Here is a 144,179-nt window from a genome sequence, read left to right as displayed (position 1 = left end):
CCTGCTGTAGTATTCAGTGAGGGGCAGGGACAGCTATCCCACGGCCAGTGAATTGTGGGCCTGGCCCAGCACTGCATGATTCTAATGATCCCTTCTTTTAATGTGGGCCATGGGCATCATCACAGATCCCAGCTGCTGCAGGACCGTGGACCCAGATATTGCCCTAGGTAGCAGACTGTGACAGACGTCTCCATGGCTTCAGGAGGCAGTACCATACACCCAGATCAGTAAGGCCCTTCCAGCAGCAAGGTCCTCAGGTCCAAATGTTCTCTGAGGTGTCTGACCTGTCCCCAGTTATCTGCTTGGGCATCAGTGGAATCAGGAGCCACAAACATTAACCCAGACCCTGGCAGATGCAGGGAAAAGGACCCCAGCATGACCCTAGCCAGCATCTCTGGCCTGAATGATACCATGACCATGAGTGCCAGCATGGGACGTTAATATCAGAATGACCCTGGTGAAAGTATATTCCTCAGACACCCTCATGGCCATAGGTTGTGGCCCAGACCCTCCACATCTATGATGTCTTTGGTGGCAACATGAGCCACAGATTAATACAGATATTAACTGTGGCAGGACCACAGACTCTGACCTGTTCATAGGCAGCAACCCATGCCCAGATATCACCATGTTTCCAGGTAGCAGGTCCCTTATGGTCCATATATAGGAAAAAATGTAGGATTTAATTAGACATGATTGGGAGAGGTGCTTCATTAGACTGTGGTTCTCCCTTTATCTTTAGGATACATTTTTGTATTTTCAGATTATATTGGAACTAGTATTTCTTTTTTCTGTATTATATATTTCATTTTATTTTATGTTTTTATTAAAAATTTCCGCCTCCTCCCCGTCTCCCACTTACCTACCCCTCACCCCTCCAAACCCCCTCCCTCTCCTGTCCAAAGAGCAGTAAGGGTTCCCCGCCCTGTGGTAAGTCCAAGTTCCTCCCACCTCCATCCAGGTCTAAGAAGGTGAGCATCCAATCAGGCTACCCCCCCCCTCAAATCCAGAATGTGTAGTAGAAGCCAAATCCAGTGCCATTGTCCTTGGCTTCTCAGCAGCCCTCATTGTCCATCATGTTCGGGGAGTCTGGTTTTATCCCGTGCTTTTTCAATCCCAGTCCAGCTGGCCTTGGTGAGCTCCAATTAGATCAGCCCCACTATCTCGGTGGGTGGGAGCACCCCTCCCAGTCCTGACTTCCTTGCTCATGTTCTCCCTCCTTCTGCTCCTCATTTGGACCTTGGGTGCTCCATCAGATGCACCAATGTGTGGCTCTGTCTCTATTCCCATCCATTGCCAGATGAAGGTTCTATGGTGATATGCAAGATATTCAACAGTATGACTATAGGATCTGGCCTTTTCCGGCTCCCTCTCCTCAGCTGCCCAAGGAACTAGCTGGGGGCATCTCCCTGGATACCTGGGAACCCCTCTAGAGTCAAGTCTCTTGCCAACCCTAAAATGGCTCCGTTAATTAAGATACATACGTCCCTGCTCCCATATCCACTCTTCTTATATCCCAACCATCCCATTCCCTCAAGCTCTCCCCATCCTTCCCTTCACACTTTTCTCTCCCCATCTCCCCTTCCCCCCATCCCACCCCACCCCCAAGTTCCCAATTTTTGCCCGGCAATCTTGTCTACTTCCAATATCCAGGACGGTAACTATATGTTTTTCTTTAGGTTCACGTCTTTTTTTTTCTCATTTTTTAATTAAAAATTTCCATCTCTTCCCCTCCTAGGTTCACGTCTTATTTAGCTTCTCTAGGCTCACGAATTATAGGCTCGATGTCCTTTATTTATGGCTAGAAACCAATTATGAGTGAGTACATCCCATGTTCATCTTTTTGGGTCTGGGTTACCTCACTCAGAATAGTGTTTTCTATTTCCATCCATTTGCATGCAAAATTCAAGATGTCATTGTTTTTTACCGCTGAGTAGTACCCTAATGTGTATATATTCCACAGTTTCTTCATCCATTCTTCCACAGAAGGGCATCTAGGTTGTTTCCAGGTTCTGGCTATTACAAATAATGCTGCTATGAACATAGTTGAATAATGCTTTTGTAATACAGTAGGGCATCTCTTGGGTATATTCCCGAGAGTGGAATTGCTGGGTCCTGGAGAAGGTCAATCCCGAATTTCCTAAGAAACGGCCACACTGCTTTCCAAACTGATTGCACAAGTTTTCAATCCCACCAGCAATGGATGAGTGTAACCCTTACCCCACAACCTCTCCAGCAAAGGCTATCATTGGTGTTTTTTGATTTTAGCCAATCTGACAGGTATAAGATGGTATCTCAAAATTGTTTTAATTTGCATTTCCCTGATGGCTAAGGAGATTGAGCATGACCTTCAGTGTATTTTGGCCATTTGAACTTCTTCTGTTGAGAATTCTCTGTTCAGTTAAGTGCCCCATTTTTTTTTTAATTTGGTTAGTCAGCATTTTAAAGTCTAGTCTCTTGAGTTCCTTATATATTTTGAAGATCAGACCTTTGTCTGTTGCAGGGTTGGTGAAGATCTTTTCCCAGTCAGTAGGCTGCCTTTTTGTCTTAGTGACAGTGTCCTTTGCTTTACAGAAGCTGCTCAGCTTCAGGAGGTCCCATTTATTCAATGTTGCCCTTAATGTCTGTGCTGCTGGGGTTATACATAGGAAGCGGTCTCCTGTGCCCATATGTTGTAGAATACTTCCCACTTTCTCCTCTATCAGATTCATTGTGGTCAGACTAATATTTAGGTATTTAATCCATTTGGACTTAAGTTTTGTGCATGGTGATAGATATGGATCTATTTCATTCTTCTACAGGTTGAAATCCAGTTATGCCAGCACCATTTGTTGAAGATGCTTTCTTTCTTCCATTGTGTACTTTTAGCTCTTTTATCGAAAATCAGGTGTTCATAGGTTTGTGGGTTAAAATCTGTGTCTTCTATTCGATTCCATTGGTCGACTTCTCTGTTTTTCTGCCAATACCAAGATGTTTTCAATACAGTAGCTCTGTAATAGAGTTTGAAGTCAGGGATGGTAATGCCTCCAGAAGTTCCTTTATTGTATATGATTGTTTTGGCTATCCTGGGTTTCTTGTTTTTCTATATAAAGTTGATTATTGTCCTCTCAAGATCTGTGAAGAATTTTGATGGGACCTTGATGAGGATTGAATTGTATCTATAGATTGCTTTTGGTAGAATTGCCATTTTTGTTATGTTGATCCTCTGAATCCAAGAGCAAGGGAGATCCTTCCATTTTCTGGTATCCTCTTCAATTTCTTTCTTTAAAGACTTAACGTTCTTGTCAAATAGATCTTTCACTTCCTTGGTTAGAGTTACCCCAAGACATTTTATAGTATTTTTGGATATCATGAAAGGTGATACTTCTCTGATTTCCCTCTCTGCTTCCTCATCCTTTGTGTATAGGAGGGCAACTGATTTTTTGGAGTTGTTCTTATATCTTGCCACGTTACTAAAGGAGTTCTTTGATGGAGTTTCTGGGGTCGCTTATGTATACTATCATATCATCTGCAAATAACAGAAGTTTAACTTCTTTCTTTCCAATTTGAATCCCTTTGATCCCCTTATGTTGTCTTATTGCTATTGCTAGAACTTGAAGAACTATATTGAAGAGATAGGGAGAGAGTGGACAGCCTTGTCGTGTTCCTGAATTTAGTGGGATGGCCTTGAGTTTCACTCTGTTTAATTTGATGTTAGCTGTTGGCTTGCTGTAAATAGCTTTTATTATATTTAGGTATGACCTTTGTATCCCAAATTTCTCTAAGACCTTTATCATAAAGAGGTGTTGAATTTTGTCAAATGTTTTTTCAGCATCTAATAAAATAATATGTTTTTTCTTTCAGTTTATTTATAAGATGGATTACATTGATGGATTTTTCATATGTTGAACTAGCCCTGCATCTCTGGGATGAAGCCTACTTGATCATAATGGATTATTTTTCTAATGTGTTCTTGGATTCGGTTTGCCAGTATTTTCTTGATAATTTTTGCATTCATGTTCATGGGTGAGATTGGCCTGTAATTCTCTTTCTTGGTTGAGTCTTTGAGTGGTTTAGATATCAGGGTAACTGTAGCTTCATAAAAGGAATTTGGCAATGTCTCTTCTGTTTCTATATTGTGAAATACCTTAAGGAGTATAGGTATTAGGTCTTCTTGGAAGTTCTGGAGGTTCTGGTAGAATTCTGCATTGAAACCATCTGGTCTTGGGCTTTTTTTGGTAAGGAGATTTTTGATAACAGTTTCTAATTCTTGGCGACTAATAGGACTATTTAGATTATTCACCTGGTCCTGGTTTATCTTTGGTATATGGTACTTATCTAAAAAAATGTCCATTTCTTTTACATTTTCCAATTTTTTGGCGTACAGGCTTTTGTAGTAACATCTAATGATTCTCTGAATTTCCTCTGTGTCTATGGTCATGTCCCCCTTTTCATTTCTTATCTTATTAATTTCCGTGTTCTCTCTCTGCCAATTGACTAGTTTGGATAGGGGTTTGTCAATCTTGTTTATTTTCTCCAAGAACCAGCTTTTTGTTTCATTAATTCTTTGGATTGTTTTCTGTGTTTCTATTTTGTTGATTTCAGCCATCAGTTTATTTACAGTCTTCTACTCTTCCTAGGTCAGTCTGATTCTTTTTTTTTCTAGAGCTTTCAGGTGTGCTGTTAAGTCTCCAATGTGTGCTTTCTCCATTTTCTTTAAGTGGGCACTTAGTGCTATGAACTTTCCTCTTAGCACTGCTTTCATTGTGTCCCAGAAGTTTGAGTATGTTGTGTGTTTATTTTCATTAAAATCAAGGAAGACTTTAATTTCTTTCTTTATTTCTTCCTTGACCCAGGTGTGGTTCAGTAGTTGACTGTTCAGTTTCCATGAGTTTGTAGGCTTTCTGGGGGTAGCATTGTTGTTGAATTCTAATTTTAATCCATGGTGATCCGATAAGACACAGGTGGTTACTAATATTTTTTGTAACTGTGGAAGTTTGCTTTGTTACCAAGTATGTGGTCAATTTTTGAAAAGGTTCCAGGAGCAGCAGAGAAGAAGGTATATTCTTTCCTATTTGGGTGGAATGTTCTATAGATGTCTGTTAAGTCCATTTGGTTCATTACCTCCATTAAGTCTTTTAATTCTCAGTTTTGTTTCTGTCTGATTGACCTGTCCATTGTTGAGAGAGGACTGTTGAAGTTTCCTACTCTTAATGTGTGTGGTTTGATGGCTGCCTTGAGTTCTAGTAATGTTTCTTTTACTTCAGTGGGAGCTTTTATATTAGGGGCATAGATATTCAAGACTGAGACTTCATTCTGATCGATTTTTCCTGTTATGAGTATAAAGTGTCTTTTTTATCTCTTCTGAATGATTTTAGTTTGAAGTCAACTTTGTTAGAAATTAGTATGGTCACACCCACTTGTTTCTTACGTCCATTTTCTTGATAAACCTCTTTCCAACCTTTTACTCTGAGTAGATGTCTGTCTTTGTGATTGAGGTGTGTTTCTTGTAAACAGCAGAATGTTGGATCCTGATTTCATATCCAATCTCTTAGCCTGTGCCTTTTTATAGATGAGTTAAGTCCATTGATATTAAGTGATATTAATGACCAGTGGTTGTTAACTCTGGTAATTTTTTTAGTAGTAGAGTTTGTGTGTTTCCCTTCTTCTCGCTGTTCTATTGAATGGTCATTAGATGTCTGAGTTATTGTGGATATTGTTGGAGTCCTTGGTTTGAGATTTTCCTTCTATTAATTTCTGCAAAGCTGGATTTGTGTCTATGTATTGTTTAAATCTGTTTTTGTCTTGGAATATCTTGTTTTCTCCATTGATGGTGAATTCAAGCTTTGCTGGGTATGGTAGTCTAGGCTTGCATCCATGTTCCCTTAGTGTTGGTAACACATCTATCCAAGACCTTCTGGCTTTCATGGTTTCCATTGAGAATTCAGGTGTAATTCTGATAGGTTTCCCTTTAAATGTTACCTGACCTTTTTCCTTTGCAGCTCTTAATATCTGTTCTTTATTCTGTATGTTTTGTGTTTTGATTATTACATGGTGTGGTTATGCTTTCTTTTGATCCAGTCTATTTGGTGTTCTGTAGGCTTCTTGTACCTTCATAGGAATATCCTTCTTTAGTTTGGGGAAGTTTTCTTATATAATTTTGTTGAATATATTTTCTGGGCCTTTGATTTGTAATTCTCCCCTTCTTCTACCCCAATTATTCTTAGGTTTGGTCTTTTCATGGTGTCCCAGATTTCCTGGATGTTTCCTGTTAAGAATTTGTTGGATTTGTTTTGTTCTTTAATCTGTGGGTTTATTTTCTCTATAGTATCTTCAGAGTCTGATATTCTTTCTTCCATCGCTTGTATTCTGTTGGTAATACTTGTCTCTGTAGTTTCTGTTCATTTACTCAGAATTTCCATTTCTAGTCTTCCCTCGGATTGTGTTTTCTTCATTACCTCCATTTTATTTTTCAGGTCTTGAACTGTTTCCCTTACCTGTTTTATTGCTTTTTCTTGTTTTTCTTATTTTTCTTGGGTATCTTTGAGAGATTTATTTATTTCGTCTACCGTTTTGTTTGTTATCTCCCTTTCTTTATGTCAGTTTTTTACCTCCAGTTTAAGGTCCTCTATTATTTTCATAAAGTACTGTTTAAGGTCGATTTCTTCTATTTCTTCTGGAGTAGGATGTTCAATTCTTGTTGTTTCATGATCCCTGGATTCTGGTGATGTCCTTTTGCCTCTCAGGTTGTTTGGGGGAATTCTTGCTTTGGCACCTGCCCATCTCTTCCTTTAAATGGAGCCAGGAGAGACTTTATGTCTTTGTTCAATCTTTGCTGTGATTGACTCTGGATGGATCTCCTCAGTGCAGGTGCAGGATCTATTCCTGACTGGATGGAACTCCTCAGCACTGAATCAGGGATGCTGGTAGCCCCAGGACACCGCAGACAAAAGGGTGAACTTGGTGGCAGGGCGGGGTGGAGTATCACACAGCGAACCTTGCAGCACAATCTGAAGGTGCTGGCATTCCCTTGCCGGCATCCTCAGACCTGCGTGGAGGGCAGCCTCTCACCCCTTTGGGTAGATGGCCTTGGTGCAGGAGCAGGACACTGGTCCTGAGCCAAGGACCTTATATACACTAGGGAAGGCTTGGGATAGGCAGGGACATGTGTAACAAAGACACCCCTGCACCAGAAGCTCGGGGAAGAGGGCTGTGCTCTCTTCCAGGACAGGTCGCCCCAGAATGGCACACACTCACCCATCCAAATGGAACTCCACAGCACTGAATCAGGGATTCCTGGTAGCCCAGGGATGCCGTAGGGACAAAAGGGCAAAGGTGGGCGCAGGGCAGGGTGGAGTATCACACAGGGAACCTTGCAGCACAATCTGAAGGAGCCCGCACTCCCTTGCTGGAATCCTCAGTCCTGCCTGGAGGGCAGCCTCTCATCCCTTTGGGTGGATGGCCTTGGTGCAGGAACAGGACACTGGTCCTGAGCCAAGGACCTTGAATACACTAGGGAAAGCTTGGGAGAGGCAGGGACATGAGTACCAAAGACACCCCTGCACCAGAAGCTGGGGAAGGGGGGCTGCGATCTCTTCCAGGGCAGGTCGCCCCAGGATAGCACACACTCCCCCATTCAGATGGAACTCCACAGCACTGAATCAGGGATTCCTCTGGAACTAGTATTTCTGAATAAAGGCTCAGATCAGTTTGAAGATCCTAACCATTTTATTTCATGCATATCTCTTGCAATTTTGGTATGTCTGCACATGCCACAAAGGTGACCAAATATGACAAGTCACGTATAGTGATATTTTGTTGATAATCTAACAAATAAAGCTTACCCGAAGAACAGAGTTCAGAGCTAGCCACACTAGTCAACCATAGAGGCCAGGCAGTGGTTTCACACACCTTTAATCCAAGAAGCCACACTAGTTAGCCATATAGGCCAGGCAGTAGCAATGCATGCATCTAATACCAATGCTAGAGAGGAATATGAGACAGGGACTCGCTCTTTTCAGTCTGAACATTTCACTGGGTTAAGAGCTCTCTAGTGGTTGACTTTTCTCTAATCTTCAGATAAGATTTATTTGATAGATCATAGACAAAATATCAATATAGTCAGGGGATATAATGTCATTCCCTTTTTCTTTAATCACGGTTAATTTGATGACTTAGTATATTCTATTTCTAAGTTAGTAATGATGCTATTAATTTTGTATAGATTTACTCTTTCTTTTATGATGTTTTATATACTATTGAGATCAAATATTAGGAGTCCAGTAGCTAGGTGACCAAAATAGTCTTCTGTTAAATTAGTGCTTATTTCTATTCATATTTGTCACATATACTTATTTACATGTGAATAAATATGTAGAGAATTTGGTTATTTGTTTATTCATATACAAATTGATTTTAATAGACGCACAAACCAATTTCCTTTGCCTACAAATAGAAGTGGCTGTTTTACTATTTATTCTACAAGTAGATATCCATATTGCCAACAATTGTTGCAAAGACTCTGTGGATATTTGTCAAGTTTTCTAAATGTTTCTCACCCTTATGCAGGTTCATTAACATGGACAACAAGAAACCAAACACACTTCTGGATCTTGCTATACATCAACTCCTGAGTAATGAAACAGCAGCCATTCATGCTCTCAAGGAGATCCCAAGGGAACTTTTTGTTCCACTATTCTGTGCCTCCTTCAAGGGTTTGCATAAGAATATAGTGAAGGCAATGGTGAAGGTTTGGCCCTTTACTTGTCTCCATATCGGCACATTTACTGTGCTAGAACACCATCGTGAACTCCTGACAGCCATGCTGGAATGTCTTCAATTCCTGCCTGTTCAGAACTCAGGATCTAGGTAAGACTTTGTTTAATAGAGACATGCGAAGACACAGGAGGTTACACCAAAGCCTGCTACTCTTACTCTTACATGCAAATAGTGATAAAGAATGTGGGACTGTTAGTCTAATACCTGAGGTCACATTGGAAACATGTTTCTTAAAATATTGAATATGGGATATATGTCACTGAGGGCACGGTTGTCAGATTTGCATTATGGTGTTTTTATTACATAGAAGAAAGACACGAGTGTTAAGATTGCTGAAGATGGTGGAAAATTAAAGGAAAAATAATAATTTGTGCTATTTAGTGAGAAATGTTGTCCTGTTCAACGCTTTCTCCTCATTGAATGAGCATACTAAGACACTGACAGCAATGGTTAAGGCTCAACCCTGTTTTGTCTCCACATTAGAAACTTAAGCATATAAGAAACATTGAACTTAAGGGTTATGACTGATGGTCTTCAGTTGTTACTACAAAGAACTCATCTTTTCAATAGGTATGAGTATAATATGTATGTGATAAGATAGCAAAACCTTATCCTGGAGCCTGTTGCAATAGTGGACCAGATAATCTCCCAGAGTTAGTTAATAATGAATGGTGAAAATCAGTGTAAGGGGTTTGTACATCTGTTGAGGTTCTCTTAAAAATGTTGATGTCTTACAGAGGGTCTTAATATTGCAATAGAGGTGAGAGAGGCTACTGTTGATAGATATCCATAATGCAGATGTCTCATGAAGACAGGCATAGCAATACGTTAAGAAAATTCATTGATTACAGGAAACAGTACAGGATATAATATTTGCATAATAAAATCTTGTTGGTAGCTGGTGTATGAAATGACAAGAACAAAAAGATGATATTGTCACTAGATGTTATCATTGATCTTGCTGGGTTATATTAATGTTTATACCTCATAGTATTCTGTGTTCTTTTTTTCTTACAGGAGCTCTAAACTGAGGATCCTAGATTTAAGGGAGTATTCTGGCTGCAAGATCGTCTGCCCAGAGATCAGTACTAAGTCACCAGCATGCTTGTTCTCCTGTGCTCACTCAGAACACTCAATCTTGAAGATACAGTCACAGCAGAGTATTGCAAGTTCAGAACCTGAGGTTCAACCTTCTAGTCTGCCCATGGAATTAATTGTGAACATTTCCATTGTTAGTGGTATCACCCTAAGAGAACATGAATATTTGACTCTGCTTCTGAACAAAGTAGAAGACAGTTCAGGGTCTTTGCATCTATGCTGCCGAGATTTGGAAATCGATAAATTGGGTGATAGGCGAAACATTCTTAACTGTCTAGATCTCAAATGTCTAGTCAGCCTGTCAGTATTTCAGGGTTCTCTTATTGAAGTCAACAACCTTCTGGCTCGGGTGGGACACCTGAGAAGATTTTGCCTGTCTAGAATCACTTGTAGATCTTTGAATGGGAAAGTCTTCCGGAATTTTGTCTCACACCTTAGGTGTATGGACCATCTCAATGAACTCAATTTTCATTCTTTCATCCTCACGGATCATCTGGAAACTGCCCTGCGGTAAGGGCATGGGGTACATACTGTGTTTACAGTAGCAGCCAGTTTTTAAGATGAGAGAAATAATTCTTAGATATACTTAAAATTTCCATAACCCTTTCTCCTTCTTCCTCAGCATGGGCAATTCTAGGAGTTTAAAAACAGACACGGAATGGTTTCTTTTGGTAATTGAAGAGAATAATGGGTTTACAAAAAGTGTAGTCAGGTGAGCATATGTAGGCTCTGTGCTCATTCCAGACACATGAAGGTCAAATGAAAAATATAACTCCCCTCTGGCCATCAAGATATAAAGAGGGAGAATTGAAAGACATTAAATTCTGGCACAGATGCACAGATTCATATACCCATAGATGGTACTGTCACATCATGAGGAAAATCTCCAAGGTTCAGGCCATGAATGGAGAGGCTGTCATTTATAGACTGGCCAACAGGAGCTTCCAGTTAGTTGCTCCTTCTGTCCTTTCTCTTCTGAGCATGTGAATTAGCTCCCCCTTTGGTTATGTTGTATTTCCTAAGTTGATAGAATTTTCACTAAGTTTTTTCCCAACTTTATAAGAATATGTTGTATAATTGTCAAGGTTAAAATAGTATTTTCCGGAATGGTAATGTATCTCTCACAGACCCACAAGTACATTAAGTGTGTGAAAGCTCACATCATTTGCTGTTGATGTGCAAAACAGTTTTTTTCTAGATTCACAGATATAGTTTCCTTCTTCTAGTCCTCATTTTACAGAAACACTTTTCTGTTTTCTCCCTGCAGAGTCCTCCCAACCAGTTTGGATTTCTTACATCTAACGTTCTGTGAACTTTCGTACAATGATTTCAAGTTTCTAGCTGAGTGCCCTCAAGCCAACAATTTAAAGCTGCTGAATATCGGCAGTAATCCGATGTACTGGGAAGATTGTGAGCCCTTTTATAACCTCTTGCATAGACTCTCTGGCACCTTGCAGCAACTGGCAGTTACTCAGTGCATTTTAACAGATTCTATTGTTGCTGGTATCATCCCAGCACTAAGTCACTGTTCCCAACTCCAAGAGCTCAACTTCTCCTCAAATCCTGTTAGTATGCCCATGCTCATGAGACTTCTTGAGCACTTAACACCCTTGATGGAGCTTAAATATGTGATTTATCCTATCCCCGTGCATTGCTATGGGAGATGGCCTATCCAGGACAGTTTAGATCAGCAAAAAATGGTTAATGTGCAGGCACAAATGAACCGAATGCTACGAGAAGCAGGGAGGAGCGACATGATGTGGTTTACTTACCCTAGATAAATTTATGATCCAATACAGCTTCACCTGGATACATATCCTTTAATTACAAAATGTTTTTAAAATAAATTACAATTCTAACAGTTACACCTTGATACATTTTCCTTATGTATGAAATGTTTTATTTTCTTGATCTGGTAGAGTAAATATATAAGGTTCTTATGTTGTAGCAAAGAAGAAGCAAGATTATAGGAATGTAACTGATAACTATAGCAAATATCTTGCAAGAGGGTGGAAGGCTTGTAGAGAATCTGTGTCTCTTGACTATTGTTTTTGATAATGCTTCATCTTACCTACTTATAACATGTGGGCCTGCATGTCGGAGTTTCGTCACTGCTTGGTTCCTGCAGCTGTTCAGCCCCAAAGAAATCACACAGAGAGTCTGCATTACTTACAAACTGATTGGCCCATTAGCTCAGGCTTCTTATTAGTTCTTGTTGCTTATATTATTAAGCTATTATCCTTATCTATGTTATCCACATGGCTCAGTACCTTTTTCAGTAGGGCAGGTCCCATCCTGCTTCTTCAGTGGTCTGGCCAGGACTGGGGGGAATGGGCTTTCTACTTCCTAGAAGTCTCCTGTTTTCATCGCCCTGCCTCTACTTCCTGTCTGGTTGATCCACCTATACTTCCTGCCTGGTCAATCAGTGTTTATTTAAAATATGATTGACAGAACACAGAGAATTCTCCCACACTATTTCCCCCTCTTTTTTTAAGCAAAGGAAAATATCCATAGTCCATTTTTAGGGAATGTGGGCATAGTGTTCCAGGCTACTTCCAGCTGGTTAGGGAACCTGATAATCTTATGGGGACCTAAAGAAAATTTAGAGTTATGATCAAGTCCTGACTGGAGTATCATGTGAGGCTTGATCATCTTAGGCAGCAGTCTTGAATCTTTTTTTGGATGTAGAACTTAGACATCTGGGCCATCAATTCCTACTGGAGATTTCTCAGGTGGTCTTCCTTGATCAAACCTGATGTTTAACTCAGAAAAAATCCACAGTCTCTCATTTCCTGTGGAAACAAAATCAAAATCTCTTCTCCAAAGTAACATACCTTTTGACTTCAATTTTGAAGTCAAGGTATTTTCAAAATACCTATCTTGGATTAATTTAGCAGCATTTATAAGCAAATATCTTTTAGCAGCTGTTGCTCCTTCCTCGGCATTAAAACAATTCAAAGAGAACATAATAACCTACAGTATCAAGATTCTCGCTGTATTTTTCATTCTAATGTGGATTTATTTTAACCTCTATTGCTTTTATTTTTACTTTTAACTTTTGGCTTTTTGAGACAGTTTCTCTGTGTATCTTTGTCATAGAACTCCCTCTGTAATCCAGGCTATCTTTGAACTCACAGATATTCATATGTCTCTGCCTCCCAAGTGTTGGGGTTAAAGGTGCTACCACACATTGAACTCACAGAGACCTGTCTGCCTCTGCCCTGAGGCTTTAAATATTTGTTTACATATAAAAGGGGGATATGATATAGATATGAATAATTTGCGCAGGTATGGATTTTGCTTTATTGACATAAATTTTAGGTCAATCTTGTTACATGTATATGTATTTCTGATCTTTTTTCTTAATTTTTAATTTTTTTTTCCTTTTTATTAAAAATTTCCACCTCCTCCCCTCCTCCCATTTTATTTCCCCTCCCCCCATTCCCTTTCCTCCTCCTTCTCCAGTCCGAAGAGCAGTCAGGCTTCCCTGCCCAGTGGGAATTCCAAGGTCCTCCCCCCTCCATCCAGGTCTAGGCCAAACAGACTAGGCTCCCAAAAAGCCAGTACATGGAGGAGAATAAAAACCCCGTGCCATTGTTCTTGGCTTCTCAGTCAGCCCTCATTGTAGTCACATTCAGAGAGTCCGGTTTGACCAAATGCTCCATCAGTCCCAGTCCAGCTGGCCTTGGTGAGCTCCCATTAGATCAGCCCCACCATCTCAGTGGGTGGGATTGCCCCTCGCAATCGTGAATTACTTGCTCATGTTCTCCCTCCTACTGCTCCTCATTTGGACCTTGGGAGCTCAGTCCAGTGCTCCAATGTGGATCTCTGTCTCTATCTCCATCCATCGCCAGATGAAGATTCTATGATGATGTGCAAGATATTCATCAGTGTGCCTATAGGATAGGGTCAGTTCATGCAGCCTCTCAGCTGCCCTAGGAACAAGCTGAGGACATCTCCTTGGACACCTGGGAACCCCTATAGAGTCAAGTTTCTTGCCAACCCTAAAATGGCTCCCTTAATTAAGATATTTACTTTCATGCTCCCATAACTACCCTTCCTCCATCACAACCATCCCATTCCCCTCAATCTCTCCCCATCCGCCCTTCTCCCTTCTCTCTCCCCCTCACCCCACACCCAAGTTCCAAATTTTTGCCAGGCAGTCATGTCTATTTCCAATATCCATGAGGATGACTATGTTTTTCTTTGGGTGCATCTTCTTATTTAGCTTCTCTAGGATCATGAATTATAGGCTCAATATCCTTCATTTATGGATAGAATGCACTAATGAGTGGGTACATACCACATTCCTCTTTTTAAGTCTGGGCTTTCTCACTCAGTAAAGTGTTTTCTATTTCCATCCATTGGCATGCAAAATTCAAGATGTCATTGGTTTTTTTACCACTGAGTAATACTCTAATGCATATATATTCCACACTTTCTTCATTCATTCTTCCATTGAGGTGCATCTAGGTTGTTTCCAGGATCTGGCTATTACACATAATGCTGCTATGAATGTAGTTGGACAAATGTTTTTGTAGTATGATAGGGCATCTCTTGGGTATATTCCCAGATGTGGAATTGCTGGATCCTGGAATAGGTTGATCCCAAATTTCCTGAGAAACTGCCACACTGATTTCTAAAGTGGTTGTACAAATTTGCATTCCCACCAGCAATGGAAGAGTGTTCCCTTTACTCCACATCATCTCCAGCATAGGCTATCTTTCGTGTTTTTGATTTTAGCCATTCTGACAGGTGTAAGATGGTATCTCAAAGTTGTTTTGATTTGCATTTCCCTGATAGCTAAGGAGGTTGAGCATGACCTTAAGTGTCTTTTGGCCATTTGAACTTCTTCAGTTGACAATTCACTATTCAGATCAGTACCCTGAGGGAGGACTCTCATTGATTAATAAAGAAACTGCGTTGGCTTTTTGATAGGGCAGGATTTAGATAGGTGGAGTAGACAGAACAGAATGCTGGGAAGTTAGTCAATCACCATGCCTCTCCTCTCTGGGACAGACACTATGGAAACAGTCGCCAGGTCAGAAGACACAAGGACATGATTTAACATCTCCAGTAGCTGTCAGAGATGACTTACTCAGGTTTTTAGCTTTCTACCTTGTAATCGACTCTAACAAAGCATCAACTTCTAAAGATCCAAAAGGATCCAAAGAAGGTAGATGGATACCTATAGGAATGAATGATCTAAAAGAAATTAAGCAAGCTGTTATAACTTATGGCTTGCAGTCTATATTTGTTAGGAAAATGATAAAGACATAGGCTTATAACATTAAGATGACACCACATGACTGGATTTAGTTAGTTTCAGCAGTCCTAGATGTTGGGCCCCGATTGATGTTTAAATGTTATTTAATCAAAGAGGTCAAATTTTAGAACAACAAGGAAAAGCAAAGGACTTGAGACTTTCCAAGATCATATTCTTGGTGAAGGGACTTGTGCTGACCCACAGGTTCAAGCTCTTTACAATGAACAAATCTTGTCCCTATGACACAAAGCAGCCTTATATGCTTGGGACAGGATTCAAAAATAGGAAAACAAATTGAATCATGTTGTTAGGTTAAACAGGGCCAGAGAGAACCCTTTAGTGACTTTTTACAAAGATTAACTAAGGCTGTACAAGTAGAAGTGACAGGCCCAGATGCTAGACAAGTACTTATTGAATCTCTGAATTTGAAAATTCCAACATAGAATGCAAAAAGATACTTGGGTCTTTAAAGGTTACATTATAATGATGAATCTTGGGTAGAACAAGTGATTTCCAAAGCAATGAGGAGATATCAAAATGCCAAATGTTCTAATTGTGGAAGAATAGGACATCTGAGAAGGGACTATAGAAAAGAAATTCCTTGGAATAATATCTCCTCTGGGAATGGTAAGAGTAGGAGGACCCAGTCTTCAGGTATATGTAGAAGCTGTGGCAAAGGCTGACATTGCACCAATGAATGCAGATCAACAACAGACAGACAAGGCAACCTGATATCATTGGGAAACTCCTTGAGGGACCTCTTGCAGGCCCCCAAACCAAAAGTGGCCCAGTCATTCCCAGTAACTCTGGAGGACATGTCTCACTAGGAAAATTAAAAAGTCAAGAGCCTTCTGTAAAAGACCATACAGTTCTGGATAATGGAATAAACATGTAGGATAAATGGAAAACTCAGATAGGAATTAAGAACCAAATATTCTGGTAGACTTCTAGAAATGATCAAAAACCAAAGCTAAGAGTACTTATAAATGATAATATAATTGTTGGTCTGATAGGTACAGGTGCAGACATGAATATCATTACTCCAGAGTTTTGGCATCCAAATTGGCCTCTTTAAGAGGGAGATGTTCAATTACTAATAATTGCCACCATATCTCAAGTTAATCAAAGCACTAGATGGGTTGACTCCATAGGGCCAAAGTTCTGAGAGGGAAACTGAGGTCATATGTGGCTAATATTACAGTAAATTTATGGGGTCATGACCTACTTTAGGAATGGAATGCCCAGGTTAACATTCCTGCAGTCCCAGGAACTCATAGTTCTGGAAAGGCTATTATAAGTTACTATACATAGGTTACCAGGCATTAGGTTGTGAAAGAACACAAAGCAACTAGCATAACTTTAGAGGTACCCACTGACCTACCTTTAAAATATCTAACTGAGAAACAAACATGGGTTAAACAATGGCCTCTAACTGAAGAAACGCTATAGGCTTTAGATCAGCTGGTACAAAAACAATTAGATGCTCCCCATATTGAAAAATCAACCAGATCTTGGAATTCTCCTTTATTTGTTGTTTAAAAGGAATCTGGTAAATGGACAGTGGTGACAAGTAAGAGCTGTCAACAAGTTAATTCAACCTATGTGCCTTCTACAATCTGGAATTCCTCTGTCCTCTTTATTACCAAAAGAATGGTCTCCTATAGTTATTGATTTGAAAGATTGTTTTTACAATATACCTTTACAAGAAACGGATAGAGAAAAATTTGCCTTCACAGTACCTACTTATAAACATTCTCAGTCTACTAGGAGATATCAATGGACCATTCCCCCACAGGGAATGCTCAATAACTTCACTTTTTGTCAATACATTAAAAGTCAGCCATTGGAAATAATATGTAAGCAATTTCCTAAGTCTATAATCTACCATCACAAGGATGACATATTGTTATATGATTCAAATACAGATATTTTAGAAAGAATAATTGAAGAAATAAAGAAAATTTTGCCTAAATGGGGATTACAAACTGCCCCTGAAAAAATATAGAGAGGATATTCTGTCAATTACCTAGGTTATAAAATAGACTTACAGAAAATTAGAACAAAAAAGGCACAAATAAGAGAGACCAGTTTTGGATTCTGAATGACTTTCCAAGATTGTTAGGAGACATTTCCAGTCTATGACCAACTATTGGGATAACACCTGATCTAATAATTCATTTAAACAAAACCTTAGATGGTGATAAAGACTGTAATATTCCCAGAGAATTAAGCACTGAAGCAGAAAAGTAATTGATAATTGTTGAGGAGAAATTACAGGAGGCAATAGGGTAAATCTTAATTGTATTCTAGTCATATTGCCCTCCAGAATTTCTCCTACAGGAATTTTAATGAAGAAGGATGGTATTATCTTAGAATGGATCTTTTTACCACATAAACCAAGTAAAATTAAAAACTTATGTGGAAAAATTTTCTGAATTAATTATAAAAGTTAAATTGAGATTTTGTGAATTAGCAGGTATAGGCCCAGCAAAGATTATAATGCCTTTCACTGCTGATGAAATAAAAAAGTTTTGGGAAGACAATAAACCATGGCAAAGAGCTTGTACTAATATTTTGGGAGAAATTAATAGCAATTATTTCAAAAGAGATAAACTTAATCTTATAATAAGAACTTCTTGTATTCGTCCCTGAATTGTACATGATACTCCAACAACTGGGTCACATACATTTTATACTGATGCAAATAAATCAGGGAAGGCAGGTTACAAATCAGAAGAATTAAGTAAAGTGAAACAAAGCAAAATTATATGCTATTCTCATGGTGCTAAGCGATTTTCAAAACCTCTTAATATAGATACTGACTCACAATATGCAGAAAGAGTTGTTTTGAATATTGAAAACCACTGAATTTATACCAGGTGATACAGAATTGACTTCGTTATTCATATAGGTTCAAGATATAATTAGGAATAGTTTTTGTCCATATACATAACACACATACAATCCTATATGGGTCTGCCAGGTCCTCTAGCACAAGGTAATGGAGAAACTGGTCAATTATTGGTTGGATGCATGTTGCAGGCCTCAGAATTTCATAAGAAATCCTGTCAATAGTAAAGGTTTTAAAAAAGAGTTTTCTATTACATGGCAACAAGCTAAGGATATTATCAAAAAATGTCCTACTTGTTCTTTCTATATCCAAACACTGTTGCCTCTATGGACTAATCCAAAGGGTATTCAAAGGAATGTGATCTCGCAGATGAATGTGTTCCATTTTATGGAATTTGGTAAATTAAAATATGTGTACCACACCACAGACATGTATTCATGTTTTCAATGGGCAACTGCTTTAAGCTCAGAAAAGGCTGATTCAGTAATCACACATTTATTAGAAGTTATAGCCATTATGGATATACCTGCACAAATAAAGACAGATAATGGTCCAGCATATGTCTCTAAGAAAATGAAACATTTCTTGCTTATTATAATATTAAGCATATTATAGGTATACAACACAATCCTACAGATCAGGCAATTATAGAAAGATCAAATAGAACTATAAAGGATATGTTAAACAAACAGAAAAGGGTGGAAAATATCCCCAGCAATAAATTACATAATGTTTTATTAACCCTGAATTTTCTTAATGCTAATGAGAAAGGGACAACAGGAACAGAGAAACATTGGATAATAGAAGTCTTCTGAATTAAATCAGCCAGTATATTTCAAGGATGTGCTGACCTCACAATGAAAGCCAGGAAATGTTCTACATTGGGAAGGGGTTTTACTCTTGTTTCCACAAGAGATAAAAATCTGTGGATACCATCAAAATTAATAATGATTCACTTTCAAAGAAGAAACCTCTTGAAAAATAGAAATGACAGCTCATCCACAATGGTGACAACCATACAGGTGATAAGGAAACATCTTAAGCATTGGGGCAGGGTTCTGGTCTTGTCATTGCAGGAAAACACTCACCTTCAAAAGGTGAAGAGACCATGGACATCTAGATGCCTAAAGAGGAAAAGATTATTATCCAGATAGGTTCAGCAAGCAAAGACAATTATGACTTATGAGGACAGGTCATCTGATGGTAAGAATCTCAAAACTTAAACTAAAATAATATTCAGGATTCACTTAAAAATCAAAGCTGGCTTTAGAGTTGGACATTGGCTCTGTCCTCTAATTCAAAACATGTTGTTAAAATAAAAATTCAGAGTTTCTGTCTGTAAGGTTCCATGATATGGGACAGAAAAAATAATTTAGAAAAACTTTTAGTTTTCTTCATATATATGTTTGTATCTATCATACATTTCATTGAATATATATGTCTGTATATGACTGTATAAATAATATTTGAGTTTTACACAATGAACAATGAATTTTCTTGCAGTAATTTTTGAAGTTTCCAGGAAGAAGATGGGGGTTCCACAACAACAACTCCACCTGGTTGGTATGATGTTATGATGCTGATAGCACTACTATAAGACCTGTTTTTCATACCAGCTGCTTAAGATGGTTTCAAATTGGTTATCTGAAATGTACTTTTCTACAATGTTCTGGCCAGAACTCCAAATAGTAACCTCAGAAAAATCCTACCAAATACTCAGAGATTATTTTCAATTATACCAGATGGAATTTAACCATCATTTTACTTTCACAGGATCACATAGAAAGAATATCATCCCCATGGCAGCTGGAAGTAATTCGAGAAGACAACATCCCTTCTCCCAACAAAGTTTGTTCTCAGGGTTAGAGACATCATTTAGTGGTTTTTATAACTGGTATAGGGTTGGGGTTGGAGGAGAAATTATGTAGTCTCAGGGATTTCTTTGAAAAAAAGAAAGTGGGAAAATTGGATGGGATAATAGAGTAGTGAGCTTATCACACGAACAATAATAGTGAGTAATAGAATGATGCTTGTGAGCTCTTATTTATATTCAATTTACATTGGTATAGATTCTTGCATATTGATACAAACTTAAATTATATTGAATATGTGCCTATTTTTTCTATAATATTTGTATATCTAGGCAAAGTTATTTTGTCATATTGTATGCATGTATGTTTCTAACTTTTCTTAAAATATTTTTGTATATTGATACAATTTTAAGATATATTTATCATATTGCAATGGACATTTCTACCTCTGATCAAGATACTTATACATTGTTTATATTTTGAGGTCATTGTCCTCATTGGTTGCATAGTTGTTTATTATATAACAATCTTATATGGTGTCATAGTCTTTAAGTTATATAGGTATTAAGAATTATGGATCAATCATGTGTCCCTGTTCCTGCTCTGAGGAGATCAAATCAGACTGCTGAGTGTGTGCCATCCCTGGGAGGATGGTCAGGGAATGGAGCACAGGGCCCCTCCAGCTCCTGCTGCAGGGGGTTCTTTGCTCCACACGACCCTGCCTCCCCCAAGCCTGGCCTATTGTCTGTGAGATCCTTGGCCCAGGAACAGTGCCTGCTCCTACACTGAGGCTTTCCACCAGAGTGTGAGTTTCTGCCTGCTGGGCCAAGGGGCCCAGAAGGGAGTGCACAGCATATCTTGCTCCTGCTACAGGGCCTTCTTTGTTACACATGACTCTTCCCTCCCTTTTGTCTGTGAGGTCCTCAGACTACCAGGAGTCCCTGTTCCTATGCTGAGGAGAACACTCCAGACTGGTAAGTGTGTGCCATCCTGGGGCAGACAGTCAGGGAAGGGAGCACAGGGTCCATCCAACTCCTGCTGCAGGGTCTTCTTTGATCCACAAGACTCTGCCTCCCACAAGCTAGCCCTATTTTCTGCGAGGTCCTTGGCCCAGGAACAGTTTCTGCTCCTGCACTGAGGAGATCCACCCAGAGTGTCAGTCATAGCATAGATTGGACCAAGATGCAAGACTCTCCTGGATGCATTTGAAGGAAGAGATGGGCAGGCACCAATGCAAGAATTCCTCCAACAACCTGAAAGGCAACATGACAACATCAGAATCCAGGGATCATGCAACAAGAAGATTTGAACACCCTATTCCAGAAAAAGTAGAAGAAATCAACTTTAAATGTAACATTATGAAAATAATGGAGGACCTTAAACAGGATGTGAAAAACTGCTTTAAAGAAATGAAGAAGACAAATAAAAAGGTAGAAGAAATGAATAAATCTCTCAAAGATTTCCAAGAACACCAAGAAAAAGCAATCAAACAGGTAATGGAAACAGTTCAGGACTTGAACAATGAAGAAAGCACAAACTGAGGGAAGGCTGGATATGGAAAATCTGGGTAAATGAACAGGAACTACAGAGTCAGTATAACCAACAGATTACAAGATATAGAAGAAAGAATCTCAGACACTGAAGATACAATAGAGGAAATAACTTCATTGATTAAAGAACACAAGAAATCCAACAAATACTTAACACAAAACATCCAGGAAATCTGGGACACCATGAAAAGACCAAACCTAAGAATAATTGGGGTAGAAGAAGAAGAAGAATTAAAGCTCAAAGACCCAGAAAATATATTCAACAAAATTATAGAAGAAAACTTTTCTAACCTAACTATGAAGGAAAAGAAGCATACAGAACATCAAATAGACTGGATCATAAAAAAGCATCCCCTTGCCATATAATAATCAAAACACAAAACATACAGAATAAAGAACGAATACTAAGAACTGCAAGGGAAAAAGGTCAAGTAACATATAAAGGGAAACCTATCAGAAATACACCTGACTTCTTAATGGAAACCGTGAAAGCCAGAAGGTCTTGGATAGATGTGCTGCAGACACTAAGAGACCATGGATGCAAGCCCAGACTACTATATCCAGCAAAGCTTGCATTCACCATCAATGAAGAAAACAAGATATTCCAGGACAAAAGCAGATTTTAAAAGTATGTAGCCACAAACCCAGCCTTCCAGAAAATACTAGAAGGAAAATCACGAACCAAGGAAGCCAACAACACCCATAATAATACAAGCATCTGACAACGTTCCACCAGCACAAAACACAAAAGGGAAGCACACAAACACTACCATCAGAAAAATTAACTGGTGCTAACAAGCACTGGTCATTAATATCACTTAATATCAATTCACCTACAAAAAGGCACAGGTTAAGAGAATGGATATGAAAACAGGATCCAACATTCCTCTGTTTACAAGAAACACACCTCAAACTCAAAAACAGACACTACCTCAGAGCAAAGGTTTTCCAATCAAATGGACCAAAGAAACAAGTGGGTGTGTCTATTGTAATATCTAACAAAATTGATTTCAGACTAAAATCAATCAGAAGAGATAGAGAAGGACACTTTATACCCATAACAGGAACAATTGATCAGGAGGAAGTCTCAATTCTGAATATCTATGCCCCTAATACAAAAGCACCCATATGTAAGATAAACATATGTAAGATAAACATCACTAGAACTCAAAGCATACATCAAACACCACACTCAAATAGTAGATTTCAACACTCCTTTCTCACCAATGGACAGGTCAGCCAGACAGAAACTTAACAGAGAAATAAGAGAACTAACAGATGTAATGAACCAAATGGACTTAACAGACATCTATAGAACATTCTACCCAAACAGAAAAGAATATACCATCTTCTCAGTATCTCATGGAACCTTCTCAAAAATTGATGACATAATTGGTAACAAAGCAAACATCCATGAATACAAAGAAATTGTAGTAACCACCAGTGTATCAGATCACTATAAAAACAGAATTCAACAACAATTCTACCCCTAGAAATCCTACAAACTCATGGAAACTGAACATTCAACTACTGAACCATCCCTGGGTCAACGAAGAAATAAAGAAAAAATTAAAGTCTTCCTTGAATTCAATGAAAATAAAGAAACAACATACCCAAACCTATGGGACACGATGAAAGCAGTGCTAAGAGGAAAGTTCATCGCACTAAGTGCCCACATAAAGAAAACGGAGAAAGCACACATTAGAGACTTAACAGCACACATGAAAGATCTAGAAAAAAAAGAAGCAGACTCACCCAGGGGGAGTAGAAGACTGGAAATAATCAAACTGAGGGCTGAAATCAACAAAATAGAAACACAGAAAACTATCCAAAGAATTAAGGAAACAAAAAGGTCGTTCTTAGAGAAAATCAACAAGACTGACAAACCCCTATCCAAACTAATCAAACGGGAGAGAGAGAACATACAAATTAATAAGATCAGAAATAAAAGGGGGAACATAACCACAGACACAGAGGAAATTCAGAGAATCATTAGATCTTATTATAAAAGCCTGTATGCCACAAAATTGGAAAATGTAAAAGAAATGGACTTGGTTTTAGATAAGTACCATATACCAAAATTAAAACAAGACCAGGTGAACAATTTTTTCTCATTTTTTTATTAAAAATTTTCATCTCTTCCCTTCCTCCTCCCCCTTCCCTCCCCTCCCTTCCACCCATACCCCTACTCCCTCCCTCTCCAAGCCAAAGAGCCATCAGGGTTTCCTTCACTATGTTAAGTCCAAGGTCCTCCCAACTCCCCCTAAGTCCAGGAAGATGAGCAACCAAACTGACAAGGCTCACAGTGAGCCCTTCCATGCTGTAGAGTTCAAGCACATCACCATTGTCCTCGGGTTCTCAATCCTCCTCCACCGTCAGCCACATTCAGAGAGTCCAGTTTGGTCCCCTGTTCCATCAGTCCCATTCCAACTGGACTTGGTGGTCTCCCGTTAGATCTGTCCCACCGTCTTAATGGGTGAACGCACCCCTCACAGTCCTGACTTCCTTGCTCATGATCTCCCTCATTTTGCTCCTCATCAGGACCTTGGGAGCTCAGTCCAGTGTTCCTATGTGGGGCTCTGTCATTTTCTCCATCCAACGCCAGGTGAAGGTTCTATGGTGATATGCAAGATATTCATGAGTATGGCAATAGGATCTGGACATGTGTGGCACCCTCTCCTCAGCTGCCCAAGGACCTAGCTGGGGGCATCTTCCTGGACACCTGGGAACCCCTCTAGAGTCAAGTCTCTGCCAACCCTAGAATGGCTCCCTTAATTAAGATATATAATTCCTTGTTCCCATATCCACCCTTCCTATATCCCAACCACCCGATTCCCCGAAGCTCTTCCCATCCTCCACTTCACACTTTTCTCTCCCCATCCCCCCATCCCCCGATCCCACCCCACCCCCAAGTTCCCATTTTTTGTCCGGCAATCTTGTCTACTTCCAATATCCAGGAGGATAACTATATGTTTTTCTTTGGATTCACCTTCTTATTTAGCTTCTCTAGGATTATTTACGAATTATAGGCTCAATGTCCTTTATTTATGGCTAGAAACCAATTATGAGTGAGTACATCCCATGTTCAACTTTTTGAGCCTGGGTTACCTCACTCAGGATGGTGTTTTCTATTTCCATCCATTTGCATGCAAAATTCAAGATGTCATTGTTTTTTAACGCCGAGTAGTACTCTGTAGCGGCAGTCGGAGGAATTTGGAAATTGGAAATAACCGAAAATAGTCCTTTTAGAATAAATCACTTTTAATAAAAGGAGAATAAGGGAACTTACAGAGCCAAGGGTCCAGCGAAGCAGAGGGTGACGCGGGAAAAAACAGGGCCGTCCCTCCGGGACCCGGTTCTTTTTAAAGGTACCTTTCTCCCCTGGGGCAGCCACGCCCCTGAAAGCAGGGATTGGGCCAGCTGCCCCAACAGTACTCTAATATGTATATCTTCCACACTTTCTTCATCCATTCTTCCACTGAAGGGCATCTAGGTTGTTTCCAGGTTCTGGCTATTACAAATAATGCTGCTATAAACATAGTTGAACAAATGCATTTGTAATATGATTAGGAATCTCTTCAGTAAATTCCCAACCATGGGATTGCTGGGTCCTGGGGTAGGTTGATCCCAAATTTCCTGAGAAAGCTCCACACAGCTTTCCAAAGCGGTTGTACAAGTTTGCATTCCCACCAGCAATGGATGAGTGTACCCCTTACTCCACATCCTCTCCAGCAAAGGCTATCATTGGTGTTTTTGATTTTAGCCAATCTGACAGGTGTAAAATGGTATCTCAACATTGTTTTGATTTGCATTTCCCTGATTGCTAAGGAAGTTGAGCATGCCCTTAAGTGTCTTTTGGCCATTCAAACTTCTTCTGTTGAGAATCCTCTGTTCAGTTCAGTGCCCTATTTTTTAATTGGGTTAATTAGCATTTTAAAGTCTAGTCTCTTGAGTTCTTTATATATTTTGGAGATCAGATCTTTGTCTGTTGTGGGGTTGGTGAAGATCTTTTCCCAGTCAGTAGGCTGCCTTTTTGTCTTAGTGACAGTGTCCTTTGCTTTACAGAAGCTGCCAATGGAATCGAATAGAAGACCCGGATCTTAACTCACAAACCTATGAACACCCGATTTTCGATAAAGGAGCTAAAAGCACACAATGGAAGAAAGAAAGCATCTTCAACAAATGGTGCTGGCATAACTGGATGTCAACCTGTATAAGAATGAAAGTAGATCCATATCTATCACCATGCACAAAACTCAAGTCCAAATGGATTAAAGACCTCAATATCAATCTGAACACACTGAACCTGTTAGAGGAGAAAGTGGGAAGTACTCTACAACATTTGGGCACAGGAGACCAATTCCTACGTATAGCCCCAGCAGCACAGACATTAAGGGCAACATTTTTGCTGTTTATGGGTGTTTTGCTGCAGAGAGAATTTCCTCACTCAGTAGTCTCAGAAATAAACTGAAGCTTTTAAAATGCCAGTTTTCTGGGCTATGCTCCTAGCACGACCTCTGTCTCTTACGGGAGACAGAGAATTTTGATGGGGTCTGTGAGTAAAGTGCTACGGCTTGCTTGATGGCAATGTGGACTCGCTGTGTGCCTGGAACTGTGCACTGCTCAGGGGCACCAAATGGCTCAGAGGCACAAGCAGATCTACCATGTTAGCTGTGCTGTGCGCATGGCGGAGCTATGCTGAACTGTGCTGATCTTAGGCAGAAAACATCGTAATTATCATAATAACAGCACAGTTAAGGTTTAGACTGGGCAGGAAACAGGCGGTACTGTAGTACGTCTGCATGGTGCAACTTAAGATTTTAAGAAGTGCTTAGCATTTTAAGAAGTGCTCCTGGATAGTAAAGAATTACAGATTCACAACAGGACAGATTCAGGCATAAAGGACCTCTAAATGGATCATAGTGTTAGATAGACATATGTAGGCTTGGGAGAGAGAATAAAAAGCATTAAAAAGTCATAAAGTAAAGTTAATACTTTAAAAAAAGTCTTTAAAGAGAGAGAATAAAGTAAAATGATAGAGTAAAAATGAGCCACATAAAAATGGAAAATTCACAGAGAGTCTGGATTCTTTGTATTATTGTGTTTTCTTTGAATTTTTTTTGCCTGTAATGGAGCTAAGTACAGAGAAACATTTCATTATATGAGCTGCCAAGCTAAACCAGAATGGATATCATAAGGGTATTATGACTTCAGAATTTGGATCTAAGGATATGATCCTTTGGAAAAATTCTTTTGTTTTCACAGAGGATGAGACCCTGTGGATTGCTTTTATCCCAATATGGTATGATAGACCCTCCTGAACGGTTGTTGTGAACACCCTCAAAAAATTACTTCACTCAACTGCTGACTGAGAGTAACCTAGCACACAGGTTATACCATGAAAGACCTGAATAACCGTGCCCCCATATAGCACGAAGAAGCTTGGAGAGAAATAACTGTGACCATATTCCCAAATATTGTTTATAAATGTTCTTTTACATTGAAAGGGGGAGATGATATAGATATAAATAATTTGCATTGGTATAAATCTTGGTTCATTGATATAAATTTAAGGTCAATCTTGTTATATGTATATGTATTTCTGATCTTGATTAAGGTATTGTGATTGTGAAGTTCATTTAAATAATGTAATGTATAATTAGAAAATATAGGTTATTAATGGATAATCAGCAATAGTAGCCAAGCTTGTAGTCATGTTAGATTTTCTAGATATATAAAAATATATTTCAGTTAAATAGGCATTCTTCATATCTTTCAAAGACTACAGAATATGGCATTTTGAATGTTTTAATAACTTAGGGCTTTTCATGACAATGAGACACGTCTGCTCCTGGCAGCACCAGATACTACAAGAGGAAGATAAACATCAAAGAGGCTCCTTATGGAGTTGGTTAGCCATTTGGGCAAGAAACTGCTCATGCCTGGACTGTTGCATAAACTGGACAGGAAGAACCTGCAGAGAGAGGACTGCTGAACTTCCTAAAGATGAGATGATCTTGTAGGGTTCCTGATTCATGAAGGAGTCTGCGAGACATTCTGCAGAATACAAAGGAAGTGACTGAACTGTCTTTGAAATGTCTTACTTCATGGAAAAGTCTGCTGGATACTATGGGCCTGAAGGCTGAAGATGGATGTCCCAACAGTACAAAAGAACTTTGAGTGACTGTCCAGGCAGCAAGATGTCATTTCTGTCATTTCTAGAGTTTTTGAAGTTTCTTACTTCTCATTTACCTAGGTATAGTAGTCTGGGCTTGCATCCATGGTCTCTTAGTTTCTGCAGTACCTCTTTCCAGGACCTTCTGGCTTTCATGGTTTCCATAGAGAAGTCCGGTGTAAGTCTGATAGGTTTACCTTTATAAGTTACTTGACCTTTTTTCCTTTGCAGCTCTTAATATTCTTTCTTTAATCTGTATGTTTTGTATTTTGATTATTATATGGCCAGGGGATGTTTTTTTTTTTTTAATCTAGTCTATTCGGTGTTCTGTATGTTTCTTGAACCTTCATAGGAATATCTTTCTTTAGGTTGGGAAAGTTTTCTTCTATAATTTTGTTGAATATATTTTCTGGGCTTTCAATCTGTAATTCTTCTCCTTCTTCTACCCCTATTATTCTTAGGTTTGGTCTTTTTATTGTGTCCCAGATTTCCTGAATGTTTTGTGATGAGAATTTGTTGGAATGCTGTTTTCTTTGATCAGTGTGTTCATGTTCTCTATGGTGTCTTCAGAATCTGAGATTCTTTCTCCTATCTCTTGTATTCTATTGGTTATGCTTGTTTCTGTAGTCTCTGTTCATTTACCTAGACTTTTCATATTCAGCCGGCCCTCGGTTTGTGTTTTCTTCATTGCCTCCATTTCAGTTTTCAATTCTTGAACTGTTTCCATTACCTGTTTGATTGTTTTTTCTTAGTTTTCCAGGGTATCATTTATGGATTTACTCATTTCTTCGAACTTTTTTGTTATACTTATCATCCATTTCTTTAAGGGAGTTTTTCATATCCAGTTTACGGGTCTCTATCGCTTTCATAATGTCAATTTTTTCCACTTCTTCTAGATTAGGGTGTTCCAGTCACTAGGTTCTGGTATTTTCATGTTGTTTTTCAGATTGTTGGAGGAATTCTTGCCTTGGCGCCTGCCCATCTCTTCCTTCAAATGCTCTTTGATAGTTTTTCTGGTACAGGATTATGGCCCCTTGTTGGCCAGGGACCCCTCCGATGGATCTTCTGTTACAGGATAAGGGCTCCTTGTTGGGCAGGTACCCCTCTGATGGGTCTTCTGTTACTGGATAGGGCTCCTTGCTGGGCATGTACCTCACAGACAAAAGGCCCAGCTTGCCACCGGCAAGCTGAGTAAAACAAAGGATCTCCCGCCACTCACCGCCTGGTTCCAGCCCTGATAGGGGCCGAGCTTTTTTTTCCCCTGTCTCGAAAAAAACCAAAAAAAAAAAAAAAACAACAAAAAAAAACTAAAATAGCTCTTAATCAGTCATCAAAACATTTTTTTCATTTTGATTCCCCATAACTTATATTGATTATATAGCATTGTTATAGTTAAATTTTATACATTCATTTTAAGGCAGTGTTTCTGACCTAAGGAATCCATAGTTCAGTGACAGCCTACTTGAGAATCATGCCTTACATTGGCTCTTTTTCTGGGAATATTTGGCCAGTGGATTATTCTTCTTTGTCTTTTTTTTTTCTTTTTCTTTTTCTTTTGTACAGAGGCTCATGTAACTTATTCTGACCTCCAGCTTGCTTTAATGCTTGCTGAGGATGACCTTGTATTCCAGACCACTCTACCTCTACCTTCTGGTGCAAGTTCCATGCACGCTAGGCAAGTACTATATCAATGGAGCTGTTATACACTCCTAGTCCTCCATTTGTGTTTGGTTCTTTTTATTTTCAAGTTCAGACTGATATTTTCTGACCCCATTTAAACATTGTAAAGATGTATTTTATTTTGAGGCTATGGTTCTGTTGACTGAGTAGAGTTTACATGGAGACATCTATGCTTTCCAAAATATATGTAAAATTCATTTGAAACCACTAAAGGATTAAGAATTTCATGTTCTCAATTTGAGCTAAACACATTCTGAATTTCTGCCAGGTCTCAACCACACGAAGGTATATTCAAAAGCAGTTCCTCCGGGATTAGTCTCATCTCACTGATTTCACTTACTAATTAACAAATGTGTAAGGGCCAGTTGCTTTCAGGCAACCAATCAGGTCTTTCCATGCATTTAACCCATTTCTCGGATTGTTAATAGAAAATCTGCCAAAGAAGGATTATAAACAGAAACCAAGATAGATTTCTTTGGTTTCAACACACAAAATTAAGTATTGTCCTACCTCAGTCTGGCCATTTTCTTAATGCTGAAAGGATAACCAAAAAAAGTTAGCAAATTCATGTAAAAAATACAGCAATACTGTTACTCAAAGATATTAGAAAATCTTTCTCCCCTTTATTTATATTTTTGTGATTATAATATGAGATATATTAACATGTTTAATAGCATTTTGCAAATGTTTCTATGTACTTCATTTTATGCTATAATTACTTTGTAGTACCTGAATTATTATGTAGCTGTGTATTAACTTATTTTGGCTATCTTATACATATATAAAAGTTCTCTGACAATTTTAACTAAAATGTAAATTGGTTTAAACTTGTTTTGCAGTTCAGAAACCTAGCATTGACTAAATACTATGGCTGGTCCCCCATTATATTTTAATGTACCAACCTTTTAATGATGAATCTCCTAACCACTAGAGGCACTCTACAGCTAAATCGGGTGGAGAAAAAATAATCCCTCTTTTCATATATTTCAGGTATCTGCAGACTTTCAGAACTGGTTCCATCACTAAATACATGGCATTTAGCTTTAATTTATCAGAGATTTTTTCTGACTGCATTTCAGCTACTGGTTTTTGTTTTGTTCTCTTCTGTACTTGACTATCTCTGTGAAAGACCTTATAGGGCAGACACATGACAATTTCTTAGATGTTAGTTAGCTTTGGCAGTAAATCCTGTATTGGACTGATTGACCTGGCACTTAAGGAGAGCTTGTGTAGACTATCTCTCCCTCAGCAAGATCCATTAAATCTAGAGAAAAAAGATTTATTTGTGTCTACACCCTTCCATTTGGTAAGTATAATATTGCTTGTGTTTTCCTTGCATTTTGTAGTTGTAGTTATACATACGTAAAAGCAGGTTTTTTTGGGGGGAATCTTCGTTTGTAGGGATTTATTGTATTCTTGTTGATAGACTGTTGAGGGCTGTTTTTCTATGGGAGATTTAATGTACTGGGGAGATATGATTATGTGTTTACTATAACATATATTTTTATCATTTAAATATTTTAATTAAAGGGTACTGTGATTCCAGTTTTAAGAAAAGGGCAAAATTAGGGCTAGTACTTTATAATTGTACAATAATTTCATATTTTCCTGTGTTTCTCAAACATCTATGTAAATTTGTCTCCATGTGTTGCAATTTTGCATATTTAATAGAGATATAGTTGCTCTATGGCATTGACTAATCAAGATACTGTAAAAATTGAATAAAATGCATCTTTTCCTAATTCTAGTCATATATATTGTTACCTTTGATCAAATTAAAAATTTTGTCACAAGAAAGCTTAACAAATTTGATCCCCTTTTACACAATATTCCCTATGTCTTTTTATAGTTTATCATTAAATATCTATAACCAGCTACATGTTGTATGATATCCTTTTCTTACTATATTAATTACCTTTCCTCAAGCCACTTATTCATAATGCCACCAACATTGGCGAGACTATTATTTGTTTTCATCTCTAGAACTAATGCCGAACAGGTACATTAGGAAAATAGGTACACAGCTGGTAAACAGACTGATTCTCTGCCTCGGGGCTTGTGAAGCAGTTAACCAAATCCATCTATCTCTCACTCATTTCCTGCCACCTGAATTAGAAAATTGCCTGCCTTTGCCTTCAAGTGCTTGAATGTCTCTAGTGTTGAAAGATGAAACAAACTTACCCGTCATCTGTTTTCTCATTAGTTAACCGGTCTTCTTTTACTGCATTATTGAGCATAAATTCTTTTTAAGTAGTTGAATTAGAAAATTTTTAACTGACAAAAGTTTCAAGTGTGTGGAGTATATTTTTCATAGATGTACATATGGATTATAATACATTTTCATATATGCTTATATTTTGGAATGCCTGCAACAGGTTAATCAAAATATCTATTACCTCATTCATACATTTTTTGTGAGATCACTTTAAAACTGCAAAAATTTGCTTTGCCTTTTATGTTTAATTTTTAAAGACATAATTTTCAAAGACTATTGTATTTGCTAGTATACTGAACTGCATTTTCAACATTCAATTTCAGTATAATTTTGAAATTTTATCAATGGCTTTTCAGGGTATTCCTCCCCTGCATCCCCTCCCACATTTGGGAGTTGATTATTATTTTTCCATAATAAATCTCTATTTATTCCTCAAAATTGCATTTCTATTATTATTATTATTATTATTATTATTATTATTATTATTTGTTTTTCATAGAACATAGTTAAAGAAACACAAGTAGTGTTCAAACTGTTTTCAAGTTTTCAAGCACGGAGTCAAGGAATGATTTCTTTATGTAAAAGAGAAAGCCAGCCAGAGCCAGCAGTGTCCATTCAGGACTGTAAACTAGAAAACTATTCATATTTGGAGATAAGGTGACATTCGTGAACCAAAAGCTATAAAGTACCATGATGATCAGGATAGCTGCTGTTTGGAGGCCTTTGCTGTTTTCCAGGCATTATATATATATGGGGAGTGAGCAGGATTCCAATGCACTGCTGGAAGTTGGAGCAAATGACTGTTCTACACACCAGGGAAATTACAAAAAAAATTATTTTTCTTAATATACGATCCTTCACTACATAAAAAGATTCTGTTAGTATAATAAGTTTGAAAAATAGTTTAGATTCTGGCCTCTCATTGTTGCATGCAATCTGTTACTAAACCCTAAGCCCGACTGATGCTAGCTTTTCAATATTTTCCATATGACTAACTTCTCCCAATCCTTCTCCCAATCTTTAATCCTTTCATGCATAGATTTTAGAATTTGAAAATTTGATAATTGTATTTTCTTTCTTATAAAACTTCAATGACAGCCAGACACGGTGGTGCATGCATGCCATACCAGCATGTTGAAGGTTGAGGCAGAAGAATCAGAGTTTAATATTGGCCTTTGTACATAATAATTTGGAGGTTAACCTGGGGTAAATGAAACTCTGTCTGCAAAAAAATCCAACAAAACACCTCCAAAACATACATTTAGTGGGACAAAATGTGGAGACATACACATGTAATGCCAGTACATGGAAGGCTAAGGCAGGAAGATATTGAGTTCCAGGGCAGCCTGGCCTAAATAATTTCCTCTCTCTCTCTCCTCTCTCTCTCTCTCTCTCTCTCTCTCTCTCTCTCTCTCTCTCACACACACACACACACACACACACACACAAATAAACAAACCCAAACCACTCATTGATGTCTAGACATTTCCCTTGATATCAAGTCCATAGTCTTTATTTTGGTCTCTGTGGCTAAGAGTTTTTTTTTTTTTTACACTTTTCATCATTTTGGCATCATTTTGTGTCTCAAAGCACTTTTGTTCTGGCCATTTATTTATTTATTTATTTTATCATTTATTTATTTTTTAAAGACAGGATTTCTCTGTGAAACAATTCTGGCTGTTCTGGAGCTCACTCTGTAGACCATGTTGGCCAGGAACTCACCTAGATCCACCTGTCTCAGCCTCCCAAGTGCTGAGATTTAAGGCATGTGCCACCACTGCCTGGCTTTCTTCCAGCTATTATTTTGAGCTTCCCTCATTTATATGAATAAGTGTGCTTGTCTGAAGTCTTTGCTCAAGCACCTCTTTCTTTTTGTCTTGCTGGCACTCGCTAATTCTTTAGTTCTCTGTGTAGATAATTCCTTTCTTAAGAGCTCTAACTCCGGTTAGCCCCTCTCTGTACATATTTTCTCAACAATTCCTGGCATTCTACAGTTGTACTGAGTCCAATTCCCCCGCTACAATGTGAATCCTCTGATGACAGGAACACTGTTTCTGTCTGCTAATCACCATTTCTTGCTCACTCATCAGAGTTCAGCACACTGTAGTTGCTTACAAATATTTGCTTATTAAAAGAAAGATTGAAGAAACAAGGATCAAAGTTTTGCAAGTTATGGAAGGGTTTATCAATATACAATCTGGGAGATAAATTAGTCAGATATGTATGCTAGGAGGACTTCAGGAAGCCAGTTGGATCAACCTCCCAGATTATGTTAGAATACCTATCGTAACCCTCCCCGTGAAGCCCTCTGTGTTCTCTTTATGGAAACTTCCAGGGTGCACTTTTAAGGACCTTTTGGATGCTTCAATATAAATACTTTTTTATTTTGGTACTATAGTTAATTTTTGGCTCTTGTGTTTATTGAATATATGTTAACTACTGAATTTTATCTCAATCTGATTATATATATATATATATGTATATGTATATATAGCGAGCGAGAGAGAGAGAATGTGTGTGTGTGTGTGTGTGTGTAGATTTCTCCCTTAAATTTGAACCAGTTACTGTTATAACTTTTATTCACTCCTTAACTTCTCTTTCATCCAAGCTTGGCCATTTTGAGCAAAAACTAATGTTTTTCTTTTCTGTAAAAGCATACTTCCAAATGGAAAGGGTATTGTCAAGTACTCCCTAAACAATGAGTTCTGAAGTTTTAATATGCAACAGAAGTTTTAAAGAAATATGTTCATGCAGAGTTCTGTTCTCATCCCCCAAGACTCTGATTCCATAGTTGCAGGGTTGATTAAATGGATCGCAAATATTAGCAGGAACTCCAGAGAATTTTGATGCAGCAATTCATAGACTGTTTGTTAGAAGAAATGCCAGGCAAAAATAGTTTAAAATCACTCAAATAAGAGTAGTTATAAAATCTGACTCTCAGAGTTTGCAGATGTCTGTGTTTAGTGTAGTCTTTGAAATGGAGTGCAATATCCAGGGTTTTGTTGTTCCTGTAGCTTATTTTCCTGAATAGTCTCAAGCAGCCAATGCTGGCTTTGGATTCAGCTGAGCCTAGACTTCAACTTCTGATCCTTTCATTTCAATCTCCCACGAGCTGGAATTACAGATGTAGGCCAGCCTGTGTATCATCATCAGTAACATTTTCAATAATATAAAGTGGAATTATGCTATATTATTTAGCCATATTTATGTTCCACTGAAATTTTACACAATTGTTTCTCCAGGTTTTAGGAGACATCAAACATTATTAACTCTCTCTCTCTCTCTCTCTCTCTCTCTCTCTCTCTCTCTCTCTCTCTCTCTCTCTCTCTCTCTCTCTCTCTGTGTGTGTGTGTGTGTGTGTGTGTGTGTATGTGTGTGTGCTGTGTGTGTTTGTGTATGTGTTTGACATTCAGGATTTAACCCAAGATTTCAGACAGCTGTAATCCCAAACCTTGTGATTTTATTGTTAAGTAAAACCTGATAGAACAAGATTAAATGATGGTAAAGTCATGGCCTCAAGCTTACAGATAAGCAAACAAGAACAAATGGGATGAAATAACACTCTATGAAGGCATATCCTCAAAGTAGTAACAATGTGTTCCAGACCTACCATGCAACCTTTTCAATATCTAATTTTCCTTGTCTCACAACCAAAGAGTTTCCCCACTATTATTCATTTGTGAGAACTGCTGCTCACTGTCACCTATTGATCTCCCTGAAGTAGAAAAATGATCTGCTTCATCCCTTATTAGGACGTTGCGAGAACTGTTGTTTGTCCCCTTAACTCATGATAACCATTAGCATTCTGTAACCAGCCTTTTCTACTTCAGCTGCTGGAGCCCTGGCATCCTACTTTGAAAATGTTTTTGTTCTTCAACAGATGATTTAGGGTAATCTCAACTCTGAAAATAGTTACTAGTACATTTCTTCCACATGCATACAATTTGACTAAGTCTGGCAAGATGCATTTAAGATCATAAAAGTGTCACTGAGTGTTATGAATTGGCTTTACATGCCTCAGTACAGCCAATGTACAGATTAGCAGTTTCTATTATGACACCCGGACTCCGCCCTTGACTACAAATAGCAGGAAAAATTTATGAACCAGAAAAAGTTTCTTAGATTTTGCCTTAAGGAAGAAAAGAATGAAATTAATTTGCTCATAGAATGGGAGTATGAATCTTTGAGGAGTCAGGGTGGAGGATAGAGCAGTTACACTGAGTGAAAGCTCAGTTGATGAAATTAGTTCTTAGTATCTTTAGATGGAATTGCCAGTCTTGAGAAGAGAGTCAAGGTTGTAAATAAAACTTTGAAGAATAACAGGTTCATATTCAATTAAATGATGGGGAGATGGTCTCAGCTACGATGTGGACATGGGATAGTTTAGAATGTGGTACTGAGAAATAAGAGATCATACTTGACTGCCCTGCAGTATTAAATAAGTTTAGTTCTCATATGCACATGTGTGTGACTTAAACATGGTCTCTATAAACAAAATCTAGAAGGAGGCATCACTCTTAGACCTAAATAATAGCCACCACTACATTTCTTTATAACAAATTATATTTTTCAGTATCCTATATGTACCAGAACATAAAACTAAATTTGGTGTTGTCTCTGCCTTCCATATTTCCCACTGAAGTGAGAGCAAACAAGACAAAAAGTAGGTGTGTGGTGGTACTCACTGTAAACCTAGCATTTTGGAGGAAAAAATCAATAGAATCACAAACTTATGGGCATTGATGCTACACAGGGTGACCATGTCTCAACAAAACTAAAAGGGATAGTGTTAGAGATGAGCACAGAGCATTTTTAAGAACTCCCGGAATTTGAAGGGAGCCAACTGAAGAGAATTTCATGAAAGGCTTTTTTTTTGGGGGGGGGGGTAATGACATATAACTTAAACCCTGAAGGCCCCTAATGGGAAGAATCTGGAGAGGTCAGTTGGATTGTGATAATAGTAGACCTTGTAATTAGTGTGCTATGGAGTTGCCTGGAAGGAGGTACAAAGTGGTTATGCAGTTGATGAGAATTGAGAAATAATTCCTCAGCAGTACAGTGGAAGGCCCACATGTCTTGCTAAAGTGTCCAGACTTTTTAAGCAGTATGAAGGAGAATAAGCCACCACTTGTGGTATGTCACTTGGCAGTGGCAGGGAAAATGGAAGCAGGTACTACCAAAATAAGGGGACTAGTTAAACGCTATTTAATAACTCGGAAGAGATATGGAAATGTTCTCAACAAAGGTAGTAGAAGGAAGATGGAAGCACAGGATATAGTTGAGAATGCAGAGGAACACTATTTTTTGTAATTATTTTTGCATTGCTTTAACTCAATGTTGATTTTCCCAGGAACTCTAAATGGTTGATAAGATAGCATCTGAAATAGGGAAAAGAAAATCACTTGAAATGGTTGTATGTGCCCCTAATCCTACCTCTTTGGAGGCTAAAGAAAGAAACTTACTATAAGAGTAAAGTCAACTTAGGCTTCATAGTAAATTTTAGGCAAGACTGGGTGCACTGTGAGTTTATTTTTTTAAAAGCATACACAGTGGAATTTTATTCAGTCATAAAGAACAAGGAAATTTGAAGAAAAATGAATGGGTCTAGAAATGACAATATTATATGAGGTAAACTAGACTCACAAGGACAGTACTGCAGGCTCTCACTCATACATCCTAGTATGTGTGTGAGAGAGACCGAAAAGAGGGAAGGAAAGAACATGCATTTGTATGTGTGCTAGATATCATTACAGATGTTGTGTTTATATTAACTAATTTAGATCTTCCCACTACTCTTCTAAGAAGTAGCATTATTTACGTGTTTATTTGTTTGTTTGTTTATGTGAGTGGATGTGTGCATGCATGTCTGTGTGTGCATTGCATTAGTGGTGTGTGTGTGTGTGTGTGTGTGTGTGTGTGTGTGTGTGCAAAGGCCAGGAAGGGTCATGAGTTGCCTTCCTCTGTCACAAACAGATTATTCCTTGGAGGCCAAGCCTCTCCTTGAACTGGTGGTTCTTGTTTATTTTTTTCCTGGTTTCCTCACCAAAGAAAAGAAATGATTCTTACCAAAGTTATGGTAAGAAGTGTCTGAGCCACGTGACATATTATATACTATATATTGTTTTTATATCAGTAAAGTAGATGTAACAATTAAGATACGTGGCTATAGCATGCTATTATGAAGCAAGTATGAATATTTTAAATAAAATTAATGAATAAGACAAAACTTCCTATCACTGGGAAAGCATGAAGGAAAATATATAAAATATTACAGGCAAGTACTTGCCTTTGATTGTAGTTGAGAAAAGATTGTAGAGAAGTCATCTAAAGAAAAGAACCTTTATTTCTCAAAAGTTAACTGTTGCTAGCTGTGAAGAGTCCATGGGTACTCAATCTAAGCATCTACAGGTAGCTGATGGTTCCTGAAGAAGAGAGACATTTTCTTCAGAGGTGTATTCAGTGTTAAGTTTACCCATTACATATATATATGTACATACACATATATATGCATATATGCATACATGCATATATATGCATGCATACATGTATATATGTATGTATGCACATATGCATATATGTATGCATGCATGCATATATATGTTTATATGTTTATATGTATATATGTATATATGTATATATGCATACATGCACATATGTATATATGCATATATGTATATATGTACATATGCATATATGCATATATGTATATATGTATATATGTATATGTGCATATGTGCATATGTGCATATATGCATATATGCATATGTGCATACGTGTATATGCATGCATGTATATGTATATATGCATACATGTATATATGCATGTATGTATAAATGCATGTATGCATACATATATGCGTGTATGCATGTATGCATGTATATATGCATATATGCATAATATATGTTTGTGTGTGTGTGTGTGTGTAAATCACATATCATTTTGCAAGTGGCCATCACATTATTTGGGCATAGCTTGGAAAAAGTTAGATGAAGAACTAAGGAAATTTGAATGGAGAAAAGACAATGATGTAGAAAGGTTATGCTAGGAGTTCTAGTGTTTAGAGATTGGGTTTCAGAGTCAGCCAAACTTCTAGTCAAACTTTCCCATTGCCATTTCCCAGTTGAGACCTTAAACTTCTTTCCTAACTTAGCTGAATGCTAGTTTTTTGACTGTTAAAACAGTCTTAACAATCATGGCTTCCTTATAGGTCTTTTATAAAATTATAAAAGATAATTTACCTTTTTATGTCAGCTATTTTTAGCAAGTAAAGTATGATAATGATAGCAATGCTAAATGTCCTCCCAGATATTCTTAAACTAATTTGAATATTTCCGATAGTATCACCCATATTTTACAGATAAGGAAATAAAAGCACAGACAAGATAGATAACTTGGTCAAGGCCACATAGTTATTGTATGGTAGAAGAATAAAGGCAAAGGGGCCTAAGTTAGCAGGATACTGAGGAATTCCTAAGAAAATAGTAACTTGAACAAATGCTATGGTAGTAGAGAAGTTAGTATAGATCATTTATTTACATCACTAGTTTCACAAACCAATGACAAGACTATCCCTTTTGATCAGTAGTCAGAATCAGCTAGTGACAGAAAATAACTTCTTTGTCACTTTGTGTACAAGTCACTGGATCATCTTTTTGCATCAAGTAATAGATTTAAGTTGACAGTTTCATTAAGGAACACATAAGAGAAACAGAAGATAAGGTGGATGTGTGAGTGGAGACTTTCTTTGGCCTGAAAATGTGGCTCAACAGCAAAGTCCGTGTAAAATGCTAGGTTTAACCTAAGCATGCATGCAAGGTAGGTAGGGGGTGTCTAATGGTGCACTTAGTACTTAATTCTGAAATACTAATAATTCTTAACCATCTATTCATTATTTAACAAATAGATTAATCTATTAACGAATAGATTCATCAGCTCTTCATAGAGTCTAAACAAAATAACCACAGCAGAGAGGGAAGTCTGAAAGTCTTTTGTTTTCTACATTAATTATACCGGTGAGAGTCTGGTAGTGTAAAACATGAGGTCAACACAACCCATTCATATTCCCTTGCTTTGTGAATTCATGCCATGATTGTAGACAAAGTACTAAAGCTTAAATAAATGTCCTCATGATGTTTATCTTTGTCCAACCTTATGGTGTATTTGAGGGTTGAGATTTCCAACTAACTAAACTCAGCTAAACAAACACTTCTAGAGTGATGGAGGAGTGTCTATGTGTTACTTTCATTATTAATAAAGATACTGCCTTGGCCCTTTAAGAGACAGAAAATTAGGTAGGCGGAGTAGACAGAACAGAATTGTGGGAAAAAGGAAGCAGAGTTGGAGAGACGCTTCAGGCAGTCGACATATGCAGTAGCCATGCTTCTCCTCTCGGAGATGGATGCAGGTTAAGATCTCTCCTGGAAAGCCACACCTTGTGGTGCTACACGGATTACTAAATATAGGTTAAAGAAAGATGTGAAAATTAACCAATAAGAGGCTACAGATAATGGGCCAGGCAGTGTTTAAAAGAATACAGTTTCCATGTAATTATTTTGGGTAAAGCTAGCCGTATGGCGGGACACAGCCCGCTGCTCCTTCTACACTGGAGTATTACAAAACACTGGCTTTCAAACACTCCTGCTTAACAGACAGACCTTTGACACTTCCTTCTGATATCCTATTAATAGGCTTACTTGTGTCATTGTAAATTCCATGATTAGAAAACAGAAGACTTGGAGCTATAAGAGAAACAGTATTTTAAGGTCCTGTGGCCATTTAGGTTTAAAACATTTAAGTTTACTTACTCCATCTTTAAAAGAATTTTAAACTCACGCTGCTCAGGAGGCTGAGACAGAAGAATTATAGTTTCACAGTGAGCCTGGGTGACTTATTCTAGGTCTAAAAACAAAAAGTTAAAAGAGTTAGGAATATAACTCACTTTAGAGTGTGAACCTAGTATACATAAGGCCTTGGGTTCAGTCTTTGCCAGCATTACACACACACACACACACACACACACACACACACACACGCACACACACATATATACACATACTCAAAGATTATTATAATTCATCAGAAGGAACAGCAACAAAATAAAGGCACTTCTAATTAGGGTACACTGCTACCATGGATGCCTTGGTCATCTTTCAATTGAGATTCACGTCTTTATTTCTTTGATGAAGTTAAAGTACAAACTATAAGCTTTTAAACCAACTACTTTTTTGGTATTTAAAATATTTTTAAAATATAGATTCTTTTTTAATTATTTTCCTGAGCTATACATTTTTCTCTGATACCCCCTTTCACTCCCCTCCCCTAAGCCTTCTCCATGGTCCCCAGGCTCCCAGTATACTCAGATCTTGTCTTTTTTTTTTTTACTTTGCCTGTAGATTAGATCCATGTATCCCTCTCTTAGGGTCATCATTGTTGTCTAGGTTCTCTGGATTGTGAACTGTAGGCTGGTTTTTCTTTCTTTATGTCTAAAAGCCACTTATGAGTGAGTACATATGATATTTGTCTTTCTGGGTCTGGGTTACCTCACTCAGTATGATGTTTTCTAGATCCATCCATTTGCCTTCAAATTTCAAGATATCACTATTTTTTTCTGCTGTGTAGTATTCCATTGTATAAATGTACCAAATTTTCCTAATCCATTCTTTGGTCAAGGGTCATTTAGATTTTTTCAGGTTCTGGCTATGACAAAAAATGTTGCTGTGAACATAGTTGAACACATGTCCTTGTGGTACAATTGAGATCCTTTGGGTTTATACCCAAAAGTGGTATTGTAAACCAGCTACATTTTATGTGAATCAAGTGCTATGTGAAACTGTGATGGTCTCAAGCAAGTTCAAAGTAAAAATTATTTAAGTAGGTTTTAGTGATATGTTAATTGAATTTTTCATTGTTTAATATTAGCATTCATTTCATATACTACTTTTATCTCAAATGTTTATACATCTTCCTTTAGTTAATAAAATATAGACTTTAAACCCTTCTGGAGCATGTATTTCTTTTAAGGTTTTAATATATCATGATATTATAATTCTTTTAATATGCTTTACTGAAATTCTAGTAACCTATTTTTCTGTCTCACAGATATAACTTGCTTAGAGGTAACATAATTTTCTCTTACTTCTGTACTACTAGGAATTAAGACTTTCCTTAAAAAGACTCTATTTCATCATTAAGTCTCTTATTAAAAAAGAAAAAAAATAAGAGATAAACTTGTCCTAAAAGGCATTGTATAAAGATGAAACATTCCAAGGGAATGCTAAAGAACACCCAAAATCTTCCTTATTCATATACTTCCTAATCCAACAAGCAGGTTTTAAATGTTTTTTCACAATATCTTACCTCATTTTCTTTGTTTTGTTTTATTGCTTTGCTCTTTTGCAAAAGCTAAATTGACAAAAATCAATGTGAGCTTGTGCGTATAACTCAATTTAGGAGTACTTGACCAGCATATTCAAAGCCCTGTCTTAGAGTCCCACTACAACCTTATACATAATACAATAAAATAATCTTTCAGCAGTTGTAATTTCTTTCTCTCTGTTTTGTTCTTTTGATATGGTCTCATATATCCCAAGTTTACCTCAAAGTCACCATGACTACAAGATAATCTTAATTTGCTGATCCTCCTGCCCCTACCTCCAGTATGCTGGGACAACAGGCAAGTAAGTATTACTGTGTCCAATTTAATAACTTGTGTGTTTTACTTACTACTTTGCTAAGAAACTTTTCCAGAATTTGTAACAGACCAATGTTACTTATAGAAACAGACATTTCATATATATGTGTGTGTTTCATATATTATTCTCTATAAAGTTGTAGAGACACACTGTGTGTGAGGGATAGATTAGGAATCAAATCTAGAGTATAGAAGAAGTGCTCTATCACTAAACTGCATCTATAGCCCAAAGCGCATATATATATATATATATATATATATATGATTGCTGTATCTGCATGAATAATTTTATGACAGAAGAGGGCATCAGATCCAATGACAGATGGTTGTAGGATACTATGAAACTGCTGGGAATTGAACTCATTACCTCTAGAAGAGCACCCAGTGCTCTTATCTGCTGAGCCATATCTTCAGTCTTGTTCTTTCTTAAAAAAAAAAAAACTAAAAAATTATAACTATTTTAAAAAACAAGAAATTATACATAACTATTTGAAACATGTCACCTAGAATCTGATTATCATTTAGAATACTTCTATCCTCCTTTTTTAAAGGTGAATTTGGAACAGATTTTAAATGGTTTCTTTTTAAATTTAATCAATTAATTAATTTTACATTATCTCCTCCCATTCCCTCTCCCCACCTCCCATCTGTCTCCCCCTCAATCCATTCCTCCTCTGTTTCTGTTCAGAAAGGAGAAGGTCTCCCATCAACAAAGCATGGTGTATCAAGTTGCAGTAAGACTAAGCACCTCCGCTTGTATTTAAATGTTTTTCTATCATATTAGCATATTAGAAAGTCAGAGATCAATATTTGGGATTTCACCGGAGGGAGAAAGTAGGAATTTGAGTCATGTTACCTATTGGTCTAGAAAGCATATTGAGTAAAAAAATGTATGAGAAAGAACAGCAGATATTCCACTTTAACAGTGAGATGCAGAGAGATATTCTCTATGAGTACTGGAACCGAATAGTTCCTTCTCTTAGTTCAGGGTTCCTTCTGGCAAAATGTACCTAGAACAAATGATACAAATAATCATAACAAATTAAACAATATCATTTCATTATTTTTACTACTATCGTATACAATATCTAATCGTGTTATGATCTCCAATTTATAGGTGAGGAATGTGACATTTTGAGAGTTTAAAAGATACATCTAATTTAGGACATTCGGTAAGAGGCAGAAGACAGATTTTACTCTGATAGAACATAATAGTACTGACTGATAGGAACAATAAAGATGAGACATATAAAAGTTTTCTTCCTGTGCTCTCGATTGATTTTTCCAAATCTCATTCAAGTCCATCGATGTTTACTTCAGAATGAATGCCATTCTGTTCAAAACAGTGTAAAGGGCTTTAGCAAGGGCAAAGCTTAACAGGTTAAGGACAATCTGGGATAGTGTGTTTAACGTACTATCAACAAACTAAAATAAATTAAAACAATACTGTGAGATCCCCATGCAGGAAAAGGGTGCCTTTTAATTTTTTATCTATAAATATTTTGCTATGTATATTTGTTAAAGTAAAGAACCCTTAAAGACTGTGGATATACCACAGCAGTCAGGTGCTTGCTTAGCAATATGCAAGGCCCAGTTTTCAAATCCCGCATTGCAAGAAATAAAAATCCCAGCTCCAAATTCACCCTTTCCTTCAGCCTGGTAGTTTGTCTTTGTAATCCGCATACTCAGAAGGTAGAAACAGGGGCACTATCACAAGTTTACAATCAATCTGTGCTACATAGCAAGATGCTGTCTCAAAATTAAACACACACACACACACATGCACACACATACACACACACACAGAGAGAGAGAGAGAGAGAGAGAGAGAGAGAGAGAGAGAGAGAGAGAGAGAGAGAGAGAGAGAGAGAACAGCATCAAGTCAAACAAAATAATCTCTTAGGAACTATGATAAATTCTATCTGATTCTTCATGCCTGTAATCCTAGTACGCTGGAGACTGACACAGTTGGATGAAAATTTTGATACCAGCCCTTTCTCAGTTGGTCCTTCCCCCAACAAAGGGAAACAAGGGCTGGCAAGATGGCTCAGGGAATAAAGCTCTTGATATGCAGGCCTGACAATTTGAGTTTGATCCCTGGAACCCAAGAGATGGTGGAAGGAGAGCAGACTTGACAAAGTTGTCCCCTGATCTTCGCATGCATAATGTGTCATGCATATGTCCCATGCACATCTCTGTCTCTGTTTCCGTCTCTCTCTGTCTCTCTGTCTCTCTGTCCCCGCCCCTCACACACACACACACATACACACACAAACACACTTGAAAGTAAAGCAAAACAAACAAGAATGGAAAAAAAAATTAGAAACACCAAAAACCCAAACCAAATCTACCTCAACACACCTATGATCCTATTAACTCATCTGAAAAGCTGTTGATTAATAATATCAAATCCAATGTTCATGTTTTCTCAGTTGTCTTAATTTCTGTGCCTGCTTAGATCCCTTACCCTTGAGTTAAAATATCAAGGATAGAAGGTCTAAATGCCATATATTTCATATTGTTATTTTAAAGTACACAGCTAGGGATGTATACTCTCAGACCTTTCCTTTGTCATCTTTAAATAACACCTTTAATATAATCCATAACTTCTTGGTCACTCCTTAGGAACAGGGCTTCTTGGAGTAGCCTTACATTCAGATTATCATATGTAGGAGGACCACGTGTGTCTCTTCCTTTCCTAAGTCTTCAATCATGCACTTCTCAGGGATTTCTCTAATTCTGGATTTATACTGATGCTGGAGTGGTCAGAAGTGCTCATAATATTTCAGTTGCAGGTACAAAATATTTTAGTACAGGTTATTTCATATGCTCTTTTGGGGTCCTGAAACGTATCCTAATGACACTCGGCATCTCACAGGCTCAAAGCCAGGGTCTCATCCATTTTAGGCAAGCCCTCAACTACTGAGTTATATACCATTAGAGTTTCTCTCTGAATTTAGAAATTGCACTGATGTCTTTGAGAAATAGATTAGAGATTTCTGTTTCATTCCTCGAATCTAATCAATGTTTTAAAAACTTTTATATTATGCTTTGAACTTTAAGTTCATTATTTTTTTCTAGATCCTATGTCAAAAGTTATCTTATTTTTTTTAAATTTACACATTCATAAGAACATTTTTATTCTAACTCACTTAGCTTCATCTTTACTAGAAAATTTCTAGTTTTGGAAAAATGTTCCTTTTCTCCTCTGTATTATTTCTAACTACTGAGTAGCTACTAATTTGAAATGGTAGTGACTATAAAGTGTCCTGGTATTGCAAATGCCTTTTGAACAGAAATTGCATTTGCATTCATCCAGTGCTTAAAGAGTATAAGTTTTCTTCAAAATCTCCCTCCTTGTTTTCCTTGCATTATCATTGACATATGTCATTCAGCCTTAGTGGTTTATCATCATTTATTTCATAAGTCTGGCTTGAATAATTTTGAATATTGGCATTAATTATCCAGTTACCAATGTGTCCTCTCAGGGATAATATGGAAGTATTAAACACGATAATATATCCTGTTATAGACTTGAAGTAAAAAATCATGCTATGTATTATTTCTTTACTCACAATTATCTATGAATTAACTAAAATTTCCTTTAGATGCCCAAATTTTGTATATTCTTGTTGATTTCATCTCTTTTGAAAGTCAAGGATGTAGTGAGGACAGTAATATTTGTTACATACCTTATACTTTAGAATATTTATTGCACAGAATAATTGCTCAATATTATTTATTAAGTGAATTCTTGGCATTGTGCTTGCATATTTTACATAGTGACTGGATCTATTCTAATACTAAACTAAGCAAAACATGTACTGCTTTCTATAATGTGTAAAATATGAGTCATATTACCAGTATCCTGGGAATGCTAGAAATATCAAATGATAATTTAAGCAGTTCCTGGATGTTGTATGTATATTTCTTGGGAGGAAATGTAAACCAGCACCTCATCTCAGAAAGAACACCAATGACAGACCAAAGTAAGGATTCTGGCTATCTCTACCTTGGTGAACCAATGAGTTTATTGGACTTCCTTCCAGATCATGAATGGGGTCTACTTGCAGGATTGTGGGGCATACCCACAAATAGCCACATCACTAAATATCTCACCACAGAATAGTTGATGCCTTTCCCAAAACTATAGAGATGGTGTTCCCCCTTCAGTTAACCTTTTGCCTTCCATGCTTCTCCCTGAGACCACATGTAGCTTGAGAAGAATTACATATAACTAGGAGTGGGACACAAAAAAGAATGGTAGCAATCCTTGTGAGGATCTGATGTCCTTTCTCATCCCTTCCTTTTATATGAGAGAACATCAACAGGCTGAGTCTTGGGGGTTTCTCCTGTGCAATTCTAGCTACTCTGATAAGATATTCATGGCTAGTATGATCGGAGAACAATATTCTATCACAGTGATAAATGCTATTTAATTCTCGTTATTAGGTATTATTCTTATCTATTGTTTTATAGAGACATTGAAGCACAAAGATTTCATTTTCCAAGTATAGAGGAAGTTAGATTGGAAGAATTTTCTGAACTTCAGAGCTGTTCTATGTTTATTGACTTCTTTTGAAACTCAATGTTCTTGTCAAAACCTTTACAGGCATTATTGTGCCTAATATTCATGTATATTTAGAGAACTTTGTGTGCTTCACGTGTTTCTTACTTAGAATGACTTTCGATTCTTTGGAAGATTATTTTACTTCTTAAACTTGGTCATTTATGGTCCATTACACTTAACAAGTATACATATCCTCAGGACATCTTTATACTGGAGCCTATGCACTGTTTTAGATAACTTCAAATATTTTTAGTGTCTCAGTAACATTTATTTATTTTGTAATGCTAGGAATTAAACCCAAGGTCTTCCATATGCCAGGGAAAGCACTCTACCACCGAGTCAGCCCCTGGGTAATTCTTAAAGTATTTACTTTTCTAATTTTTTTCTTAGTAATGAATTTAGAGTATCTTTCTTCATACTTACTAATTATAGAGAGTCTCAATTAATACTTGGTTTGGTTTGAAATATAAGGGATGAGAAATATACAATATTTCTTTGTGATAGAGTTCAGTTTATTTATTTGGACAAAACAGGTTTACTAAATACACTCTTGGGATGGCAGCCTTGGCAGTGACGAAATACAACCTGTAGTTTTATAAAACAAAGAGGTGGCTGTTTTGGAATCTTTTTGTCCAGTATTGGTGACCAAACGCAGAGCCTTAAAGTTGCTAGGCAAATGCTCTAATTTGACCTAAATCCCCACCTTTTACCTTTTACCATTGGGTTTAAGAAATCATTTTACGCCGGGCGGTGGTGGCGCACGCCTTTAATCCCAGCACTCGGGAGGCAGAGGCAGGCGGATCTCTGTGAGTTCGAGACCAGCCTGGTCTACAAGAGCTAGTTCCAGGACAGGCTCCAAAGCTACAGAGAAACCCTGTCTCGAAAAAACCAAAAAAAAAAAAAAAAAAAAAAAAAAAAAAAAAAAACATTTTACTTGCTAATGCCCAGTACAAAGTTCAGTTTAAGTCCTGTTCTTTCTGTGTTTCATGTACAAGGCAAGTGCAATTTCTCTTAGCACAATCATTTAAATTAACGCTCTATGAACACAAAGCCATCCAGAGGAATTTCTTCTCTTCCCTGTATTGTTTGTCAAAATATAGCTCACGACAGATCGATTTTCTTGTGGCAGAAATTTCTCTGAGACTGCGTGGTGCCTTGTTCAAATTCACAAAGATGTGACTAACACGCACAATATGTTGAAGTTGAACATAAGGGGACATGCCAAAACATTCTGGTTCTTTTCCCCAGTAACTTCATTGAGCATTAGTGAAAGGACTTAAATGGCTCTTTGGGAGTGGAACAGATAGTGGAAACCAGAGCAGCAGCTTAAAGGGCTCACTACTTATCTGCCTAAATAGATTGGGTCAGATTATGGAGGCCCCAAGCTACCTCATAAATGACTTTCAGCTTTCCTTGGCCTCCACATTAAACATCTAAGTTGTAAGAAGGAACTCCTAAACCCCAAGATTGATTGGCTTCCAATTCCCAGCATTACATCGTCAGAATTCCATTTAAACCAAAACCTGTATTTCAAAAAATACTTTCTAAGATTGCTTGATGATCAAAGCATTTTTATCATCCAATACTGACGTGATGAGAAGAAACTGGAGATATTTTTTTGGAGTTCTTGGAACAACTTCAAAGAGTAAGAGAGCCGAATGTAGAAAGCTCTTCTTCCATGTTAGGAAGGCAGCACATTGACTGAGACTCACAGTAAGGAGAAGCTCCCTTGAAAACATTTGAGCTCTTTTCCTACTTTGGGCTTCTAAAGGATAGCAGAATTCACTTATGCCTCATTCTCACTATTGTACTCATTTTTTTCTCCCCAATGATTCTATTAGCATATTAGCATGGAAAGAGGATTCCTGAGTCCTTTGTATAAGTTTCTTAGTCATTTGCCCCCTAATCCTCCCAAGAGCTGTTTCTATACATCTTGAAAGGAGTTCTTTCATCCCCACCTCACATTTGTTTGTTTGTTTTTGTTTTGCAGAATGAGAAGAGGAAGCAATCTGAGAGATTTGGGGTCGGGGAAGGAGGCACAGAGTCCAAGCGACCTCTACTTAGCCTGGTACCTCTTCGCTAAGATTTTGGTACCCAAAACAGAGAGGACCCTGGATTTAGCATCCTTCCTTGGATCCTAGGTTTTCTTTAAACAAACGTTGGCACATTTCAGCGTCCTCTCTGTGTGCATGACACCTCCTAGCCACTGGCCCTGGGTTTCTTCCCACCATCTCCCTCGCCCCCCCTCCCACCCCCAGCCTGCGCATGCGTCCTAAGAACCCCCTCCACTCGCGGCCCAGAGTATTGTCGGGGGCTATTCTCTCTCCTAGGAACATGGCGGCGAGTCAGGGAGGCGGTGGGAACAGTGGGGGCGGCGGCTGCGGTGGAGGTGGAAGTGGCAGTGGCGGTGGAGCGGCTGGAGGAGGAGGAGGTGGTGGTGGAGGAGGAGGTGGCGGGGCCGGGGCGGGAGGAGGTGGTGGCTGTGGCGGGACCGTGGCGGTGCCCATCCCGGTACCGACTCTTTTCGGTCAGCCTTTCCCCAATGGGCCCCAGTGGCACCCGGGGAGCTTGCAGCCTCAGCACACGGTGAGGAGCCTGGACCGGGCCCTGGAGGAGGCGGGGAACTCTGGCATCCTGAGCCTCAGTGGCAGGAAACTCAGAGACTTCCCAGGCAGCGGCTACGACCTGACGGACACCACCCAAGCAGGTGACAGGCTGGGGGGAGGGGAAGCAGGGCCTGGAAGGAGGATGGGGAGTGGGTGACTGCGTGGCTGCCTTGTTGGATTCTGCTGGGCCGGCGCGCAGGGGCGGCGGGAGTCCCGGAATCCTAGCAGCCTCCTCTGACTGTGAGGGGCAATGCAGGCAGCAGGAAAGAGGGGCGCCAGCAGCCCTGGGATGATGGAGAAGCTGGCTGGGATGTTAGGGGCATTATTGTTAAAGAGTGTTGCACCCAGACGGAAGGGACTTACTGGCACCTTCTTTAATGCACTTCCTTCAACTCTTGCTCCTATCTTCCCCCACCTTAACCGTGAGTAGGTGGGGGGAGGTGAGGGGAGTTGGGAACAGACAATGCAGAAAAATAATAATCTCTACATATTCCTTGAAAGGCATTGGATAGTCCTTTTCAGAGTAAGGGTTGGTGTTTGTCTGTGTTCTTCTGGTGGATTTGTTTAATCATTTTAGAATATTTTTGTTTCCTTTTGATCTCATCTATGCCTTACAGAGTGACTTTTATTTTATTTTCATTTTCTTGGTGCTGAGAGATGATGGTGGTTAGATTACTGTTTGTTGCACTAGCAAATTAAATCATCAATCACTTAAGTGTTTGATTACCGGGTGAAAGGTAGTCCATTTTTGAGTGTTGACGGTTTTGATTTTTATAGCAGAAAGCTAAAAATTGTATGGGTATTTTTGAGAAAACAATTCCATTTCTTATGGGGTTGATGGTTAATGGATTGCCCTATACTCTGTGTTAGTCTTTGTTGTGGCTGGCATCTTGGTGGTGGTGCTGTGAATTCACTCTCCTTCTAAACCAGTGCTGCTTATTTTTATATTTGTTTAGGTTTTCTGAAAGTTTTTTCTCTTCATAATCTTTAATTTTTTTTGCTTTATGTGTCCCATCTACTCTGCTGAAATAAACTGTGCACCAAGATATTTGCATGGATATAGTGATTTTGAAGCACCATAGTGAGAGTCAGTAAATATCCATATTTGCAAACAAGACAATTTAAGTGCATTTGGTTTCTAGACATCAAATCAAGATATGTGTGCAGGCAGAAGACGGCAAAAGGAGGAAAAATCTAAAATTGAAGCTTCCTATGCAGTAATTCCCTCAGGCAGTATTTAAGGAACTATGAATGCAAAATCAATACTGGATTATGTATTATGGTAAACTGCTTTGAATATTTACACCTTTACTCAGAACAGATTGCCCAAACACTATTCACAGACTCATGGATAGATATTGGCAAGATATGCTCCTTGATGTGTGCCTCAAAAGCCTCAAGAAAAAATGGCTCCAGGATGCATCATTGTAGGTTTTTTTCCCCTTACTCCTCTTTATAATCTGTAAAGATTCCTTCTACCTGTAGGACAAAGTTTAAGCATTTCCGGCTGTCACTGTCTGGCCCCAGGTTAATTATTGCAACTGTATCTCACAAATGTTCCTACCTTCTTTTCTTCCAACTAGGTCAGTTTGCTGCCCCTCAAATAAATATTTTGTGTAATTCTGCCTCATCATTATATGAGGCTGTCTGCATGCATGAGATTTTCCAAAAAGCTGTTTCCATGATCGATACCAGTCTTCTGCTTCTTTGAATTCCCAGGGTGCTTACTGTCTCTATTACTTATTTGACAGTGCTGGCTTTATTTTCCTTTTCTGTTGTGCCTTGCTCTCCCTGAGGATATGGCGTACAACTTTAAAGGCATATACCTGTTCAGTGTTCCCATTCTATATTGCTTTTATTGTATCATGACGTTTCTCGCAAACATGGCCATCATTTTATTCAGTTATAACCTGATGGGAAACTTTGTTAGTCAATCATCTTTAAGAAGTGGGTCTTAGTTAAGGCGTGGCTTTGCTGGGACCCAAGGTAAAATGTGTGCACACCACAATCTTTTTGTGGTGTTGGTGTAGTGTTTTGCACATGCTATTCCAGAAATTTGCACACCCAGATTGTTCCCATTTTAATCTTTACTGGTGTCTATACGGTATATCTTTTGGAGTGTGTACTTGTGCTTGTGTGTGCCAGTGCACATGTTTGTGAGGGTGCATAGGTAAATGTATACATGAATGTGGAAGCCAGAGGTCAACCTAAGGTGCAGTCCACTTTTTCTTGACAGGGCCTATCGTTGCTCTGAGGTTGTCAAGTAGGCTAGGCTGGCTGGTTTGAGAACACTGAGAATCCATCTGTCTTCCTCTTTCTAGGACTGAGGTTACAAATAAACAACCATGCCCACCTATTTTCTTTCTTATGTAGATTCTGGGGCTTGAATTTAGATATTCGTGTTTTCCTGACACACATACTACCTACTGAGGAAGGTGTATTTTCCTCCTTTTTCATTCTTTCTCTGTGGAATTTCTTCTTTGTGTGTGATACCCATTGCACAAACATGCACATATGAAGGCAAGCACATGGGTTATCACGTGGTCATCTGAGGAGTACCTTATGTATCAATTCTTACCTTCCACCTTAAGGTAGGGTCTCCTGGCCTCTGATTTTTCCAGGCTAGCTGGCCATGAGCTCCCAGGGACTCTGCTGTCTCTTTCTCCATCTCTCTAAAGGAGTGTTAGGATTACAGATACCAGAGCTACTGTGTCTGTCCTTTACAGAGGTTCTGGAGATCTGGACTCCAGTTGTCATGCTGTTGACAAGACTTTACCAACTGTCATTTCCTCTGTTCTCTCCACCTACCACTTTGATTCAGAGTCTTTATTTCCACTAGCACTTCGTTCACTTTGTGGCCTTGAACTTGAGATAATCCTTTTAACTCAAACTCACCTGATTATAGGCACTGTAGGATTTGTCAAAATTATTCAGCTTTATTATAAGCTATGAGGCACACTTGAGGGAGAATATGCATATTTTCTGTTTCTGAGTTTGGGTTCCTGCTTAATATTATGCTTCCTAAGCCCATCCATTTTCCTGCACATTTCCCTTTTCTGAACAGCTGATAACACTCTATTGTGTCTGTGCCATATTTTTCTTATCTACTCATTTGTAATTGGACATCTAGGTTGGTTCAATTTTATTGCTATTGTAACTTCCGCAGCAATAGACATGAATGTGCACCTCCCTACGTGGTACAGAGCCCTGTGAGTATATGCCCAGGAGTGGTATAGCTGGCTCATGTTGTTAGCTTTTTGTTTGTTTTGTTTTGTTTTAATTCTTGAGGAAATTACAAACTAATCTCCATAATTGCTGTATTTATTTGATTTCTACCAGCAGTAAATAAGGATTGCTCCCCCCACCTGTACTACCTTGTTCTCTCCGACATTTGCCCTTAGATTTCTGGATGTTAGTCATTCTGACTGGTGTAAGGTAAAGTCTTAAAGTAGTTTTAATTTGTAATGACTATAGATGTTAAGCACTTTAAAAAAATACATGCTATTTATGTTTCTTCTTTGAAAAAAGCATCTGTTGATTTACATAGCCTATTTGTTGATTTACAATTTTATTTCCTAGCCTATAGTGTGTTTGTGCATATATGTTAACTGCTTAAGTATTGGTAGAGTTGTAACATTCAGAAAGGTGAGAAAGAAGCTAAAATTAAGTGATGAGAAGGGATGGAATTCAGGTAAAAGGACACATGAGTCATGAAAGGATATAAATACATTTTTCTTTTCTGGTTTCAAGTCAGTCATAGTTTTGTAATTTTTTTGTTGTTAATAACCGATAAAAAATAAGTGAATAAAAATGTAATTGATAGCAAAAGTATAAAAGCCTAAGTGAAGCTCCATCGTTTCAGAATTGCCATTCCAACTTTATGGCAGCCTGTTCACTGAGATGGACAGGCTTTGGGACTGGGCAAGTGTTTGAGTGGCTTCCTTAAACTAGCTGTGTTTATAAAATTTTTTTTTATTTCTGAGTTAATTAGAACAAAATGATTTATTTAACGATAGAATAAAATGACAAAAAAAGAAAAGGAAAGCCAATCGTTTAATATTTTTGCCATTCGAATGTATGTTCTTATTGAGACCATGTCAAGTTCAGGTAGAGTAAATAGATCTTGTGGTAGTCTCTTTTTCATTTAGATGAGATATCAGTATGTGTGTCACTTGTCCTTTTTTTAATCACAAAGTGTATCCATGAAGTATTTAGAAGCAATAGTTTTGAAACAGATATCACGTTTATTTTATGTAGCTGAAAGTACACACCTCAGAAATGAAAACTGAGCATGTTTGAGGTTATACATGTACTCATACACAAGTATCTACATAAGGATACACACTATCTTCTTCAGAATAATTCTATTTGGTGGTATTGTTACAATGTATTTATAATGACTCTTAGTGGGTTAATGTTTCAGAACCAAACTGATTATTAGACAAGCATGAGGTGCTTTATTGTATGGAGAAAAGACTTGAAGAAGGGAAAATAGCATAGATGTTATTCTCCTAATTAAGAGGGGATTGGAAAATGAGCTAAAAATAGCTGAGATGATATTCTGCTAATTAAGCGGTGCTTGGAAAATGAGCTAAAGCAATATTGACTTAAGGGAAATCGACAAGTTTCAAAAGAAGAAGGAAGGGAGGGTTTTTCTGTCATTTTACTGTTCCTTTTACATACATGTTAAGATGAAATAGACCAATGTTTCTTGCCTTGACTAGACATTAAAATCCCAAGAAAGGGTTTTTTTTTTTCAATTTTTTATGCCAAGACTTTATCCCAGACCAATTAAATCAGGGTCTCAGTGGCCAAGAGACTTAAACAAAATCTTCTCAGGTGATTCCAGTGTACAGTGAAGGTCATATAAATACTTTCTGTTTGAATGAATGAGAATACAGGCACAAATTTAGTGATTAAGGTTCAAAATCCAAACTAGGAAGCGTTTAAGTTCTAGTGCAGTGTTATTTCGTATCTGTTTATCATAGTGTATGATATGAGTTCACTGGAAACCTATAATTTTCTTGGATATCCCTGGCTTAGAACTCATCCCATTTGTAATTTTGCACATGTTCCTAAACTTTGTAGCCATAAAGCTTTGCTGTTTATAACAGGTTTGCCAAGAGGGAAGATTGGAGAGAAGACAGCTGTGGGCAGAGTGTATCTTTGGTGTCTTTTACATTTTCTCTGCATTTATGGTGTCCGTTTTTCTGTTACCACTCTGGTCCCTTTCCTCAGTTCTCTTTTCAACTTCAAGTAAATGTTCCTCCTTTACTGGGATGGAGCACAAAGCTCCACGCTTATGGCCATCTCTTGATGAGACTACCATCTAAGAGGAGTTTGTACCCTTACTTGAAATCAGTTGGCGACTTGTCCTCATGACCTCTTTCTCAACTTTCCTTCATAAAACCACAAATCACAATCCTAGAGAACATAGACAACAATGAGGACCCTAAAAAAGACATACATGGATATAATCTACATGGGAAATAGAAAAAGACAAGATCTCCTGAGTAAATTGGGAGCATGGGGACTTTGGGAGAGAGTTGAAGGGGAGTAGGGAGGAAGGGAGGGGAGCAGAGAAAAATGTGGAGCTAAATAAAAATCAATAAAAAACCTTCATACCCACGAACAGATCTATAAAGAGGGATTCAAAAGTCATCATCCTCTTCTAGGAAAATCCAGTTATTCTTTGTGTAATGTCTTCTTTCCAGTGCCGTACTAATAGACATGCTATGAGTGTATTGGATACTATGATAATTTGTTACCTTAAAATGAATTTTTTTGAGCCATGCATTGGTGGCACATGCCTTTAAACCCTGCACTGGGGAGACAGAAGCAGGCAGATTTCTGAATTTGAGGCCAGCCTGGTCTGCAGAGTGAGTTCCAGGATAGTCAGGGCTACACAGAGAAACCCTGTCTTGGAAAACAAAACAAACAAAAAGAATTTATTGGTTGTTGAAACAAATCTCAATCATTTTCACAGATCCTCTGTCACCAGTGCTACAACTAAGGGGATGTGTTTGAGCCTACTTGCAGCTACTCTCTCTGATGCATTATACAGTAAATGTTATGTCCATGAGCAGCAGGTCTGTAAAACAGATTTAGGAATTCTTTTGCCAGATTGTGCTGTGTCCTGAATAATCACATGTTTTCCTGTAAACCAGGAATTGACTCTAGGATTTCCTACATGTGTTGGCTCACCTTTTCAACTGTAGGATATGGTACATTGTCTTTGATTGTAAAATGGGGCCAGATAAATACAACATTTGACTTGGTTTCATGGTTGAAGGTCCTGCTAGTGCATTTACTGGAACAAGTTTGTGGTATAATTTTTTGACCTGAATCAAATATCTTCCTTTCTTTATGGAATGCCTTCTTGAAAAATGGAATTTGGAGCACATATTTAAGAGTTGACTCATATTTTAAGAGCTGTAGATTATATTCTTGAGCTGCAGAATCTTGAACTGATTTATTCTGGAACCAGTTATATAGTGATCCCTTAATTTCTTTCTTTTGCAAATTTGCAATGTTAAATAAAATTTTAACTTAAATTAAAAGGCACAGTAGTTGTTAAACTAATTCCATTTGTGTAGCCCTTTATATGTAATTAATTACTCTATTTTATCCTAGAAAATAATCTTTTGATATTGGTAGAATACACTGTAGTCTTTTTTTCCTCTTTACTCCCTGGGGAACCCGCCTTCTAGCTCCCAAATAAATACACATGCAGAGACTTATTCTTTCTTATGAATGCCCGGCCTTAGTTTGGCTTGTTTCTTGCCAGCTTTTATTAAATTATCCCATCTATCTTTTGCCTCTGGAATTTTACCTCTATCTATCTATCTATCTATCTATCTATCTATCTATCTATCTATCTATCTATCTATCTATCTGACTTCTGACCCTGTGTTTGGCTGTTTTGCTGGGTAGCTGGTCCCCTGTGTGCTCCTCCTTTCCTTGTTCCTCAATCTCCTCTTCCTAGATTTCTCCTCCTTTTTATACTCCCTGCCTGCCAGCCCAGACTGTCTTTTCTCCTGCCTTGTTACTGGCCATTTAACTCTTTATTAGACCATCAGGTGTTTTAGACAGGCAAAGTAAGGCAGTTTCGTAGAGTTAAACAAATGCAACATAAAAGAATGCACCACAACTTTCCATGCTTAAACAAATGTTCCACAGCATAAACAAATGCAACACATTTTAAATTAATAACCTACTATAGTACATAGTACTCCTAGTGTTTGACAGAGGTTCAGTGATTGCCAGGAGTGAATAGCAGAGCATTAGTTAGGATACATCATTAGCCCAGTGTTGTATGCACTATGAATGTTTTCTTATTATGGAATTGTTAATGCAAGCATTAAAAAAATTACTTCTTGTGACAGTCAGTACTTAACTTCATGGATATCATCGTCTGTGTCATGCCATGTTTCATTTGCTTGCATAACCTTTCTTGCCTTTATATTTGAAAACTTTAGAATAGAATAAAAATCATTCTTGGAGCTTTAACTCTGGAAATATTCCCAGTAGACTAGAAAGAGACAAGTCTAGTGTGTATGTAGATGTAAATCTGTAATCCTAGTGTTCTGAAGGCTAAGAGATTAACATATTCTTTCTTCTTTTTGAGATTATACTATAATTACATGTCTCTCTTCCATTTCTTCCCTCTAAACCCTTCTCTCCTCTAAACTCACGGACTCTTGAATATATATATATATATATATATATATATATATATTTCAAAATATGAGATACTCAATCCATATAATGTTACTTGTATGTGCAAGTGTCTCTGTGGACACTTATATATTTGAGTTAACGTGTACCAAAGTCCATAAGAGCATGTCAAATCTCCTGGGGCTAGATCTGAACTAGAAAGCACAGGTGCTGGGAAGCAAACTTTGTCCACTTCTGTAAGCACAGTAATCACCCTTAACTACTGATCCATCTCTCTGCCCCAGGAAGTAATGTTTTGAGCATAAGGCTAACCTGGACTAAATAAGGGAACAATGTTAAAAGCAAAAAAAGAACATCTAGGGATGTAGTTTAGTGTTAGACTGCTTGCTTAGGATGCATGAAGCCCTGTGTATGATTCTGGTACCACAAAACAAAAGTAGGCTATATATTTGTAGTACAACATAAACACAGAAATCGATGATTGGTATATTGGGTGGGATGTTTTGCTTAAGGTTTAAGTTTTTACATTGCAATTTAGATTATAATTACGGTTCTCTAGAGGAAAAGAGCTGACAGAACCAATGAATATATCAGTATACTTATATATAATATATATAATAATCACATATACATTATTTATTGAAGTGGATTAAAGGATATTCTACAGCTAGATCAACAACGACTGTCTACCAACTGAAAGTCCATGAATCCAGTAGTTGTTCAGACCATGAGGCTGGGTGTCTCAGCTGGTCTTCAGTATATGTTGGAATCCCGAAAAAGTAAGCATTAATCCTTACCTGCCAGTGAGAATGAGGGCAAGTAGTCAAGGAACAAGACCTAGTCTCAAAATCAAAACAAACAAGTAAAACCAAGCAACAAAGGGGGAAATTTTATCCTTTTCTCTTTTTCTCTATACTTTGGTGTTTTTAGGTTAATTAATGTAGCATTGGAATACTCTTGTAAAATTAGTTCTCTAGAAATTTTAGAGATTTGTCTATATCTCACTTATAGGTTGGAAATCCACAATTTATACTCTGAAGTACCATTTAATGTATTTGAAACAAAATGGTATGGTGCAATTTTATAATGAATCAACGGTTTTTTTTTTATTAATTTCAACTAGTGTACTCAGTCTAGTAAACATCAAACTTTAACTGCTTTTTGTTTGGGATACTATGGATTGAACTAGGACTTTGTACCATTATGTTTTCCCTTAATAACAAACATTAAGTTTTTGTTTCATCTGTTCCAAATAGATTTATAGAATTTCACTTTTATAAAACCAGTGTATGAACTATAATAGATAACAATTACATATTTCCTAATGTAATTTGAGGTCATGTGAAAAGTTTTGATATGAGTTGGGAATTTTTTGTTTGTTTTTGAGACAGAGTTTCTCTTTGTAACCCTGGCTATCCTGAACTCACTCTGTAGACCAGGCTGGCCTCAAACTCACAGAGATCTGTGTGCCTCTGCCTCCTGAATGCTGGCATTAAAGTCATGTGCCACCACCACCTGGCTTTAAAATGAGATTTTTTAAAGAAATTTTTTGTAATAAGATTTATAGTCAGATGAGGCTGTAATTAGGAATATATATGTACATTATACATATATATACATGTATATATATTCATGTAATAACAGTTAATATAAAAAGAGCAAGAAGGGGTATATGGAAAAGCATTTGGAGGGAAGAAATGGAAGTGCAAAATCATCTAATTATATTATAATCCCCCAAAATTAAATGTAATAAAAATACATTAAATACTTTTCATTTGTGTACGTTTTTTTATTGTGTGTACTCTTTAAATTTTTAAAATTTATGTATGTATTTTATGAATATGAGTGCTTTATCTTCATGTACGACTTTATGCCAGATGCGGGCATCAGATCTCATAATAGATGGTTGTGAGCCATTATGTGGTTGCTGGGAATTGAACTCAGGACCTCTGGAAGAGCAGCCAGTGCTCTTAACCACTAAGCCATCTTCAACTCCTTACTCTTATAATTTGTGATAGTACTGTTCTTACTTTATTTTAATGATTTTATTTATCAGTGTTTATATATATATGTATATATATATACACACACACACACATATGTGTGTGTGTGTGTGTGTGTGTTCACGCATATGCATGTGTACATGATGTATGTGTTTAGACACACATGCCATCGCATGTGTGTGAAGTCCATAGGACAACTTTGTGGAGTAGGTTCTATCCTTCCACCTTTTCATGGGTTAAGGGAATCAAGCAGAAGTCTCTAGACTTGTGACATGAGCACCTTACTCATGGAGCTACTTAATTTGTCCCATGTGTTTATTTTTAAATTAATTAATTCAGGTAATTTGAGCATAGTATCAGGCATCTAAGGTGATGAGAAATTCAATTAAATAATTATGATATAAATTTTTATTTGAATGCTATGGAGACTATAAAATTCTAGAATATTTATGACTCTGGATTTCAGTTAAAAAATGACTATATTGATGATTTTGTCCCCTAGACATTCTTGCATGTGGAGTCTAGACTTTTCCCATTTTTCAAAACAAAATACAGCAATCCTTAAGAAAATATTAGGAGTTACATGGTTGGGTGTATATATGCTTGTCTGCTTGTCTGTAATAAATTACATTTGCAGATGTTTGTGAAATAAAATAATGGTAAATTAGGGGTTGGAGGGATGGCTCAGCAGGCAAGCGAGCACTTGCTCCTCTTCCAGAGGATCTATTTTCTGTTCCCACTACCTAAGTCAAGTAGCTCACAATCATCTATAACTCTAGAGGTACCTCTTGTTCTCCATGTGCGCTGATGTGCACGTGTGTGCACGCATGCAGACACACACACACACACACACACAAAACAGTACAAATTAAAAGTAGTAATTTAAGTTTAGCAACTGTTTTTTTCGTTAGTGAGAATGCAAGAAAGGATTTGTAAAGGTTGTGAAGTTGCAGCTTTTAAAGACTTAATTGAATAGCCCCACAGAATAAGAATTCATACATATTACACAGGCTAGATTCTCAGTATTGTTCTCAGTGTGTGTGTGAGGAGGGTGCTAATTCACCTTCATGGCATACTTTGAAGTGCCTGGAAACAGTTTTTATTGTAATAATTTGGGGGTGTTGTGGGGTGGTGATAATATTATTTAGTGACTCGGATGAGGGATACTGCCAAGCAGCTTTCTGTGAAAAGACCAAGCCCCACAATGAAGATTTTTTCTATCCTAATACATCAGTGGTAACTATCATTTCAGAACTTTAAATTTGAAGAAGGTAAGTGCTGCAAATGAAACAATGTGTATTGCACGCTTAGAGGTTGGGATGGCATTTTATTGGACTATTGGAACATCAAAGGGAGCTTTAGAAAGATTATGCAAGCTTGGCTTAGAAAGCGAATCACATCACTCTGTGAAATGGGAGGGCACTCACTGAGTATTGTCATCCCAGAATTCCTCAAACTCAGCTTATCAGACTTTTCTTGCTGACTGTGGACCAACTCTTCACTCACATCAGGAAGGCAGGGCTTATTCCTGTCTCTTCCTTTCCTCTCACTCTTTCGGCCAGATGGAAACAGGTGACTGTTCACCAGAACTTTCTGAATAGCTTTCAGATGTGTTTCATTCCTGTCTGTTCTTACTGCCATTGTTGTTCAGGTTCCTCTCTTCCTCACCTTGAACTAGATCTTCAACAGTTTCTCACGGTTTCTTATCTGTCTGCCTTAGCTTTGCTTCTGTTTCAGTTTTTCCTCCACACTAGTTAGACTATGCTTTGCGTTGTGTAACTATGACTGTCAGTTGTTGCTAAAACACAGTCAGCCTGTAGGTAGGCTGTTTTCTAACAAAACATTTCAAAGTCCCATTTTCTTATTTTTGTTTGAAAGCTTTAAAATATAAAACCCAATATTACATTTTGTTTTCTTTAACTGTAGTACTGTTTATATTTTCTTGCTCAGTATTAAGTTGCTAAGACTTATTCAATTTGCACATGTGTGTGTGTGTGTGTACCTGTAATTCATACTTTTGGGTAGCTACACTATATCTTTATTTTCTTTCTATTTGATGTCTACTTTCATGCTATCCCATTTTGTTCTTGCAAAACATTAAACATTTCTCTTGTATATGTGTAAACCTTTTTTTAATGGAATTACCAGGTTGTATGTTAAAGTCCAAATTGGTTTACAGTTCATATTTCCATGAATATATTGTATGCGTGTGTGTGTGTTTGTGTGTGTGTGTCCCCAGTGTTTGGGGACATGAAGCTAGATGGGTTCTAGGAGCTCACTGTGCAATTGGCCAAGCAGAAATTGTAAGTTTTGTGTCCAGCCCCATCATAAAAATAAAAGTTAAAGAGTGATAGGTGAAAATATCTGATAGCTGGTAGCCTCTTTATTGTGGTCGCTTTCTGGACACTCATGGGTGTACATCTGTGCATGTGTGTACTTCATGTGGAAGTTGGATGACAACTTTCAGAAGTTAATTTTCTCTTTTCATCATTAGGGTTCCATGGTCTGAACTCAGGTCATTGGGTTCAGTGGTAAGCAACTTTATATTCTTATCTGCCTCATTGACTTGCAATTTATTTATTTAAGACAAGGGCTCCCTTTATATCCCAGTATTGCTACAAACTCAGGCTCCTCTTGCTTCTGTCTTGCCAATGTTTGAGTTACAGGTATGCGCTCCCATTACTGGTTCATCTAGCATCAGTTTTTGAAATTTTTTTTTCAGCCAGTTGTCTTGTCACTATTGAAAATCAGTGAAAGATGGATATAAAGATTTATTTTGGATACTTAATTCTGTTTTATATATCTATATGTCTTTACCCAAGGATCACACTATCTTGATTTTTGTAGTTATGTAAATCTTTGAAGTGCTCTATTACTGGATATATGAATCTTTCAACACTACTCTTTTTGTAGACTGTTGTGGTTATTCTGGAACTACCAAATTCCCATTGAATATCAGGATCAATGGCACATCCTGAGAAATTTCAAACTGTGACTATGATAGAGATTGTGTTGATTTGTAGGTCAAATGGAGAGAATTTTCCATCTTTTTATTTTATGTACATTGTATATTTTATGTACATTTATTTTATGTACATTGTTGTTTTTCCTGCATGCATATCTGTATGAGGGCATCACAACCCCTGAAAGAGGAGTTACAGACAGCTTTGAACTGCCATGTTGGTGCTGGGATTTGAAGCCAGGTCCTCTGGAAGAACACCCTTAACTGATGGACCTTTTCTCCAGCCCCCGAGAATTTTCCATCTTAACATTAAGTTAGTTAATCCATGAATAGGAGATGTCTCGTTTTATCTATTTATATCCTCTTAAATTCTTACAAAATATTGTGCAGTTCTCAAAACAATTTTTGAGGATGTTTTGACTATGATTTTTCTGCCTTAATTTCATGGTTTCTTTGATTGTTGTTAATATGTAGATGTACAATTGATTTTATTACATAGTGATCTATACCTTTTCATCTTGTTGAACTAGTTTGTTTGTTCTAAAAATTATTCATTTATTTGTTTGTAGTGCTCAGTATCCAACTCAGTGCACTATTGAGGTAATGCTCTATTGCTGTGCTACATTCTAGTCATCAGTGATAGTTTTCTAATACAAATAGTTTTCCCTATACACGATCAGATCATCTGCAAGTCAAGATGGTTTTCTTATTTCATTCATTTTGAGAACATCATAAATGCATATAATATGTGTGGATCAAATCCATATCCCACATTCCGTCCTCTGAAAATTCCCTTCTATCTCCCCCTACCACCTTTACCTGCCAACTTCACTTACGTTTTTTGTTTTAAGTCAGAGTCTACTTCGTGCTGTCTGTATATATTTGGGTGTAGGGCCATCTACTGAAACATGGGTGAACTCTCAGAGGCTGCAACCCTAAGGAAAATTTAATTCTTTTGGAATTAGTGTGCCTTTTATTTCTGTGTCTTGCCTAGTTGTTCTGATTAGAAATTCTAGTACAATATTTAGTAGCCATAGATAGAGGAGGCCTTCCTTGTCTGTGTTTGAAATAGGGACACTTTCAGTATTTTAGCAGTGGATATGATGCTAACTTTGGTTTCTTAGTATAGCTTTTATCAGGTGTCTTAGTTTTTTATTGCTGTAAAGAGACACCATGACCATGCCAACTATTATCAAAGAAAGCGTTCAATTGGGACTGGTTTACAGTTTAAGAGATTGAGCTTATTTTTATCATGGTGGGGAAAATGGTGGTCTGCAGGCAGACATGGTACTGGAGAAGTTGAGAGTTCTACATTGGATTCGCAGGCAGAGGAAGAGAGAGACACTGACTAGTTGGATCTCTTGAAATCTCGAAGACCATCCCAGTGACACACTTCCTTCAGTGAGGCTGCTCCTACTCTAACAAGGCCATGTGTCCTAATCCTCCTAAGTAGTACCACTCCTTACTGAACATATGATCTTATGGGGCCCATTATTATTCAAATCACCATATCAGGTTGAAGAAATTCCTTTCTATACTTAGTTTTATAATGTTTTAACCTCAAAGGGAATTTGATGTAGGTGTGTCTTCTATTTATCAGATGATTTCATTGGATAATTAATAAACTGCCTGGCCCATCTGATAGACCGGCCCTTAGGTGGGTGGAGTAGACAGAACAGGAAGAAGGAAGTGAGGTAGATGGCTCAGTCAGATGCCACGCCTCTCTTAAGTTAGGCAGACTGCCGTGCCTCTCCTCAGAGAGAGATGCGATGAAGCTCCAGCCCAAGATGGACGTATGCTAGAAACTAAACGGTAAGGCACCACTTCCTGCTGCTACACAGATTATTAGATATGGGTTAATCAAGATGTGAGTAAGAGGCTGAAAATAATGGGCCAGGCAGTTTTTAAAAGAATACAATCTGTGTGTTGTTATTTTGGGGCATAAGCTAGCTGGTGACTGGGAGCCTGACGGCGGGAAGGTGGCCCACAGCTCCCAACTACAGGAATTGGATTTTGTCAAATACTTTTTCTGTGCATTAATATTTTTACATTTATTTTTGTTATTCATTGCCTTAATACACTGATTTATTGTTTACTCACCTTGTATTCCTGGACTCCCATGCTTTTATTTACTCTCAGCCTACCAACCTATGTTTTGTTTTATAAAAGTATCCAACTGTACTTCTTTCCATGTTTCTTTTTTCCATATTTGTTTTTGCCATGTTTCTTTTCCTGGAGTCATTCCCTAATAACCCTTTTATCAGACACCATGCCTTTTTGTTATTCTCTTTTCATTTCATCCTTGACATATAGTGATTAATTTAGCCCCCCTTTTTTGCAGTGCCTGTGATATTTATTGCAATTAGTAACTTTCCTCCATTGTGCCATTTAATGACGTTATTTTCTTTTAAGGTAAGGTCTTGTTATATAGCTTAGGCTGATCTGGTTCTCACTGTATAGTCCAAGTTGGCATTAAACTTCCAGTGAACCTCCTGCTTCCTGAGTGCTTGAATTACAAGGGTGTGCCACCACACTAAGCTTTAGATTTCTTCTTTTCCTTTATATTTATTCTTCTCTCATACAATACCTTTCCACGGCAGTCTCCCCTTTCTCCACTCATCCCAGTATTCCCCTACCCCAGAGTCATTTCTCCTCCATTTTCCTTTAGAAAAAAGCAGGCTTCCCAGCATAACAAGGTGCATAATACTAGGCACAAACCCTCATGACAAAGCTGGAGGACTCAACCCAGTAGGAGGAAAAGGGTACCTAGAGCAGGCAAACAACAGGGACTCAAAAACACCCCAAGCTAAACAACCACAGCATGTATGGAGAAGACCTAGTGCAGATCCATGCAGGCTCTGTGACTGCTTCTTCAGTCTCTGTGAGCCCATAAAGCTGGCTGGTCTAGTGCATATCTGTAGTTCTACAAATCTTAAGTGAGGTGGTGGCAGAGACAAGAGAGCCCCCAGACACTTGCAGGCCAGATACCCTGGAACTACAAGTAATCTTGTCTCAAGTAAGGGGGAAAGTGTGACTCAACACCTGAGGTTATCCTGTGACATACATACACATACACTGTGACACATGTGTGCCTGCAATCACATGAAAATATACATACATACACACATGCCCACAATATAAAAAGAAAACAAAACAAAAAAGATAAAAAGTTCTAGAAAAGCCCAGTAGTGGTGGTTCACAGCTTTAATCCCTGAACCCAGGAAGTTGAGGCAGGTGGTTATCTGAGGTCAGCCTGGCCTACAGAATGACTTCTAAAACAGCCAAGGCTACACATAGAAACCCTGTCTTGAAAAATCAAAAAAAGCACTAGAAAGAAAAAGGAACATTTTATTGTTTCATAAGCAGAAATATCATTGCATTTTAATAGGCTGTAAATAGAGGGTTTTTTTTTACATTTTCTTGTTTGGTTTTTACATATTGTAATATAATGGGATTTTAAAAAAGGAATTAGATAATTTAAAATATTTAGGTTAATTATTTAACATAATTGATTTAAATATGTTCATAATAAGAAATAATAATATTAATATACATTTAACAAATTCAATCTTCTTTATTTTTTATGAGTCAGCATTTTTCATGGCCCAGAATTCTCTGATACTAAGGTTGTGGTATAGACTTGTCTCAATGCATATTCTTTCTTCTGCCTCAGTCTCACAAATGCAAGGATTACAATTATGAGCCAACAAGACTGGCTGGGTCACAGACTCAGCTTTGACAGTCATAATTACATAGAGAGGATGACCGGGAAAAACTGAGAGACAAATGTACATTTGTGGTTTGGTTTGGAATGAATTATTTCCAGTTTTGTTGTAGCATGCTGTTTCTAACTATCACTTAACTTTCTCTTGCTGTGGTCTGCTGTCTTCCCTTTGCCATAAACTCAGTTAAGAGCTACTATCTCTAAGCTATGAAGAGTTATTATGTATAGGTAGATCAGAGAGTTTAGGCTCTCACAAACAACAGCTCTCCATGTTCATTGCTTTTTCTCTTCCAGCTTCATCAAAACCTAATGACTGAGGTTTTCTTATGTTTACTTATTTAATTTTGGTCTCATGAATTTCTTACTCTGGGTTCTTTTATTCTTATTCACATATGAATCAAGGCAAAAACAGCACAAAAGTTTCCTTAGTATTGATAGCCATGAGTTACAGAGGTTTGTTGTCTAGACTTTCAAACTTTTTATGTCTTATTTAGCTCTAGCATTGAGAGTTAGAAACATATGGCTTAAAAGTATCAAAGCTTGAAGCTTATTGCTGTTGGTGTTGGAGTCATAGGCTTATTGCCCAGGGTGTAGAGAACCAAAACCAAGGGTGGAAGTTTCAGATTTTGAGTTTGGGTATCAGAAATCTTGGGCCTTCACTCCTCATTGGCTTTTTCAAAGCCAATGCAACCAGGGCTTTCAGTTCTTGAAATTCTGCTCCTCTCTTTGGTCCTCTACAGCTTCTTAAGTTTCACACACTCAGCTTTTCTTGATGATCTCTCACCTTCTCAATACTTCCATTATTCTTGTTAGTTTTTTGCAGTTTGAACTTTAAAACATCCAGCTCAATCTGCTTTGCCCCTGATAAGGACCATTGTGGGAAAAAAGAACATTTTGGAGAAACATTTTTATGGTCTTAACTGAGGCTTTAATGGAGTATACCATAGGAAAAGCCTTAAGCCTAACCCAGCAAGACTGGAAAACAGCCTGCTTTTTTTTCTCATTTTTTTATTAAAAATTTCCATCTCCTCCCCTCCTCCTCCCCCCTTCCCTCCCCTCCCTTCCATCCATACCCCCACTCCGCCCCTCTCCAAGCCAAAGAGCCATCAGGGTTCCCTTCACTATGTTAAGTCCAAGTCCTCCCAGCTCCCCCTAAGTCCAGGAAGGTGAGCAACCAAACTGACAAGGCTCACAGTGAGCCCGTCCATGCTGTAGAGTTCATGCTCATTGCAGTTGTCCTTGGTTTCTCAGTCCTCCTCCACCGTCAGCCACATTCAGAGAGTCCGGTTTGTTCCCCTGTTCCATCAGTCCCATTCCAACTGCACTTGGTGGTCTCCCGTTAGATCTGTCTCCTATTGCCATACTCATGAATATCTTGCATATCACCATAGAACCTTCACCTGGCATTGGATGGAGAAAATGACAGAGCCCCACATAGAAGCACCGGATTGAGCTACCAAGGTCCTGATGAGGAGCAAAAGGAGGGAGATCATGAGCAAGGAAGTCAGGACCGTGAGGAGTGCTTTAATAGCCTGCTTTTATAGCTAGAATGTGGATGTGGCATGCTTGTTCAATTTTAATTCCATAGGCAACAGCATGGTTTCCAACTTACAAATCTTAAACTACATAAGACCAATCCTAAGTCCCATATAGGGAGTAATCCTTTTGCTGATTCACCAGGTAGGCATCACTGGTAGAGTTCAAGTAAAAGTAACAGCAGTACAAGCAGTTGTAGCACGACTAATAACAACCCAGAGACAGATATTGGGGTTCATCCAGAAGGTCAGAAAAGTAAAACAGCCAGTCACTGGCTTTTACCTCTACCTCAGTCTGAAATGGCGATCTAGCCTCCAGGAATCTCAGAATGAGACTGTGCTTGAGACCTATCTCCTCTCGTCTTATATTCCTCTCTATTGCTGGGATTAAGGGCGTGTACCACTACTGCCTGTAGTGAGGAGCTGCGGACAGGCCTGCTTTTCATCCCGCCCGGCTCTCGGCCGTCTAACTTAGCCCTGGAAATAACAACACACAAACTGTATTCATTTAAACACTGCCTAGCCCATTAGTTTCAGCCTCTTACTCACATCTTGATTAACCCATATCTAATAATCTGTGTAGCACCACGAAGTGGTGCCTTACCAGGAAGATTCTAGCATACAACCATCTTGGGCCGGAGCTTCATCGCATCTGTCTCAGAGAGGAGAGGCATGACGATTTATTAACTTCCCTTCCCAGCATTCTGTTCTGTCTACTCTGCCCACCTAAGGGCTGGCCAATCAAATGAGCCAGGCAGTTTCTTTATTAACCAATGAAATCAACTTAAACAGAAGACCCTCCCACATCAACTGCCCAGTTTCTATGACAAACTAGTGTGGCTACTGGTATTAAAGGTGTGTGTCACCACTGCCTGATGTTTAGGTTGATCAGTGCAGCTGTTTTACTCTCTGACCTCCAGTCAAGCTTTATTTATTAAAATTCAAATGAAATATCACTCCAAGCAGGCTCATCTGGAGTGTAACCACTTTTGTCCTGTGTGGAGACTTCCAAGGTTTGTGCCAGTTTCCTAGAGTGGTTATGACTATAGTAGAGCCTTCTGAAGCAGGAGTTGTGAGTTACTAATGCTCTTTGCAGTGGTAGTTTAGTTTCCTGAAGATATCAACAGAGCGTTCAGATTATTTGTTATATCATGATGACAGTTTTGCTAATTTCCATAAGAGACCCTACTTGTTTGACAGTTTCATGGTCAGCCTTTAAGCACAAGGGAACAGCACTTTCAGTTTTCAGTCCTACAGATGACTTGCCCACTCCTGTCTGCTTTTGCTCATTTGAATTAACTAAGTAACAGATTTTTGACTGGGTTCGGCCTCAGTTGGCGAACCTCTGCAACCCTTTTGCCTAGAAAATTTAGGAGGGTGATGGTATCCTGGAGTGATGTTTGGCGGGAAAACTACAAATGAATAGGTAATTCACATATTAGTGACAGATACTAATGAAAGGAAGGAAGAACTATCTTAAGCAAGTGTTTAGCCAAATACATTTAGGCTGTTTTAGAATCCACGGAGAAGAAAAAATAATGAGTTGTTGGTAATGATGGCTGTCAGGGTTATTCTAGGTGAAAGCAAAAATTTCTTGAGACTCAGGTGGAAATGGGGTGTTGAAAAACATCATTAGTATCTAAAATAGTGAAATTTTGATCAAGTGTTATAAATCATATTACTGAAGAGAGTGTGAGTTGGTGATAAGATGTAAGGGAACAGCAAACTCTTCAATAACCCTATGATCTTAAATTATATGTTAAGAGCCGTCTGGCATTGAGATAGGGAGAACGGTAATTTAATATGGAAAGTGAATGGTGTTACTATTTAGGAACTTGTAATAATGTGTGGAGTGCTTTCAAAGCTTTGAAACTTTTTTGAAGAATAGAATAGGTCTTTAAGTTTGATGAAAATGGTATGAATAAGAGAGACTCTACTGTGTTTGATGCGTCCCAAACAGAGAGGAAACCTGACTGGTTATTAAGTGGGAGATATTGGAGAGCAGAGAAGATGGATGATCCTGGGGAACTTCCGTTGGTTAGAGAACTGGGTTTGAGGTTAAATAGGATAAAGATGTAGTCTGGTCCCCAGCTTTTACATAAAATTTCTTCCTAATAAAAGAATTGGTCAGGGGACAAGATAAGGAAGTCATGGCTGGAGAACCAATCTCTAAGTAAACATGACAGGCCCAGCAGCATGACTGAGTGGGGCAAAAAGACCCACAACAGGCCCAGTGCAGACTGCCATGGGTTCCAAGAAAGAAGCATGATCCTTCTCAGAGTCATGACGGATTGAGTGGGCAAAGAGATCTGCACACAGACCCACCCTGGTGTTTGAGGAGAAAACATGGGTCTGCCCAGTGTCTTTTGGCACTGGGCAGATGGGGCAGTGAAGTGGAGTGAGAGGGAGGAAATAAGGGAGTGAGGGGGTGGGGTTTCTTTTATTGTGGACAGAGGCATATTTGAAGAAGTGTAAGCAGTGAGGAGCAGCTGAGCTGAGTGACTTGATTGCTGCTCGGTGACATGGTGATGTCTGGGCCTGGACTGCTACTGGAACCTATGCCTAGTTTCATGACTCCTTCCTTGAACCCTAAGCTTATGCCCCTGATGGTTAATTGAAAGATTGGGTAAACTAGTGCTAGAACTTTTGCTTCATGTGAAATGAAAGGCAACTGCCCATCAGAAACAGTATGAAGTCTTTTCTTTCTTTCCAAAAAAGTCTGATTTGTCATCTGTAGCCAGCTTTCGTATGGGCCATCAACCAGCTCCCAAATCATGACACAGAGACATTTCATTAGTTAGGAATGCTCAGCCTTATCTTATGCTTGTTTCTTGCTAGCTCTAATAACCTGTTTCTCATTTATGTTTTGCCTTGGGGCTTTCTTTCTTTCCTTCTGTATGTACTATTGTCTAGTTGGCTGGCTGGCCTCAGGTGTTTCTCATTCTCCCTCATTCTCTTCTCTTGTGCTCTCTCTTTTTTCTCTTCCTACTTATTCTCTCTGCCTGCCAGCCCCACCTATCTATCCTTCTACTGACTAGGTACTAGCCTATCAGCTTTTTATTAGACCAAACAGATGCCTTAGGCAGGCAAGGTGAAATAGCACATCTTTACATAATTAAACAGATGCAGCATAAACAAATGTAACACATCTTTGTTTAGTTAAAGTAATATTCTACAGCATAAAAAATGTAACACATCTTTGTATTGTTAAAGTCGTATTCCACAACAGTCATCCCCCATTTATTCCCAATACTTCATTAATGTTGACCACAGTAGGCAGAAGCTTCTATCACCAAGACTGGGAGTAGTACTAATCTATGGATAGAAACATAAATATTTAGATGGCAATTTTACATCATGTACATTCAGCAAAACAGCAGAAGAAGGTTCCACCCTAGAGCCTATGACACAGTCAGCCATAGACTTTTGACTCAGTTTATAGTATTAAGCATGGATTCCCCTTCAGTGGATTGGGCCTCAGCCCCAAAGAGAAAGTAATTTATTACCCAATAATAGACTTGTCATCATTGTACAAGGGAACACAACTTGCTTGGCATATTGATATTGTGGCTTGCAGGGCTCACAGTTGACTAAGACCATTAATAACTTTTCTTTCCTCAACAGCCTACATAGAACCTTCCCATACTATAGAATCTAACCCCCAAGGAGCAAAGTTCCAGCTCAGATCTAGTTTAATTTCTCTATGTTGTGCAACCAAAGTGTGCAGTATCATCAGCAATAGGGCCTTGTCATCTAGTTATGGTGGGTTATCAAAGAGCAATTGCCATCATTTGTGGTTGCAATTTGTACTTTTTGGGGAGGCAAGTGGGTCTTTTGGGTTGTCCTGGTCCAACAACTCTTAAGTGAGGCATCCCTTATCTATATCTTTTGGGAGCAACATTTATCCACCCATGTAGGACACCTCAGTTTAAACTCTTTAAAAATTATCTGAATATGTTGTTATGTGAATGTTGGTTATTGATGAATTTTAGTTTTGAATTTATAATATAATCAACGGAGCCATGGTGTTATTTTCATTAGTGTACATTAGTTATTGTTTCTTAATAGACTGATACTTCTCTTTAGTTGGGTCTAAACGTAGTAATCATTTGTTAGTGATTGACTTCTTTATGTAACAAACACTTTCAAAGCCTTTCCCCATTCTAAAACTGAAGAAGGATGGTTAAAATGTTTTTCATTTTTATCTTTTCTTTTCATGTGGATTTTAGAAGTTATGTGATGATGTTATATCATTTGTCTTTTTAAAAAGTTAATTCAACAGCCTCTTCATAAATAACACTACTCCGGTTCAAAATGCCAGATTCACCATCTCTATTGTTTATATGGGTTGAAGGGAAGTGCCATTCTTAAACGTCACTTTGATGGTTGTTGTCATTACTCTGACTCATTAGGTGCTACTTCTTGTGAAACTGAAGAACATTGTTGAAATTCTTAAAGACAGCTCTGCAAAGAGCCCCCTCCCCACTTTTAATAAAGTCTTGTCCTTTCATGTGACTTAACTGATGCACGACTCACAGTCTTTCCCTCACAGAGCATTCATGTAATCTGCCTCTCTGGTTAGCAGCTGTTTCTTCTTGCAGCATCTGCTTTTGTTTGTGCCCTTGCTTCCCAACATGGGGATTGCTGTACCTTCTTGTTCCGTGGATCTAGCTGCTTTATATTGATTCTAGTAATTGTTGGCTTTAAAGTAGATTGTCTTCATTTTCTTTGTTACTGCTTTCCCTCCACTATACTATAGTTTACATTTTATTTATTCATGGAGTAGATTGGAAGTTCTCTGACTCATGCCTCCTGCTCATTTAACAAAGCTTAGGCCTTGTAGACTGTTTATTGTCTTCTCCTGAATGACATGCTGACACCCTTCTAGAGAATACTGAATCAAGAAATCACCCGCCTTTGGAGAGGGCGTGTGTTGAAAACAGATGCCAGAGCCATAGAGTTGTCATTTCCCATCAGACTCCAGCATCAGTCTCTAATACTTCAAAGACACTTTCCAGTCTTGTAGTGATGGGCAGCTGTGCTACCTCCTGTGTTCTCATTGGGTTTTGTTTCTAGTTTTGATAGTTCTTTTAGATGGAAAAATAGATGAAGGAGTATTAAAGTATGAGAGCATATTAACCAGATTTTACACAATGCGTGTGTATTTATATGTGATTAATTGCAGTTTCTGAAACGTAGTTAAAGTGTATTTTTTTAATTTTGTGTTAGAAAACATGAAACTTCTTCATTTTTATGTACTCTCCTATAGCTTAATTTTGTTATATATATTCTACTTCACAAAACAAACAATGGTCCAACTTCTATTTTCTTTTGTATCTATATAAACCTTATTTTTCATTTATTATATACAAATTGATCAATTGCCTTTTATTTATTTTGTTTATATCTTCAAGGGATTTTAAGTTGTTATAGAATGTCTACTCATTTTCAGTAGCACTAAAATCATGAGGTATTAAACAACATTGGCAGTCTCTTACAAAACTAAAAATGCAGCTCCTATTTTGTCTGTTGCTTTTTTTCAAAGTAGATTACTGAAGCATGATTTATAAAAATTCAGAGAGAGAAATTGTAGTTCAACCTGAAGATCAGAAAAGCAAAAGAGGCAGACACTGGCTCTTACCTCAACCTCAGTCCTAAATGATGTTCCTGCCTCTGGGAATCTCAGAATGAGACTGAGCTGTTTCCTCTCATTTTATAATCCTCTTGAGGGCTGGAATTAAAAGCGTGCACCACTGGGATTAAAGGCGTGCACTACCCAGTTTGTATGGCAAACTATTTGGCTACTGGAATAAACGTGTGTGTTACCATTACCTGGTCTATAAGGCTGAACTATGAGGCTGTTTTAATCTCTGATTATCAGGCAAGCTTTATTTATTATAAATTTATTATTATTATTATTATTATTATTATTATTATTATTATTATTATTATTATTATTATTATACAAGTGAAATGCCACTATAGGTTACCTTTCCATTTTGGTACCCAAGGCTTTTGTGACATTTAAAATGCATCCCCAAAAGTACACCCTAAGAATGGTAGCATTTAGTTCAGTCAGAAGACCTTTATAAAAGTTAACAATATTAGTTGAAATAAATGAAGGTGATTCTTTTTGTATTTCTCCATTCACTGCAATGGTACTAATACTAAGTGGACATTATTTGATGCTCAAGTTGGACAAGAATTACTATTGTCTGTAGTTGGGGTCTGAGATTTGTAGTAACGTTACCACTTAGTTCCTCATTCCTAGTTAATGTTTATTTAAGTCAGGTACATGAATAAAAGTGAATCAGTTCAAAATGTTATTTGAAAAATAGATAATAGGTTTTGGAATGTGATTATCTGTATATTCTTATATGGCTACAGATGACTTGATGCTTACACTATTTAGACATTTCTTTGCAAAATTTTTGTGGCTAGGCTGCAACAATTTTCCCCTTTGGTACTGGGGACAGAACCCAAGGGTTCATGCATGTCAGATAATTGTTCTGCCCTCAACCTACATTCCCAGTTTATAGGCTGGAACTAGCAGTGTAGGAGGGATGTCATATGTGTCTTGTAAGACCTCACACATGGTGTAAGTGAAAAGGCTATGGAAACCTTGGATGGTTAGATTGTCTAACATATGCTCCAAATAGACTAGACTTTAAAATGCTAATTAAGCCAATTAAAAATGGGGCACTGAATTGAACAGAGAATTCTCAACAGAAGAAGTTCAAATGGCCAAAAGACACTTAAGGTCGTGCTCAACCTCCTTAAAGATCAGGAAATGCAAATCAAAACAACTTTGAGATACCATCTTACACCTGTCAGAATGGCTAAAAATCATATTTCCCTTTTAAAATTCAAAATAATAAATCTTACCTGTGGTTCAGTCAGCAGGAGTAGGTGCAATAACCCTTGCCTGCCAGTAGGTGTCAGGGTGCACCCGAATCCCCGTGCTTGGTTATTTAGATGGCTGAATGTAAAGGAAATAATAAAAAATATACTCAAATCAAGAAGTTAAAGTCACAGACCGTGTGCTCTATGAATGTGTTTGGCTGTTCAATAGTTTTCCACTTTGTCGGAGCGGCAGCTGTGGCTGGACCCAAAGCCAGCAGCACGTCGCGGGGTGGGGAGAGTGCGTGTGCCTGGAAGTGCTCAGGGTCCAGCACTTGCTGCAGTTTCCAGTAGTGGGGCGCTGGGCATGGGGCACAGAGCAGAGGGAAGCCGAGGGGGCATGGGTACCCCAGAGCTCATGAGCGGTGGGCAGAGGGGCTGTTCTATGTCCGCGGCCACAGTGCACGCAAATGGCGCTGGGCGCGTGGAACTGTAGTGGTCCCACGTTGGGCACCAAGTGTTGATGAATTAGGTCGGTATGGTAAATAACCAGACCAGCTCAAGAATAACAGTGATTTTTTTTTAATAGTTGATAAGGGGAAACTCACGCTACAAGAATGGGGGGTCGGAAATCCAATCGGTCTGGTGGGCACCGCGCAGCAGAGAGACAGCACACCTGTGTCCTACCAGTTTTGCTACCTGGGCTACAAGTAGCCACACCCTAACTAGATGTGATTGGTTGATAGTTTCCCCATCAGTTTCCTTCAGTAGCAAAGGTCAGACTGGCTGCATCCTTCAAAGAATAATGCTGTTGTGTCTTTAGGGTAATGCACAGCCACACTTATTGTCCAGTAAAGTAAGAATATATTCTTTAACACACAGGACAGTTATGCTGACTGCTATAATTGGTGTACCTACTCTCCACTCAGGCTCCTCTCTTGATGTACCCAAATACACACATCTACATTGACCCAGTAGAATTTTAGGAACAAGTAGAACAAATACAAATAATCTGTTCATTCCATGATGTGGGATGTGAATTCTAAAGTCTTATTTTTCACACACGAATCTTGTGCCTTGTGCTAACATCCATACAACAACTTTAAGCTAATGCATAGACTTACCAGTAGGGTAAAATTTCAGACCCCTTGGAGTTCTGTACATAAACTCACTGGTTTTGGCTATTGTGCTATCCTTCGTTAGGATAAATTGGTTTACTTAGTCTTCTTTAATCCTTGTTTAATGAATTGATTAAAAATATTGAAACATTAATAAGGGCTTATTCTTTTAAGAGCTAAGTAGGATCTATCTTATCTCAAAGCAAACAATTGTGTATTGGTAAAATCAGGAACAGCTGAGGGCTTTATAATGCTTTTGATTAATTTTTGAGCCTGAGTTTGGGACTTAGCTTCTATATGTGTTTGATTTCCTGTTCCAAGAAGCAGTCTTTGGTATGTATATGGTTAGAAGAGTTATCATTTCTCTAACCTTCGTTTGTGGTTGGAATGGGACAGAATATTTAAAATGTGAGACAGGAGGTTCTATTACTGAAGGAGAGGAAAACTGTATACAGATTATGGGCTTTGAAGTCACATTTGAATTCAGAACCCCATTGTTTTCAGTTTTTATCTATATTGGACATGTCATTCAGTCAGTCTTTGCTTCATATGTATAATAAAGAATGGTAGCTATCACAGAAAATTAACATAAGGATTAGAAATACTCTATGGCAAGTGAATGGATCCTGATCGATATATGGTGTGTGTATGCGCCTCTGTCCCACTGATAGGAATTTTGAGTTCTGACTTCAAACGGCCTATACATTAATCTATGTTCTTTAAGCAGAAAATTATTTCCTTTTTTTTCTTCTGCCCTCCTCCTCTTCCTGTCTGTTTCCTCCTCTTCATGCCATTGTTTTCTTTGGGTTCATCTTAAAGATTTTATAAGTGGAAAATATATGATGATATGGTTATATCTATTAATGAGGAAGATATGTTCCAACAGTTTGTATAAACTTTAGAAATTTTACTAGAGATAAAAATTATCAGGGCTGCATATATTAATAGATTTTTTTAAAAAATAGGGGACTATATTATAAAAGCAGTAGACTAAAAGATGACTCATTTCTTAGTTTACACTTTGACAACTTGAACAACCTTCCACTAGAAACATCACACTCTTTTGTATGCTGAATAAGATCAGAATATAAGTAGTATAATTAGTATAATTTCTGAAGATCTTTTCCTGTACTTTGGCAGAACTGCTACTGATGGGCCAGGCATTACAGTGGGCAGCAGATGGCCCCATCTGTAGTGCTTGTGGCTGCAGCTTGGAAGGCAGCTAACAGACTTCCACTCCATCTGACTTACTCCTTCTTTCCCCAATTTCCTTGCTCTTTGAAGCTCAACAGTGATACAGAATAGCATTACGATCAGATTATATAACAGGCTCTATTAACATCTCTAAAAGGCTGCCAGTGTTTTATAAGGAGTGTCTCGTAGGAAAGGAAGGAAACAGTAAACTGCAATCTGTCTGCTGCTGACACACAGCCAATAATCGTTGATATGATTTATGTTTAGAAATGAGACAAAGGGAAAACTGTTTAGTTGTTATAAATGGGATTGTCTCTAAGGATATTAATTAAATAAAGTGTCACCTTGATGCACAAGAATGAATGCACAGCTATTTCTTAGTTTATTTTCTGCCAAAAACGACAGTACACAACTATTAAAAAATGTAAAGGAGACCCTTTGGAGGCTGTAAGGGACAGCCCATGTCTTGTCTTTTCTAACTTCAGGTGGCTGTTGAGCCTACTTGCACATTTTACTCAAATGTTGACCTCTCTTCATGTGTGTTTCCCTCCCATGTATCTGTTTAGTTTCTCATTTTCCAGTTCTGTGAGATGCAGTATCAATGTCTAGTTCAGGCTTGTCTCAAATATGATATCCTCCTGTCTCAGGTTTTAGAATGCTCGGGTTACAGGTTTGTATCATTGATCTAAGCATGCTCTGCCTTTTTTCTTTCAAAGACACATGTAGTGACATATAGGGCTCACCTAGATGATCCACGGTATGTCCATATAGCAAGATTCTTAATTACATTTGCAAAATATTTATCTTACAAGGTAACACAGGTTCTGTAATTGGACTAGGTTTGAGGTCCCACCATTCAGTTCACGATAGAAAGATGATCAGTTTTAATCTTGAAAAGATGAAAATTTTTATAATTGTCTTTTCCTAGGCCCTTATTTTTCCTGAGGAGGTACGTTTTGAAAGTGCTGTGAAGTGAATCTCAGTAAGGAACATATTAATAGCTTGTTTTCCTGGTCTTGGTGACATCGTTACTTATTTATCTGTTTATTTATTTTACTGAAACTATCTGTGAAACTCTACATTTATGTATATTTCTTGAGAATCATATGTTCATTATTGTGTTATACCAGTTTCCTGAATATAAATATTGATTAAATAATTTTAATATTATAAAGCTCTTTTATTAGGTATCTATCACAAGATAAAAATTTTATATCAATTTAGTTTTATGTATTACTTCCCTGTAAGTTTATCTTCACTCTTTTCAAGCTAAGCATGAAATGTGGATAGTGTGAAATAGTTCACAAAATTAAGAGATAAATTATTTTATGTTACTTCCTCTGCTTCTTTCTGTAGTTGTTGAATTCTTTTGGCAATGTTATTCTGTCCCCCAGTGCTTAAAAAGCATGTTTATTTATACTAATTTACAATCGGAAACACCCTAGAAGTAGATTTCCTTAATTAGGGTCTATGTCATAGTTGGAGTTTTAATTTTGACTTTGTTATGCTTTGTTTTAGTTCCATTCAGTGAGAATAATAATTCCTGTAATTTTACTGTCTTTTAGTAAACAAACAGGAATATATTCAGATAATAGTTTATGAATATAAATTTAATTAAAGTCCAATGGGAGATTATTCTATTTGTAATTTACCATTTTTGAAAGCAAGAGCATATGTTATTAAAATAGTATATTAAGATTATATTAATAAAATCATTATTATTAATTATTATTAGTAATATTTTCCTTGTTACATTTGAGATCTTTTGTGGTTTTTACCTTTTCTCTTGAGAATGTTCATATCTGCTTCGTTTTTTGCTTGTTTTCTGGATAAGTTTTCTCTGTGTAGCCTTGGCTGTCTTGGAACTCACTTTGTAGGCCTTAAAGATCAAACTGCCTCCACCTCCCAGGTTCTGAGATTAAAGCTGTGCGCTACCACTGCTGGGCTTTTCTAGAATGTTTTTTGTCTGTTTTTATTTTGTTTTGTTTTTATATTGTGGGCATGTGTGTGTATGTACATTTTCATGTGATTGCAGGCACACATGTGTCACAGTATATGTGTTTGTACATCACAGGATAACCTCAGGTGTTGAGTCATACTTTTCCCCATACTTGAGACAAGATTACTTATAGTTCCTGTGGCTTACTCCAGGGTATCTGGCCTGTAAGTGCCTGGGGGCTCTCTTGTTTCTGCCTCCACCTTACCTAAGATTTCTAGAACTGAAGATATGCACTAGACCAGCCAGCTTTATGGGCTCACAGAGATGGAAGAAGCAGTCACAGAGCCTGCATGGATCTCCACTAGGTCCTTTCCATACATGCTGTAGTTGTTTAGTTTGGAGTGTTTGTGAGACTCCTAACAGTGGGAGTTGTTAAAGGGAGGAGGGCCCTCTTGTGCCTCTGAGCTACTTGGAAGGCTGCTGGTTTGTCCCAGCTGCTCAGCTAGCTTAGCCCCAAAATAACCACACAGAAATTGTATTAATTAAATCACAGCTTGGCTCATTATCTCTAGCCTCCTATTGGCTAACTCTCACATATGACTTAATCCATTTCTATTAATCTGTATCTCGCCATGTAGCAGTGGTTTACTGGGAAAGATTCTAATCGGTGTCTGTCTCAGGTGGAGGATCAATGGCTTCTCTATGACACTGCTTGCTTCCTCCCAGAATTCACTACTGTCTTCCTCCCTTGCTCAGATCCACCCTATCAACTAGGCCACAGCAGTTTCTTTATTCATTAACCAATAGAAGCAATGCACAGATGGGATTCCCACATCAGGGAGTGGGGCTGTCTCTAACTCTGTACTTAATCTTTGGACCCCTTTCCTCCTATTGGGTTTTCTTTTCCAGCCTTGATAGGAGGATTTGTGCCTACTTCTATTGCATCTTGTCATGCCATGTAATGCTATACTGTGATTAAATATGTGCACACCCCACTAGCTGATGGCCATTCTTGATCTCTCTTAATACTCCGGTTACGTGACATTTTCTGTTTCTATGATTTTGTAGCATTAATGTTATTTCTATAACTTTTAATTTTATTTATTCATTTGAGACATCATGTTTGAGATGAAAATCATCAGGTAAATTTAATTACTCCTTTTCTTCAAAAAAGAAAAATATCCCATCTTCAGCATTAGTAACAAAAGTCTGGTTCCACTCCCATTGATTTGAGGTAGCATCAATAAAAGGCTAAGCTAGAATCCTCTGGCTATCGTTGATTCTTAATTCTTACATAGTCAATATAGCCCATCCCTTATTCTTCCCTATTATGTGACAGTGTTAAATATATTTTAAATTCTATCCATTTTCTTTTTTTCCTAGTTTTGCTATCTTGTTTCAAAATATCATTACTTCTCTCTGGGACCATTGAATTATTTATTAGTAATTCACACATGAATCTGTCGAGAAGAGTGTACTGAGCATAATACTATTATTAAAATTTCAAATTAATTGTAAGGAGTAACTTTAAGTTCTAAGACTCTGAAGGTAGAAGAATAAGAGAAGCCAAATATGCTGGCACATACCTTTAATTTAAGCACTAGGGAGGCAGGGACAAGAGGATCTCTGTGAGTTTGAGGCCAGTCTGGTTCACAAAGTAAATTCCACGACTGTTTCACAGAGAAACCCTATCTCGAAAAAAAGAGAAAAGAATAAGAGGGAAACCATAAATATAGAAGAATGATGACTTCATATTCTCTCTTTGCATCACACTTGGGTATTCCAATAGTGATCAGATTTTTTTCTAGTAATTCCATAATTTCATTAAGTTATCAATAATCTTGGTGAGATTAACCTAAATAAATTTTTGTATTATAGAGTTAGAGATTTATAGTTTAAGTTTCCTTTGCTGATTACAAACTTTTACATTAGATGAGAATGTGAATCAGCTCTTTACCTCTGCCTCCATTTTCTGTATCCATTTGTATTTACACATACATATTGATGTTCTAAAAAGGGAATTCACTCTCTTGATGAATAAATAGATTTCTTTCCTAGCAGTGAGGATGATGAACACTATTCATAGGAGATTGTTTTCCTACTGAGAACAGAACAGATGGTGGGCCAGGCTAGACTATAGATGTTCTCCCTGATACAGATAATCCTTTTCTGAAGATTATTATCTTTTAAGTAAATTAAGTATAATAAACTAGTACAAGCAATGATAGTCCCATAAGGTAATTAATTTGATAATTATTTAGGTAGTTGAGAACCACTTGTATTTTACGTTTTTTTGTTTATTTGTTTTGTTTGTTTATTTGGCAATCAGGACTAGAGAATGGATAGCTACTATTATAATGCTCAACATAATCTCCATCAACAGGTGCTTATCCAAAAGGGTCTATTGTATTGATGTGGAGAAAGAAACTCTTTCTGGTTATTATTTTTTTAGTCCATCATGTGATGTACTACTTTTTTCAATACTTTTTTTCTTTTTGTATGTTGTGTGTATATCAGTTTATGTACTGCAGGGGATAGAACCCATGGCCTTGTGCATACTAGGCAAGTATAATACCACTAAATTATGCCTCCCACTATTGATATATTTAAAGATAAATATTTGCATTTTCAATACATTTAGTAGCATATTTTGTTAAAATGATTTTAAAATAAATTTATTAGTAAACATTTTATATCACTATATTAAAATAGCTTTTCAAGATACTGGTAAATAATATTTTACAATATATTCAATAGTTACTTAGATTCTGAGTGAATGTAGTTCTGTTTTTACTGTATATACAGGTGTATACTTGCTACTCAAAATTGTTTTTATTTTTCAGATCTTTCCAGAAATCGCTTTACAGAAATTCCTTCAGATGTGTGGTTATTTGCACCACTTGAAACATTAAACCTATATCATAATTGTATCAAAACCATTCCTGAAGCCATTAAGAATTTGCAGATGTTAACATACCTTAACATTAGGTAAGCAAACAATGTTTGTAAAATGCAGTTTTTCAGGGTCTAGAAAGATGGCTGAGCCATTAATAGAATAGGCTGCTGGTTTCAGAGGACCAGGGTTTGATGCCTAGCACCCTTGTGTTGGCTCATAACCACCTTTAACAACAGTTTTCCAGGATCCAACGACCTTTTCTGACCTCCTCAGGCACTAGGAATACACATAATATGTACATGCATGCAGTAAAACACTCATATTAATACCAATAGTAATAATAAATAATATTAGTAATAATAATATAAATCTTTATTAAAACTTTTTTTTCCATTTTCTTAAATCTTTAATCACTTTTAATAATAAAAGGTTGTATTTTGTTTATGTTCACATTGTTCAATAGCTTTTGGTCTTGTTATTTAAGGCAATGTTTCTCAAAGTTTCATACACAGGAATTGTCTGGGGATCTTGTTAGGTCTGCTGAGGGACCTGTATTTTCTAAAAGGTCTCCTGGTAATTTACCTGCATGTGTGTTGATCATTAGATCTCACTTTGAGAGGAAGGATTTAGAACATAAATATTTTTCTCATTTCTTGCCCAGTTTTCTGAATTAACTTATACGGCAGTCTAGTTACGCTAGTCAAACATTATAATGAAACACCAAGTAAAGTTTTATCACATGATGTGTTTCCAGTTCAAGAATGGGCAAATTGGAATGGAAGGTTGGAAAGTTTGGAGGTGACAGAGCATCTTTTAGCTTAACGTGTTTTTTTTTTCTTTCAATGATGGGGATAAATCCAGGGTGTTGTCCATGCTAGGCAAGCATTTTATCACTGAATGGCATCCGTAGCCATTTTATGCTTAATATGGCTTTACTATGTACTAGGCGATATTACAAGTGTTTGACCCATATTACTCCATTTAATATTCCAACATCATTTTGAGCTAGGTCATATTATTCTTTTATTCTATATGAGAAAACTGGGTTAATCTGTTTCCCAAAAACCCCATATGTTCATACATTTGTTCTTTGATGGCTGTGAGAGAATGACATTCCCCCAAATACTAATGTCTGTCAATATTCAATTCCCTTACATAAAAAAGCGTAGTGTATAGAGGATTGTGACTGGGACATAGGAAATTAGATATTTCAGAAGTTCTTTGAGGTTTACTAACTGAAGAACAGTGTCCTTCTCTTTTGTTACACACACACACACACACACACACACACAGAGAGAGAGAGAGAGAGAGAGAGAGAGAGAGAGAGAGAGAGAGAGAGAGAGAGAGAGAGAGAGAGAGAGAGAGAGAGAGAGAAAGAGAGAGAGTACTTTAAAGCCAGCCTAGTATTTATGGAAATTATTTGCAGAGATAAGATGGGATGGAGGATCTTATGTTATTCTTGCTTGAATAACATAGATCTTTTGTTCCTGTATACATTACAAAAACACTAGGTACAAGTCTCTAAATGCTAATTTGAAAAATAGGAAAACAATGATATCTTATTCTTTGTCAGTGCTTACTAGTATGTAATTGGAATGTTTTCTTCTCTATATTTTTGATTATGAGATATTTTGGGTCAATCCATCTGAATTTGACATTTGAGTATAGAATAAGTGTAAGGATACCAAATCTAGATTGACCAGATTTCAATCCAGGCTTTCCTGCTTACCAACTATGTAACTTTGGAACATTTCACATACTTTTATTGTGATTTATTTTCATTTTTAAAATGGGGTTCATGATGAGTGTTTACCTAAAGTAGGTTGCTGTGATGAACAGTTGATTCTATTCAAGTGAGTTATTCTGAACTTTTACTGGCAGATTGTAATTAATCAATAAAATGTTAGTTGGTATTGTATTTAAATGTACTCTAAGGAATTTTTCATTACTGTTAGACTGAAATAGAAGTGCTACCCAGTTGTTCTGATGCAATCTATCTAAAAACTACTAGTATTTTTAAGGATTTCTTTTATCTTTAATTGTATGTATGGGTGGGTCACACATGTGTATGTGAGTGTGCATATGAGTGCAGTGCTTGTGGAAGCCAGAAGATAGTGTCAGATACTCTGGAGCTGGAGTTACAGGAGATGGTGAACTGCCCCCATGCAAGTGCTGGGAATTTGGGTGGGTTTCAACAGCAGTCCACGTCCATAACTGCTGAGCCATCTCTCCATGATTCAAGCTACTGATATTTTAAAAGATAAGATTTCTTCCATCATTTTAAGTACAATGTCAGCAAATTTCAGCCAAGATCCTCACCATGGTTAGACTTATGAAGGTATCAAGTGTGCTAAAATATACCCCAGAAAGTTTTGGCATTCTCTAGCTCAGAAAAACCCTGAGTAGTTATTGCATGGGCTATTTATGAGCATTACCATATGTAATAATAGAATTTTTGCTATCAGATTTGTGTGTGTATCTCATTACAATAGACAAGTCACTTAGGGAGCTTTAGCCTTCATTTTCATATTTGTATATTGAAGCTAATATTACCAGTCTTAGGTTAATGTTAATATTAGCCAGTGTATGAACATAAATTACATGTGCTTGTTTGAAGTGAAACACTCAATTAATGGCACTTTTTACTGAATGCTTATTATTTACTGTCGAGGTGCTTTGTAATTTTTTAGCCTAATATAAAGATTCAGACATTTTTCATAATGAGATTTTCTTAATTTTTTCAGTCGAAATCTTTTATCAACATTGCCAAAATACTTATTTGACCTACCACTTAAAGTTTTGGTCGTCAGCAATAATAAGCTGGTATCCATTCCAGAAGAAATTGGAAAGTTAAAAGATTTGATGGAGCTGGTGAGTAAAATAATAATTATAAGTGTATGTGCCACATATAATATATACATTTTTATTTTAGAGTTATACTCATTCCTTTGTAGAATTTCACTGTAATTTTTTTTAAAAAGGGTAATAACTTAGTATGTGTCTAAATTCAGTTGGGTAACAATTTCAGCTACATTTATTTATGGCTGAATTTAGCTCCTAGCCCACACAGGAAAAGTTCAGTAATTCTTCAGACATAGACACTTTAGGAGACTTGGTTACAAGCTTTCAGAAGTATGTATCAAGTGAAGAGCTATTTATCAATTGACTTTGAAGACAGAGAAGTTCTTAAGGAAATAATATTTTTTCCTAATGTTTTATGGAGCTGATGCGGAGAGGTAGAACAGAATGGTCAAAGTAAAGAACGCAGCTTTGTGTGCTGGTGGTGCATGCCATTATTCTCAGCTACTCTGGGGGAAGGTAAATAATCATTTGAACTTAGTAGCTGTTACATCAATGCAGGAAACATATTGAGACCCCATTTCATCAAAACAAACAAACAAATGAACAAACAGTTTTTAAAAGGCAAAATGTAGGAGGCTCACAAACAGAAGTAGTATTAACAAGATAATATAATTATAATTCAATTAATATGCTCATATGACTTTATAACCCTTTTAGTTACAAAGTAAATGTAAAGAGGCAATTATATACAATTGATTGTGGAAAGTGATATAATGCCTCTGAATAATAACATTTTAGATTTTTAAAGGACATTGAATGTCTAGAGCAAAACATAGAGTGCTTAAGCATTGAAATGTTTTCATATATTTGTATTACTTCAGTTTTACACTGTGACATGCTGTTTATTTTTATATCCTGTTTAATATTAAGGCAAAGCTTTTCAAAAAATGGTGCTTTATGAATTTTCTTAAGTAGGATTTTATTATCTCTAAAGGACCAGAAGTTTTCTTTTTAAGCTTATTTATGATTTTATAATGGGAGCATATTCTAGCAATGTACAATATCAGAAATGTCAATATTTTATCTGTTTGCTAAAGAATCATTTCATGTCCAGTTTCTCTTTGTGCTTTAGAGCCATAGAAGTTTGGGGTTAGAAAAGATCTTAGAAATGATCAGAGACAGTCACTTCTGAATGTAGGAAACTAATATATCTACCTGTGTATTTCCCAAATAGACAGTTCTCTGGGTATATTTGAGCCTACCCTATTCTCTTTTTTAGAATTCTATTTGTTAATAATTTTTATTATTTTCAACCAAAATAATGCCCCTGCTGGCTTTATCTATTGACCTTGGCCATTTTGTGAAGAAGTGTACAACTTTTCATCCCTCAAATCCTTGTTACCCTACTGAAATTTTAAGGTCTGTTTTTGTAAGATGAAACATTCTTATTACCTTTATTTGTTTCAATGACTTTCTTTTTTGTGTATTCCAATTATTTAAATCAAACTATGTTGACTTATTAATGTGATTAAGCAATTAGAATTTGAGAACCAAATATTAACAGGTGCTTAGTTCCACGGTTTACATAATTTTCTTTTTAATCATATTTTTCAGTTCTTTGAAAATTTCTTACAATGTATTTTAGTAATATTCATCACTTCTCCCAACTTACCCCTGACACCCACATATATACCTGGATTCCCTACCTAATGAGCATTGTTTCATCTTAAAAAATATTAAAAACACATCCAGTTCAGTTGCTGGTGCATATAGTCTTGGATAAGTGGTCTTCCCCTGGAGCACAGCTGATTACACTCTTTAAAATAAATAACAAAGACCCTCAAAAGTATTTAGTATATATACTAAAATAAGTAAGTTCCAGTGTAAAAGAAATGAAAAACTTCAGAAATTTATATACAATAAAAGTGACTAATTAGCAAACTCTGTGGAAATTTTCAGTTAAGCATTACTATAAATGCATTAATTTTTAATGTTAGAATAACACATAGATGTACAACATGAAATGTCTAGAAAAATAGTGGATGCTAAAAATTTCTCAACTTTAATAAAATAGTATAGAGTATGTTTCAATAATAACATTCCACATTAATGTATACTCATGATTTAATTCCATGATGTTTATCATTCCAGAAGCTTGGTTTCCTTTAATTTTTCACATTGGCTCATCAATAGTTAAGGCATTTTATATATAGTATCAATCTGAAAAAAAATTAATATTGGTAATACATTATGATGCTTAAAATTTCTGTCTTTCCAGTCTAAGAAAAAACTGCATACATATGATGTGGGAGTCCCCTCTGTGTGCTCTGATTACCATTAATGAATAAAGAAACTGCTTTGGACCTATAGTAAGGCAGAACTTGGGTAGGCAGGGAAAGCTGGACTGAATGCTGGGAGAAAGAAGGGCAGAATCAGAGAGACACCATGGAGCTGCCGGAGATAGATGTGCTGAGTCTTTGCTGGTAGGCCATGACCTCGTGGTGATACACAGATAAATAGAAATGGGATAAATTGATATAAGAGTTAGGCAATAAGAAGCCACAGCTAATGGGCCAAGCAGTGTTTTAATTAATATAGTATCTGTGTGGTTATTACCTACATACATACAAGTGTTTCTTTATAAAAAAATAAGTGGTGTTTGTGGTTTCTACTAATAATTTTGTCTTATTTGTTGCATAATATAAATGATGTAATTATGAAGGATTTAATTAATAACCAATAGTCCATAAACAATGTTATAAATCAGCCATATAAATTTGTCATGCAACAAGGTGAACAGAATTCATAGCACACTTTCGTTTTTGTATTTTTTAAAAAGAGAAAATAAACTATTTTTTCCCTTTTACAATCAATACCAGTTCCCTCTTATTTCCCTCCTCCCATTCCCTCTACCTATTCCCCCATCCTATACCCCCATCCACTCCTCAGAGTGGGTAAGGCACATTGCTTTGGGGATGGTATAAGGTACTCCCTACTATATCTAGGCTGAGCAAGGTATCCATCCAAAGAGAATAGGTTTCCCAAAAAGCCAGTACAAGCAGTAGGGATAAGTCCTGGTGCCACTGTCAGTGGCCCCACAGTCTGCTCTAGCCATGCAACTGTCACCCACATTCAAAGGGACTAGTTTGATCCCATGCTGGTTCCTTTTCTGACCAGCTAGAGTCGGTGAGCTCCCATTAGCTCAGGTAAACTGTTTCACTGGGTGTCCCCATTATGGTCTTGATCTCTTTGCTCATATTCTCAGTCCTCCCACTCTTTGGGACTTTGGGAGTTCAGCCCAGTCCTCCACTGTGGGTCTCTGCCTCTGTTTCTAATCAGTTGCTGGATTGGAGGTTCTATTGTGAGATTTAAGGTATTTATTAATCTAACAACAGGGCAAGGCCAGTTCAGGCACTCTCTCCTCAATTGCTTAGGGTCTTAGGTAGGTTCATCCTTGTGGATTCCTGGGAATTTCTCTAGTGCCAGGTTTCTTGCTAGGCCCATAATGGCTCTCTTAATCAAGATATCTCTTTCCTTGCTCTCATATCTGTCCTTTCTACATCTAAACTATTCCATTCCCTCAAGTTTAACTCCCCCTTCCCTTCTCCCATCCTCTTTCCCTTTCACCCTCCCTTCTCCTCCCAGCCTGTTCTCCCAATTTTGTCAGGTTTTCTTGTCTGTTTCTAATTTCCAGGTGGATCTATATATGTTTTTCTTTGGTTTCACCTTATTACTTAGCTTCTCTATGATCATGAACTATAGGCTGAATGTCCTTTGTTTATAGATAGTATCCTCTTATGAGTGAGTACATACCATAATCATCCTTTTGGGTCTGGGTTACCTCACTCAGGATACTGTTTTCTAGTTTCATCTATTTTCATGCAAAATTAAAGGTGTCATTGTTTTTTAACTACTGAGTAGTATTCTAATGTGTAAATGTGCCACATTTTCTTTATCCATTCTTCAGTTGAGGGGCATCTAGGTTGTTTCCAGGTTCTCACTATTACAAATAATGCTGCTATGAACTTAGTTGAACAAATGCCTTTGTAGTATGATTATCTTTTGGATATATGCCCAAGAGTGGTATTGCTGGATCTTGAGGTAGATTGACTCTCAGTTTTCTGAGAAACCACTATACTGATTTCCAAAGTGGTTGTACAAGTTTGCATTCTCACCAGCAATTGATGAGTGTTCCCCTTACTCCCCATCCTCTCCAGCATAAGGTATCATTGGAATTTTTGATATTAGCCATTCTGACAGGTGTAAGATGTTATCTACAGAGTTGTTTTGATTTGCATTCCCCTGATGGCTAAGAATGTTGAACATTTTCTTAAGTATCATTTGGCCATTTGATATTCTTCTGTTGAGAATTCTCTGTTTAGTTCTGTACCTGATTTTTAATTGGGTTATTTATTATTTTAATGTCTAATTTCTTGAGTTCTTCATATATTTTAGAGATCAGTCCTTTGTCTGATGTGGGGTGGTGAGGATCCTTTCCCATTCACTAGGCTGCCTTTTTGTCTTATTGACTGTGTCCTTTGCTTTATAGAAGCTTGTCAGTTTCAGGAGGTCCCATTTATTTATTGTTTCTCTCAGGGTCAATGCTACTGGTGTTATATTTATGAAGTGGTCTCCTGTGCTCATGCATTGAAGACTACTTCCCACTTTTGCTTCTATCTATCAGGTTCAGTGTGGTTGAATTTTTATTGAGGTCTTCAATCCATTTGGACTTGAGTTTTGTGCATGACGATAGATATGGATCTATTTTCATTCTTCTACATGCTGACATCCAGTTATGCCAGCACCATTTGTTGAAGATGCTTTCTTTTTTCCACTGTATAATTTTAGCTTCTTTGTCAAAATCAGATGTTCATAGGTGTGTGGATTTATATCTGGATCTTCGATTTGATTTCATATATCAACCTGTTTTTTTATGCTAATACCAAGCTGTTTTCATTAATGTAGTTCTAAAATGGAGCTTGATGTCAGGTATTGTTATGCCTCTGGATGTTCCTTTATTGTACAGGATAGTTTGGGCTATCCTTGGTTTTTTGTTTTTCCATTTGAAGTTGCTTATTTTTCTTTCAAGGTCTGTGAAGTATTGTGTTGGGATTTTGATGGAGATTGCCTTGAATCTATAGATTGCTTTTGGTAGGATTGCCATTTTTATTCTGTTGATTCTACCTATCCAAGAGCATCAGAAATCTTTTCATTTTATATTATTTTCTTCAATTTCTTTCTTCTAAGACTATGTTCTTGTCGAACAGGTCTTTCATAGTACACTTTCACTCATTGAAGTTGAAGCAGTTCCTTTTTTGGTTTATTTTTTTATATTTAAAAATTTCCATTGCCTTCCCTCCTCCTCCCCCTTCCATCCCCTCCCCTCCATCCATACCCCCCTCCCTCCCTCTCCAGGCCAAGGAGCCATTGGGGTTCCCTACTCTATGTTAAGACCAAGGTCCTCCCAACTCTCCCCAGGTCCAGGAAGGTGATCAACCAAGCTGAGAAGGCTCCCACAGAGCCCATCCATGCAGAAAAATCAAAGCCCAGCGCCATTGTCCTTGGCTTCTCAGTCAGCCCCCACCTTCGGCCACATTCAGAGAGTCCGGTTTGGTCTCATGTTCCATCAGACCCATTCCAACTGGAGTTGGTGATCTCCCGTTAATTCTGTCCCACCGTCTCCATGGGTGAACGCACCCCTAATGGTCCTAATTTTCTTTCTCATGTTCTCCCTCCTTCTTTTCCTCATCAGGACCTTGGGAGCTCGGTCTGGTGCTCCAATGTTGAAATTTTCCTATTATTAGAATTTCTTTACGTGGTTTTATTATATTGCTTTTTTGAGACATGTTTTTCTTTGTACCTTTGGAGCCTGTTCTGGAACTAGCTCTTGTAGACCAGGCTGACCTTGAACACACAGAGATTTGTCTGCTTCTGCCTCCTAAGTTCTGTTTTTTATAAAAGTGTGCACGCACCACCACTGCCTGGTTTATTAAAAGGCTTTTTAAAAATGACTACAATGGCTTAATTTCTTTCACAGTTCATAGTTCTCTGCAGATAGCTACTTTTGGACATCATGTAATCCAGGGATATTTTGAACAATTCAATTATCTTTAGAAGTTAAAATCTCTCAGTGCGACTTAGATAAGTCAGCACCTACACTCATATGTTCTGGAGGGTATAGTCTTAAAGTAAATGAGCATCATTTTCAATCACAGCTTACGTACGGGTGGGACCTCCATGCTGTCATTTATCTTGCTTGACTTTACACAGGTCTAGCGGACACTACCACATTTGCTGTGGATTCATATGTGCAATTTCCCTTCTATATTGGAAAACACTGTTCTCTTGTGGTCATCTTTAATTATCCTACACCGTCTTCCACAATGTTCTCTCAGCCTTGGAAGGAGAGGGTGTGGTATACATGTTCCCTTTAGTACTAATCATTACACAACTACGTATTCTCTGAACCCTTGGTAGTAATAGGGATTTATGTTAATACTCCACTGTCAACAGAAGCTTCTCTGATGAGGGTTAAAAGATGTATTAATCTGTGTGTAAATTATAAGAAATCAATTTAATGCTGTGTCCATCTAGCAGAATAGTAGTAGTTGGCTTTTATTATAGGGGCTATGGCTGGCCTAGTCACAAGTTACTGGTCTGATAATAGTGCCAGGTATGAGTTTCATCTTGTGGAGGAAGCATTAAATTCTACCAAAAATTCATAGTTTACTCCGATGGTGTTCATACCACTATTGCACAATGGCAGGCCAGTTATTATGGTAGTCCACAGGGTTTATAGATGGATAATATTTATGCCTACTTTTCTCCTCTGGTATCAAGCATAGTACCTTTTAGAACTATGAAAGCTAGCTAGTAGGAAGGAAGCTTCCAGGGGAGTATCAGCTTGATTTTTCGTTGTCCTGTGTCTCAAGTAGGTACCATCTTTAGTAAAAGGTCTTACTGTCAGTGTTTGAAGGTAGTTAACAGCAATAGCAAGAGTCTGTAACATCTGAGGGTCTTTAGGCCCTTGTTCAAAAATTCTCAAAGGCGTGGCCCATTCCTGGCACTAGCCTTTTTATTTAATAATGTATTACATCTAATAGCGTTTTGACATATTATTGGTGACTCCATTTTAATTCATTTTATATATGCAATTGATTTTATCTATATTTTTAAAAGCTTCTATAGTAGTAGGTTTCTATATGATCTCTTTCCCAAAAGGTCTTTAGACAAGTGGCCTTTAAATCAGGCATATATATATATATATATATATATATATATATATATATATTAACCTTGAGAAACTTCAGATTCTTATTCCTTTAGATATTTTTGAGTGGGATTTGGACTATGTGCATATGTGCTTGTAACTGTTTCATATTCTTACTCTTTTGTAGAGAATAATTTATTTAAACTTAGTATTACTATGGTTCCTGGTTCTCTAATTTACATCTTGATGTTCCTGATTTTCTTTAGGTTTTTATCCTCCTAAATAATGTGAAATGATCTATGGTAGATGGTAGATTAAGTTGACTGTTGATATCTACAGTGTTTTATCTATGCTTGAACATTTGGCTCCTTCTAATTTCGATGGACAAAGTTGTTCTTTTGTTGAGAGTTTTGCTCATGTACTTACTAAATCTAGTATCAATTTTTTCATAGATTTTTTATTGACTGTGGTATATTGGCCTATGATCTAATTCAAATAAAAATCTGCCAGAAAAAACATTATAATTAACTTTGCTAACAATTTATCCATATTCTTAAATTTTAAAGTTGAAAGTATATTTATATTTCTTAATTTGATATTGTTCCACTTTCTTGTTTTCCTTAGGATATTAGCTGCAATGAAATTCAGGTCCTTCCCCAACAAATGGGAAAATTACATTCACTTAAAGAGCTAAATATAAGAAGAAATAATCTCCATGTTTTGCCAGATGGTAAGATATTCACTATTTCTACTTACTTGAGTAAAGGCGTAACCATACAATCTTTAACTTTATTTTCATTTCTGAACAGAATTAGGAGATCTTCCCTTAGTCAAGTTGGATTTCTCCTGTAATAAAGTGACTGAAATTCCTGTTTGCTATAGGAAGCTGCACCATTTACAAGTAATAATTTTGGATAACAATCCATTGCAAGTACCGCCAGCACAGGTTTGTAATAAGCATATGATGTTTCTTTCTTTTCAGTTTTATCATGATTTTATTTTTATTGAATTTAAATACAGTATCATATGATTCAATTTTATCTTTTACATAGGAGTATCTAGAGTTTTTCTATGAATTGACATTTGATATTTTTTGTTTTGTTTTATGGCAGTCTCATATTTTTATGCTGGTCTCAAATTTTCTTTGTGGTGGATGGTTATGAATTTTATTTATTTATTTTTGTTTTTTTGTTTTTATTTCGAGACAGGGTTTCTCTGTGTTGTTCTGGATATCTTTGAACTCATTCTGTAGATCAGACTGTCTTATATCTCAGAGATCCACCTGCCCCAATACTGGAATTAAATCTGTGTGTTTCCACTTCCTGACAAGATGGCTATAAATTTTGATCCTCCTCCTGTTTCTACCTATCAAATAATGAACTTGGAAAACTGTGGCACCATGGCCTGCTAGAAACTTTTTTATTTTATTTTGATAGTAATTTCAGTGTAGGTTATAGACAAGCATTTGGAAAACCTAGAATCCCCCTTTCTCTGTGTGTATTTACAATTCTGATTGTGTTATTTTAAAAAGAAAGATTCTGAACTCTCTCAGGTGTTCATTTGCTTGGTATTTGTTGGACTATTGGTATAATGGGTATTGAGATGCAGGTTGGAATTGGAGTTCCTCTGGGAAAATTTCATGATGGGCATTAAGATGGGCTGTCTGCAGGACCAAGAGTGCTTTGCCTGAGGAAAGATAGCTCACATGGAGAAGACTAGCTACATATCCTCTCCAGTATATTTTTGCCACTGAGATAGAATTACAACAGATAAAAAGATACAAGTGGCAAACATTAATTTTGTATTTTAAAATAGTGAGTAATAAAGCCCCAAGGAATCCACTAAAACAATAAAGTTCATGAATTCATGAAATGCAGACATCAGGATTTTGAAAATTGTACTAACTCTAAGCTTTGGTCCCTAGCATGTGAAGAAGTGCTTTTTTTTTCTTTCAACGATGATACATTACATTTATCACAAAGGGAATAGATATTTTGCTTTTATATATTTATTGAAATTTAGAAAATTTTATATAATGTGTCTTGGTTATATTTACATTCACCCTCCACTCTTCCCTCTTCATCCTCCATGGTCCATTTACTCCCTATCATGTCTTCTTTTTTCCTTGCTTTTTATCAGAAGAAACTTTCAGCAGCTGTCTGGGTCCTCTGTCCCTTACAATCTCTTATTACCCTCTTCTGTGATGTTTTTGAGCCTTAAACATAGCGGCTATGCTGCACATGTGTCTGTTAGGGCTAGACATCCAATGTCCTAATGATCTCTGTGTTTTGACTAGTTGTGGCTCTCTTTTTTCCTTCATTTTTATTGTAAATATTTTTATACAATATATTCTAGTGGTTCTCCTGCCCGCAACTCCCAGATCCTCCCCACTCCTCCACACACTCAAACCCACATCCTTTCTTGCTCTTGCTTATTAAAAAAAAAACAAATAGGCATCTAAAGAAATAATGAAATGTTAAAATAAAAATAAACAAACTTGAATAGGACTAAACAAGAAAGCAAACAAACAGAAAAGTAGAGTCAAAGAAAAAGCACAAGAGACACACATATATATGTAGAGACTTGCGTACACATACAGAAATACCCTATAAACACAAACGTAGAAACCATAATATATAAGCAAAGGACAACTTCTGGGTTAGGGATCAGGGCTTGTGTCCACTTCCCTCTCAATGCTAAGACATCTGTCTTAGATATGTGTAGGCCCTGTGCATGCCTCCATATTCTCTGTGAGTTCATATGTGTACTGGTCCTGTCATGTTTAGAAAGCCTTATTTCCTTGGTGTCGTCCATCACCTTTGGCTTTTATAATTATTATCTTCTCTTTCACAGGATTCCCAGCAGTTGTGGCTTTTTTTTTTTCTAAATGATCTCTATCAACTGCAAAAAGAAGCTCTCTAATGAGGGTGGGAGCTACACTTATTTGTGGCTATAAGGACAAATGTTTATTTATAATGCAGTAGACATTATACTGATTTAAGTAACTTCTCCTCTACCTTCCATGGGCTCCTCAGTCATGGGCAATTGAGTAAGTTTACAGTGCCAAGAAAGAATTCCCTGCTATTGAGTGAGTCTTATGTCATGTGAAGTGACTGTTGATTATTCCTAAAATATTAGTGCCATTGTTGCACTTTTAAGAGTATTTTGCCTTACTGTTCAATGTTATGGTTCATTGTTGTTACAACTGTATAGGGCTATTGTTTGTTCTGATCTGTTGGCAGCTTGCTTGTATGATTCCTTCTGAAACTACAATTGCTAGAGGTCACTGAGGAGGCTCCCAGTTCAGTTTTAGATGCATTCCTTCAAATCCTATGTGTAAAGTATGTTCTGTCTTCAGCAATTGAATCTTACCTTCTTTTTCTGTAAGGCACTAAGAGCATTAACTATAGTATTTATCGTTTGGGGGTCCTTTAGATATCCCTAATTAGAAATTTGAAAGGAAGTTTACCATGACTGGCCCTGGGTTTTTGTTAGATATTCAAGACTTTTGGGGTGACCATTGTCACCCCTATTTGTGTAAATTTAACTCCCCACACTCTTAAATATACTCCATAGTCCATGTAATATAAAAAAAGGTTTTTTTCATAAGAATCTGAAGAACGTGTTAAAATCTTACATTCTTTTTAAATGATGTATCTGTATGAAGCCAGATAGTCTTTATATATTTCTACCAGAAAAACTGTGAGAGCCTGAAAAAAAAAATACTGAGTGTCGTGGTCATCCCAGCACTGATGGGGTGAGGCAGGAGGATCAGCAGTTCAAACATGGGGAGTCTGAGGCCAGCTTCAGTTATATGGAACTGTCTCAAGGGTTATCTTGAATAAGTCATTTGATTCTGTGCATTATTTTTCTTTCTCCTTTTTTTGGGAGGGGGGGTGAGGGCTACTATGCCTGACTCCAGAATCTATGCTCTTTAATTGCTATACTGAACTGTGTTTTGAAAAGACAGGGAAATAAGGTTAAGTTAATTGATGGAGAATTCAATAAATGATGTTAGTCAAACTAGATAGCAATAAGTAAAAGAAAAAAAAAACTAGATTCTCATCTCTCATCCTGCACAAAACTTAACTTCAATGAACCAACGATTTCAACATAGGACCTTATAACCTGAAGTGCATCAGGGAAAATGTAAGGAACATCCTTGGGCTCAATTGTCACAAGAAAGGTCTTTAGGAACGGGACTCCAATAATGTATGACACTGAAACTGATAGTATATGAGACCTCATGAAATGAAATTATTTTCTGTGTGGAAAAGGGCACCATCACTTGAGTAGAGAGCAGTCATACAGAATGGGAAGAAAATAGAAACTGTCATCAGAAACCTCCCTACCAAAAAAAGCCCTGGACCAGATGGTTTCAGTGCAGAATTCTACCAGAACTTCCAAGAAGAGTTAATACCTATACTCCTTAATGTGTTTCACAAAATAGAAACAGAAGAGTCATTGCCAAACTCCTTTTATTCTCTATATTTTAATGTTACTTTTATTTTACTTTTTATTCACATTTTATATAATTTTTTTCTGGTCTTGGTGAAATTACATATATTATTTTTTCTTTTCTCATTAATCCACTGAATGGTGTATTTGTTTTCTAATATAGGTATCAATTATGACATATTTGTGAAGGGTTGTCAATATTTTATAGTATTCAGAAGTTTATACATTTTACTTTTAACAAGAAAATGTGAGAGAACTATAAAAAATAGGGGTTAGAGATATGATGGCTCACTAGTTAAGAGTAGTTTCTGCTCTTCCAGAGAACTCAGGTTCACTTTCCAGTATGTGAATGATGACTCCAGTTGTAGCATCTCCCAAAGCCTCTTCTGGATTCTATTGTCATCAGGCACACATGTGGTACATTTATATGCACACAGGCAAACACACATATACATAAAGCAAAAATAAATAAATCCTTTAGAAATTAAATGTTTTATTTAAAGATAAATACACAGAGGGGTTGCACAGTTCTAAGCCAGATGTGGTCCCAGCACTGAGAGGGGAAGTGGATGCAAGCCCTCATCCATAACCCAGACAATATCTCCAATTTACAGCTGGTTGTAAAGGGTGAATTAGTTTTCTCCCTGGGTATACCATCCACACTTAAGGACAGGCCTCATGCCCAACAGTGGATGACCAGAAATAAAATGAACTTAGTTGTATTTTTGAAGATTGTTGTGGGGGTGAGGGGGCTTTGTTTTGTTTCACGATGCTTTGCCTGGGCCCTATTTATTATCTTACAGATCTTTTGTTAATATATAATGCTGTCCAATTTTGTTTTTATGGCTTTTCTGTGTGTGTGAATGAATGTGTGTATCTCAGTGTCTGTATGTGGTTTGTTGTGTATTTTCTTTGGCTCTTTTTTGCTTATTTCTTTTGTTCTATTTAGGTTTGTCTTTATTTTATTTTGTCTTATAATAAATAATTATTATTAATAATAATTAGATAGAATTTGGGTAGGTGTAGAAGTGAGGAGAATCTGGGAGAGTTAGCAGAGAGGAAAGCATAATCAGAAGATACTGTGTAAAAAAAAATCCATCTTCAGTTTCAAAAAAAGAAAATACTCTCATTCTTAACAAAGAAAAAATAAAAGAATATACAAAATGTTTTCTGATAAAATGATGATAGATTTTCTTAATTTTTACATACTAATTTCAATTCCCCCTCCTTCTCCTGCTCCCTCATTTCCCCTTATCCTTCCCCATCTGTTCCTCAGAGAGGGTAAGGGAGTCAATGAATTCTGTTGTATCGCCACATTCAGGCAGGACCAAGGCCCTCCTTCTCATGTCTAGGCTGAGCAAGGTTTCTCTTCATAGGAAGTGGGTTCCAAAAAGTCAGATCATTCATTAGGGATTGCTACTGATTCTACTGCCAGAGGCCCCACAAACTGCCTATACCACCCACTTTCAGGGGGACTAGATTGGTCTTATGTAGGTTTCCTGGTTGTCTGTCTGGAGTCAGTGAGCTCCCACAACTAACCCCTCTGCATCTTCATCTCTGCATCTTCTTCCACTTGTGACTGAATGGAGAGATGGCTCAGCTGTTAAAGCTTTGGCTCACAACCATAAAAGATAAAATATTTTTATTTGTTATCATTATTGTCACATTTTCCTCCCTTTCACCACACATATAATTTAGTAAAATATATAAACTACCAAGGTTGTGATATCTCAGCCTCTTTTGAGATCATTTCAACATACAAATAACTTGATAGTATTCTTTTATATTTGCAATTAGAAAGCAGAGAGATGGCTCAGCAGTTAAGTGCACTCTCTGTTCTTGAAGAGGATCTGAATCTATTTCCCAGCACTCACATTGTGGTTCATAATCACCTGGAACTTTGATTCCAGGGAAATCACGTATCTTTTTCTGGCCTCTGCCATATGGAAAGCACAAGGTGCACATAAATACAAGCAAAACACTCATACACATAAATAAATATTTCTATTTGGAGTTATTACTAAATCCACTTCATTTTTTTTGGTTACAGATATGCTTAAAGGGTAAAGTACATATATTTAAGTACTTAAATATACAAGCATGTTGTAGAATGGATAAGAAACCAGATTCCCTGGATCTTCCATCACTGAGTAAAAGAATGCCTTCTCAGCCCCTCACAGACAGGTAACATAAACAGTCTTCATTTCACCTGATGTTTTTCCTCTGTTAGAAAAGACCTTTATCTCTCTGGGGTATGCGGAATGAATCTAGTCTGATTACACTAGTGTTTAAAAAATATGTTTGGCTGACTGTCATTAGTTATTGAATAACTTCTGGAATACCTAACTAAATGTGAGATTTTTTCCCAGATAGCATTATTTTAGCACAGAAAATGTATATGTTAGACAGTATAGGTAAAAGCATTAATTTCCTGACTGTGACAACTGGTAGCTTAATCACTGCTTTAATACTTATAACTAGCAGGTAGAATTTGACTTTGAGCTGAAGTTGATGCAAGAAGAAGATATTTTAGAGGTGCATTTCTTTCTTTTCCTAATGTTGTTTTCTTTTTCTGATGTTAAGTATTCAATCTAAGCAAGCACTCTATCACTGACCTACAACCCCAGCCCTTTGTGTGTGTGTGTGTGTTCTTTTTCTTTTTGCAGTGCTGGGAGTTGAATGCAGAGCCTGTTGTATATTAGACCAGTGCTCTACCATTAAGCTATAACTCTATCTCCAGGGCAAAAGTAACATATCATTGATATTCTTTGATTGTGCTGTCCTCTATAACATTTTGATATGGCAGATATGTTATTCAATTTAATCCATAACTTCAAGATGTAGATTGGTCTGAAAGACTTTTGAAAATATAATTTTATCCAGAAATATGAAAAAACTTGGAATAGGGTAAGACTACAGAAAAGGAATCTCTGACCACCTAAATATTTAAAGGTTTGCCTTTGATTTATATGATAAATTTTAGATTGTTTTAGATGTGATTGTAGTAAGTAATATTGTTAAGAGTGAAGTCTTGAGTTCCCAAATAGGACTTTCTCACAATTATTTCTTCTGCTTTCATAAAATATTTGTATATTATGTTTGTTTCATATAGTGTATTTTGTTTGATAGTAGTAGCAGAACATCATTAAAATTCTATTAAAGTTAGAATTAATATCTAGGGTAATCTCTATTTGGCTGCTTTATATTTTTTTTTGCAAGTGAGATTAGTAATGGTGTTCATTTTTTTCTCCAATCATTTTTGTTATACATAGCTGATGAATGCCTACTATTAGATTCAGGGCATATTTTGTTGAAAGCAGTACATGTTTGTTTTGGCAACTATTTGAACTCATAGTCTAGGTGGAACAAGGAACCATATAAATAAGTGTTCAGTACACTTTGTACTGCTATAAAAGAATACCTGAAACCGTGTAATTATTTATGAAAATTTTTATGGCTCATAGTTTTGGAAACTGATTAAGTCCAAAATAAGTGGGGCACATTCAGTGAGTGCCCGATTATTGCACCACAGCATGTCAAAAGGTGGCAGATAAGAAAAAGAAAGTAAGAGATGTGAACCGGGTGTCAGATTACTCCCGTAACAAATCTATTTCCCGGACAAAACGAAGTCCTTCAATAGAGGTTAATCTTTTCAAAGACTAAACTTTTATGACCCAAATTCATACCAGACTTCACATGACAATGCATTTGCATTGGGAATTAAGTTTACAACACATTCAGATCATAGCATTCACACACACACACACACACACACACACACACACTCACACACACATGTATGCTCATGTACACTACACACAGAGTCACACATGATGGCTGGAATATGATGGTGTATTTTGGATTTTTAAAAAATTTTTCATGGTGCTTAAGCTACATGCAATCATCAGAAACCATACTTCATTTTTGAATTTTCATCATTTCCGGATATGTCAGTATATAGTATGAATATTCCCTTGTGCTGATGGGCAGTGACAATGAGCTGTTGCTGGACCACAAGGGTAAGCACATAATACTCTACAGTGGAGTGTGTGTTGCTAAAGCATGAGATTCAAAATGCATGGTAAATGAATTTTTACTTGAAATATTTTTTAACTTACAATTAGTTTATTGGAACCTTTTAACATGTATTAAAATTTGAAATTATGACACACACTTCGACAGACAAATATTTCTCATCATATTCCAAGACTTTGGTTAAGGAATATCTCTTTGGGAAGTGGAAGACTTTTAGCATTTTGTTTTGCTATTTTTGAGACAAGTTCTTGCTGTGGAGTTCTGTCTGGCCTGGAATTCATTATATAGACCAGTACAGTCTGATACCTCTGAGGAGCCTCCTGTCTATGTTTTCAGGTACAGGCTTGTGCCATCAGGCTTGCAACCAAGGGTTATGGGGAGGTGGAGTTTTAATTTAAGAAATAAACTAAGAAAATCCAGTTGTATGACCAGTGGGGATGGGGTGGGGAGAATGTCAGGAAGAATGTCAAGTGCTGGAGGCACATGCCTGTTACTCCAAAACTAAGGAGGCTGAAGCAGGAGGATGGAAACTTTCAGGTAAGCTTGGGCTACATCATAGCAAGTTTCAGGCAGATAGGGTTAAGGTGATGACAACCTGTCTTACAAAAAAGAAAGAAAGAGGAAAAAGATGCAGGTCAAGGAAGCCCTTGAGGAATTATAACATAGTGCTAAAATCAAGGACTGTTCAGGCTTGGGTGAAATCTAGGGACCATATTTACATTAACATTTGCAAACTATATAGGTAAATTGCCCTTCTTTGCCTGCCTATAAAAGAGAAAAACCCCAACCATTTTTGTTAGAACTTTACATGAAGTATATTTGACATTGTCTTTAAAACACTTAGCCCAGTACTTGCTACACACTAGGTAGTTATTGCACAGTGTGCAATAAATACTTTGCTATATGGGTGGCATAATCTGCAAGTTAAAATTTTATAAGGACAGCTCTAGTCCCACACAAAACAGTTTTATATTCAGCACTTTGTAGACAATGTGTATGTGTGTGTTCCCTTTTCTATTTATTTATTTATTTATTTATTTATTTATTTATTTATTCATTTTTAATTAAAAATTTCCACCTCCTCCCCTCCTCCCATTTCCCATCCCCCTCCCCCTCCCTCTCCAGTCCAAAAAGCAGTCAAGGTTCCCTGCCCTGTGGAAGTCCAAGGTCTTCCCCAATTCATCCAGGTCTAGGAAGGTGAGCATCCAAACAGACTAGGCTCCCACAAAGCCAGTACATGCAGTACCATCAAAACCAAGTGCCATTGTCCTTGGTTTCTTAATCAGCCCTCCTTGTCAGCCACATTCAGAGTAGAGGGAGCCTGAAATGGCCCTATCCTACAGCCATACTGATGAATACCTTACTTAACACCATAGAACCTTCATCTGGCGATAGATGAAGCTAGAGACAGAAACCCACCACATTGGAGCACTGGACTGAGCTACCAAGGTCCAAATGAGGAGCAGAAGGAGGGAGAACATAAGCAAGGAAGTCAGGACCGCGAGGGGTGTGTTCACCCACTGAGACCGTGGGGCTGATCTACTGGGAGCTCACCAAGGCTAGCTAAACTGGGACTGATATAGCATGTGATCAAACTGGACTCTCTGAACTTGTGTTCCCTTTTCTTAATTATGAAGTGGACTAGTGATAATGGAAAGAAGCGATTGTCTACAACAGAAGTGAATCCTTTCTCTTGTTGGGTGGTTTCCCATTTCATGGAGCTTTGAAACAGAGGCACTTGCACGGATTCAACATTATACACATTATTTATATAACTAACACATTTTAGCAGTCAACAAGAGAGAAATTGTGTGAAGTTATAAAATGCCAAAAAATGCCAAAAAGCACTGAATAAATGTCTTTATCAAAAGGATTTTCTGGCAGGGCAGTCCATTTTCTTCTCTTTCTGTTTTCAGTCTCTCAGGAGAAATAATCTTGCCAACTACAACGTTATGGAGAACATAAAATAAAAAATACTGCTTAAATGTCATGAGTAAAATACACTGTAGGAAAATTTATGTTATTTCCTCCTTTAAGAATTTTGGAGATCAAAAGTATGCATTTTGTGTTGCCTAGGGTGTTTTAACTCAAGTGTGCATTGTAGATTTAAGAGCAAAATTCTAACTGCTCTGAGAATTTCTCTTTCTGTAGTATGGAAGATTTTTATCCAAATAAAAATCATGGCCCTGACTCTGGAATTGGAAGTGATAATGGAGAGAAGCGATTGTCTACAACTGAAGTGAGTCTCTTCTGTTGCTGATCCATGCTGCTTTGCTATTTCTTAGAGCACTGAAAAAGAGGCACTTGACAATATTGGCTTCTAAACATACATGAAACTTTAATTTTTGTTATATTTTATGATTTCAGAAGGAGTGCCGATTCATTTTTTAAAGCAGTACATTCATCATAACATGGATTTTTGGTTGGAAATATGGAGATAGAAATCAGATGTTTTGTAAATCCTGTTTAATTAACGAAGCACAAACTTTGTCATGTGTTTCGAATGTCTCATTTATACAGTATGCTTGTTCCTTTCAGCCATCGGATGATGATACAATCAGTCTTCACTCTCAAGTCTCAGAATCGAATAGAGAGCAAACGTCAAGAAATGAGAGTCATCTAATAGGAAGCAAGCCTGATTCGCAGAAAGGTAATTCATGTGATATCTGCTAGTTTTATTTCATGTATGCAGGGCATATTAAACTGAGATTTTTGTTAAAAATAGACTTTGAAAGTGTGCAGTATTTTATGATATATTTTATATTCACATCTAAGCTTTTATCATGAGTATAAAGTATTAGAGCATTTATAATATTTCAAAATATTAATCTGAACCTAGACCAGGAAGTATATGATTTTATTGATCCCAACACAGAAGATGTAGCAGTTCCTGAACAAGGAGATACACATATTGGATCATTTGTCTCTTTCCTTAAGGTAAACAAAACTGAACAAACATTAATAACATTCACTTCTTCCTGATCATTCAGAAGTATACCATGCAATTTAAAATTATAAATTTCCTTTTTATAAGGGGAAAGAAAAATGTTCTGAAAAATCTCAGAAAATTGAAGAACTGGGAAATGAAAAAAAGTAAGTATGCACTAATTTTCAAAATGTTTCTCATAAATTCTTGAACTATTCATTATGTATTTCTACTTGAGAACACTTGAAAGAATTTGTTTCATATGCCATGTTTTCCCCCATGTCATGTATATAGTTAACTTTCTAGTACTTTGAATTCCTTAATTAAATTTATAATTCCTAATTAAATTCATAATTCTATAGACATTTGGTCCCCCCTGCAGTAGAATAATAATCGTGTGCATTATCTGGTTACCAAAGAGGACTGTGTCTTCATGAATATTATTTCATTTGAGTTCTTTAACAACCCTTTCATATAAATGTCATCAGCATCGTTTTAACAGTAAGGAAGCTAAGATGTAGAGTTCTGAATGTCTGCAAGTTGGGCTTTGTGTCTCTTGATTTAACATACTTTCCATTTTGTTGTCTGGTTATGGAAATGGTAAGCTAGATATTTCCATATTTTATTGCAATAATTGAGATTTTTATCTTTTATTTATATTTCATTTCACAAAATGATGGAGTCAGACATCCCTTTAGGTTCTTTATAACTTTATTAATCAGGACCAGCACTGTGTGATTTTCTAAGTTTCTCATTTAATCTTGGCTAAAGTCTGCTTTGGGCAAAATTGACTCCATATCTATTTATATTGGAGGTGCAATTCAGTGATTTTATATTACCTACTAAAAGGCTTTATATTATGTATATAAAGGCACTTAGCTAGTGCCTACTAGCATCTGAACTGAACTTTCTTCCGGTTCTCTTAGTTTTCTCTGTACATTGTGCTTCCTTCAAGTGACGTTATTGATAATTATGTTTAGTGCTAGGGATTGACTCAAGGTTTCATGCTTGCTAAACGTATATTTTCTAAACTACACACCTGAAACTTTATTTGGTAATTTTCTAAGCAATTGTTAATTAACTATTTCTACTACTCAATGAGGTAGTACATTGCTTTGTCTTGTGGTCTTTTATTTAATGTGGAGGATTGACTATAGAGCCTTCACCATGCTAGACAAGTGCTCTATTAATGAGCTATAGCCTAAATCCTACTTTTTAAATTAATGAGTGTTTAGACAATTTCACAAATGTAAACAAGACATAGTTGTCATTCTCATCCCCCTTCTCACTACAAACCCTGTTGTCCCCACTTCCCATAGATCTTTCCTTCATGTTGTTTATGTTGTTTTATTTTGTTTTAGGGCCCACTGAGATTAAGCAGGCCTGTCTGTGTTAACCATTGATTTAAAAATAACTGTTGGGGTCTCCTGGCTCAGCAGTGGATACACACCTCGACATAATGGTTCACCCTCTCCCAATAGTTCAGAAGGAATGGGTAGAACTTAATGAGTTCCCCGTTTCCTTGACTTATTGTTAGTAGGACCTGTCTTGTGTTGGCCCAAATGAAACTAACTATGTGTTTACAAAGTAAATTTTGGAGTTTTACATTGTCTAGAGAAGTTGTTCCCAAATTGTGGGTCATGACCCCTTGGATAAATCTGTATTTCCAAAATTTTGATTCATAACAGTAGCAAAATTATAATTGTGAAGAATCAGCAAAAATAATTTTATGAATGAGGGGGTCACAACAACATGAGAAACTGTATTAAAATGCCACAGCATTAAGAAGGCTAACAACCAGTGATCCAGAGAGTGACATATCACAGCCCTTCACACAACATTTTGGCTCTTATTTTCCTCTGCATCTCCTATGATATTCTTATTTTTTTCAGTTCAACTTTCTTTTTTTTTTTTTTACTTTTTTCCCTTTTTTATTACTTAAAAAATACCAATACAAATTCCCACTCCCTCTGCTCCTCCCAGTCCCCTCCACCTCCATAGACCCTCCCCACACTCTGCCAACCCTAAGGGAGTGCCATGCACCCCACCCTGTAGAAAGTCCAAGGCCCTCCCTACTACATCTAGGTTGAACAAGGTTTGCATCCAATGAGAACAGGATCCCACGAATCCGCTATATGCAAGTAGAGACAAATCCCAGTGTCACTATCAGTGGCCACTTAGTCTGCCCCAGCTGTCAACCCCTTTCAGAGGGGCTTGGTTGCTCCCATGCAAGTTCACTCCCAGTCCAGTTGGAGTTGGTGAGCTACTATTAGCTCAAGCAAACTGTCTCAGTGGATGATCCCTTCATGGTCTTATATTCCTTGCTCATACTCTCACTCCCTCCACTCTTCAACTGGATTTGAGAGTTCAGTCCAGTGCTCTGATGTAGGTCATTGCCTCTGTTCCCCGTCTGTTGTTGGACGAAGTTTCTATGGTAATATTTAAGATAATAATCAGTCTGTCTACAGGGTAAGGTCAGTTCAGACACCCTCTCCTCTATTACTTGGGGTCTTAGTGGGGTTCATCCCTGTGGGTTCTTGGACATTTTTCTAGAGCCAGGTTTCTTGCTAACTCCATAATGGCTCCCTCAATCAAGATATCTCTTTCCTTGCTCTCATATCTGTCCTTCCTTCTCTCGACCATCCCATTCCCTCAAGTTCTCCTCAACCCCCCTTCTTTCCCTCATTCCCCACCCCCTGCTTCCAAATAGAGCCTTAGAAGTGGTGATAAACATGCCTTGTTTTTAGCTATAGCCCTCTTTTTTACTTTGTATTTTGGATAGGGTTTGCTACATTGCCAAGGCTAGCCTTGAACCCATTCTGTAGCCTCGAGCTGCCTTGAACTTGTGATTGTCTAGCCTTAGGCTCCAATGTAGCTGAGATTACAGGCCTGTGGCACCATTTTACTGTATTCTTCAGATTCCATTTTTCTATTAATTTCTTACTTCATCAAATGAGAATGCAATATTGTTATTGCCATTATTGTTATTTATGGTTCTTGTTATTAAATGTAGTGCTTTTAATGCCAAATAGTTCCAATTTCCAGAATAATTTACTTTTAATTTAGTTTTTAATGTTAAAATGATTTATTTTAGCAATTTCTGGAAATTTTTAAACTCTCATTTGAACCCATTTAACATTCCCCCTTTTTAAATTATTTTATCTGTTTTATATAGAGATCTTAAAAACCAAAGCAAGTAAACTTTAGAAACAGTGTGGCAAATGAAAATTTTTGATATTAGCTTTTCTTTATTTCTAAAAATTGGCTCTCTGGAATTTTGCAGTTCTTTATATACCCAAAGCGAGCTACCTTTATTGTTAACTTGTGACCATTATTTATTTCAAAAAAATTAAAATGGTCTACAATTCAATATCATTTGTTAGCTGTAGTTATATTGAGTTGAGAATGCAGTTGTATTTTCCTAAATATTCCTTACTTTCTACTTTAGTATTTTAATTATAAAGGCATAAAAATTTTTGCTAACATGGGATTAAAACTAACAGTTTCCATATCTAGATGTTGACAAAGAAGAGTTTGCTTTACTTGTGAAATCACTGTGTCTGTTTCAGACTTGACAAAGAACAGTTACTTCCAGAGGAAGATGATGATGATTTGAAAGAAGTAACTGATTTGAGGAAGATAGCTGCTCAGTTATTGAAGCAAGAACAGAAGAACAGGTATTCTTTTTAGTAATAAGATTTGAACAGGAAAATTTTATTATCAGTGAAAGATTATCAACTTAAGGAAATGAAGCTGCAAATAACCAATAGGGACCTTTAAATCTAGAAATATATGTAGTCAAGAGGTTGACTGCCGAAAGCCAGTAGGAAATACTTAGAAGAGAAATATGAAATTGAATATATAACTACTAGAATGTCCACAATTTGGCTCTATCTGTTTTGTGGTATTGGTGATCAAACTCTGGGCTTCATCCATGCTAGGCAAGGCCTCTGCTCTTGTACTGCACAGTAGCCTTAGTTAATATACTTAAATTTTTTACTTCTGTGATAAATCATAGTAATTGCTTTGCTTGACTATATTCATTTTTAGCTCATAGTAGCATTATTTGCAGTATAAGCACTTCTTTGTGAGTATGTACTATACTGGTAAAGTTTATTAGATTTTTATCAGATTACAAATTATTTGGGATATACAGTTTCTCCAGAATTGAAGTGAATTATATAATTGGTTCTTAAATCAGTGTAACAATTTGAGTATCCCAACTTCACAATTGGTTAGTTCTTGGGCGAACAACTTTTCCTCTCTCTGGTTCAGATTTTTCCAAGTACATGTCTTTGCCAACAAGCAAGGCATTGCATGAGCATGAAAATAGAATCTAGTTAATTCCATTTAAACATTTTTGTGTGTGGAGTGTAAAAATGTGTTCACAGACATGTGTGTACCCATGGAGGTCAGAGGGACACATCAGGTACCTTCCTCAGTTGCTTTCCACATAGCATTTTGAGACACTAAAACCTAGAACTAAACCTAGAACTCATTGATTGACTAGAGTTGTTGACTGTTGAATCTTGAGGAACCACCACCCTCACCAGGTTGGACTTACAGATGCATGCAGCCATCCCTGGATTTTTTACAGGTGCTGAAAATCTAAATGCATAGCATGCACTTTGCCTACTAAGCTCAAAGCCCATTTTTAGTAGATGAAATGGACCATGTACTACTCTTACTGATAACTATATTTACTGAGAATTTTGCATTTGTAGTTTTGAAATAAATAGACTAAAGTTTTTGTTTCTTTTTCATGAGAAAATTAATAGCATAATTTTGGTATATTTGGGGTGAATAATTAGTATTTCATTTTATTTATTCAAAATAAATATTTGTGGTTAACATGGTTACTATGTCTTGAGAAGATTTGATATAGGCATTTGTTATAAAAATATCATTAAAACCTAGCATCTGGCAACTGGATTGATGGATGGTTCACGGGTTAGGAGTACTTTTTGCTTTTCCAGAAGACTGTTTTTTTTTTCCAGGACCCAAGGTGGGTGGCTCCAGTAAACTCTACCTCCAGGGGATCCAGTACCCTTTTCTGGCTTCCACATAATCCACACATATGTGGCATACACTCACATATACACATATACATTCTTTAAAAAATGCTTTGTATCTAGATATGGTGGTGCATGCCCATAATAACGGATCTTGGGAGGCTGAGGGACACAAGATGGTAGTCAGCCTGGGCTGTATAAAACTGTCTCATAATACAAAACCAACCCTGAAAAGTTCTAGCAAGCGAGTGCTAACTGCATAACTCAGTAATGGAACTCTTGCCCAGTCTATATGGGGCCAGGGTTACATTTCCAATACCACAAAACAAACAAAATGCAGACAGTGCTGGTGGGATGACTCAGTGCATAAAGGTGCTTGCAGACAAGCCTGACAGCTTCGGTTTGATCCCTGGAACCCATGGGGTAGAAGAAGAGAACCAGCTCCCACAGGTTGTCTTCTGAGTTTCACACGAAAGCTGAGGCATGCAAGTGTACAAACAGAGATGTGCATGCATGAAATAAATTCCTACATGAAACCAAAACACAAAACAAGCAAACTTATCAAATGAGGAGTATAGGATCCGCTTTTAGGAAAAAAACTGGCAAATAGATAATGTGATAAGTAGCCATCTAATATTTACACAGCTACTACAATTCCTCTTAAAATTGTCACACTATAAAATAATCGCTTATCTATCATTTCTTTATCTGATGAATTCTCATTCTGTTTCCTTTTTTTCTTGTATCACTTCTTTATGTAAATGTTTCCTTGGTTTTTAATATTTTCTAACAATTCATTTCTAATATGCCATTTTATAATAACTTCTAATTTTTGAGATTATAATTTGTTACATATTTTTGCCTTCCTCTTTCTCCCTCCATATTATCCCATATCACTCTCTACTCTGTTTCAAACTCATGAACCTTTAAGAAATTGTTATGTGTCTATATGTATACATATGTATATGTGTTTTACATATGTATTATATATGCATATATATATATAGATACACACATATATTCTCAAATGCATATATACAACCTACTCAGTCTATATAACTTGTATGTATGTTTTCAGTGCTGATCATTTGATATTGGGTAATCAATTGGCATGCTCTAATATGCTTTTTTCAAACTGGTTACAGTAAGATTATATGTAGCCTAAGTGTTCCTCACCTGTGTGGTTTGACTTAATGATGCATACTACCACAAGATCTTGGAAGTTAAAAATGCTTGAGTTTATGCTTCTTTTACTTAGTAAAGTTGTATTTGTTTTTCATTATGAGAAGAGAATAATATTTTTAAGATTCTACAATAATATCCATTTATTGTTTGAGAGTTTAGTTTTAGACTCAACCATGCCATACAGTTTTTTCCTTATTTTCATCTCTACTATTATTATATTCATTTTTATCTGTCTGTGTTTCTTAGATTATCCTTCGTAGTTTAGGTTACGGATTCTCTAAGTAGTCCATCTTTTGTGGAGTTTGCCTTGGCAATACCTCTACAACTAGTACAAAGTGGGACCTAGATTTGTGTTTTTAACACAGAGGACTCAGTGTTTTACTATTGTTTGCTAATTGAATTCTTGAAACTTTTCAAATTTTAACTTAATGGAAGTCATCAGTACAGCTGTAATTTTTGAATTCTACATAAAACTTTCGTTTATTTTTCATGATATATACAAAGCTAATTTTGTCTCCATCTGATTTTCTTCTCTTTTATCTTTTTACGTGTTACCAGATAATATAAGAACTATTTAGGTTAAATATTTGTATGTACTGATGTGTCTAACTTTTGAAGGCATTAAGTATGTTTGAGGCACTCATTCTTTTATTCTTCACTATAAGAAAAATATTTAGCATTGTAGTCTTTACAAATATGGAATTCTTTGCCTCAGTGCTAAATGTAACTCTTACCTGCTAGTTAAATGAGAAACAAATTTGTTTTTTAAAGGTTCTATAGAGAATATGTAGAATCCACATGTCAGTTTTTAATACAATTATTATATTTTGAGGTTTCTTTTGTTTATTGTTATTTGTATTTAAAAGTAATTTATGTAGTATGAGATTAACTCCAAGTACCAGAAAATGTCTCCCAGGACTCCTTTCTTGACTGTATACTGTACTGTTCTTTTACTTATTATTGTTTCAAAATGAACATATGTTTAGGTCTAGGCTAAAAGAAGCGATGGTTATACTCTCAAAGTAAGGATGACTGGAGCAATGGTGATATTGAGTTCCATGATGATTTTGTTATGGTTTGTTTTGTTGCTTGCTTAGCTTATTCTAGTTAGTACAAATCTTTACTTTGTAACAGAAGTGTGTACTTTCATTTGGTGAATGATACTGTCCTAAGAAAGTAATAGAAGAATCCAGAAGACAAAATTATTAACCAAAAACAGTAGGGAAAGTGCTCAATGAATAGAGTACTGTGTAGCTAGCCCACAAGGCTTCAGATTATGAAGACAAATTGCCTATAAGGCAGCCCTACTTTCTCTGATGTACAGGGTAGGCTTTGATAAAGCTACCGTCGTGTTGTGTGTCTGTTGTCTAACTCCTTGGGAACAGAGACTAGTGTATTTCTTGAGCCCAGGGTTTGTGAAACATATCCTTTTGGAGAATGCAGCTGAAAGGATAAAAACCGACACTCCCCAAGGAAGAACGTCAAATGAAAAGAATATTTTTTTAAATCGGTATCTTAAAATAATTTTGTGAGATGAATAGATTGTAGATGTCTGCTTATAACATTGTACTTATAGTTAACCATGCACTTCACATTTAAAAATGAGTTCAGGGGAGATCTCATGTTAATTTTTTTTATTTTAAATTTCCTATTGTATTCATGGGGTCAATCTCAGAATACATGCATACTACATAATTAAACATTTTTGCCACAATTAAATTAAATTTAGAAAATAGTTATGCTTCTCTGAATTAGGAAGAGAATTGAAAAAGGAGCTGTGAATAAAATGTCAGTATTAGTACTTTGCATGTGTATGTGTGACTTATCATAAAAAGAATATTTGTAATATTGACTTGAGAATAAAATGAAGGAAATTCTGATAAAAAAAACTTAATGATACACTATAACCACTGATCCATTTCCCTACATTTTAACCAGTCCTACTTATATATGTTAGCAGTAGAAAAATGATTCTATACTTTGCCGTACAGTGGTTTCATTGTCATGATAAGTGAGTCTTTAGCTAGCTTCTTAATATTTGGTTATTATCCTAAGGTAAAGATTATTGTATATGTGCACTTTACAATCAGTTAACTGATTCTCATTGTATATTTCTCTGATAATGTATTCTATACTATTTTGATATGTTTTACATTTTCATAAATGTTTGTTTGCTTTTAGTATGCCCTGAGATGTTTTCTTTATTGTGAATGACTGTACTTCTGAATACCTTGTGACATAGCTAGACAACAGCAACAAAAAACCCCCCCACAATTTTTAAAGGCTAAATAACTGAAGTATAACTGTCAAAGAAATTAAAAGCAGATTTTGAGAAGATTATGGATTGAGTTTAGAATTGTAAAATATGTTATGATATGTGTCTTTTGATTATTATCTGATTAATCAGCATTTCAGATTGAGGAACATTGTATTAACCTCTAGTTTGTTATAGATACTTCAGTAGTTCTCTTAACTCTTGAAACCTAGCCATTCTTTCTTTTCTGTTTTCTTTACTAATGACTTCCTTGTCTTCTCCAAAAATATCTCCCTTCTCCCATCTTTTGATTTGGTTGATATATGTGAAATGTGAATATAGATGGAGGCCTTTAAGTTATAGAACATCATTCAGTGACAAACTCTTCCAGAGGACCAGAGCAGCAGGACGGAAATCAAGGTATCTAGAGTTGGTGGAAGCCATAATTATTAAGGGGCCAGGATTATGTAGCTGAACTTGTATTAACATTTTTCTTAAAATAAGTACTGGGAACTATGTTAGGGAATCATATTAATAATCTCAAACAGAAAATTAGATAAAGTAGATGTTTACTTTTTCTTTATCACAGAGTAAAAAATAATAAAATATCAGTGTGTATTCCAGAGTTCTATATAGTTGAATTTTCAAATACATAATCCATATTTTATATATAAGTTGGTTTCAACTATTTTTTCTTTCTACTACAGTATGATATATATATATATATCATATTAGTAAATGTAGTGTGGGGAAGCATTATTTTATCATGACGAAGGTCATAATAGCTTGAACAGTTCCCTCTAACAATGATTTTGACTTTCCTTCCTGAGTAGTCCTTTTGTTATTTCTCTATTTTTTAAATCTCCTTTTTAAGCATATTTTCCTTTGATATTTCAATACCACATTTTTGCATTTTTTGGATCTAAAGAAATTTTATGTACATAGGAGAAGATATTTAAATGTGCTTTATTCTCTGATTTTTGTCCATAAGTACAGGTTTGTGTCAATACTTGAACTTTTGACATCATTGTATTTACTCAGTGAGGCTATGCTTAGAGTGAAGCTAGTAAGGAAGAGAACCCGGCATTAAGTGACTGCTCTATCTTCACCATAGAGCAGTAATTACCAGTGTGTATTTAGTTAATATTAAACTCATTAAATTCTTTTTTTATAGTCTTTAGATTGTTGATGTCTAAAGTATTCTTTAAAAAGTAGATATTTTATTCATTGTAGCAGTATTTGTAAAATTAAGTTACATTTATATGTATATTGATAAGAATGTTTTAATATGTACAATTACTTATTTTAATGAAAGACAGTTACTAATTTACCACATTTGATATTGAGGTTAATACTTAAAATTAGATAAAGCCTTAAACAAATAGTTTTCTTTAATAGGAAATTATTATATTTTTGTTTATTTTTCTTATAATACCCTTTACTATTGAAGCTTTAAGAATTTTTTGATTTGTTTTTATAAAGGAGTTGACCTTTAACATTAATTTTTGTATTTACAATTAAAGTTTATTTGGCTTTTGTTAAAATGATTATGAAGTAGCAACATATCTCCTGTCATTTTCTGTCCTGAAAAAAGGAAATGACTCAAAATGATACTTAAAATATTTCATTATGTTCTCTGTAAACTAGAATTAGATATACACAGAGTAACAACGCCTTGGCTAAAAAATATCCACACTTACAGAGTAGTTTCTAAAACAAGATGCAAGACATATTTTGTGAACATCATTCATAAACAATGTGCTGATGGGCACTTAAGTCCAAATAGGACTGAAATATTATTTTCTAGAAAGATCTTCATGACGTAGATGCAATTTGTTTAGGACATATGTGTGCAATGTTATCTTCAGTATAGTTTGTAATTAATATGTTGATTTACTTTTAGGATTCTTAATCACTCAACTTCTGTCATGAGAAATAAGCTGAAACAAACTGTGGAATGTGAAAAGAGGTATAAATATATCATAGTCATTATAATATTTGGTATCTTAAAATGAGACTTGATACTCTTATAGTAATTTTCCTCAAACAATGTTATGTGAATATATGATGCAGATGTCATATAGGTAGATAATTTAAAAATCAAGTATGTCAAAACTTGTGTCCAATTGGGTTTTCTATAAAAAAAAATACCCTGATTCTGATTCTTTTTGTTTATACTTGCAGTTTGTCTTGATTCCCTCACAAATGTTTATCCAATTCATATAACCTCCATTAATAATGTCTTTCTACATCACTGGTTATAGTAATTCTTTGTTATTGTTTACATTTTAATTTCTTTTATTTGGGTTTTACTAAACTATTTGTTAAATGCCTTAGGTTTACAGATATGAATTTCAAACAAATAGAAGATCTGAAAATTTCTATTTTTTGTTCTTCATTGGTTTTACCCAAGTCCTGGGTATAAATTTTCAAAGATAGGAGTACAGAGGTACACATTGAATGATAATTTATTGGATGCTGGATATATGTGTACTCTTCTTAATTCTGTAAATGCTCTATCTTATTCAGTCATCACAATAAAATTGTGAAGTTGTTATTTTGCTATACTTATTTACACATGAGCAGACTGAAACTAAGACTTTTCATAACTACCTCAAGATCACTTTGTAAGTGGGAGAGTCATGATTCATACTTAGGTGTGTCTTAATGCAGAACCTAAAGTCTTCATATATAGTAGCAATAAATTTACTTCAGATCCATGCATTTCACTCGATATATTTCTGCAGATAGTGCAGATTTGTGTCTCCAAACCTCTTTTCCTGTGACATCTACCCTAGTGAATGTGCAGGTACTATGTAGTCCCCTAAGCCAGCAACTTTGGAAACACCTCACTCATATCTTTCTCCTGCAACATGAATATCCCGCTAACCCTCTTTCCATCCTCTCCATTACTGTTTTAGTCGTATTGCTTCAGCTCCCATCGTTTTCCATCTGAGTTACTGTGACAGCATCCACACCTAACTCCTTTCTTTTCTGTATTATTAAAGAACAAAAGTTTTTAAAACTTAATCTGCCAGTGCAACCCCCATTTCTTATTTTCTAACACGTATTGATACCTTTTATGATAAAAGGTAAAATGTTGAGATTAACCATAAAGTTGAGATTGGCTTCTACTTGTTTTCAATCTCAGCTCAGAGCCTCACCTTTGCATTCTCTAGAGTCACAGCCTTTAAATACAGAAGCATAACTCTTTTATTTACTTGAGTATGGTTCCCTATTTCTACATTCTGTATCTCGGTCTCCTTTTCATATTGCCCACGTTTCTTCCTTTCTTTGCATGGTCTCTTAGAAGTAAGTTCAATTCTGTATGGTTGTGTTGAGAGCTTCATAGTAGACAGCATCACAGTGTTGGTAGCATATATAGAAGAGGTCGCACAGTAATACAGGAAGCCAGAAGGTTCTAATAATTAAGTTCACTTTTAGGTTTTATATAATGCAACTTATTCTCATAGAAGCCACTGGAGCACCTAGAAAACTACATTAATCCCTTCCAAAGACAGGCTTTCCAGTGACCATATTGTATTGTACTTAGTTCTATTCCTATTGATTTTACCACTTCTTTACCACCAGGCAGAGCTTCAAGCTCTTTATAAATATATACCTTGTGGGAAGCACATTGTATGGAAGGTATATTATATCCTTATTCTATATATACATATGAGTATTTGCATTTGTTTATATATCTAGGTGTGTGCATCAGTATATACAACAGTGTTTATATATAGGAATGTGCATTGATACATACCACAGTGTTTATATACCAGTACGCATCAATATGTATTACAATGTTTATATATAAGTTGTACATATATATCACAGTGTTTATATTGTGTTGTGCATTGATATTTACCACAGTATGGTGGAATTTCTTCTTTACTTTCCATTTAGATGCATAATAGGAATATCTGATTTCCAGAAATCATACTTCTACTTAGTATTGTTGCACACTCAAACATGATTTTTCTGGATTTTTCCCCATTTCAGAAAGTGCTAACTCCATTCTTATTGTGCAACACCTGAAAAAGTTTCATCATTAGTTTGTCATTTTCTCTCAAACCCCATAGCTAACCCATCACCAAATCATGTTGACTAGTGAGATCTGATCACATCTTACCAACTCCACTTCTGTCAACCTTGCTCTCTACACACCCAACTGTGCACAGGCATAAGGTGGCAAACATGGATTTTCCCCAAGAATTTACATGGGGAATAGTTTTGCCTTATTTTGTACAGATACTAAATATTACTTTAGGTCAAATCAGCTTATACTCCTTTGTTCCTGAAAATAACCGAGAGTATGTTTGTATAGAAATTGTCAAAGTGTTGATAGTCAGTAGAAGAGTAGAATGATATCCCATTGTTCCGAGAGGACTCTATGTGTAGTCCAATGCAAGTGGAGTTATAGACTATTAGGTAGCTTGTCCAGGGAGGTGTGTCTGCATAGTGTGGTATGGGAAAGTGAAAGAGCTGGACTGATAATTATTAGAAGTGTTGTGCACATGTCCACTCTTCCCCTCCCCCCTCCTCTCTCTCTCTCTCTTTTTCTCCCTCCCTCCCTCCCTCCCTCCTTCCCTCCATCTGTGTGTGTGTATTGTGTGTCTGTGTGTGGTTGTGTGGTTGTGTGTATAACCAAACCATATAGAGTGCCAGGATGCTATTTTATGTGCTAACCTGCTTCTTTATTATACTATCCTGTGGACTATGTATGCTACTTTTTCTCCGACTTCTAAATGTAGGAACTGTCTGGACTCTGCCTTGAATTTTTTCTCCCTGGTCTGTGATATGGAAATCTTCTCCATGTAACAACATGGGACAAGCATGACATTCTTCTTTCATTATCCATTTCTAGGATTCTTTATTTACATTTAAAATAAATTTATTTAATAGATTTCTATATATTGATAAGAGGTTAGGATGTAGGCTTTTTGTCTTTCTTTTTATTCTTTCTTCTTTTACTTACCCATCCCTTTTTGCTGTTTCTTTCTTTCTGTATTTTACAAGTACTCATGTTGTTTATATTTTACTTGCTACATAATCTCCAATTTCTATACATTTATACCATAAGTTTCTGTACCAAAAATTTTGTACTCTATCTTCCACTGAAAAAAATCTATAAATTCTGGAATTGTTATTACTATATTTTCATGCTTGTATATTTTTTATTACTTCCCAAGGATAGGGATGTTCCTTGTACTCTTAAAAAATTTTTTTTATTATTTTCTCTCTTTTTATTCTTTCTTCTCTTATTCCTCCTCTCCATACTTTCTGTCTGTTTGAAACAAGTTCTTACTCTGTGGCCCAGGCTGACCTTTACCTTACCTGTGGATCCCAATCAGGACTCCAGCTCATGGTGATGGCTCTACCTTGTGAGTGCTAAGATATCCAGTATGAGCCACCATACTCATCTTTACTCCCTCCTTCTTCCCCCTCTCTCATTTAATCTTTAAACTTTTTTAGTGTGTTTTTGTTTGTGTGTGTGTTTGTCTATGTCTATGTAAGTGTATGCCACATGTTTCTGTGTGTCAATGGTTGCCAGAAGAGGATGTTGGATCTTTTGGAGTTAGAAGAAGCGTGTGTCAATGTTGAACTCAGTCCTTTGTAGGCCCTCTTACGTCACAACTGAAGCTCATGATCATAATTCAACAGGAAATAACATATTTGTCTTCTGAATTCTGGCATTTAGATGAAGGAATTTATGTGTTCACTTATTTATTTGTTTGTTTGTTTATTATGTGTGTGCATGCATATGCATGTGTACCATGGCACAGGTGTGGATGTCAGAGGACAACTGTCAAGGATTCAGGGGTTTGGTTCTCCCCTTCCACTATGTGAATCCCAGGGATCTAACTCAGGTTGTCAGGCTTGTTGGCAAGCTAGTACCTTTACATGCTCACTCATCTCACTGATACCATTGCAATATTTGAAAGAAAGTGTAACTTGTTTTTTTTATAATATTACGTTTATTTTACTATATATTTATACATATGATACTCCTTTTGGCCTCTCCAAAAAGGGTTGGCTTATGCATACGATGAATATAAAATAAACTCCTTTTGTTATTTCTTGCGGCGCAATAGTTAGTAGGCACTCGCTATTGGTTGGTTTTATCAACTTTAATTTATATAATATTAGTCAACCATGTGGTGCTTAATATCTGCCATTGCAGTTCTTGGGAGGCTGGCTACAGTAGTGAGTACCCGGCCATCCAGAACTACATAGCAAATCCCGTCTCAGCAGAATACAACACAACATAACACAAAACAACACAACAAAATGAAACATATAGGTATGAATACTCTTTGCATTGCTGTCTTAAAACAATGAAAAGACAAATTTGTCACTTTTAAAGTATGCAAAAGGATTTAAAATTACCTTAACTAATATTAAAGCATCTCTAATGTTTTAGTGTCTCAGCAGATGAAGGGAATTCACCATTATCACCCCTCGCATGGCAGGTAAGAGCAAACAACATTAATAATACCTGTACTATTTTGTTGTTGTCATTTGCTTAGTTTAAAAAAGAACTTTTGTCATTTAAGCCATTAGAAAATCAGAAGGATCAAATAGTTGAACAACAGTGGCCAGAATCTCAGCCTATAATCTGGCAAAATGAAGAAAGGAGACGGAGTAAGCAGATCAGAAAAGAATATTTCAAGGTACCTTAAGAAATTTTAAATTTTGTTTAGTTTTTACTTTTATTCTTAAGTTTTTGTTTTAAATAAATGGCATATAACTCTCCAGTTAAATACCACGACTGTGTTCATGTTGATTGCCCTGGTGTATAGGATAATGATATGCTTTGCAAGTATAGCCACAAAATTGTAGTAGTTTAAACTAATTAAGGGTACATCAGTATACATCATGATTTTTCAAATGGTTAAAAGGAGGATGGATGTTTGTGTGTTACACTGCAGATTGAGGCAATTAATTCTGTGGGTCTTTTGGTTTTGAGGTCGGGTTTCACTATATAGCCCAGGTTAACCTCAAATCCCTACCCCCTGCCTCTATGTACTATAAGCTGGGATTCCAGAAGTGAACAACCAGGCCTGGTTCAGAAAAAGATTTTTATTGGAATTGTTTCAATAAATAGTTCAGAACTATTTTTAGTTAGTGTCTCACTATATAGGCCTGGCTGTCCTGTAACTCTCTATGTAGACCAGGCTGACTATCAACTCACAGAGATCTGACCAACTCTAAGTTGTGCCTCACTAAACATAATTCAGTAGATTTCTTAAGATGAAAGTTAAATTAACATACTAGAGCTGGGCTGGTGGGGGCGCATGCCTTTAATCACAGCACTCTAGAGTTCGAGGCCAGCCTAAGCCTACAAGAGCTAGTTCCAGGACAGGCTCAAAAGGCACAAAGAAACCCTGTCTTGAAAAACCAAAACATAAATAAAAAATAAAATAATAGAGCTTGCAAATTATTATAAATTTCTATTACATAATTATTTATTTGTATTTCAAGTTTGTTACATTTTAAGGGGACTGTAATCAAAATTTAGAATAATTTTTAATCAGCATTTACTATTGGGATTGACTCAGATGAGTAGTACAAATTTTGTCCTCCACCGTGAATAGCAAATTCTGTTGTCCTTTACTTCCCGAAAACCTCATAAGATAATCATTTTCCCTAAAAATGTAGTACTCAACTAAGTTACACATTATTTCAAATTTATGCCACTAATAAATAGAATTTATTTTTTACCTTTGTGTTTGGCAGAAGTTTTTCTTTCAATCTACTTATTTCTCTATCCATATATTGGAAATCAATATGTGTTTGAAAGTGGCATATGGTGAAAATAAAAATGGTATATGCCTTAGCGAATACGCAATCACGAATCACGTTAAACTTTGAACAAATGATTACTGATTATTTTTAGCCAGTGGATTTTGAGTTAACTGGGTAATAAGAAAAAACACATAGGAAGGAAAAGGGCAGACCATTCCAATGATCAGAACCCTTTGCAGCTCTACAGTTAGGTTTACATCTGGCCTCTTTATCTTAGTTTCCTTTTTTAAGTCATGAAAACATAAACAAAAGTAATGATTGAAAATACATTTATAAGTGAACCTTGATAAATTACTTATGATGTGTTATTTCTAAGCAACAGGAGGTACTTTATATTTCATTGATTTCCTTTATCCTAATATAACAATACCATACTGATTATATTTATCAAAACACTTTTGTTGGAATTATTAACTGACAGAAACCTTTCCAAATATTTTTAGTCCATTTGTCCTTCAGGAAACTTCAGTAGCATAAAATGCAGTTAATCATTTGTATTTTACATATGAGAATATTAAGGCCCAGAAAGTCAATAGTGTGCTAATCATTAAATTGAGATTAGAATTCAGAACATTTTTAATGCTGTGTCTTTGTGCTGTGGACAGCATGATATGAAAGGGATAAACATTAACATTAATAGAGTTTCATTTTTTTCAAAATACTTTGCAATATTTCAAGTGAACTTAATAGAGGTGTTTGCGAATCTTTATTATAGTCAACTATTACTCGGTTTAAAATCATCATTTGTTCATTAAAATATTCAGTCTTCATGGCATATATGTTCCTTCTACTGTATCAATTATATTATTTAGTTTCTAAAAGACAAAATAGGATAATATAAAATGACTATTATGTAACCATCAGTCAGTAAATGTTCATTTCTTTCATACATGATAAAGTGGGTATAAACATAATCTTCAGTCCCTGAGAAATAGGTTAAGGACATGTGTAATTCTTCTCAGTTGTCAGAAGATGTCAGTGTTAGGACATTGCATGAAAATTGATAACAAATTATTCCTTTAAAGTTAGGCTGTGGTGTAGCTCATTATTAACAGCACTTGCTTAGTATACTAAAGGCTGTTGAACATCGACACAAAAAGATATGCAATGGAACTAATAATACATTAGTCACAGCTATAAACCATAGTAGGGGAACACTTATCTGCAATTCCTAATACAGCTTACTTTGTGACTGAGATACGAGGTAAGTTATTTCCACAGGATATGAAAGACAGAGTGACATAAAGGGGACAATTAAATTTAACCCTGGACATCAGGAAAAATAGTTTGTAACATGATCTGAAAATTAGGTTTTATTTTTAAAGAACTTCTGTAAACACCTGTTTGGTTCTACCATTGATTTGCAAAACAATTCAAGAAGTTTTTGTCAAGGAATAAGAAAATAAGTCTTCTACTGATTGTCACAATATATTCTCCTTGAATCTAAAAATCACTTTGTCACATATTCAAATTCTTTATGTTGAATACATTTTCTCAATATTTCAGTATAAACTTGGATAAAAGTACTTATTCTGTTGTTTTAAAGATTAAATTTCTCAATCCATGCCATGCACTTGAATCATTACTACTATAATGCAAATGATAGTTCTAAATGTTAGCTCTTAGCACTATTACTATTATTGTGCAGTTGCCATATGCATTTAACATAGCCTGAAATTAGAAGATTACTTCTTTGTGGTGCAGAGGATTGAACCCAGAGGTTCATAGGTAGTAAGAAAGCATGCTACCACTGAAACACAGCTTCAGCCCAGGTTTTTAAACAATTGCTATGGGCTTCGTATAGTGAAATTACAAACCATGTGAGAAATGATAAGAACCCTGGATAGGATGGTGGTTGTAAGAATTCAGATGAAGCAAGTCTAGGAGAGATTGCCAGAAAGTTGACTTGGTGACTTGTTGAATGCAGGGAACTAAGAAAAAGAACTACTCTAAGACAGTGGTTCTCAACCTTCCTAATGCTGAGACGAACACAGTTCCTCATGTTGTGTGACCTACAACCTGAAAATTATTTTCATTGCCTCTTCATAACTATAATTTTGCTAATGTTAGGAGTTACAATATAAATATCTGATATGCATGATATCTGTATACACGGTCTCTGTTAAAGGGCTGTTTGACCCCAAACGTGTTGCAACCCACAGGTTTAGAACTGCTGTTCTAAGACAATCCCCAGATTACAAACCTGAAAGAATAAGTGGGTCTGGCTTAGGAAGGAAACGCTGTTTGACATAGTTAGAGGGTTTGGAATTGTGTCACTCACAGCATTGTATGTGTGACTAAAAGGATTGTTTAAACTGACTGTGTACTTCAGTTTAATATCAGTAATTTAATAAAAGTACCAACACAGTAATAAGCCTCAGGTGTCATTTTGAACAAAATGTTCACATGTTTAAGGAAAAATAAAGTATGCATTTAAAATGTTTTTCAGTACAAATCAGCGAGGAAGAATTCAAGTGGCAATGAAAATGAGGAGGTGAGACTAAGGGTAATATTGATTTGAATTCTTTACTTTCATATTTAGTTGGCTTAGTGAGAGTTTATGCAGACCTGCTGTTGTTTTCTTTGCTAATGAGCACCAGCTTTCTGCAAAAATGAAAACTTCTGAGCATTGTCATCTAGTTATTAATTTAGCCCTTTGTTTTCTAGAACACAATTTCTACGAGTGTTAGAGGTTTATCATTTGTTTTGGACCTGAAGCCCATCAGTTTACATCTGAAAACAATTTTTTTCATGGAAATATAATTACACTGGGCAAACTAAGTAATCTATATGAATTACCTTTGCCTAACTGAAACGCTGTTATCTTTCCATGTCTATCAAATAGTATTTATGGAGACCCCCTCCAAAAAAATTAAGACAGTTGTTTCCAAAACGTTCCATTATTTCCTTGTTAGTATTTGTAGTAAATAATGAAAGCAGTTTTGTGTAGGTATATTTTCTAGGTTGCTGTTCCTGACTGCAGTTAATTCCTGTATAACTGCTGCTGGCTTTCCGTTGCACTTTGTAGTATCTGTTTGACCCTTACATTTTATTCCTTCTTATGTCATAACCCATTGTATGGACTCTAAAGTGCTGGTTTCAGTGTGCAGAGTTTTGATGACTAATCCCAGTGGACCTAGTGATAGCTCCTAGTTTAAGGCTCTGTCTGTACTTTACCATCTAGCCTAAGGCTTTTGTAGTAACGTATCCTCTTTCTTAGCTGCTTGGAACCTTCTGCTCACCTAGGATTCAACACATTCATCATCTTTTTTCCATGCTTCTAACATATTAACATTTTAAATTGATACAGTATCTTTTTCAACCTAGGTTGCACAATGAAAACTCATGATATCTGGATTTTATTCACAGATATTCAGATTTAATTGGTGTGTGTGTGTGTGTGTGTGTGTGTGTGTGTGTGTGTGTGTGTGTTTAAAAATTTTCCATTTGAGTTTATTGTGCAGGCAAAGCTGGTAACTAATTTATGAAATTACCAACTCCTTTTTAGACAAAGCAGAAGTTGACAAAGTGGCCCAGGATGAAACCTGGCCGACTTACTATGTTTGTAAGTAACTTTTAAATACAAGAGAGTTACAGCCACTTGCCTACAGATGCTTTTGCATTCTAATGGCAGAGTTGTGAAGTTAGTACCGAGACCATGTCGTCCACGAAATCTGAAGTGTTTAACAGACAGCATTCTTTGAACTCCAAGTTAGAGGTTCACCTTGGTTTTCCTCCCTGCCTCCTCATAGTCACTTTTCTCCCACCTGTTTCAATGTCTAATTCATTATGAAAACTTACTAATTCACTTGTTTATTTTTGGGCACTGAAATAGTTTATCTGCACTACCTTCTTTTCCATCTTTGCTACCTTTGCATAGATTTTCAGTCTTTCTTGCTTGGATTGGTACAACAGCTTCCTTGCCTTTCTGTATTTATATTGTCTGTTCTATCTGCCTGTCCATCTGCTTATATTTATTTATAATCTATCTATCTATCTATCTATCTATCTATCTATCTATCTATCTATCTATCTATCTATCTATCTATCTGAATATGCCACAATGCATGCATGTGTGTGCACTATTTGTCAACTTCCAGTGTCTTCCTCAGTCCTTTTCAACATCGTTTTTTTGAAACAGTGTCTCTTATTGTATATGATGCTCACAGATTCAGCTGGACTTGCTTATCTGTGAGCTCAAAAGATTCACACCTCTGCTTTCTCATTGCTAGGAATACAGGGACATATCATCAAGTTTGTCATTGTATGTGGTTACTGGGTATCCCAAATCAGATCCCGATGCTTGCACTGCAAGCACTTTACCATCTGAAATGTCTCCCCACACCTCTTCTCTCTTTGGTACACTCTCCCTACTGCTTTCAGAATACAAGTAAAATAAGACCATTTCTTTGCTTAAAAACCTTCAGTTTTACCCCATGCCTTACAAGGTAAATTCCTAGTCTTTACTGATCAGGTCCCTGGTAACCATATCAGCATAAACTCACAACTTGTCATCCTTTCACTTTTTTGCCCTGTGGAGTTCAGAGTTGCTTTGCAGTCATCTTTTTTTGAATTTATTGATTCTGTGTCTTTGTTCTTATCTTTTCAATTTACCTGACTTTTACTGAACTTTACTTTCTTAAGAAGCTTATATTTTTTCACCACCCCTTCATTTTCTCTACAGCTTCTGTGTGATCCATATATAAATTGGAAATGTTATCTTAACTTTGTCTACTCTCTAGACTGAGATATTCTTTAAGGATGATATTTTACCAAATTTCCTAATATCTTTCTCTTTTTATAACTCTTGTTTTGTTTGTTTGTTTGTTTGTTTGTTTTTTCAAGACAGGGTTTCTCTGTAGCTTTGGAGCCTATCCTGGAACTAGCTCTTTAGACCAGGCTGGTCTCGAACTCACAGAGATCTGCCTCCCTCTGACTCTTGAGTGCTAGAATTAAAGGCGTGCACCACCACAGCCCAGCCAACTTTTTTTATTTTTAACACAATCTTATTATGCATAGCAATCCCAGTTCCCTCGTTCTCTCATCCTCCACTCCCACTACCTTCTCCTAACCCTACCCCAATCCACTTTTCAGAGAGGGAAGTCTCCCATGAATAGTCAACAAAGTCTGTCACATCACTTGAGGCAGGACCAAGGCCCTCCTCCCTGTATGTAGGCAGAGCAAGATATACCTTCATAGAGAATGAGCTCCAAAGAGCCAGTTCAAGCACTAGGGATAAATACTGGTTCTACTGCTAATGGCCCCACAAACTGTCCATGCCACACAACTGTTACCCACATTCAGTAGACCTAGTTTGGTCTTATTCTGGGACCCTAGCTGTCAGTCTGGAGTCAATGAGCTTCTTCTAGCTCATTACAGCTGTTTCTGAGGGTATTCCCATCATGTTCTTGAGCTTTTGCTCATAATATTGCTCCTTCCTCTCTATGACTAAACTCTAAGAGTTCGGTCCAGTGCTTATCTGTGGGTCTTTGCATGTGCTTCTATCAGTTACTCTATAAAGGTTATATGATGACAATTAAGGTAGTCATCAACATGATTACAGGCCAAGGGCAGTTTAGGTACCCTCTCAACTATTGCTTATATTCTTAGCTGGGGTCATCCTTGTGGTTTTCCTGGTTTTCCTAATGATTCCCTAATGAGGTTCTTTAGTTTCTCTAATGCCTGGTTTCTTGCTAACCCTACAATGGCTCCGTCTTTCAAGGTATTGCTTTCCTTGCTCTCCATCTGTTTTACCCAACTTGATCTTCCCAATCCCTTAGGTTCTTTTCCCTACTCCCCCTTCTCCCTTCCACCATGCCCCTGCAACCTTACCACCATGCTGCCAATTGACTATGCAGAACTTGACTACTTCACCTTCCTTGAGGGATTTTTGAATGTTTCTCTTAGGGTTTTCCTTATTTCCTGGCTTCTCTGGGGTTGTGGGCTGGTTATCCATTGCTTTATGTCTAATATCTACTTAAGAGTGAATACAAACCATTTTTGTTTTTCTGTGTCTGGGTTACCTCATTGAGAATGTTTTTTTTTTCTAGTTCCATTCATTTGCCTGAAGAATTTAAGATGTTATTTTTTTACTACTAAGTAGTACTCCATTGTGTAAATGTACCACATTTTCATTATCTGTTCTTCGGTTGAGGGGCATCGCAGTTGTTTCCAGGTTCTGACTATTACAAATAATGTTGCTATGAACATAGTTGAACAAATATCTTTGTGGTATGGGTATGCATCCTGTGGGTATATACCCAAGAGTGGTATTACTGGGTCTTGAAGTAGATTGATTCCCAATTGTTTGAGAAAAGATCATACCGATTTCCAAAGTGGTTGCACAAGATTGCACTTCCACCAGCAATGGAGGAATGTTCCTCTTACTCTGCATCCTCTCCAGCATAAGCTGTCATTAGTGTTTTTAATTTTAGCCATTTTGACTGCTGTAACATGGTATCTCAGAGTCATTTTGCTTTGCATTTCCCTGATGACTAAGGATATTAAGCAATTCCTTAAGTGCCTTTGGCCATTAGAGATTTCTCTGTTGAGAATTCTCTGTTTAGATCTGTACCCCATTTTTAATTGGCTTATTTGGTATTTTGATATCTAGTTTCTTGAGTTCTTTGTATATTTTGGAGATCAGCCCTCTATCTCAAATGGGGTTGGTAAAGTATTTTTTTTTAAAATTCTGTAAGTTGCTGTTTGGTCTTGTTGACTGTGTCCTTTGCCTTAGAGAAGCTTCTCAGTTTCAGGAAGTCCCATTTATTAATTGTCCATCTCAGTGTCTGTGTTACTGGTGTTATATTTAGGAAGTGCTCTCTTGTTCTAATGCATTCAAGGCTACTTCCTACTTTCTCTTCTATGAGGTTCAGTTTTGCTGGATTTATATTGAGGTCTTTGATCCATTTGGACTTGAGTTTTATGCATGGAATCTATTTGCATCCTTTATTTCTTATTATTTTTATTGAGCTATATATTATTCTCCAGTCCCTTCCCTTCTCTCCCATCCCCTTCTACCCTCTCCCATTGTCCCCATGCTCCCAATTTACTCAGGAGATCTTGTTTTTTTCTACTTCCCATGTCAATTACATCCATGTACGCCTCTCTTAGGGTCCTCACTGTTGTCTAGGTTCTCTAGGATTGCAAATCATAGACTGGTTTTTATTTGTTTTATGTCTAAAAGCCACATATGATATTTGTCTTTTTGGTTCTGGATTATCTCACTCAGTATGATGTTTTCTAGATCTAAACATATGTCCGCAAATTTCAATATGTCATTATTTTTCCTGCTGTTTTTGTAAATGTACCACATTTTCTCATCCATTCTTTGATAGAGGGGCATTTAGGTTCTTTCCATGTTCTGGCCATGACAAACAATGCTGCTACAAACATAGGAGAGCACATGTCCTTATGGTACGATTGAGCATCCTTTGGGTATATACCCAAAAGTGGTATTGCTGGGTCTTGAGGTACATTGTTTCCTAATTTTTTGAGAAAACACCATACTTGTATCCAAAGTGGCAGTACCAGTTTGCATTACCATCATCAATGAAGGAGTTTTCCCTTAACCCCACATTCTCTGTGGCATAAGTTGTCATCAGTATTTTTGATCTTGGCCATTTTAACAGGTGCAAGATGGAATCTCAGAGTTGTTTTGATTTGCATTTCTCTGATGGCTAACAATGTTGAGCATTTCCTTTAGCGTCTTTCAGCTATTTTAGATTCCTCTATTGAGAGTTCTCTGTTTAGTTCTGTAACCCATTTTTTATTGGATTATTTGATCTTTTGATGACCAATTCCTTGAGTTCTTTGTATATGTTGGAGGTCAGCTCTCTGCCTGATGTGGGGTTGGTGAAGATCTTTTCCCATTCTGTAGGCTGCAGTTTTGTCTTGGTGAGCGTGTCCTTTGCTTTACAGAAACTTCTCAGTTGCAGGAGGTCCCATTTATTAATTGTTTCTTTTAGTGTTTGTGCTACTGAGGTTATATTTAGGAAGTGGTCTCCTATGCCAATGTGTTGAAGTGTACTTCCCACTTTCTCTTCTATCTGAATCATTAATTGGTCAATTGAAATAAAGGAATAAATTAAAGACTTATTTTCATTCTTCTACATGTTGAAATCCAGTCATGCCAACACCATTTGTTGAAAATGCTTTCCTTTTTCCATTGTATAATTTTAGCTTCTTTGTCAGAAATTCATGGGTATGTGGATTGATATCCATGTCTTTGATTTAATTCTATTCCATTGGTCCACCTGTCTGTTTTTGTGCCAGTACCAAGCTGTTGTCTTTACTTGAGCTTTTTTTTTTCTCATGGTTTATTTTTTTTTAATATTTAAAAATTTCCATCTCCTTCCCTCCTCCTCCCCCCTCCCTCCCCTCCTCCTCCCCCTTCCCTCCCCTCCTTCTCCCCCTTCCCTCCCCTCCCCTCCACCCATACCTCCCCTCCCTCCCTCTCAAGGCCAAGGAGCCATCAGGGTTCCCCACTCTATGCTAAGACCAAGGTCCTCCCAACTCCCCCCAGGTCCAGGAAGGTGATCAACCAAGCTGAGAAGGCTCCCACAGAGCCCGTCCATGAAGAACAATCAGAGCCCAGCGCCATTGTCCTTTGCTTCTCAGTCAGCCTCCGCTGTTGGCCACAGTCAGAGAGACGGGTTTGGTCGCATGATCCATCAGTCCCATTCCAACTGGAGTTGGTGATCTCCCATTAGTTCTGTCCCACCGTTTCCATGAGTGAACGCACCCCTCTCGTTCCTGACTTTCTCCCTCATGTTCTCGCTCCTTCTGCTCCTCATCGGGACCTTGGGAGCTCAGTCCAGTGCTCCAATGTGGGGCTCAGTCACCTTCCCCATCTGTCGCCAGCTGGAGGTTCCCTCACGGTCCTGACTTTCTTTCTCATGTTCTCTCTCCTTCTGCTCCTCATCAGGACCTTGGGAGCTCAGTCCGGTGCTCCAAGGTGGGGCTCTGTCATTTTCTTCATCTATCGTCAGGTGGAGGTTCTATGGTGATATGCAAGAAATTCATCAGTATGGCTATAGGAACTGGCCTTTTCAGGCTCCCTCTCCTCAGCTGCCCAAGGAACTAACTGGGGGCGTCTCCCTGGAAACCTGGGAACCCCTCTAGGGTCAAGTCTCTTGACAACCCTCAGGTAGCTCCTTAAATTAAGATATATGCTTCCCTGCTCTCATATCCACCCTTCCTATATCCCAAGCACCCCATTCCTCCGAGCTCCCCCCGCTCTCCCCTTCACACTTTTCTCTCCCCATCTTCCCTTGGCCCAGTCTTGCCCAACCCTCAAGTTCCCAATTTTGCCTGGCGATCGTGTCTACTTCCAATATCCAGGAGGATTACTATATCTTTTTTTGGGAGTTCACCTTCTTATTATCTTCTCAAGGATCCCAAATTTATAGGCTCGATGTCCTTTAATTATGGCTAGAAACCGAATATGAGTGAGTACATCCCATGTTCATCTTTATGGGTCTGGGTTACCTCACTCAGAATAGTGTTTTCTATTTCCATCCATTTGCCTGCAAAATTCAAGATGTCATTGTTTTTTACCGCTGAGTAGTATTCTAGCATGTATATATTCCACAGTTTCTTCATCCATTCTTCCACTGAAGGGCATCTAGGCTGTCTCCAGGATCTGGCTATTACAAATAATGCTGCTATGAACATAGATGAGCATATGCTTTTGTTGTATGATTGGGCATCTCTTGGGTAGATTCCCAATAGTGGAATTGCTGGGTCCTGGGGTAGGAGCTTGAAGTCAGGGATGGGGATATCTTTGGAAGTTCCTTTCTTGTACATTTCTCACTCCACTCTCACCACTGGACAGGACAACCAGATGGAAACTTAACAGAGAAATAAAGGAACTAGCAGAAGTTATGACTCAAATGATTTTAACAGGTATCTATAGAACATTCCACCCACCATAAAAGAATATACCTTCTTTTCAGCACCTCGTGGAACCTTCTCAAAAATTGATCACATACTTGGTAACAAAGCAAACTTCAATAGATATTTTTAAAAAGGAATAACCCCTTGTATGTTATCAGATCACCATGGATTAAAGTTAGAATTCGACAACAACTCTAATTGCAGAAAACCCATAAACTCATAGAAATTGAACAATGCTAAACTAAATCACCCCTGGGTCAAGGAAGAAATAGAGAAAGAAATTAAAGACTTCCTAGACTTTAGTGAAAATTAGGACACAGAATACACAGACTTATGCAACACTTTGAAAGCAGTGCTAATAGGAAATTTCATAGCACTAAGTGCCTACATAAAGAACTTGGAGAAATCTCACATCAATGACTTAATAGCACACCTAAAAACTCTTGAACAAAACAAACCATACTCACCCAGGTGGAGAGGTGGAGTAGATGCCAGGAAACAATCAAATTGATAGCTGAAATCAATAAATTAGAAACAAAGAATCAATGAGACAACTCAACATGATAGACAAACTCTTATGAAAACTAACCAAAAGGCAGAGAGAATATGCAAATCAACAAAATCAGAAATAAAAAGGGGGGCATAACATTAATCATTAGGTCATACTTCGAAAATCTATACTCTACAAAATTGGAAAATTTAAAGGAAATGGAAAAAAAATGTCTATGTGCTATATACCAAGGTCCTGATGAGGAGCAGAAAGAGAGAGAACATGAGAAAGAAAGTCAGGAACGTGAGGGGTGCGTTCACTCATGGAGACGGTGGGACAGAACTAATGGGAGATCACCAACTCCAGTTGGAATGGGACTGATGGATCATGCGACCAAACCAGACTCTCTGAATGTGGCCAACAGTGGGGGCTGACTGAGAAGCAAAGGACAATGGTGCTGGGCTCTGATTCTTCTGCATGGACGGGCTCTGTGGGAGCCTTCTCAGCTTGGTTGATCACCTTCCTGGACCTGGGGGGAGTTGGGAGGACCTTGGACTTAGCATAGAGTAGGGAACCCTGATGGCTCCTTGGTCTTGAGAGGGAGGGAGGGGAGATATGGGTGGAGGGGAGGGGAGGGAAGGGGGAGAAGGAGGGGAGGGAAGGGGGAGGAGGAGGGGAGGAAATGGAAATTTTTAAATATAAAAAAATAAACCATGAAAAAAAAAAGAATAGATAACCACTTGAAAATAGACCTATAACCCCTAGGGAAAAAGAAGTAGTCATCAAAAGTCTCCCAACCAAATAATCTCAGGGCCAGAGGGTTCTAGCACAGAAGACTACCAGAATTTCAAAGACTAGCTAATACCAATACTCTTTAAGTTGTTCCATGCAATAGAAACAGAAGGAACATTGTCAAACTCTTTTTTTCAAGGTGATAGTTGCCCTGGTACCCAAATCACACAAAGATGCAACTGAAAAAGAGAATTATAGACCAATGTCTCTCATGAACATTGATGCAAAAATTCTCAATAAAATACTGGCCAACCCAATCCAAGAAAACATGAGAAAAAAATCATCTACCATGATTCAATATAGTACTTGAAGTTCTAGCTAGAGCAATAAGACAACAAAATGACATCATGGGGATACAAATTGGAAAGTAAGAATTCAAACTTTCACTATTTGCAAAAGTTATGGTAGTTTACATAAGTGACCCAAAAATTATATCAGGGAACTTTTACAACTGATAACCACCTTCAGTAATGTAAGATTAACTAAAAAAATCAGTACCCCGCCTATATACAGATGATAAATGAGTTGAGAAAAAAGCAGTAAAACATCACCCTTCACAATAGCCACAAATAACATAAAATATCTTGGTGCAACTGTAACAAAATAAGTGGAAGACGTGTATGACAAAAAAAATTAAGTCTCTAAAGAAAGAATTTGAAGAAGACATCAGAAAATGGAAAGAACTTCCATGGTCGTGGATAGGTAGGATCAGCACTATAAAAATAGCAAACTTACCCAAAGCAATCTACAGATTCAATGCAATGCCCAGCACTGTTTTATACAGACCTTGAAAGAATAATACTCAATTTCATATGGAAAAGCAAAAAACCCAGGATAACAAAAATTTCCTTGTTCTTAGTTTCTAGAATAGTATCTCAGAAATGATCACTGTCAGTTGTATGCATGCTTAATGTGGTATGCATTCTCTAGGTTAAATATCAAGATATTTTCATTTGGTTGTCATTATAGTATTCATTCCTAAACCATGAACTATTTATTGATATTATTCCGTTAAATTCATAAATATTTCTCTACTTACATTAATATTTATAATCTTCCAGTTAGTTTCTTATTTACCATGATGATCTCTTGCCAGGCTTCATTGCTGTATCTTAAAGGGTAATACATCTTACCTATTGTGTCTTGATTGTACTTTTGAGTCTTTAAAATTCTTATATATCATTAGAGGCTCTTACATAGAATCTGTTTCATTGTTACTTGCAGCCAGGGATCAATTATGTCTAAATTTTTCAGCGATGTCTGTACTGTGTTTCACCAAGAACATTTAAGTAGCAAGATGCCATACTGTACATTGTCAATTCCTCTTTTGACAGTTGATCAAAACTATTTTCCATTGTCCTTTTGTATGTTTAAATCATCATTGTGTATTTTAATTTCATCTTTCATGTTTTTATTTTTATATTTTAGCAAGAGAGTGATAATGCTCATATGTCACCACAGTCTCCGGTATCATCTGAGGTACAAGTTGTTTTAATGCTTTGTATCTTTTCTGTGTTTTATAAAGAGTTCTTTCTTACTTTCTTTCTAAAACTTCATCTTTTTTTTTACAAAGTCATTTATTTTTTAAATCAGTGGTTGAATACTATGTACAAGTTTTATCTGTAAAAATTTATGAATACTATACCTGTGTATGAATACCCCTAGTAAATTTTACTAAGTTGTGGTTTTCTGTGGAACATATTTCTACATCACCGAATGTAAGTCAATTTATGAGATATATGCCTTCTTATTCCTCTACATTTTAAAATAAGTGTTGGATTTTAACAATAGCTTTGGAATTTTAATTTTAAAAATGCATTAAGCATTGTGCAATGGCCTTTGGTTTTCCTTGTAACTAATAAGGTCTGAAAGCAATGCAAGAGAAATGACCTCTTTCCACGAGAAACAATCCTGTAGTGGGTTGTTCCTATCGACAGGAGGTCACAGATTTCCTGGCATCTTAGATCTAAAGAATAATGGGAAAGCTGGTATATGAATGTCATAATTTCTAAAATTTTGTTTAAATACTATAGTGGTTTGAATGACGAGTTCATGTAACTTAATCTTGTTGCTTTACCACAAGAACTTTAAATATTTTAAATAGTATCTCATTTAGTTTTGATCACTTTATTTAGTATTCTAAAGTCCATTTTTATTAGTAGGAAAATAATAATTCATTTGGAGAATTCACATCTTAAAATGTTTGATTGACCTAAACTTATTGTATAAACTTGATTATATAGATTTATCTCATTATAGGTACATAAATTTGTTTTTAGATAACTGCGATTTTTTCTGTATTACTTTGTGTGATTTGTATTATAAAACTTTTCTATGACCATGAGCATGAGTTTAATAAGATTATTAAATTATTTGGAAAACAAAATAATATATATTGTGTTAGAAAACAATTTTAATTAGAATATCCTAAAATTAGTCATAGTTGAATGCTTTTTAAATCCTTTCTTTGTAAGTTAATAACAACTGTAAGGTTAGACAAAACTACCACTTAGTTTGCATTGTTGCTTTGTGTGATTTTATGGCCTATGTTTACCAGGAAGTGTACTAATATCTATTTTTTCAGGTAAGTTCTACTGCTTTTATGATTTTTGCTTTATTTGGATAAGTAGAAGTTTGTTCAGTAATTTATAACAATTTCAACAAAATAACGAAGACTGAACATAAGGATGTATATGGGTGGGATGCTGAATGTTTTCCTAGCTCCACTCACATTCACATTGAGCTGCCTAGCACATCTAGAGAACATTTAGACACTGTACAGAATTCTTACTGCCACAGTTTCATGTGAGAAGAAAATGGTAAAAACCTGTTAGTGTATCACATTAACAAAGTCTCTCTGTTTCGTTTCAGCATAAATAGAGTCCCATTTTAATGTGCCTTTATTGTTTTGTAGCTGAAGAATCCTGTAGCTTTCCCCAAGAGCCTAGTCATTAAATGGCAGAGAAGTAACTAAAACTTTTGCCCTACTAGTTTCCGGGAGTTGTCATCCAGAGTCATAAGGTGCTGCCACAACTGCATTTTATTTGTTTTTATAAATTATAAAATTTATAAAACACTTATAGTTACTTCATTTAAATCCATTTGAAGCATATGGGCTTAATCACATTAAATGAAATGTTTACGCAAATATACTTTTGTAGGAGGAGGAGGGCCCTCTTGTTCATCCCAGCCTCCTGGCTAGCTTAGCCCCGAAATAACCACACAGAAACTGTATTAATGAAATCACTGTTTGGCCCATTAGTTCTAACTTCTTATTGGCTAACTCTTACATATTAACCCATTTCTATTAATCTGTATATCGTCATGAGGTTGTGGCCTACCAGCAAATTTTCAGCATGTCTACCTCTGACCATGGATCCATGGCATCTCCCTGACTCAGTCTTCTTCCAGCATCCTCTTTAGTTTTTCTCCACCTAACTCTCTTCCTGTTCATCTCTGCTATAGGCCCAAAGTAGTTTCTTTATCAAACAATGAAAGCAACACATGAACAGAAGGACCTCCTACACCATACTTTAGGCTTTTTGCTCTGATAGGGGATTTCTTTAATGTTATGTATATCTTTCCATAGCTCACCATGACTTGCAGAAACACTTTAAACTAATGTGTGTTCAGATGGAAGAGATAATCATTTGCTCTCACCTGTTATTCTAAAACTCCTGTAATTGTGGATTGGCCTCAAATTTTCCACTAAGTGTCAAGCCAGTAGTATATACAGAGTCCATGTTGATCTATTTTTTAATTGATGTGGTTTTCATTATTTTAAAAACCTTCACTTAATTCTTCTTTTTAAAAAAATCTATCACACCTTGTTAATGATTTTCCTTTTCAATTTTTTTCATAGTATCAGAAAATATTATGTGCTGGTAAGATACTTCACTTGGTAAAGGCTTTTGCCACCAATCCTAACCAACTCAGTTTGATCACAAGGACCGATATGATTGAAGAAGTCACTCCCCCAAGTTGTTCTCTTACTTCCACATCTCTCTCTCTCCCTCTCCCCCCCCTCTCTCTCTCTGACACACACACACACAGACACACACACACACATATACACATGTGAACATACATAATTTACTTTTTAAAAATTAAAGATTTAAAGGTGTATTCCCAGGTAAATGAGGAATCTTTATTGACTTCTAAAATGTGAATTGAAATCTAGGTTGAGTTTCACTATTTAAGAAAACATTGGAAATAAAGACTTCTCAAAACTGAAACAGGTATGAATAAGTGCCTTAATAATTTTGGAACAGCAAGGGTTTTGCTTTTTTTCTTTTAGGAATATGACAGGACTGATGGTTTTTCACATGGTCCCTTTGGCTTGAAGCCTAGATCAGGTAAATATATAGTATAGTCTTCAAATAAAATTTGGTGTCTTCTTTGTTCAGTATAAAGTTTCCCAGCTTAAATGGCTTAGAATCCATAATTTTATGTACGCAATGATCCTTTCCCCTCTTCTAGAAGCAATTTTCTCTTGATCATATTTATCTTTGCAATTCCCATCACCATTTCTGTCTTTCCCATTACCTTCAAGCTCCTGTAACCTCAGCTTTTTGCCTTAAGTATCTTGCAGTTTTATTTCTCCCCTGCTGTGATTGCTATTAGAATGAGCCCTCTGCCAGCACACAAATGTTTGAAATTATAGCATTCCATTGTATTGTGGTTTAAAACAGGGATCTTTTTGCATTTGGCATGTCCCAAAGAAAATGGATCCATTTTACTTGGCAAGGTATTGAATTATAGTCTTATTAATGAATAACCACCTTGACCTTCCAGAATAATTTCCTTTTTTCTTTAAAGCTAGAAAACTGTCATATGTTGTATCATCACTTTTAACCTGGGTCATAAGTTTGTCACAATATATAATTAAATAAGAACATACGTAAGTGCTGGAAATCATTGCACTTGAATTGCCTGTTGCTTTTCATCCATGCAACTAACGATAATTTACATGTAATTAAAATATTTGTAATGCATTATTAAAAATATCTTCCTTAATTCTCTACAGATTATTTTTATCATGCATCTTTCTCCATGAATGGCTGTTCTTTTTTTTTTTTATAAAAAGTTAGAGAATTTCTCTTTCTATATAGCCTTTAGTCGTGCATCTCGGCAAGAATATGGGGCAGCAGATCCAGGGTTTACAATGAGAAGAAAGATGGAGCATTTACGGGAAGAGCGTGAACAGATACGGCAGCTTCGCAATGTAAGTCACGTTGGCCTTGCACAGCTGCTTTAAAGAAATAGATTTCATTTCACAAATTCATATAGTAATTTTGTTTTCTATTGCTCTTTCAAATTTTGATCATATAATTGGTAATAGAAATGCATGCCATATGTTTGATATGACCTGAAAATTTATCCTCATGTCTTTATAGAATCTTGAGTCCAGATTAAAAGTAATTCTGCCTGATGACATAGGAGCTGCACTGATGGATGGGGTTGTTCTTTGCCACTTGGCCAATCACATAAGACCACGCTCTGTAGCTAGTATTCATGTACCATCACCAGCAGTGGTAAGTAGTGTCAGCAGATTACTCTTTCTCCCAAGGAGAGCACAGGGTTTAAAAAATGTCCTTAACTAGTGCAATTAAGCAACACAGTTTTCAGTATCAAATTGTTCGGCATATAAATACTAGAAATGTTTGTCTTTCTCTTCTTTCTTTATAGCCCAAGCTGAGCATGGCAAAATGTCGAAGAAATGTAGAAAATTTTCTTGATGCTTGCAAAAAGTTGGGTGTTTCCCAGGTAATTATCTGACAACACCATCACTTAGCTATTAATCTATTATGTGGAAAGTAGAATCAGTAGAAGCATCTTCATAGTGAGGGATGAGTCACACTTTTGTGAACACAAATTTGAGTTTCTTCTCTCTGTTCCCCTCCTATGCTCCTTCATGTACCTGTAGCATTTATCTAGTAAGTGCTTTTTAACACTTCAAGAAGTCCTTGATAAAGCCTGTGTGAACAAAGTCTGTGGATTGTAGATACCACTGAGTAAATTGAACGTAGTAATGAGAATTGAAACTTGATGGTGACACCATTGTGTTGTGGTTTCTTTCTTTCTTTGACACCTTTGTTGTTATTTATTGTCATGCTGGAGATTGAACCCAAAGCCTCAAACATGCTAGGCACACATTCTACCACTGAACTAATTATACTCTAGTTCTCCGTTGTAACTTCATGAGTCGATTCTGAATTGAATGTGGTTGATAGTTGGGGCAGATTGAGGGGCCAATGACAATGGCACTGGGATTTATCTCTAGTGCATGTACTGCCTTTTTGGGATCCTACTCTCTTTGGATGTATACCTTGCTCAACATTGATGTAGTGGGGAGGGCCTTGGACTTTCTACAGGGCAGGGTGCCTTGCCCTCTCTCAAGATTGGAGGGGTTGGGGGAAGCATGTATGGAGGGAGTGGGAAAGAGTGGGAGAAGAGGAGGAAGTAGGAACTTGGATTGGTACTTTTTTAAAGTAATAAAATTTTAAAAAGAAAATTTACATTAGTATAACTATATTAGAACAATGAGACTGCCAAAATCAAAAATCTTGGTTCAGGGCTGGAGAAATGGCTCAGTGGTTAAGAGCAGTAGCTATTCTTTCAGTAGACCCAGGTTCAATTCCCAGCACCTACAGGACAGCAGACAACTGGACCTCCAGTTCCAGAGACGCTGACACCCTCACATAGACACACATGCAGGGAACACAAAAATGCACATAAAATAACAATAAGTAAATCACTAAAAATAAAAATATATAGCAAATAAAAATCTTAGTTGTAGCGTGAATCTACAGGAGTCTGTTAATGGTTCTCAAGTATTTAGGTATAAAATAGGGGTAGGCACTCACTGATACAGAGCTGGTTAGATGTCATTGCTGATCCTGTTTCCTTTGTCCAGTCATTTGCCCAGGGGCTGCCTGCTTTGCTTCTACCACCCAAGAGAGTGAGAGAGCAAGAGACCATTTCCCTCAGCTTATAATTTGTCACGTCATGTAGGCAGACAAGACCATGGACTTGCTGCCCCAAAAGTAATTGGCTAAATGGATTGAAATCCCACAACACTTAGTATTATATATGATAATATCTGTAATAAACAAACTTTGAAATGAGTATAAATTGGCTTGCACTTTACATAATAATTGCAGTATTACGAAATCAAATCAGTACTGTTAATAGACCACAATTACTTTCTGTTAAACTCTCTTTTAAAAGGTGACATTATTAACTGACCCTCAAATCCGAATTTAGCCCATGTCCTCAACTTAATAGACACCATTTATTTTTTTTTCTCATGGTTTATTTTTTTTATATTTAAAAATTTCCATCTCCTTCCCTCCTCCTCCCCCCTCCCTCCGCTCCTCCTTCCCCTTCCCTCCCCTCCTTCTCCCCCTTCCCTCCCCTTCCCTCCACCCATACCTCCCCTCCCTCCCTCTCAAGGCCAAGGAGCCATCAGGGTTCCCCACTCTATGCTAAGTCCAAGGTCCTCCCAACTCCCCCCAGGTCCAGGAAGGTGATCGACCAAGCTGAGAAGGCTCCCCGTCTCTCTGAATGTGACCATTTATTTTTTTAAAAGAAGCAGTGAATTCATGTGTACTTTGTTAACTACTTGCTGTCTTTTATTACCTGTGATTTATATTTGGTGCCTTAAAATTTTACTGCTTAAAGTTTATTTTTGTGTGCTTATAATTTCTTAGGGAATTGAAAATTGAGGATGTTTTCTCCTGGCTGTTATTACATGATATTACATGCTCTTATTTTTACCATTTTTGTTTTAAAGTTTGATATTTAGATTTGATGTGTATTATCCTGAACTTGGCACTAATGGTGTGTAATTGTTTTATTATTTCCTTGTTCTAGAACGTTTTCTGATTTTCAAAAACTCTATTGGGATAATACCAATATATAATAAGATACATATAAATAAAAGTATAATATTTGATGCTTTTATACTTTAAAAAATTTCTGGCCAGTTGGTGGTTGTACACTCTTTTAATCCCAGCACTCAGGAGGCAGAAGTAGGAGAATCTCTGTTAGTTTGAGGCTGAATATAGTCTATAGAGTGAATTCCAGAAAAGTCAAAGCTGCAACACAGAGAAACCCTGTCTTGAAAATCAAAAAAAAAAATGGTTTAATGAAATATAGTCCCCAACCCCACTTTTTCCCTCCCTATAGCTTTCATGTTATATCTTTAAAAAGCACTGCCTAATACATGGTTGTAAGTATTTATTTATATCTATATGTTTTCAGAAAAGGTCTTCAGTGTTATTTAGGTGTATACTTCATTGTGAATGTCAGATTTGTGTTTGGTGTGTGATAGGGTTACAAATTTATTCTCCTGGGTATCAGCATCTACTTTTCCCAGCACAAGTTGTTACTAAGACTCATATTTTTCCACTGAATTGTCTTGATACTCTTGTCACAAATCTATTGTTCATAAATGGAAGGCTTTACTTCTATGCTTCACGTTTTCCACACTGATTTCCTTATGGTAGCAGTACCCTGTGTGACTATAGCCTCTTGGGACATTTGGAAGACAGTGTGGATGCTCATTTTTTGTTCTATTTTAAGGTTATTTTGGCCATAGTGATTCCTTTGCATTTCTATATCAGGATATCAATGTTAGCATTAGGTTGTCAAGTTCCACAAAATGGCCACCTTAGATTTTGTTGTACATTATGCTCTTTTCACTACATTTTTTATTGGTTCAGGAACCTGAGATGTCTTTTCATTAATTGATACCATCTGAAATGAATGTAAACAGTGCATTACAGTTTTCATCACGTGAGGACTTTGCCTCTTTGGTTAAATTAAGTCTAGCATTTTATTCTCCTGTAATGTAATTATTATCTTAATTTGAAAACTTTTCAGATTTATATTACTGTTATGTGGAGATACACCTGACCTTTTACTCTTCAATATTGCCAATCTCACTTCTGTCTGCAAGTAGGATATAGTTTTATAACCTAAGTGAAATGTTTTCAGTTTGAACATTTTTTTTATTTCTTCTTGTCTAAGTGTTTTGACTGAATTCACTCATATGAGGAACACGCCACTATAAGTCTTTTCTTTCTTTATTTCAGAGAAAGTATTAAGTCCTATATCTTCTATTATGATATCATTTGGTACTAAGATATCTTTATTAAACCCTGATTCTGATAGATTAAAAAAAATCACATCAGGTGATCTATGGGTCTTCCATAGCTGTCCATCCAGTGATTTAATGCCTTCTCCTAAATTACTTTCTTACAGTTGTACAGTCTCTTGCTTGAAATCCTGTTTTCTCTGTACCTTTCTTCTGTGTGTGTGTGTGTGTGTGTGTGTGCGCGCGCGCGTGCGTGCGTGTGTGTCTGTAAATCCATGTTTTTATTTAATTGTTTAGTTTCATTAATCATTTTTTGTTCCATAATTGCCTTGGTAAATCACTGTTTCTCTTCACAGATTTTTGAAGTCATGCAGTATTAGCTATTCTGAGTTGTTTGCATTTCCATATACTTTTAGAATGATTTATCAGCTTATATGGAAAAAGAAGAAAGCCTAATTAAATTACTAAAAATTTTGTTAAATTAATAGAACAAAATAGAATCATATCTAATAAAACAATATTTTTCTTAACTTCTGTGAACAATGTATGTCCTTACTGGAGTCTTCTTGAATGTCATTCACAGTTAATTTGGATATTAATTTAACATCTGGTCCTTTGTTGCTAACATATATTTATCAATGTATTTACAATCTTACTATGTCATTTTCCCACTCCCTCTCCTCCAATCATACTTTTATGAATAGAAATAAATTCTTCTAGTTTTATCCATCACTCCCAACAGTCATGCATTCCTCACCTCTATGGTGATACAAATTATCCATGTTTATTAGATTAAAAATTTGGAATTCATTAACTTAGCAGACTACTAGCTTCCAGAAACCCCAAACCTAACACTGCCCTAAGATAGCACTGAGGACTCTTGGAGAGACTTTCCCAACTTGTTTCACTGCCTCTCTGATGCACCCACCACTGCATTTGAAAGTTACCCATATTGATAACTTTCCTTGTTCCATTATTGTAAGACTACACTAAACTGATTCCATGTGGAATATTAGATTTGGGAATCTAAATGTATGTCCCTGGGCTCTGTTTAATCCTGTATGTTCCAGAATAAACCATATTTTTCCTTTGAGGTAAAAAAAAAAAAGAAAAGAAAAGAAAAGAAATAACCTCTTCTTTCATTGTGATCTGGTTGTTTTTGTTTTATTTTGTTATTGTCTGTTTTTTGATTTATTTCTAGACAGGGTTTCTTTGTGTAACCATGGCTGTCCTGGACCTTACTTTACAGACCATACTGGTCTCAATTTCACAGAAATCTGCCTGCCTCTGCTTCCCAAGTGCTGGGATTAAAGGTGTGCATCACCCACCACTTGGTGAGACTAGGCATATCCCCTCATATTAAGACTGGGCGAAGCATTCCAGCATGAGGAGTAGGGTCCCAAAAAACAGGAAAAGAGTTGGAGACAGTCCCTATTTCCAACTGTTAGGAATCCCACACGAGGACCAAGCTATAGAACAGTAACATATATGCAGAATACCTAGTTGTTCTGCATTGGTTTGATATGTTCTTTTTGTAGTTTCTATGAAGGTTGCTATTGTCTTTACTTTGAAACTTTTTATAATAATATTGATTACTTGAATTTTTGAGTAAAATACTAGAAGAACACCAATTGTTAAAATGAAACTTGAGATACAAATATCATTTTGAGGCTGCTTTAGCTATCTTTAGTAGTATTTGGTGAATACTAAATTTGACTATAGAAGTAATGAAGGATGAGGAATCTTTTACACTTCATATTTTTGTATCAGTGTATTTTGAAAAATGCCTGCGATACAAATTCCAAAAGATAATTTTAATTCTTGAAGCAGGTCTTTCAAGGATATGTTGATTTAGATGTATCTGTAGGACATATATTTGGTCATGGCTCACTAGCATTGCTTGCTGTACTTTTAGTAGAAATAAAGATTTGGAATCCAGGGTGGAAGTGAGCGTTAAAATTATTAGACACAATACTAAGGGGTGGTTTAGTAAAAAGAGAAGACTGAGTGTAAAATTCTTGGAAATATGTAGGACTTTAGAAGAAGAGGGGTAAAGACTACTGTAATTCAAAGCTCAATTGCATAGGCAAGTTGAAGAACTAAACAGACCCATATCACAGAAAAGAAAGCAGGGATGAGGTTTCAAGGAAAGCACTGGTTGAAGATTAATGTAACAGAGTAGTCGAATATGTATGGGTACTGTGTGATCTTTAAGAAGGTGGTGGTGATTTTTAACAGAGCATCTTTAGTGAGCAGATCCATCAGAGGCAGGTGTAAGATAGTAGAGACTGAGTAACAGTGACACATTCCTCAACAACCTGCTTCTGAGTAGAGTACATTGATGGCGTTAGAAACCAAGCTAATCTCTAGAATCCCTTCCTTAGGCTAAATTGTGAACCTAACCACATTTTATATTATAATTAAGAAGAAAAATGTCGAATTATTTTATTATTTCCTTTCATTTGAATAGAAAAAACTATTATAAAAATCTGCTTCTTGGGGTTGAAGAGATGGCTCAGCAGCTAAGAGCACCAGCTACTTTTACAGAGGTCCTAAGTTCAGTTTCCAGTACCCACATGGCAGTTCACAACTGTCTATAGCTGCATTCCCATGGAATCCATTGACGTCTTCTGTTGTGCATCTGATAAAACATTTCTCCATATAAAATTTATAAATTAATAAATCATTTTGAATCACCAGACTCTTTTTGAAGAGAAAGGAGATGGGGATTGACTTGAAGGAAGGGAAGAGAAGGGGAAAATGAAATGGTGCAATTGCAATCTCAAAAAATAAAATAAATAATTTAATAAGCAAAATTTTAAAATTTGTTCCAGACTTAAAATATTGTTTCTCTCTTTCCCCAGGAGAGACTCTGCTTGCCTCACCATATTTTGGAAGAACGAGGGCTTGTGAAAGTTGGTGTTACGGTTCAGGCACTCCTTGAATTGCCTACTACCAAGGCATCTCAGCTTTCTATGGCTTGATGTGACAATTAAGAAAAATACGTGTATAATTTCATGTGTTTGAAATGATTTCAGATATCTCAAAATCATGAAGAATGTCCAGTAAAAAAATAGTTTGCCTTAGGTTTCTTTTTTCAGAATTACATTAAGATCTCAGATTTAAACTGAGTTGTCCAAATAAGTTTTGGAGGAAAATTGGATTAATTTATAGGAGTTTTTGATAAATTGAAATTCTCCTTTTATTATGTCATTCAAGAACCTTGACTGATTTTCAAAATGCAAATTGATACAAAATTTAAAACTTGCTTTGAATTTAATAATCACATTAAGTTGAATATTTTTACATCACTGTATACTACTGTATACTAGTAATCATCTGGGTAAAAGTAATATTTTAGGAAAACAATTCTATATTTGAGTTATTTCATATACTCCTACTTTGTACACAATTTCTTCAATATTTTGTTTTGTTTCCTAGGAAAAAAAGTGAATAGCAAAAACAAAACCTTGGCATTATTCAATTCTTTTAGTATTATCAGTTGGTGCCAAAATATTTTCATTTATATTGTAGGTTGTTTACATGTGAAGTGCCTGTGTAATTGATGAATCTCAAATAGTCTTAAGCATTTTTGCAATTTCTTTTTATGTATTAATAGAATCAATGGAATTTTAAAATATTTTGGTAGGTTTTGTACGGTCAATAATATGTGAGGGTTTTAATGTACCTCACATTGGTGGTTTCTTAGTTAACCCATTGCAGTTTTCCTTAAATTGGTTCTTTCATGTTGTCAAAAATGTTAATATGCTTAATTTATGCTATTTAATTTTGCAAAAGCATAATCATCTTTTAAATTGTTTTATCTGAAGAGTATTTTATTTCTGTGTTGAAAACGTTACACAAAGCAGTAAGACTTTGGAGGGCTAGCGAAGTACTAATTATCAAGGACATTTTGATGTAACTGTCAGTGTTCCTCTTTATATCTTGACTTATGAGAACATTAAGTACATAAGCGCTGCCTTCCATATTAAAAAAAAGCGTCCATTGAGAAGCAGGTTTTGATTCAAAATTTGGCCATTTCTGGATCATGCATTTCTTATGATCCTCAAGTAAATTGATGTTGAATTAAATACATTCTGTTTCATGAAATAGTATGTTCAGTAAAGTCCTTGCTTGATTTGAAGATGGATAAACTTATGGTGATAGTAGTGCAGGAATTTTTCCAAAACATTACTGTGATGAATAACTCAGTTTCCTATAGAAGAGCCTTCATATTCACTTTTGCAATAGCCAAACAAGTATCATTTCTTAACCATGTGATTATTTGCACTTGTTACCTCTTAATATGGTTGCAACTTAATAAAACCATTGGCCTGGGTATTTCAAAGGAAATTTATAAAATATAAAATGTCATGTGCCAAATACTATGGTAAGGATTGATTTTAGGAATAATTCTACATTATTTTGGTCAGTTGTCATGGAGCCATATTTTTTAATCTTGGCTTCAGAATATAGATATTTTCTTTTTAGTCCCCATGAGTCAAATTGGAACTATTAAAGAGTGAAAGGTTTTTATTACTGTAAGTTTTAAGGAATAAATTATTGATAATTTATTATTTAAATATTTGATCTAATTAGATATGATTAAATCATTGGATCTGAAAAATATCCCCTTTGACATAATGAATCTCCTTATCAAAAATTTGGATGATATAGGTAATTCAGGAAGTACCTTAGCTGATGAATTTTTAATTTAGACAGTTGACAGCATTATAAATTTCAAAAAGTTTAACAACCAAAACAATCACTCATACTTCTCTCATGATTATTGTGGTATAAAATTCCTCTTATTAATCAATCTTGTGTTATTTCCAAGTATTTTGTACTTGATTATTATTGAAATAGTTGTGAAACTTTAGGTAATTCTTTTTACTACATTTCACCTGTCAGTTACCTATTACCTTATAGAGAAAACACACCCGAACTTCAGTGCTCATACTTGATAGCAAATAAAAATGCTTTTCAAGATGGGTCCTCTTGAGGCCTGTAACACAGCAGTTCAATTATTATTGTGCCGAAAAGGCAATA

At 36.7% G+C, this 144,179-nt stretch overlaps 2 protein-coding genes and 1 non-coding gene across 5 annotated transcripts; all 3 read left to right on the top strand.

Moving 5' to 3' along the window:
* The first annotated feature begins 8,554 nt into the window (after positions 1–8,554).
* LOC119804408 (melanoma antigen preferentially expressed in tumors-like) lies at positions 8,555–11,636 on the top strand. The gene is made up of 3 exons (XM_038315831.1): positions 8,555–8,847; positions 9,775–10,365; positions 11,123–11,636. Exons 1-3 carry the CDS (start codon positions 8,558–8,560, stop codon positions 11,634–11,636), a joined length of 1,395 nt encoding a protein of 464 aa, XP_038171759.1. The 5' UTR covers positions 8,555–8,557.
* Positions 11,637–48,997: 37,361 nt separating this feature from the next.
* On the top strand, positions 48,998–142,114 carry Lrch2 (leucine rich repeats and calponin homology domain containing 2). Of its 3 annotated transcripts, none has more exons than XM_038316928.1 (21): positions 48,998–49,370; positions 81,105–81,249; positions 83,902–84,028; positions 91,794–91,899; positions 91,979–92,115; positions 97,678–97,811; positions 101,814–101,901; positions 102,201–102,312; positions 102,502–102,599; positions 102,697–102,755; positions 106,158–106,265; positions 112,943–113,008; positions 117,467–117,515; positions 117,600–117,716; positions 121,301–121,345; positions 131,459–131,509; positions 134,328–134,385; positions 135,142–135,254; positions 135,427–135,564; positions 135,719–135,796; positions 141,995–142,114. In XM_038316928.1, exons 1-21 carry the CDS (start codon positions 48,998–49,000, stop codon positions 142,112–142,114), a joined length of 2,322 nt encoding a protein of 773 aa, XP_038172856.1. The 3 variants fall into 3 exon arrangements, with proteins under 3 accessions (XP_038172856.1, XP_038172857.1, XP_038172858.1); XM_038316929.1 differs by lacking the exon at positions 131,459–131,509 and adding an exon at positions 111,382–111,459; XM_038316930.1 differs by lacking the exon at positions 131,459–131,509.
* LOC119805644 lies at positions 131,851–131,979 on the top strand. Its single transcript, XR_005283958.1, has one exon. It is a non-coding gene; the product is annotated as a small nucleolar RNA SNORA35 (small nucleolar RNA).
* Positions 142,115–144,179: the final 2,065 nt, after the last annotated feature.

Source organism: Arvicola amphibius, chromosome X, assembly GCF_903992535.2.
Source record: "Arvicola amphibius chromosome X, mArvAmp1.2, whole genome shotgun sequence".
In the NCBI taxonomy this organism is placed as follows: Eukaryota; Metazoa; Chordata; class Mammalia; order Rodentia; family Cricetidae; genus Arvicola; species Arvicola amphibius.
Note: the sequence above shows the minus strand (reverse complement) of the source record. Positions and strands in the feature narration are given on the sequence as shown.

Excerpts from the sequence above, each read along its gene's own strand:
- Lrch2 (XM_038316929.1), top strand. The coding sequence starts at position 48,998 with ATGGCGGCGAGTCAGGGAGGCGGTGGGAACAGTGGGGGCGGCGGCTGC. Across the intron at positions 49,371-81,104 it reads GACGGACACCACCCAAGCAG|ATCTTTCCAGAAATCGCTTT; the intron begins GTGACAGGCTGG and ends TTTATTTTTCAG. Across the intron at positions 102,600-102,696 it reads CATTTGTCTCTTTCCTTAAG|GGGAAAGAAAAATGTTCTGA; the intron begins GTAAACAAAACT and ends CCTTTTTATAAG.
- LOC119804408 (XM_038315831.1), top strand. The coding sequence starts at position 8,558 with ATGGACAACAAGAAACCAAACACACTTCTGGATCTTGCTATACATCAA. Across the intron at positions 8,848-9,774 it reads GTTCAGAACTCAGGATCTAG|GAGCTCTAAACTGAGGATCC; the intron begins GTAAGACTTTGT and ends TTTTTCTTACAG. Across the intron at positions 10,366-11,122 it reads CATCTGGAAACTGCCCTGCG|AGTCCTCCCAACCAGTTTGG; the intron begins GTAAGGGCATGG and ends TTCTCCCTGCAG.